General features: G+C 41.5%; 1 protein-coding gene and 2 pseudogenes across 1 annotated transcript; 2 read left to right on the top strand and 1 right to left on the bottom strand.

The window, feature by feature from the left end:
• The first annotated feature begins 24,009 nt into the window (after positions 1–24,009).
• Positions 24,010–81,020, top strand: LOC148008917 (calcineurin B-like protein 1). Its single transcript, XM_087673913.1, has 9 exons — positions 24,010–24,471; positions 24,841–25,001; positions 33,830–33,912; positions 34,025–34,084; positions 36,243–36,351; positions 36,866–36,918; positions 79,962–80,042; positions 80,383–80,495; positions 80,588–81,020. The coding sequence occupies exons 1-9, from the start codon at positions 24,353–24,355 to the stop codon at positions 80,646–80,648; spliced, it is 840 nt and encodes a 279-aa protein (XP_087530039.1). The 5' UTR covers positions 24,010–24,352; the 3' UTR covers positions 80,649–81,020.
• LOC148008918 (uncharacterized) lies at positions 38,799–40,287 on the bottom strand (annotated as a pseudogene).
• A 14,555-nt stretch (positions 81,021–95,575) lies between the features above and the next one.
• Positions 95,576–100,670, top strand: LOC148008916 (peroxiredoxin-2E-1, chloroplastic-like; annotated as a pseudogene).
• The last annotated feature ends 36,956 nt before the right edge of the window (positions 100,671–137,626 follow it).

The raw sequence follows: 137,626 nt of genomic DNA, 5'->3' as shown, positions 1-137,626 counted from the left end.
ATGTCCTGTACTCATTAGATCGTATTGCTTTACAATTAGCTCCTTTGTGAGTACTTTTTGCAAAAAAGTTTAAGATTGAACATTATGGAATAGTGCAATTGTTTTAATAAGAAATGAGAACTTTTTAGACTTCAAGCAATCCACACATTCCAAGCACGAATTCCATAAAAGATTTTCTTGAAGAACAAGTTTCCTTTATTCATCCCCCCCCCTTTTTTTTGGCTTTTGAAATTCGATTTGAAGTTTTGAAGCTCAAGTCATGTTTTCTTTTCCATCTTACCCCCTACCCCCGAGAATGATAAAAATCCTTTCTAGGATTGGAGGATGAAGTGTTAAGGTCATTTAAGTGCATGCTTGTTGTGCTTTACTTCGTCATGAGCCAATCGTAGAAGTTTGGGTTATACCTCAAGCGAATGTGATAGTCCGTGTCATGAGGTCTAATGCCTATGTGTGTAATGTAGGCCGTCACCAGAGTTCATCCTGCTAGCAATATGCAGTCCTTTCTCGATCAAGATTAGATCAAAATAGGGGTGGGCCATGACATATTCCTCTAAAGATCATTTGCACATGATGGCCAAGACTTTGAACAAGGTAGGAGCCACATAGGTAGGGTCGTACTTAGCGGTTTTGATTGCACATCTTTGCTCGACATTGGTCATGATTTGGCAGCCCTCTTCTTCCCATTGGAGGCATAGAGCATACCATTTCCATAGAAAGGAAGAGTGAGAGTCGGCTAGCTTTGTCAACTCTTCTAGCTCTTCGCGTGTTGTTGCATAGACTTTGCTTCTACGATATGATGTGATCAACCTTTGTGTGCAAGCTTGCTCTCGAGAGATCTCATTAATCAATCAATTCCTTGGCTACCTCAAAAAAATCTTGACAAATACAAACTCATAGTCCTCCCAAGTGCATAGCAAGGAGCACATTTCCATTGCTAATGTCTCATCAAGGAAGCCTAAGTCCAGTTATTCATAGTTCCTAGCTAGTGTGGTGAATGTGGCATCTAAGCATCTCATGCAAGGGACTAAGTCATCCCCCATATTCTCACTAGGTCCATGGCCAACAAAAAGGATAGATTTATGCTTATAGGAGGGTCTAAGGCCTATGGGAGGTTGGGGTTCAGTTGAACAAGATAGCTCAACTATTACAACGTGCCTCATGGGTGGTTCAATGGGGTGTCTATTGGCCACTTGTGTGATAGATTGGTCTTGTGGCTTGGTTGATGTACTGCTCTTGGCTTGTGGAGCAGTTGGGATGCTAGAAGTGTTAGGTTGAGTTGGCCTAGGGCCAGGTGGTTGCGGCTTTGGTTGATAGACTATGTAAGGTTCTATGGATTTGGTGCTTTTTGAGGCAATGGCTTTCTCATCCCTAGTTGGTTCACTACTTTGTGGAGATGGGCTGGAGGGCTTGGATTGAGGAGCACATGTACCGTTCCTAGACTTGGGCAACCAAGTCCAGTTGTTGCCTTCGTAGTAGCCTTGAGTACACAATAGGTCTTTGGGTACCCATCGCTTGACTATTCATCTACTTTGGTAGCGCCAGCTTTGCCTCCTAGGCCTAGGACATCATATTATGTGGTCATGGGTTCATGAGGGTTGGCTTCTAGGCGACTGCGATTGCCATTTGGGCACCCATTTGAGCTCCTCCTCAATGGTTGCAACCAACTTGTCTTGGAAGGATGGGACAAGTTACAACCCCCTCCTTAGACCTTGCATTGGGTTCCTTCACCAGTGGCATTGTAGGCTTTGATGGAGCTATGCTGCCCTTGCTGAAAGTCGTTGCTATCCAAACATTGCCAATGGTAAGGTGAATGCGCTGCAAGTCATAGTCGACATTACAGTGTGCTTGTTTCTTAAATGCACGTCCTAGTAGCAGTGATTTCCCACCAGCAACCTTGGTGTTAGGCATCACATAGAAGATCATAGGTAGGCCTTCAGTCTCGATAGAGACTGCTATTTTGCACTTTCCTAACAGTGTGAGTAGGATTGTCCTCCAAATGGGTTGAGTCTAGTGTTGGTAGGCTATAGTTGGGGCTGAACAATGAGGGTCCAATGATCATGCGTAAGGATGTTACAGTGAGCTCCCTCATCAATGAGTGCATCAAAGACGTGTGTCTTCTAGGCAATCACTGATATGCATAGGTAGGCAAGTACCACTGCTTCCTCACCCTCTTAATCTCAGTGATGGTGGCTACTCCTACATTTAAGGGGGGTTCTAGCATTGAAGGTTCGTGTGGTAGGTGCGCTAGAATTGGTCGATTACTAGAGCTCCTAGCCATCATGTAGAGTGGTACTAATGGTGGAACACTACTCTTCGACAGCAGGTGAGATGATGTGACTTTTAGGGACTCACTGACTGCCCTAGCAACCTGTCTATAATCCTCCTCTTCATCTGAGAACGACAAATCAATGGTGGCTACTAGCACATGCATCCAATCCTATTGTTCTTGGGGCAAGGAATATACTTTGTTAATGGCCCATAAGATTTATTATGACTGGTGAGTCTCCTTTCAACATAGCAGAGGTAGCATCTAGGTTGATTGAAGTGGTCTTCCAAGTGTTCATCTCGACTCTTACAGCCTCTGATCTATTTCCTAAGAATATGAGACCATTGCCCCAATCTTCTATCACTTGTGCATTTTGCATCCAAGGTCGGCCTAGCAAAATGTCGTAGTCCACTCCCTTCACGACTATAAAGTTCACTAAGAACTGGACTCCCACTATCCTCAAGGGCCACTCTTTTAGCACTAAAAATGGTCTAACCTTCATTTTGTTAGCCAATGTGACATTAAACCTTGTGGTCTCCACATGTGGGTTTCCCCTAGCCTGCAAGACTGCATGGATGAGTACACTGACTCCTGCTCCTATGTCTACAATTCCCTTTCCTATAGCATCTCCTAATGTGTTGACAGGCAAGATTGCGTGCATTTTCTTACCTTCACAAGAAGCATTCACGTGCAAAGGCCTAGGCACTGAGTTAAAGGTTAAGCTTGGTATGTGCGTTACTATATATCATGGTCAAGAAAGTCGTTCATGCCAAGCTCGTCATGTCATTCTACCCATTGCTTCAACCCTTGCCGTAATGTCAGGTTCTGCCTGAGCAGCTCTCCCAAAGGTAGGGTCACAAGGGCTAATATCAATGTTGTGAGAAAGTTGCTAACTACCTGCTTTTTTTAGGCTCTACACTCTTTTGCCAATGATCTTGGGCAGTCTACCCATGTGTGGTGTCTAGGCTCTGTCTATGTGGTGTTACGTGGGGTGTAGTTGCATCTCTTGATTTGAACCGTAGGCGAGACTAGTGTGCTCACACTAGAGAGCTCATTGTTCTCATCTTCCATGATGGATTCTACATCTTTTAGGTACGCTTGGGCTTCTCCCACCCACTCCTTGACCTTATTGACCACTTCTAATTGGTGCATTGGATCAGGATATTCCCCGACCTTGGCACTTTCCTTTTCTATTGTCTTAGGAGCGGATATCTCTGCTTCTGCCTCCATGACTTGCTTCCCCTCTGATAACGTGGTGGCACTATTTGTCTTAAGCATAAAGTTCGTCTCATTTGGCTTTTTCCTTCTTCTATGACTTCTCTTCCCTATCGAAGCTACATCAAGCTTGCTAGGTCTTGGTAATGAAATATCATCCTGCTTTGCATGTGCTCACGTCATGACATTCAGTGGAATTGGTATGGCTTCAAGGTCAAGTGTTTCAACTCCAAACAATCCCAATGGTACAAATGGCACGATAGCCGCTAGTGGATGGTTTCCACCTAGGGCACTCGACATAAAAGTGTGTGATTCCACACTCAGGGCATCTCATGTTAGCTTTGTCTTGATTAGCTTGCACCCTTTCAAGACATCTAGATGAGATGTATCCTAGGTGACTGCAAGTCCAATATGCGATGGGTTCCTGGTTCTGTCCTCTTAAACCTCTACCTCTTCCCCTGCCCAATGCCATCACTGGCACTGGTCTGAAATCCATCAAGATGGGATTACCCTCATTGTCATACGAGACATTAGGGTTTAGGTATGCTTCGTCCTTTTTTGGCTCCTCTACATAATGTATTGGAGCATCGCTCATTGATGGATGGGTCATGATGAGTCCAAGTGGTCTAGGTATCCCTGTGGGGTTGATGTCCATCCTAGGGACAGCTGACTTTGAATCATTGGGTGCTGAAGAGCTAGTGGAGCTTCCCTTCCATAATGTGGCAGTCTACTCCCTAGGTAGTAAGGCTAATTGTATGGCTGTGGATATGGCAACCACCTTGGTAATTGGCAATATATTGCATTATGGCCAAACCTACCGCAATTGGTACACAAGGTCTAGATCTAAGATCCATGCACTTGGTCGAAAGGTGGTTTCCTTCGCAATGCACACATTGCACATGAGATCATCAGAGCTTCTCATCATCTCTTGTAACTTAGCCAACTCTAGCTTCACATCTGCCAACTCCTGGCTCTGATCAATATTCTTTCCCTTGTCTTGGGTGCTTTGGCTAGATCTTTCACTAACGGTCAGAGCTCTTTCTAAGGTTCTAGAGGTAGTGAGGGTCTTGAGCTTCTCTCTTTGAGTAGATCATCCACTCGTATGGCTTCTTTGAAGACTCTAGCTAGCACATCCCTTTGTAGGTTTGAGTTGCTCACTAAGGCTTTGTAAAGCTCTTCACTTCGGATTCCACTTATGAACACAATGGAGACCGCTCGTTCGTTAGGTCTCTCTATGAGGCTAGGATTCTCTTGAAGAGACTTTGCACATGGGTGACGTAGTCTCGGATATCCTCCTTATCCTTCTACCTGACATTCATCAATCTAACAATGAGGTTGTTAGAGTATCCCGCTTCAGAGAATCTCCTGATGAAGAGACTCTTGAGAATGTTAAAGTCATTGCGTTCAGTATTGTCTAAACTAGTGTACCACTTCATCCTTTGTCTCCTAGGCAAAGTCCAAGAGCTTTTGTACGCTAAGCAAGGTCCATGAGGCCGTTTGCCTCGCATACTTGCTTAAACTACTCCACAAAGTTGTACGGGAACTAATATTTGTTGAGTTTCTTAGCAACCATAGGTATCTTGTTGGGGGTAAAGGCGCCTCCGCCTAGCTGCCCCTGTATTACTACACTGACAGTCACCGCCACTGCACACTGCAGGTTGGCGGGCGCCCATCACCGTCACTTTATTCTTTATTCTTTTAGTGATAGTTTGAATAAAGGAAGGCCCAGTCACACATTGTGACTGTTGGAGTTCCCATTTCTTGTCTCTCTCTTTCTTGCTCTTGCTTTCCCGCCATAGCTCTCGAGTGCAAGCTTTGATCCTTCTCACCTTTCAATTGGTATCAGAGCTCGGCTTTTCGACTCTTGAGCTTGGATCATGGCATTCTCAGCTTCCCATTGACTCTCTACTCACATTGGGTCTCCTTCTCGGTAGCCATATCTGACTCCTTCGAGCTCCCATCACTCCCCAGCTTCCCGAGCTTCTTCCTGGCATTGTTGGGCACCTTCAGGGCATTACATCAGAGGTATTGCTTCATTCTCCACAGGATTTTGTATTGTTTTCATGTCACACAAGCTATGAACAGTTTGGGACAGCCACCATTGAAGCTCCCTTGCTTCATATCTACATTGCCCTTGATCAAGACCTCTTGAGGCTTGTTATGTGCCCCCTTGGGCACCTACTTGAGCCCCTCCTCAACCCCATTTATGCCATGTAGGCTACAGGCCACCCAGGATAGCAGCACGCTATTTGCGCCTGATTCTAGGCTAGTCTCCATCTGCATCACAGGGTACTACTCAAGCTCCAAGCCATTGGGCACTTAAAGAGGCTTCATTTGAGGCATTTGCACATGCTTTGATGCTTGGTATCGAAGGTCTGAGCATTGACATTGCTTATGGTCTGATTTAGCACTGTTTTGGGACTGTCATAATAGTCCACATGCAGTTATATTGTTTGGCAACCATTTGGAGCTGATTTTGCATGCTGAAATTTCTCAATTTTGACATGCATTCTGGCTGTAATAAAAGCGGGCTGAAGCTATTACACATGCCTTGGGCTATGCCTATTGGTTCTGGCCTATGTCTTGGATATATGCCATGAAGTATTGATCTTCAGGGTACGACTTCGAGCTTGGATTTCATTCTGGATGCTTTTGGAAGAGGTTTGACATTACGCACTCATTGACATGGTTCATGCTTGACAGTGGTATATGCTTTAACAGTGATTCTCCTCGGGTTTATGTATACCCATTGCCTACGGCTTGATGCTCATGTCCCAGTTGATTACCCTATGCATACGTTGAGCTTGAGAGCTCATTGAAGCTCTACATTTGATGTATTTTGGATTATCTAGAGTTATCTTGGATGTTACTTGGCTTGTCAGAGTTTGGATTGGGATGTACTTGATGTCTTACATGCTTATAGATGCTACATATGGATGCTCTACCGCCTACATGTTCGGGATGTACTATTATGTATTGTCTTGGACTTATGTCATTGGCACTATGTCTTGCCTTGGTTTGAGCTCTTGAGCTCGTACATACGACTTTTGTGCATGGTTTATATGTCTTGGTTCCTCTTATGCTTATGAGCTAACTCTTTGCTTTGGGTCCCTCTCTTTGTGAGCTGACACCTACTTATGTCAAGTCTTGGTAGTGGCAGGAACACTTTGCCCCGTTGACTAGGGGGTGTGCCTACTCACTGGCAGATGTTTGTATGACATGTTTGGGTATTGGATTCCTACTTATTAACTATCATATGCCTATGTTATGCCTACATGATGCCGACTTTGGTCTTGGCAGTATCTGATTGACTTGGGATCCGATTTTGGTACTGTTAGCTCTCATTTACTAAAATCTGTAATTTATTACAGTAAGCATATATGTATGGACTGACATGGATTTTTCATGCTAAAATATTCTGAAATGATGTACTTTCACTAGCACTTGGTGGGCAACAACTTTGGTTACACTTTTCTCACTATTTTATCTCGATTTTGGTGATTTTTTTGTCATTTTCTGCAGTAAACAGCAAGCAATTTTGAACTGTCTACAGTCTTCCAGCCTACATTATGGCAAGTTCGTCCACTAATCATGCTATTTTCAATATCACTAAGCTTGATGGTACGAATTACTCTTATTGGAAGAGCCAGATTTGGCAGATGTTGGTGCAGAAATCGCAGATCAAACCTTTGAGGTTGAGCGGGCATCCGCCTGCAACTATGCCAGATGAGGAATCGCTTGAGCTTGATGAGTTATGCAAGTCCACTATTGTATTGTCTCTCAAAAAACAGGTTCATTACAATGTCTTTGAGAAAGAACAGAGTGCATGGAAGTTGTGGGATAAAATCAAGAATCTCTCTGACAAGAAAAGTCCACTGAGTCAGATGTATTGGCTGAAGCAGCTTATGGATCTGTGCATGAAGGAGAATGTGACCATGTCTACTTATTTGAGCTAGTTCCATGCTATACTCAAGAACTTGACTTCGCAGGACATCACTTTTGCAGAGGATGTCACTCCTCTTTTCTTACTTGGTACTCTTAATGAGTCATGGGATGTATTCCGCACTGCATTATGTGCCTCTACTACTACCTTGAAATTATCTTATATTGAGAGTGCTCATGCTATGACAATTAGAGGCAGGAATTATGGATATGGAAAGCATGGCAGTGGCAGTGGCCGTGGACAGGATTCTCAAAAATCTTGGTCTAAGTCTCGTGGAAAGTCACGTAGCAAATCCCGTGGTAGGAATGCAGATGTTACTTGTCACCATTGTGGGAAAAAGGGCCATATTAGGCCACAATGCCATGAAATGCACAATGAAAGGTGCAAAGATAAGGGAAAAGACAAAGTGCATGATAAGTCTTCTGATCGCAGCATAGTGCCTGCAAAGTCCAGTGTTAAAATTGAAGAGATCAATGATATGCAGCCTGAGGATGTTGATGATGATGATTATATCATTTCAGCTTCTTCTAGTGCTTCGCAGATGATAGAGATACACTCTATGTATGCATAGTGTTGGCTCTTAGACTCAGTTGCATCCTTTCATGTGACACCTTGCCAAGAGTGGTTTCGTTTATATTGTACTGTTTCGGGTTCTATGCACTTGGGTGATGACAGCTCTCTTAATATTGTGGGCATTGGTGATGTTAAGCTGCAGTTTCCTTCTGGCAGCAGTTTTGTTATGCAGGATGTACGTCATGTACCTGCTTTGACACATAGTCTCTTGTCAGCTGGATAGCTTGATGACACAGGTTATCATGTATCTTTTGGAGACTCTGCATGGAAGATCACTCGTGGCAAACTTGTGATTGCGAGAGGTGCCAAGGTTGGCAGCCTCTATCCCTTAATTGTATCAGCTTCTCTCCCTTGATCATGTTTTATCTGTGGGTTCTATCCCACATGTATCTCTTTAGCGTGCCCGTTTGGGCCATATGTCTTTGAAGGGAATGAAAATGCTTTCTGGTTTGCAGTACTTACCACCCCTTGATTATGCATGTTTTGATTCATGTGAGCATTGTCTTTATGGCATGCAAACTAGGTCTACGCATAAAAAGTCTGGTAAGCCACACATGAGTGAGCCCTTGGCATTGGTACATTTGGATGTTTGTGGGCCCATGCCTTGTTAGTCTATGGGTGGTGCCAAGTATTTTGTTACTTTCATAGATGATTGTTCACGGAAAGTTTGGGCTTACCCCATTAAGCTGAAATTCAATGTCTTGGCTATGTTTCAGAGATGGCTTGCATTGGTTGAGAACCAATTTGGGTATAGGCTAAAATACCTAAGGACAGATAATGGAGGTGAGTATGTCTCACGTGCTTTTGAGCAGTTATGTGATGAGAGGGATATTAAGCGTCAGTTGACTGCACCCTACACCCCCCCAGAATGGTTTGGCTGAGCAGATGAATCAAACCATCCAGGAGTGTGTACGCAGTATGCTTAGCCATGCAGGCATACCACAGAGCTTTTGGGCTGAGGCAGTTAGTACAGTTATGCATGTCATAAATAGATCACCTTCTAGTGGTTTGGATTTCCAGGTTGCAGAGGAGGTATGGACTAGAAAACCTCCCTCTTATGCACATCTCTGTGTCTTTGGATGTGAGGCATTTTGCCATGTACCCAGGGAGACAAGAGAAGTAAGATGGATCCTAAGAGTGTCAAATGCATTTTCCTTGGTTATGGGGATGCAGGCAAGATGGGTTACCGTCTCTGGGATCCATAGGTGCGCCGCAGTCATAATGTAGTCTTCCATGAAGGTAAGATGCATCACCAGCCTGAGAGAGTTGTTGAGATCCGCAAGGTCATATTTCAGGAGGAGTCAAGAGCTCCCACACAGCCAGTTGGACAGCCTATAGCTGCAGCAGATGCTCATGGTCAGGGTGTTGGACAGGCAGCTGGGCAGGCAACAAAGCCTACCGTGAGACCGTCTACTAGAGACAGACGTCCACTGATAGATTTCAGCCCTCAATGCATTATGTCTTGGTTACAGATATAGGAGAGCCTTTCACTTATGATGATGCTATACGCAAGGGTGACAGTCACTCCTGGGAGAGGGCTATGCAGTCTGAGATAGACTCCTTGTATAAGAATAAGACTTGGGATTTGGTTTCCTTGCCTAAGGGCAAGAAGGCTTTGCCATGCAAGTGGGTGTACAAGTTGAAAAGTACCCCTGGACACCCCAAGCCGGCATACAAGGCTAGATTGGTAGCAAAGGATTTTAGGCAGGGGCATGGTGTGGACTTTGATGAGGTCTTTTCTCTTGTGGTTAAGATGACCACCCGCACTTAGTCTTGGCTTTGGTTGCTCAACTTAACTTGGATTTATATCGGATGGATGTCAAGACGGCTTTCTTACATGGGGACTTGCATGATGAGATTTATATGGAGCGGCCTAAGGGCTTTGCAGAACCTGGCAGGGAGCACCTAGTGTGCAAACTGAAGAAAAGTCTTTATGGCTTGAAACATGCACCTAGGGAGTGGTATCATAAGTTTGATGCCTTTATGCAGTCACAAGGCCATAGCATGAGTGCTATGGATCAGTATCTTTACACGAAGAAAGCCCGTGATGGTTCTTTATTGATTTTGGTACTCTATGTGGATGATATGCTGATAGCAGGGAAAGCTCATGATGAGCTAGATGCTCTTAAGGCTCAGCTCAAGAAGAGCTTTGAGATGAAAGATCTGGGACAGGCCGCTCACATACTTGGTATGCGCATTAGATGCGACAGGCATCAGGGACTCCTCTACTTGTCACAGAGGGAGTACATTCATAAAGTTCTTGAGTGCTTCCACATGCAAGACATAAAGCCTATTGGCTGTCCATTGCCTTCTTATGTGAAGGTATCACAGGCTGATTGTCCGTAGATAGATGAGCAGAGGGCCGAGATGGCCAAGATTCCCTATGCATCCGCAGTGAGCAGTCTTATGTATGCCATGATAGCCACTCGTCTAGATATTGCCTTTGCAGTTGGTGTTGTGGCATGCTATATGGCTACACCTGGCAAGAAGCATTGGGATGCCGTGAAGGGTATCATGAGGTACATGAAGGGCACTGCAAATATGTGCATATGCTATGGCAGCCAGGATATAGGAGTCGTGGGGTACACCGACTCTGATTATGCAGGACATGCAGATAGTAGGAAGTCCACTTCCGACTATGTATTCACCTATGTTGAAGATGATGTTTCTTGGATGTCCAGGGTGCAGAAATGCACGGCCCTTTGTACTTCAGAGGCCGAGTATGTTGCACCCACTAAAGCTTGCAAGGAGGCCATTTGGTCGGGTCGTTTGGTTGCTGACCTTAGTATTGATGCTATCCCTACACTGCATTCGGATTCTATGAGTGCTATTCAGTTAGCCAAGAATCCGGTCTTCCATGCGAAGACGAAACACATTGAGGTGAGGTATCACTTCATACGTGGGTCATTGAGGACAAGTCTATAGATCTTGTCAAGATCTCGACTGACCAGAATCCTGCAGATCTGCTCAGAAAAGCCTCTCTACAGAGCCCTTTGCCTTCCTCAGGAGATTGATGGGCGTGGGATGAGATTACGTCTTTCCTCATCCTGTTTTACATGTGTACATGTTGTACTATCTTTTTTCTTTTTCTTTTCACTCCTCACTAGGGCAGATTCGCCTTTAAGTGGGAGGTTGTTGGGGGTAAAGGCGCCTCCGCCTAGCCGCCCGTGTATTACTACACTGACAATCACCTCCACTGCACACTGCAGGTGGCGGGCGCCCATCACCGTCACTTTATTCTTTATTATTTTAGTGACAGTTTGAATAAAGGAAGGCACGGTCACACATTGTGACTGTTGGAGTTCCCATTTCTTGTCTCTCTCTTTCTTGCTCTTGCTCTCCTGCCATAGCTCTCGAGTGCAAGCTTCGATCCTTCTCACCTTTCATATCTTAGTATAGCTCCTAGAGTTCAGGGTGATTCTTGGTCCTACTAGCAACGTAGTCACTAGAGTTGCTCCGCTTTGCTCCGTAGCTATGGTGTCTAAGAGTTGCTTCGTGAGAAGCTCGCTTAGCATAAGATCGACCTCTAAGCCTCTCTCCCTCTCAGCATTCAGCCCTTCCCTTGCTCTATTGGTGAGAGCCAAGACATGTTGGATTTCGTGCATTTCTATGTCTTGTCTTAGCATTTAAGCTCGTTGCTCTTAGTTGTAGGCGGCCATGCTTTGCAGTGCTTCCCTTGCCAACCTTCTTTCCTCCTCTAGATTGGCTAAGATGTCCTTGACTGGTCTACCATGATGCTCCATTTTGGTTTTTGCAAGTCATACCGGGTCATTAGTTGTTTGTTGGGTGTCGAGTGAGAATTCTCCCAAGTCAAGCTCAGGTTGGCACTGGTTTGTGACATATTGCTGACTTCCTGAGCAACTAGGGTGTTAATCAGATTAATCAAGTCGAGTGGAGCTATGCCCCTAATCATGCCTTTTGTTGTTGCTCCCTAATTAGCCGATTCAAGTCTCTCAGTCTTCGATGGTTGGGGTCGTTGGCCACTATTCAATGTCTAGGGTCTCCTTCTACCAGTGGGTTCATTCGACTTATCTTATCTTGGGTGAATTCCTTGTTATTTAAAGCAATCCTCAATGTTACAAGCACTCAAAGCTTGAATCAGCTATCTAATTTGGAACTATCCGATTCTGAGCTATCCAATTCTGGTTGTTCGAATTCTGGACTATTCGATTCAAGACTGTCTGATTTTGGGAATTGGACTACTCGACTGCGATGACGAAAACACGTGTAGACTTTATGAAAATTCGATGTATCACACTCAATGCATCCTCCAAGTCTCTAGCAAGCTCCATAATCAAACAACAAGGTGTCAACAACAATCAAAACAACTCACCTATAGCCTCTGAATGCACTTAGTCAACAGGAATCGACCTTGTTTTTTTCCTATTTTGGGCTTGCTATTACACCATACTGTGTATTTCTCTTTTTTTTTCCCTTATCTAAATGCATTCAAATCACAAGTAACAACTTACACTACTCCAATCTACTTCCATAAATCAGAAAAACTAGAAAAACTTACTTGCAAAGGAGATCGATCAACTCCCTTGCTTTCTACCTATCTCAAGCAACGGTTCGGGGCAAACCCTACTTCAATGCTTGATTTGGAGCATGCAAATACTCAAAGCTTGAATCCGTTGGTCCCAACAATGGAACCAAAATGTGGGAGCTTTTGCTCAACCACTAAGACCCATGGACCACTTATTGCTTCAAGCGTTTCAAGTCAAGTGCAATAGCTACCTCTCACATAGTTGTACGTGCTCTCACACCTACGAGTGTAGTGAGCTTACCTCCATGCTCAATCGAGTTGCCTCCTCCCTCAAGCACTCTGATAGCTCTACGATCCAAGGTGTAAGCTCAAGCAAGCTTGATCCTCAAGCTCCAAGCTCCATGCTCCATGCTCCATTGCCACACACGAGACAAGAGAAGATAAGAGAAGAAGAAGAAGAGAGGAGAATATGGAGAGCTTCTCCACCATGGTCCCTCACCCTCACACCCTCACACACACACTCTCTCACTCCCTCTCTCAAGCACAAGCTCAACCAAGCAAGAACAAGACAAAGAAGAGAATAGAAGTGCTAGTTTTGGCCACACACAAGAATGAGCTTCTTCATTCATTTTTTACCTTTTATACAAAATCCTAACCCTAATTCCCTTTGGGCACCCATCCCTTTTTACATGACCAGACACCTAGGTGCTCTTTTCCTAATTCCTTCCTATTTGTATTGTGCCTTCACCCATGCCTGCCTACATTTACAAATTGCACAGGAGAGAGCATGGCACTCTTTTACAAGGATTTAGAGTGCACTTTTATATTTAAAATGCGCCTTTCCTCTTTTGCGCTTGCCTTGAAATTTTAAGGTTGTCATTGCGCTTTTGGCCTTTTTTCCTCCCATTTCTTTAACTAGGGCCTCCTTTTTTTGCTTTGCCCTGCGTCTTTTATTTCTTTTTGCTTCCTTTGCATTGGGGTTAACATGTATTATATATTAATTCATAAGTAGAAGTACTTTGAAAACATTCTCAATACAAGCTTATTAAAATTATGTTTGTAGTATAAAATAATAACAAAAAAAAACCTAATGGATAGTCACTTGGTAGTTAAATGCACTTAAGTGATGACACTACTAGGATGGGTAACCTCCTACAAAGTTTTTCTTATAAGTGAGTGATGGCTTCTTGCATATAGCCAACAGTGTCAATGAAGCCTTTGTAGCCTGTTGCCAAGTACGTAAAGGCCAAGATATCAAGGTCTACGCATTGGTCGCTAGCTTTGGAGGGATGCCACAATAAAATGCCTAAAAAAGCTTTTCTTTTTTTGTAGAAAAAAGTCATGTTCCAAAAAGATAAGCCCCTACCTTGACATCATCAATGATATCAACTAAAATTCTAAATATGAAACCCTCCCTCTATAAGGAGTACTATTTAAATAGGGGTAGGGGTGGCTCGAAAATAGACAACTCCTACGAAGACTCCATCTTGCTAAGTGTGATAAAGTTACACCCTCCCTCTCTCTCTATTTTGTGATCATGCTGAAGCCTTGCCGAAATCCTTGGTGAGTGTGACAAAACTGATCCCTTCCCCTCTCTCTTTGTAATTACATAGAATCCCTACTAGAATCCTTCGAGCTTGTAATATCCCTTGTGCCCCCGTGCCTTCCCCCATGCGAACCCCCCTCTTAAATTTTTTTAATTTTTTTTCAATTTTTTTTACTCCCTCCCTCTCTCCCCCTGCCGACTGTATGGCGAGGAGAGGAGAGAGAGAGAGAGAGTAATTATGGAGAGGGGGCATGCAACCCCCCATGTGGGAGGGGTGGCGATTGTGAACAGCCGTCTTCCCCTCCCCCCCCCCCCCCCCCATACCACCTCTCTCCCCCCTTTATAAAAGGGAGCCCCCTCGTAGGGCTGAAAGATAGTGCCCTCCCCCCCTGGTGGTCTCGAGGGCGGCCTCCTCCTCGTCAGCACACAGCCCCCCCTGTCGTTGGCAGCAAACTCCCCCTCCCCCTCCTCGTCGTCAGGAAGAATACCCCCCTGGTGATCACAGAGAGAGAGAGAGAGAGAGAGAGAGAGAGAGAGAGAGAGAGAGAGAGAGAGAGAGAGAGAGAGAGAGAGAGAGAGAGAGAGAAGAAGAAGAAGAAGAAGAAGAAGAAGAAGGGAGAGAGAAAAGGAGAAGAAGAGAAGAAGAAGAAGAAGAAGAGGGAGAGAGAAGAAGAAGAAGAAGAAGAAGAAGAGGGAGAGAGAGAGAGAGGAGAAGAAGAGAAGAAGAGGAAGAAGAAGAGGGAGAGAGAGAAGGAGAAGAAGAGAAGAAGAAGAAGAAGAGGGAGAGAGAGAGAGGAGAAGAAGAGAAGAAGAGGAAGAAGAAGAAGAGATAAGAAGAAGAAGAAGAAGAAGAGAGAGAGAGAGAGAAGAGAGAGAAGCTTCTTCACTCCCCCTCCTTAAAGAGAGGTCACACACCCCTCTCGACATCTCCGGAAATACGCCCCTCCCCCTTCAACCTCTTCCTCCACTCAAGGAGAGGCAGCAAGAATTTTGCATAGGAGAGTGCGGGAATTCTATCTCTCGTACATGCATCTTCGAGTATGGCCCCGAAGTGTAGTTCCACAAAGATGGCTGGAAACCCTGCAAGTGCGGATGGAGGTTCGAATCAAGATGGCATTTCAACCGCGAATGGTTCATCAGGCAGCATCAATACCGCTGGAATCATGACATCACTCCAAACCTAGGTTGATGTATTATTAAATCATAGGTTAAAAATATCACGGTGAAAAATCATATTCACATGCATCACATTAATTGCGTGTTTGATAATTTCCTAGGCATGAACTTAGTTGTGATGTATGTAATGAGCAAGATAATTTTCGTTGTAAGATGTCATCATAATAGGTGGAATTGATTAGAAACTGCATCATAAATTACCAAAAATTCTTGCATAAAGCGCAATGTTCCTTGCACAAATTTTTGCTTAAAATGCATTTCAGAGGACATTGAAAGAAACAAAGTGCATGTCCATATCGCAAGATGGATTCTAAGGTACGTGTAATAATCTGCAGAAAAGATTAAAGTGCAGCTAGACTCATACAATGATCACATAAAGTTAGATCATTCAAGAAGGTCATAGATCGTGTAAATAATCACATAGAGGATAATGTTAAGATTGCATACATAGAAAGTACATTTGCATGTGTGGCATAAAATATCATATGGATTATATCAAAATTGTGAGCATTGAAATGAAGGCATGGCATTACATTACGTGCATTAAAGTTGTTGGAAAAATTCAACGTTGTTTGTAATCTACCAAATGGGACTGAGACCCATGAGTCCCATGTCAAAGTCCTTGGTGACTTTAAGAGGGATAGGTAAAAGCTTAAGCGCCTATGAGCTTTATTAAGAGGGCTTAAGAAGATTATACTTAAGACAGAGTAGGAACTATTCTAAACAAAACCATCTTGACCAGCCAAGGGGATAGACAATCTTGATCAATTAAGATCAAAGATAAGGGTACATAGGTACTTCAAGGGTTCTAGGAGATAGCCAGCAAGTTGACCAACCAAGGACAACGGGGTTGTCCATGATCTATTTTACAAGGAGACCTAAGGTAAGGATAATTAGGGTTGGTAGGGTACAAACCCTAACCCAAAGATAAAGGGGAAACAAGCAACCTAGCTTGCCAAGCTCTTGTGGGTCCGTCCTACGGAAGGGTGGTCCCGGTTAGCTGGGAACTTTTCTCAAAAGACGTGATAACAAGACTATGAAGACCTAGCATCAGTAGAGTTAGAATCTTGATTTATGTTGTTTTAGGGAAACAGAATGGGACTATGCCTTATGGGCAGGGAGGTTGAGCTTCTCATCCCTCTCGTTTCCCATTCTCCATGAACCAAGTGCAGCATAAATCCACTTCGACTTTGTTGTTCCTACGCAAAGTGATTCATCTGGAGCTCGACGCTAGCTACTTCCTAAAGACTTTGCTGATAGGAAAGAAACCCTGATTTCAGGTCGGTCCTAAGTGGGAACGACCGGACACTTTTACTCGGGGCAGACTCGAGAAGACCTAGATCGCAAACCCTGTGACATTCCTTGCGAGTGCTAGGCGGCACTTTCTAGACTCTCTTCCCGATGGGCTGCTAAGACGTGTCCCACAAGTGGGTGAGCAGACACGTTACAGAGCTCTTTCTCTCTTCTTCTCCATCACACATAAGCTCTACTAAAATCCATTGAGATTCTTCCTCTCTTTTCTACATGATGTAGAAGCTCTTTCGAATTTTACTAAGTCTATTCCATGGCTCCCACGATATGCAAAGATGTTGTGCAAGATCTCTTATATAACAAAGGGGTCACTATTCTCTTTTGGAACTCTGGGTTCTCTTTTCTTGGCACACATTATTGCGGCAGCTTCCAATTCCACTAGGTAGTTCAACTTGAAGTTGAAGCACACCTCGAAGTCATGTCCAACCCATAGAATTGGTTGTCACACGATAACTTGAAGTTGTGGTTATGAGTTATTTTTACATCTTTAAATTTATCTTAAATAATTTTATAAATTCTTTAATCAATTTATGTGGCTACTTCATTGTAATTAAAGAAAAAAGTTTGGGATATTAGAAAAGCACATAGGACGAGTCTTTTACTTCAAAAATTGTGTATGGATAGAATTACTTAAATTTACTACTAGAAAATACCAAAACATATTAGAATAATGGTTTGCTTTTACAAAAGGATATATGAATTGTTGAACGAATAGACTCTATGCATCACATAGGTTAAGAAGTGTATTAAAATTAATGTTTCTATGGTTATGCTTGATTATAGATTTGAGAATGATGAGATGTATACCTTATGGATCTGTGCTTGTAACACTTAGATGTGTTATATAATATGGTGGTTCAAGATGTTGGGATCCCTAACCCAACACTCATTTATCACTCTACTACGAAGTGTGAAAAAGCTCATTTACACGTGGGGTCCTACACTCTCGAGGGAGGTAGATGTTTATTTTTTTTATTACTCGAAGCACCTAAGAGGCAAAACCCCAAGTGATAAATGTCCTTATTATGTAGGATGGCTCTTGAGGCTCATGGAAGCTTAGAGGGGCTCTAAGCTAGTAAATTCCATGTTGACCACAAACAAAGTGTGATCACATATAGCCCAATCTTGTGGGATTTGAAGGTCCGATAGACAATGTTTTTCTATGGAAATATGGTTTTGTACAACTCTACAGAGTGAAGGTTTTAGTTCCTATTATAAAATAAATACTTGATTTTTGAATTGTTTGTTATGTGCTAAAGATTGAGTTGAATGAACTCTGTTTAATCGAATAATAAAAGGAAGCTACTACTTTTGTATATTCCAAACAATGTGGTAGCATACTCTGCTAATTAGAAAATTAAAGCAAACACAAACAAGAAAAGTGGAAGGCTTTGATCTTGATTATCAAATGCCTATAGTTGGGTGGAACCAATATAAGTTGTGTGACTTTCTAACACTGGATAGAGCTAATTAGATCATGAAAGTCCCCACACCCCCCCCATCCCCCCCCCCCCCCCCCCGCCCCTCGCACACAAAAAGTTGGTAGGAATAGTTATAGGTTTAACATCATTTTAGGAGGCCAAAACTAAGATTTTACCTTATGGGTAGGGGGATCAAGTTAAAATCTCCCCCATCTCTCATTCTCTTTGAATTAAGTGTAGTGTTAACCTTGTTCTTGCTTTTGTTTGATTACAAAGTGATCTTTCTTAAGTAGGTGCTAGACTGTTATTAGGGGTGACATGTCCATGCTTCCCTTATATAATAGAATTGGGATTCCCATGTTTAACTAAGCTTGATGTTTCCTATGGGGAGATTGGGTAGTGTTGTGCAAGAACATGAACTTTGGTCGATTACTAGAGGAGTTATTTAGGCCGAATGGAGGAGGGACCTCACATTGAGTGGTGTTTTAATTTATGCCACTTGAGAAGAGAGTGAAAAGCAAGACATATGAATGTGGAAGTTCTAAGAGAATAAAGAGTTTGTGCCATAAATGGTATGCTTTTTTGAATATTGTTGGGATGAGTGCCATGTAGGCTTGTGCCTAGTCTAGAAATTGGCTTACTGGATTTTGAATATACTAAGATTACATACACACACACATATAAATTGTAATAAAAAAAACTTTTTTGAATATTGTTGGAAAGTGTCATGTAGGCATGTGTCGAGTCTAGAAATTGGCTTGGTGGATTTCAAATATACTAAGATTACATGCACAAATACACATATAGATTCCTAAAAAAAACAACATAGACAATCAACATGTGACTGTCAACATAGTCGCCTTCAATCTCCAAGGCTTGTTACACATCGAGATGAATGCTTGGGACACCCCCTCAAAAAAGAGAGTCTTTTCTTTTCACATTAATGAGTCAAAGTTATTATAAATAAGGTGATATAATCATGAGGGCTTGCCTACAAACGAAGTATTGAAAGAAATAGCCATAGTAGGGCCATTTAAAAAGTAAAAAAGCAATGGAAGGATATATGAATCTCAAAGTTCAAATATTGAGCTTGACAAAAAACATTGGGATTTATTCTTTATGTGTGTGTATACGTGAGTAGAGGAGAGGGTATGTATCAATATAGATAAATATCTTAGATAGTAATATTTGATTTGTGTATAGTATATGTATGTACATACACACATTTGAGAGGGAAGCAATGGTGGGATGCAAGCTAGAAGCTATGGAGTGCAAGAGGGTTGAGAGATAAGAAGAGAAATGAGTTATGCGGATACAAAATGAATAATACCCTTATTCTTTGTTATCTTTACTTATATACGACTATATGATGTGTACTTATACAAGGGGTGCCTGCTATTGGCCATTGGCCTTTACCCCAACAACCTCCCACTCAAAGGCCAATGCACATTTATGAGAGTACAAGAAGAAAGAGAAGATACTATCCAATGCCTATTAGTACTCTATAGTGTGCAAAGCACTAAGAAGGTAAGAAAGTTTACCTTCTACAAGGTAAACTATATAGGGTGCAAAGTGCTCACAGGTAAACTCTTCATGAGAATATATGTAGGGTTATCATTCGTATGGATCTTGACAAGTTCGGTGTGCTTATCCTTAAGCAACTTATTCCCTTAAGCACCTCCCTGATGAAGTGATACTTCATCTCAATGTGCTTTGCCTTTGCATAAAAGACAGGGTTTCATGCCAACTGAATGGTACTATGACTATCATAGTGCAATGTAGTTATCTCTTCTATAATATCTAAGTCTCCCACTAGACTAGTAAGCCATGTAATTTCCTTATAGGCCTCAATGGCTACAATATACTCTACCTTAGTAGATAAAGCCATACATGGCTACAATTGAGAGACCCAAGAGATTGGACCACTTGTGAAAGTGAAGACAAAACTTGTAGTAGACCTGCTAGAGTCTATTGGTGCACAAATCAGATGTTGGATGCATGCGTAGCGAGCGTCGGAAGGTCCCCAAGAACAAAAGAACTCTACTAAAGCTCATAAAACAAAAAGAAAGATTTGCACAACATGAATAAAAGAGACCAATTGGGTACAATCTCCCCCCATGCCTTGTGTGAGCGCTCCACAAGGCATGTATTTATAAATTTATTAATCTCCAAGCTCAAAAATAGCCCAATTTACAATCAACATACTTTGGCTTTTGTCCAAATAAAGAATAAAGCTGTTGGGCATCCCAAAAGTCGAACTGTGCCCAAATACAATGTGCAATAATGAAATATTTAAACCGAGCGTCTATGCACATACAAAATAATAAATATTTATCAACTGTTTCAATAAATAAGCGCATCTAAATAAATATTAGCACCATGCCTTTAATGATAAGACATGCGCCCATAAAAAATGATAATTTTTTATTGGTAATTTGAATACATGCCATCACCTGGTGCTTTCCAACGCCACTACTGCCTGCTCTACACATCAATTGAAGCATTCACAATTGTTAGAAAATAATAAAAATAAATCGAAAAAAGTGAATACCTAGCAGTCTTTAGCTACAAAATAAATAGATAGGTTGGAACTCTGTCCTAACCTTAATTTAATACGAGTGCACTCTAAACTCATAAACACCCATTAATTTAAATATGTATTTTGCGGAATCACCCACGTGCACATTAAATTAACATGACACCCGAAAAGGACAGGCGTCCTGTCAACTTCTCGCATAAGGAATCCACTTTGAGAACGAGCCCCAGCAAATAAATATAGTTTTACGGAATCAACTGCAAAACCTCACGGAATCCACCGTGGTCTCACGGAATCCACTGTGGAATATGCCTCCTGGCATCATCTATACTCCCTAAAAAATCAACATTTACATATTCAAGTACAAATACATCCTTCCTTTTGAAGCATATGCACATAGATCTAAAATCCATTAATGAAACTAGCATTAGAGAGCATACTATGAACCCTTTATTGAATGATCCTAATCTTCTCAACCACACCATTTTGAATAGGATCCTTACAAGCTGCCAACTCTCTCATGCTACCACAACTAACACAAAATTTCATTAAGGTATGTGAGGTGTACTCTCCACCATTATTAATCCTTAAGCACTTAAACTTCTTGCTTAACTAATTTTCTACAAATGCTAAGAATTTTTTAAATGCATTCAACATATTACTCTTATTGGGAAGAGGATAAACCTAAACCTTCCTCATGGCATCATTTATAAAAGTGACAAAGTACGATGCTCCTCCCAATAAAGCTACGTGTTTAAAATATCATTTGGCAAAAACATACTTGAAATAAGGAATGAAAGGAACCTTTGGATACATAATATCAACTTGCCACACCCTTTGTCTCTCAACATTAAAAGGTTGGAAAGAGAGAATCCTCCAAATTCCATTACTCAACAGTTCTTATGTTACACAATCTTTACTAAATCCAATGTTGACCATTCTTATCTTACACAATCCTTTGCTAAATCTATTGTTAACAAAAAATCTCTCTTTTTTATGCTCTCATTGTGTGTGTGTGTGAGAGAGAGAGAGTGAATCCAAGAGGTGACATGAAGGCCTACATCCTCTAGGATAGGAGAATAGAGCCTCTCAAATTGTTGGAGTTGGTGGATGCTATAGAGATTGAAATTGTCTGTCTCATTAAAATTTATCCATTCCTGGATTCTTGATATATTTTCAATGATAATGTTTCCTTTGTTAGAAGTGTGAACAAGAAAAGGATATCGTCAGGATAAAACTTCTCTTAGATAAGGCATGTAATACAATGAGATAGGATTTTATAATCATCACTCTTGGAAGGATGGGCTTTGGGGCCACTTTTTGTAGAATGGTAAAAGCTTTGTTTACCAATGTTTCCTCATAGCTTTTATCAATAGCTACCTAAGAAACTCTTGCACTCTCTTTAGATCCATTTGGTATGGTTTCTCTTTAGCATCTTTGTTGTTTTTTGTGGTGTCAAATGCATGTCTTACTTTGTTTGCCAAAATGTCTCAGGATCAAGAGTGAGTATAGATAAGATTGAGGTGCTAAGGTTGTCCCACAAAAATGACCTTTGGTATCTTGTAGGAGTTAGGTGGTATGGTAAAATTATAAGGTATGTGGAGTGTCTAGTAGGGTTGGGAATTACATAAAAGCAATGATTTGATTGGCTAACTCAAAATGTTTGCAAAAATTGGAATATTGTGCCAAGGAACCATTATCCTCCCTCTAGTAAAATGGTGGTTTTAAAAGTATGTATTCTAGTCTTACTTTGTGTTTGTGGTAATGATCTACCCATTTTCCAAGTTCTTGTGGGACAAAATTGAAAGGCAGTCAAAAAACTTCCTCTAGAATAATGACACTCACCAGACTTGGCATTTTGTGCCGCCTTGGGCTCAAATAACAACTAATAAGTCTCTGCATGGCATGGGTGTTAGGTTGCTATATGGAAGGGCAATTAAATTTAGCAATTGGTGGCTGCAATAACTTCATAATTTGCCTCAACTATGGTGGGTGGTGATCCTATGGTCATGGATTTTACTAGCTCTAGTGAAAGGGAAGACTTGGAGAAGAGTAGAGTGATTTCATAGGTTGCTCTTTGATTCTTACAAGTTTGAAGTCTAATAACATTATAACAATCTAGGTGAGGCTTAATTTATTAAAATGGTGGAGAGTTTCCATAATTTCTTGATGAAGATGACTTAGCTATCCACTTGGTATATTACATGTCTAGTACTTACATCACAATGGATGGATCCCCAAATGAAGTTATAGAAACTTGAGAATTCCATAATTTACCCAACTATTGGTTTTTCAACCCCTAGAGTATGTAAAGGGATATCCAACAATTACTTCAGTAATGATCAATAGAAGTTAATCACCAAAGATAAAGTTGAAATCAAGATTTGTGTGTGGTGTAGGTTCTAGTGGATGCTTGGAAAAATCTATTGGTTCAGGTGGAGTGGAATCCTATTGAGAAAGGTGATGCCTTCCTTAATATGTCCATTTGGTTCACTACAACTACCGCTACTAATCAGATGGAGCTTTATTGGTTGTATACAAAGGAGAGCTCACAAACTACAATGTAAAGGCCATTGTGACATGGAATGATGTGTGGTATTTGTGGATGCAAAATTGGATTTCTATTGATGAAGCTAAATAGTGGTTTCTTTTGATAGAAAAAGAATAGGAACGGTTTATTCAAGCGCTTTCTAAAGTCAAACAAGACTAGCCCACCAAGATTGAGGATCAACTTTGGTTGAAATCATCTTAGTCTTGATGAGGTGCCTATATCTAAACTCAGATCTGCTCTTGAGAATTTGAAAGAAGATTGTATTATTAGATCCTATGGTTTGTGAAAAGACTTTGATCGCACTATATTGGTTAGATCCTATGGTTTGTGAAAATACTTTGATCCCACTAGAAATAAGGTGGGAAACTGGATGTTGCTAGATAAGCATTGCCCATTGTGCAAAGGTTTTGAAGGAACTCTTCTAGTAGGCTTTATGCATTATTGTCTATCAATACATGTAGACTTCACACTTAAAAAAAAGAGCTTGTAAGATTCTAATTTATATTTGATCTACATTTGTCATTTGCTTGAGCATCAAGATCGGTCCCCCTTTGTGTGTGTGAGAGAGAGAGAGAGAGAGAGAGAGAGAGAGAGAGAGAGAGAGTCGATATCATGTTATACGAGAGGGTAAAATGGATCGATCCTTTTCATGATTAGAACGACTACGTAATACGCCAAAATGAGTTTGTCATGATATTAATTTATCCACGTGCCACAAAGGAGCAGGTGTTACGAAAGAAACGGGAAAGAGGGTTTGAACTTTGAACTCACACACCCCCAATTACTTGACGCACACCTGACCCACTCCACCATTGCTGGCGAAGAAGGAATCGCTCTCACTCTGTAGTAAATCAAAATTTACGTTGCAATTATCAGGAGTCAATTTTTAAATTGCTGGGCTAAGGGTGAAAAACGTCCCACAAACTTAGGAAACGGAAAATGCAGATCAACCAACGAAATATAAGAACAGGTCGGGGCCCGGGCGGTCGGTGGGCCGTCACGTCGTACATTTTCACTGGCGGATAACTCTTTTGATTAGCGGAGAGTGCACGGCAAATCAATCTCTGCGCTGGCGCGTCCGTATGGCCAGGAGGTCCAGACTTGATCCATTGCAGCCTTATTTGCACACGCGCACTGGTGTCTGGATGCCGCCATAGCGACTCTTTGCAGTCTCCTTTCTGCTTCGCCCGGCATTTTGCCTATGCCCTTTCCTTTCTATCCCGTCGCTTCTCTCGGCAAAACATTGCTGGACTGGACATCTGCCTTTGCTTTTGCGTTTGGTATGCGCAAGTCCCGTCGCTGTCTGCAAGGGATGGGCCAGCCGTTTAATGGCAGTCCATAGCCTGCGTTGTGCTTCGTCTGCGGAGGCCGCTCTACCATCCTACGGTACGCTGCTCGAGGCGCTCTCATCATCCTCGGTGCGCCTTCAATGGTGTGCATTTCCTTGGTAAATTCCCGCATCCGGTTGTGAATTCTTCGCACCTAGTCATTGGCAGATCTGTCCCTTTTCTCAATGTACATGTCTCTCTTTATCGTTTTGCTTCTGTTTCCCCCTTCACGTAATAAAAAAGCTGCCTCTCAGAATCGTTTTGCCTTAGACATGCTTTTACTTTTTGTTCGACCAAAAAGATTATTATGGGACGACATTGCTAGTAGCATCGCTACAGTGTTGCTCTACTATCCTTGACTGAGTTAAATGGAGTCACTAGTTGCGGGGTAAAACAGGAAGTGAAGTTAGTCTGGTCAAATGTAAAGCGAAGTTAGTCTTTGCATACCTGCAGAAAAAATGATCTCAGCTCTTGATATCCATGTGCAGGCCAAAGAATTCCCTGGAAAAAGCGCAAAAGGTGTTGTCCAATTTCTCTCTGGCGTTCCTGGACTATGCTATCGAGCTTTTCATGGGCTGTTTTGGATCAAAGCCAGTTAAACAACTTCCTGGTTATGAAGATCCAGCAATCTTGGCAGCGGAAACTGCATGTGAGTAAGTTATGTTCACAGGACATGCACTTTTGTTCTGTACAAATGCATGGACATGCTTAAGGATGCAGCATCAGAGTTTAACTTAGTTCAGTCTGTAATGAGAAAGTAGCGGTGCTGTACCTATGTTTGCCATAGCACAATAGAGCTGGGCACAACCAAAAGCTTACACAATGTTGTGTGTTGCATCTAATCTAACTTCTCGGGCTTACCTATGTTGTATTAAAAATGAAGGTAAACAATTAACAGGATGTGAACCAAAATTACAGGTTTGATTACATCGAATTGAAAACAAGCCAATTGACCATGAATAGTTGTCACTGGCAGTAGATTTCTGCAAATTGAAAATGATACGTGGAAATGATTGTATGAATACTTGATGGAACAGTGTTTGTAAGTCCAAATTAGTATAGACCTATGAAGATGGGTATTTCAATAGCTTAGTCAAGATTTCTTTGAGACAACAATATAGGACAAGAGAAACGACAGCTAGTGGCAAGGGACACCCTTTCAAGACGGACAAGAACAGGTTTTCAGACATCTATGACTCTTGAGTCTTTACTCTTTAGACCTTTTTAGTAGTATGTACTTATTTTGCAGCATCTATTGGTCTTAATATTTGATGTGCCATTCATTTTGTTTGTAATATCATAGTGTGATGTTCAGAGTGTGCTCTTGGAGTGACTTGTCTTTGAATAATCGTGAAGTTGTTTATTTCATATTTTTAATGTCTCATTGCCTGCTTGTTTTTGGAATGGAATCTCCCCGTTCCTATCACATGCATAGTTGAGAGAGATGCTTAATGCCCCACTCTTGTAAGGTGCCATCAAGGATCCATGGTGTCACGGGGACGTGAAATTTTGAGATGCTTTAATCTTGCTAGTAACATTTGATTAAGTTATTAATCAAATGTGCAAGGTTCTTTAGCACATGTGATGCACATGGCAGTTATTTCATGGGAACGGGCCAAGGATCTCAAGGATGCAGTGGATGTTAAAGGCAAAAGTTGTGTTAAGTTATGCCAACTGGGTTTTGGTGGTCCATTGGTGCCAGGTTGGACCCTAGGACAATTGTTTGGTCATTAATGTCAGTGGTGACACTAGGGACTAGCATTAATTAATTAATTAATGCTAGTCTAAGGGTCAATAGAGGTTGGAAACCACTCCAAGTTGCAAATGGCCTAGCCAATTTCATTACAGATGGGCATGCTTAATTTGGAGCAGGGTCAAAAGGGTTGAAATTAATTTTCAGAATTAATTAATTTTGAAAAATTAATTTAATGGCTGAAAATGCATTAGAAAGGTTGCCACTTGGCAAAGCTTTCCCATGTAACTAGGGAGAAGGCTATTGGAGGGTGGTGGAAGCTGAATTGCAGCCATTCTAAGCTTGGTAGAGAGAGAGGAGGTGATCAGATTTGGCTTTGAGAGGTGACGATGACTGATCGCGCGCCGCGACAGGACAGGGGCAGCTAGTTTTCTCTTCCGCCTCAAGAGAGGCGGCGGTAGAAGAGCAGGGCTCGCCAGAGGAGCTGGTGTTTTACCCCCCTTTTGAAGTTGTTGGTGCCATGAGATTTGTCATCAGAGTTACGAATCAAAAGATACATTTCAGCTGATTTTCTCTCTCTCTCTCTCTCTATAGTATTTCTCTCATCTCCTTTAGTCTATGCTCAAGCATTCCCAGTAATTCTCAGCCATTGGTAGCAGAGTACATCCAAATTTGGTGGACAGTAGAGAGTTTATTGCTGTAAATCCTAAAATTATAGCATTAATTAGGGTTTAGCAGCCACCTTGGGACTCGTGCCGTTAGTCAAAGGCATTGTACACTGAAATCAGCACCGAAAACTCGTGGAATTGTGAGGATTTCAGATGCCGGCCCATCTATTGTGAACTTGGGGCAGCATTTGACCAGTCCTGGGTGAAAATCAAGGGGCAATTTGTCCGAATGCTTTGCTGATTATTGGAACAGCAAGGGGCTTTTGAATCAACCAAGGAGATTGTGAAATCTCGGCTTGTAATTTATCCATTAGCAATTGAAATTAAGAAATACCAAAAGAGGCGCCAGTTTTGGGGCCAACAAGGTGTCCACTGTCCAAGTTTATGAAGGTAAAGTGAGCATTTTAGTTTATGTTCATTTGCTGATTGTTGTAATTAAGTGCTTAATAAGGGTAAACCACCCTATCCGAGAAGGAAGGCTGGTTTCACATGGTGCTTAAAGTTTTAAGGGCCTCATTATGAGGAGAATATGTGCGAGTCTAGTGGATCTTGACTTGTATGTCGGATGAGGTCTATTTGAGTGAATGATAAAAAAGGTGACTATGTGGGTCTAGCCTATAGGTTAGATAGGGTAATTGAGTTGGTAGCAACTTGAGACACATTGAATGGAGCTGTGGGACATGGGAGTTATCAAGGATCCCTATTTTGGGTCCTAGGGATCACCTAGAGTGAATGTCCCTTAGAATTTTCCTTCGTTGACTAGTGAAGGTTGATAATATGGTATGTTGGTCATGCCAACCTACCGCCTTTACGGGCTATGAAAGAGGAGATCCTCCTAGGGACCACAAAGAGCGAAGGTTCCTTGGAAATTTCCTTGACTGGCTAGTGAGGTTAATAATATGGTATGTTGGTCATGCCAACCTACCGCCTTCATGGGCTATAAAAAGGAGACCCTCCTAGGACCATGATCTATCCATTCACCCAGTCTTAGTTTATCTGGCAAGCTTTAAAATAGGGTATGGACTTTGTAGCTATACCATGGTGTAGGAGCTAGGAACACCTATTTAGGAAGTAGTTGTGACTCTGAGCTTAGCTTGGTTTCCACTCTACGTGTGATTCCCTATACTCAGTGGTGAACCCTCATATGTGTGGCATCACGAGGATGTAATCTTGAGATGTGTCTCAATGTTGTATCTTTTGATAAATGAATACAAAGATTTCTTATTGATATATCTTGTGTGCCATTCCGCTGTGCCTTTTTGTACCTCATGATAGGTTTTACCATGAAGTCTCGTGAATATGCAGCCACCAGCACCTACAAAAGGCTAAAGATGAACTGATTGTGTGCTATGACTTGTCAAGTGGGGATATGAATAGCCAACATCCACTAAAATTGGTCAACTTGCCAAAATGGCATTAAAAATGCAGTCCAACTGCAATAAATGCTGGCCTACTGCTATGACTGCAGCAAACAATGCTGATGTGGCATCCTTTGGGGAAATTGCAGTAGTCGGGGGGCTGAATGCAGGCCATAGGGGCTGCCTAGACTATAAGGCATTTGGCAGATGAAAGAAATGCACACCTAAAGCTGATTGACAAAGGAAATGCACACTGAACGGAGTGGAAATGACTGAGCTCCAATGTCTCCTTGGAGATGACAAACTAATAGAATAAAACGGCATGTAATACCCCCTCTTAGATCCTGGGAGTGTTTGAAGACCCAACAACATGTGATGAAGCATAGAAGCTTGTGAAAGAGGCTTCGTGAAGAGATTTGCTGCATTGTCCTCTATGGGACGATAGGCCACTGCTAACTTAGAATCCACGATCCGCTCCCGAACAAAGTGGTATTGAACCTTGATATACTTAGTATGAGTATGAAACACAGGGTTCTTTGTGAAAGCTAAGGTACTTTGGCTATCCATGTGTGGCTAGGTGGGTTTTGTTTGTGGAAAGCCAATCTCCACCAACTAATGATGGAGCCAAACTGCCTCCTAAGCTATAGATCAAAGTGCACGAGACTCATTCTATGCACAAGATAAGGCCACGGCAGGCTGCTTCTTGCTGCTCCATGAGGTAGCTCCTGAGCTGAGGGAAAAAGCAAAACATATAGTAGAGCACCACCTGCCCAATTTGAGTTACCCTATCCAACAAGAGTGCCCTCCTCTCCATACATGATCTTGTAGGATCGGTCTCCTATAAGTAGCATAACACGCGCAAAGCGGCTCGCAAGTGAACTTGAGTAGGAGTCTTCATGAAAGAAGATAGTGACGCCACCACAAAAGAGATGTTTGGCATGGTATGGATAAGCTAGATGGGTGATTCAACAAGACACTTGTACTGAGTAGCATTAGAAAGGGGGTCTGCAGTAGTAACCAACTTGGACTTAGGGTGTATGGGGCAAGAAATAGCCTTTCGCAATTATAGACATGATCCTCCTTCGCTTGCATGAGAAAACCAGAAGGATGTGAAACATAAATCTCATCCTCAAGTATGCTGTTCAAAAAGGCAAACTTCATGTTCATTTGAAAAACAGGCCAATGGTGATGGGCAGTCTTTGGATAATCCAAACTTGCACGTTGTGCAAAACCCTTGGCAACAAGCCGAGCTTTATACTTGTCCAAGGAACCATCAAACCAAATACCTAGTCTTACCCACTTCACACCAATCACCTTTCACTCTACGGATACAGAACCAACTTCCAAGTCTAATTATGCCCGATCATGTCGAGCTCCTCCTGCATAGCAAAGTACCAAACATCCTGTGTGCAAGAGCCTTATCAATTATAGTAGACTCATGATTTGAAGCATCCGTGACATAAGAGCATAGTTCACACAAAGTGAACTATTCCATTGGGCGTGTATTTTGCTTGATCCATGTGGGCCTGAAGGGGTCGTAGGAAAATGAGTAGCACCTGCATCCTCCATGAGTTGTTAATACCATTGAGGAATAGTGATAGACTCATCTTGCAACGAGGGAGACTTAGAGGCCTTCGGTGCCTTTAGTGCACGTCTGGGAATGGGACTCCCCTTCACCAACATTGATGGGGCCATCTCAAGCATGGTCTGATTGTCGCGCTTCACTACACTTCTCTCTAATGATGAGTTTGGATGAGAGTACTTCACCCAAATGCCGTGATCCTTGCAAAACTTTAAAAAAACATTAGAGCAAAACTCACTGTCGTGATTAGCTCGTGCACCTCGAACCTTGAAAGATGTTTGCGTTTCAACAAACATCTTCCACTTGTAGAAGTTGAAGTATGCCTCACTCTTGTACTCCAAGAAGTACGGTCATACATAATTGTTGAAATCATCAACAATCAACATCAAACACTTGGTCTCCCAAGGGATGTGTGCCCATAGGTTTGCATGAGTTAGTGTGAACCAACTCAAGCGTTGTAGCAACCCTTTGAGAGGCAACTTGTGGATGAGGTTGCCTATGCTGCTTGCCTCGCAAGCAACTAGGGCACAAGGTCTTAATAGGAAGAAAATTTGGGAGACCCTTCACTAACTTCTTTTGGGAAGCCTTGCGTATGGAGTCAAAGTTTAAATGCCTATAATAGGCATGCCAAAGTGGCCCAAGCTCATGAGAAGTCCACATAGCAAGGGTGGTGAGCTTATAAAGCCCACCCTCCTGAGTACGTGTCCAAAGAATAGAACCTGTAAAAGAGTCCTCTATGGTTATAGCATCTTGGGTAAAGACCACACGAGTACTTAGCTGTGTCAAACCATGGATAGAAAGAAGGTTAAAGCCCAAATTTGGAACATAAAGGACTTTGGCTGTTGAGACTTGACGATGGGGCAAAAGGGGAACGGTCCTCACTCCATGCGCTGGCACGGAAGAGTTGTTACCAATGGATACCGAACCCCCTTTGGAATGAAGATGTTGAACTTTCAAGCCAATCTTGTTGGTAAGTCATATGGGAAGTGGCCCCATTGTCAACAAGCCATGGCTTCTTCTCAACTCGAACCTGAATTGGTTCTTGACCGTAGGTCTAATTTCTAAATGATTCCATACCGTTAATCCTAAGTGGAAGAACCGCTTGGAGGTAGAGGCTACTTGGGAGTTGGTATGCTCGTTAAAGAGTCATTTTTCCCTCTTCGTCCTTGATGATATTACTAAGGACAACAATCATTCATAAGGGGGGAATTGTTACATCCTTGGACATTCGGGTGGGTGCTAGTAGCATTGGTCACAGTGGTTATTTATTGACTTGGTGCGTGTGTATTGAGGACACTTTGGGGTTAGGGCAATTGAGCCCTATTTATAAGACTCAAGGCCCTATTGTGCACATTCATTGTGTGATCACTATTGTTGGTGGATGTGTTCATACATTAGGATGGTAGGGGCTGGTGGTATGGAACACTAGTTCTTGGGACATGGTTGTGACTTGGAGCGTTGCTAGCTCCCAAGCTTGGGGATGAGTCCATTTGGCTCTATGGCTAGGAGGTGGGCCTAATGTCTAGTTTCTTAAATTGGTAGATATTACTTGTTTCATGTCTTGTGTAGGTTGGATCCTAGGTGGGGATCACTGTACGATCCTAGGCCACATAAAATGTAGAATGATGCCCTCCCTTTCAATTGTCAACATCTCTTGCATATTGTGCAAGAATCAAACATGGCTTGCATTTTTATTCCCTTGAGCTTGATGATAATTGGTGGTTTAGTTGAATGGTTAGCATTGTTATAAGCTAACTCTGTCTTTGGAAGATAATGCTCCCAATTAGATTGTCTAAGGGAGACATGTACGCAACATATTCTCCATGATTTGATTTGTTCACTTGGTGTATCTGTCGGCCTCAATGGACAATTGAGTCTCCAACTTGTGGAGGATCATTTGCAAGAAATGGCTAGTGAACTTAGGGTCACGATCATTGACTATTTCTTTAAGCAAACCATGAAGCGTATATAAATATGCTTGAGAAAGAGGCTAGCTTGCTAGTGGCTTTTGACGATCATCTTCTTTGGAATGAACTAAGCTATCTTCATCAATTGGTTGATCGTGACCTAGATTGTGTCATGGCTTTGATTAGTATGGGCCAATCCTACTACAAAATCTATGGAGATCCTATTGCACTTTTTATTGGGAATTTGTAAAGAATGTGATATCTCTACTTGTTTGTGCTGTTCAACTTTATTTCACACTAGGTTTATTTAATGACCACTTTAACTGATGTTCGTAGCAGCCCATCTGGATGTCCAAGGATGTAACACTTAGTTTTGGTGTTTATGCTAGTCACTTGTGAGACCTTTGTTGAACATTAAATTGAATGTGCATCGAGCTATTTTCATGACACCAATTTATTGAACAAGGAGTCTTGCCACTACCAAGCTCATTGGGGAAGGACTAAGGAGATGGCGATGATCTCAGAGACGATGATGATGATGATCTTAAGTGAGTCCATGATGGGAGGGATTAGATGTTGATCTGATTTGAACCCTAACGAGGATGATATATTGGGTCCAATGAGCCCTTTTGGCTAGAAGAATTGTGATAGGGAAGAGAAGAATGATGCTGCTGGATGGTTGTCTAGACAACCATCTTTTTGGGCGACAAGCATTGACGAGGAAAGGTTAAACTGAATCCTTGTACCTTTTTCAAGTAGATGAACAAAAAATGAGACAGTTTCTAGTTTGCTATGAAGATGGATGTGATATTTTTGAGCTAAAAATACATTACAAACCAATTAGCGCTTTAAAACAGCCCCTAAACATGTAAATTACCAAAAATTTCATTAAATGATGCGCCGTCCTAGAGTGTTTTTGTGCCCCATAAGCAAAGCCCTAATTATGGGAGGATCCTTCTACATCCATAAATAGAGAGGCTGCCCACCATTCAGCCCATCGCTTGTCTTGCAGGTTTCAGCCATCAGCTCTCCCTCCAGTGGCTGTCCAGCTTATCGTGCCTGTTGCCACATCATCACCAGCCCTTGGTGCGCTATCCATTGTTGCCGTCCTGCTGTCCAGTCTCTTTGTGAGCATCATACAACATGCGTTTACTGCAGTGCAGGCCTATTCAGCATTATTTTCATCTTCTTTTGCTGTTACTCAGCTTCCTATAGCCTTCAGTGATCAGCTGCCATCATCTTCAGGGGATTACACTGCTGTGTTTACCAATTCCAGCCCTAGAGATTGCTATGTTTTGGTTTCCAGCCTGGTGCCCTTCCAATTTCAGCCTCATCTCAGCCCCAGCTAGTGGTTACAGCACTCAGGATCTCTCTCTCTTGTGGACATCACACAACAAGAGCCACGGACTGTTGAACAGCTCTGCCCTTGATCATCTTGTACATTCTTTCCTTCATTTACTGCATTCATTTGTTCACTTCAAAGTTATCTTTCTTCTTTGTGTTGTGTTTTGTGTTTTTGCATTTGTGTTTGAGTTCTTTGTGTTTCAGTTGTGGTCGTACACTCAATGTTTTCTTTTGCAAATCCTAGCATATCTCCACAATATTGAATTGCATTGTCATGTCTACGGCCCACTGCCAGTCACCTTCCATTGTTACCTTCCGCTGTTCCTTTGGATGTGATTTTGAATCGCATTGTCATGTCTACTGCCCATGCCAGTCACCTTCTGCTGTTCCTTTGGGTGGAGTTGAGGAGCTTTGCTTCTTTGAGAATGCATTTTGGTACATCACAAATGAATTTTTTAAAAAGATCTTAAGAACACTGCTTGCCACTTGGGTGCTGGTTTGGCTTCTTTAAGATTCTCCTGTGTAGAAGAAAGTTATGAAGACAAAGGGTCTTTCCTTTTTGGAACAGAAAAGTTTATAGCATCCAGTTGGAGCTGGAGAACCTGATAGGATGTCCATCTTGCAGAAGTATTTCACACTCTTAAGCTCACATTTTTACTCTTTATGACTGTGCAGAGTGATGGTTGAGATCTTATGCTTTTGAACTTTAAAGAACAATCTAGAATGAATATTTTTAAGTGGTGTGCTGGACTTTTAATTGTTGTTTTTCATTGTAATTGCATGATTTTCCTTTACACTTCGACAGGTATCATGTAATTGGATGACCGTTTAAAGATCATGTGGTTATTTATGGTCTTGTTTTGTCATTGTAAACATATATGGGAGATTTTTTCGTCCTTATTTGCTGTGCCTTTGTTGTTGGCAGTTAGGGTCAGTGAGGTGGAAGCTCTATATGAGCTCTTCAAGAAACTTAGCAGCTCAGTAATTGATGATGGGCTTATCCACAAGGTGTGGCACATTTCAGATCTCTTCTTTTCTCTCTATTAATTATTTGCATTTCTATTCAGTCCCCTGGAACATTTTCTTTACTAAACATTTATTTTTCTCTTTGACATTACAGGAGGAACTTCAGCTAGCTTTATTCAGGAATAGCAAGCGAGAGAATCTTTTTGCAGACAGAGTAAAAAAACATATGCCCTACAATGTTTTAGGGAAACAATAATTATGAACAATGGCTTTACTAAAGAGCCATGGAAGAAAGTCTTGTTAAAGGGGCAATGTCTAGTTGAGTGCAGAAGGCATTCTACTATTAGATTTTTTTATCTGGAGTAGATCAGGGCCCTCCACATATATAATCTTTTTGCATGGTATCTTAGACAGCCAGATATTGGGTCAGAGATTGAGTCTACAACCTTGCCACATGGTTATTTTAAAGTAAATACCTAAGGTTAATTGTCATATGGTGCTAGATGGCAATTTTTGATAGAAAGAAAAATGGTCACAATGGTAGCACAAATCATTTTCCTCTATTGACTGACGCCTTTTCCCCTATGCCACCTGACATGTGTGGGGCTCCTTCACATAATTTCCATTCCAAAATCGTTTGATAAACTTAAGTATTTCTACAGTTGATATAATTACAAATCACCAAATAGGGTCATACTGTTACCATTTTGCTTGGTCTTACATCTATCTTTTCTTTCTAATGGCCTTGGGCCTAGCTACCTACACCCACCACCCCACACATCCACACACCCTCCCACACCCAACCAAAAAAAAAAAAAGAAACCCTTGACCCTCAAGCAAGTGCTTCATTGGATTGAGGTCAGGATTGGTAATTTCGGCCAAGCACAGAGGATGAACCAGGAAGTCTGAGGTTATGAATGGAATCATCCATTGCAAGGAGGTAGAATCACACCCACTGCAAACAATGGGCGAACCTCTTTCAAGGGGGAATGTCTCCTGTGGTAGTCAAAGGCTCTTGATTGCTGAGTCACTTATCTGTACAGTTAGAATATTGCTGTTTGGAAAAAATGCTGCAATTTGATCTACCTTGGCATTTGGTGATAATATTTGTTTTTGCCCTTTGCTTGGCCTGTGAGCTTCGAGAGTGGAGGTGATCATGTTGCCCCAATGTTACTCTCTAGACTCTGCTTAAAAACTTTGGTATGATTAGCTATTATTGCTGTTGTACATGAGATGATGCTAGTCAATCATGTTGTAGAATGTTATCACACTTCCAATCCTATTTTAGTATAAACCAAAAGGAATGAAATACTGACAATCTGTACATCACTTCAACATTTTAGTTAGTATTATAAAAACACACATCCCAAGTTGTTCCTTGGAGGGGCTAGCACAGTACTCAAGTTGTTAAAAAAAAATTCCAATAAAAAACCCAAAAAGCACAAGCAAACAAATATTAAACTCACAAACATATGAATGCATGGGTTGTCTTGACTTGCTCTTGTTCAGGTTTATTGCTCCACCACACTTTGGGTATAGCTAGCTCATTGTACATGTTTTGAGTCATAGGCCATTCTTGGCCTTCAATCGATGTTAATATATATTTCTTTCTTCTTTAAGAACGCTTCTTGTCACAACTCACATGAGTAGGCTAATACCACATGTGCCATGAAGTCTTTAGCTACTTGTAAGTTGTCTTGCCAAGAGTTGTGGGACCGAAGCAATATAAATGGGTTTTAGAGTTGCAAAACAAAGCCAAACCAGCAAAATGAGAACCCAGAATTTATACATGCACGCATGCACACACGTGTGTGTGTTAGAGACTTTGAAATGTATTATGTTTCCATTTCAGTGTTTCTAATTGGGCTGTTGAAATGCTGTTTCCAGCAACTATGCACATGTCATGTCATGTCACATCACACCAATTTGTTACATTAACATGTGCCATCACATTTGATGTTAGATAGAATAATGGCAAGTACAAAACAAAAATTAAAGGCATGCAGAATATAAATCGTAAAGCTATCATGCTATACTTCACTTCACATCAACTCATTTTACTAACACGTCTCATCTCATATGAGTTGCTTGTCAGTTGTGATTATGGTGTCACTGTGTTTTCGCCATCCATGAGATATATTAATGTATGGATCTACACTATTGGCCTTGTGTAAGGGGGGACTAGCTATTGTGATAAAAGACCCACAAACTTCATTTTCCTGCTTGGTGATTTTTTTTTTGTACATTTATTTATTTTAATACACTAATGTGGCCTTATATAGATACATGCATTGATGAGAGCAGTACACTCATGTCCTGTCTTAGTATTGTTGTTTGCTGTTCTACTGTTTATAACTTAATTCTTTTGATAGGTGTTTGACCTCTTTGATGTGAAGAGGAATGGTGTTATTGATTTTGGAGAATTCGTTCGGTCGCTGAGTGTATTTCATCCAAACACTTCACTTGAAACAAAAATTGACTGTAAGTGATCAGCAGAATGTGTTACAAATTCATCAACTTTTGTCACTTTTGCCCAATATATTTGTGAGCAGGGAGCTGTTACTAGTTTATATATTTAGCCAACTTCCAAGAATGATGTGAAAACTGAGCTATGATGCTGATATATCTTCTACTACTGCTGGTGCTTAAGGTTGAAGATTTAGTGGGACAGCAGGACCAAGTATAGTGGCCTGCACCATGCACTCTATGCTCTTGTGACATCTTGAAGTGTTGCTTTCTTCTTGCTGGTGTTGGTCCATTTGAAAGTAACTTTTGTTTATCACTTCTATCTCTGACGATCTTACATCACCTGAATGCTCATTTGCTACTTGTTTGCTTTGTTCTGTGAGGTCTAGGTAGTGTGTTACAATTATCTGCCTTTCTGTTTCTGTATGATGGCACCTTTTTCTGGCTGATTCCACCTATGCAAAACATGATTTAAGTCTCTAACGGTTCTGATTCCAGTGGAGTTCTGATGTATGTCCTGATATTTCAGTTGCCTTCAAGCTGTACGATTTGGGACAGACAGGCTTTATTGAACGTGAAGAGGTGAGAAAAATAAGTCTTTTACATTTTGGGCATTTGTTGTACCTTTTTTAAAGTTGGATTGCATGTTTTCTATTCCGTTTTGATTTATTGAACCTCTGTTTGTGAGGCTGCATTTCTGGAGTACCATCATTCTTTGCTATAGTCCGTGTTAGATATATATGTTGAAAGACTCTTTTTGTGTAGGGGATGACAAGAATAGGTTATAGAATATTCAGATATGGTGTTCAGGGGTGCACAACTAATAGCACATGTAAGTGACACGTGACCAAGGGCTTAGACCATTCAAAATGTGGAGCTCAGCCATTTAGTGCATTTGTAGAGGGGCTGGAGTCAAGGCATGTGCAATGCACACACTTACTAGGACTAAGGTCATTAATTGATAAGTAAGGTTGTGCTGTGGCTGGGGGACTGAATTATGCAGCTCACAGTGTACACACTCTCCCTTTTCTCCTCTCCTTTGTTCAATATTAGAAACCCTAATTTACAGATCAGACCAGCAAGTTATTATATCACATCTATCATTGGTATCAAAGCAAGAAGACATTGTGGACTAAGGATATGTTTAGAAAATGTAAAACTTTATCGCAGAAAAGTATAAGTCGATCTCCCAAACTGATCATGATTACCAAAAAGCCAAGGAGCAGAGTGAAGGCCAATCCCCAAGCAAACCAAGGGGCAATTGGTTTGTAGGCTTGCTGGTAGTTTTGACAGCAAGAGGCATTTGGATTAGCGGAGGAGATCAAAGGATCTCAGTTGTACTCCTTCCATTTGCAATATAAGATAAAGAAATACCGTATGGGGTGCCAATTTTGGGGCCAACAGGGTGTCCAATATCCAAGATTAAAGTGGTAAAGTGTGCATTTTCAGTTTATGTGAATTTTATGCTTGCTGTAAGTAGTACTGAATTAGGTTATTTACCATCCTATCCAAGGAGGAAGGTTGGTTTCAACTCCCATTATTAACGTGATTGCTAGGTAGTCAATTGGAGAATACAAAAGTGTTTGCTGCCAAAAGCAGCTGTCTGCCAAACACAACAGGAGGATAGTGTGCTGGTCATGCACTCTGAAGGTGATGTCATCTGCTGATTAAGAGTCTCCAGCATGCAAATGTAGACGTCAACACATTGTAGGTAGCTGCCAGAAGATAGGCGGTTAGATGAAATGATAAACAACAATCAAAATGCAGGTATATTTGGAGGGTTAGACCTACAGGCAGCAAATGGAAGAGCTGCCAAGTGCAGCGACTGGTAGAGAGAGGATGAATACATGCTAAAACAATGTGATCAGGTTGCCATGGTCCAACCAAGTTTCACCAACATGAAAGAGGTGGTTGCAACACTCCAAAAGAGGGGCACTAGGTTGTGGTAGCAAGTGGAGAGATTGCTTTGATGATGAATGAATGAGTTGTGTAAGAGAATGCCCACATGTCCTATTTAGGGTTTTTGGAGCATCTGTCCACAGTCCTATCATGTTTCAAATGCCAATATATATAAATAAAGCCTTTGTGTTAGAGTCAGGGTTGTCATGTCCGATGGCATCCGATTAGTACAGTCCGATGTTAGTACGGTACTAATCGGACTAATATATTCAATGTTACGCATCTGATGAAACAGAAAATAAATAAAATAATAATAATAATTATATATATAATTTTAAGTCTATGCTTAATGTTTGGACTTAAAAAGTTAAAACATAAACTTAGAGATTCAAGTCAAAAGTGCAAAAGAGAGTTGAAACAAGACTCGAGAGTGTAGTATGAATAACAAAATCAATTATTTTATTATGAGCCAAATGTGCAATCTCGTACAAAAAGTATATAAAAATGGATTGAGATAAAAGCCATTATCCATGGCTTAATCCGAATCAAGATATATAATTACTCTAGGTGCTCATATCACTCTCGGCATTGATGGTGGAAGCATCCTCATCGCTGCTTGAGGAGTCATCACCCTCCTCAACAAAATCACCCTTACTAATGACATTGCCCTCGTCTTCATACTCGAGCTTTCTAAGCTCTAGGTGAGAGGGAGTGATAGGTATGTCCTCCTAGGCCAAACTAGGAGTACTTTTCAAGCCACTCCCATGCCTCGTGTAGCATCTAAGGGCCTCACAAGCATCACCGGCAGTCGATGTGGATGCCGAAGTGGAAGCTCCATCGCTACTGGTGCAAGGGCGAATAACAATACTGGCACGTCGTGCATGAGTGCGAGAGACCCGTCGGTCTATCTCCTCGAGCTCCAAGTAAAGCTCCCTAAAGATTTGCTCCTTCTCCAAGTCTCTCTCGCGAGTCACACTTTTAAGTGTACTACTGGAGAGCTTGAGTGAATCCACATTTATCTATACATTTAAAGAATGAAAAACTTAGATTAAACAAATGAAACTTTTTTAAATGTATTTCATAATCTCTCGCGAGTCACACTTTTAAGTGTACTACTGGAGAGCTTGAGTGAATCCACATTTATCTATACATTTAAAGAATGAAAAACTTAGATTAAACAAATGAAACTTCTTTAAATGTATTTCATAATCTATGAATAAAATTATGAACTAAAAAGTATAAAAATTGGATATACGATACTTGTCTTGCTTTAGACATCTCATGCATATTGCGTAGCATGCGTAAATTGGAGCAATAATAAATTAGTCGCTCCAATTGTCGTGTGCTAAGCTTATTACGAAGTTTGGTGTGCATGAGGGAATAGGCGGACCAATTCCTCTCACATGTACTCGACGAACAATCCTAAACCATGTGAAGAAAAAATAAGTTTAAACTTTAAAACTAGCAGGTTGTAAGTTGTAACTAGAATTAAACGAAAAAAGAAAAGAGATTTTCAAACCTGTGCAAGAATGCGTAAGGCCACTCTTTGGAGGTGAGACAATTGGTAGCCAAATGACTGCCACAAAAAAAGAGGCTTCACCAATAATTTCCGCTTCCAAAAAATGGTAGTTGCGAAAGTAGTGCCCCTTTGATTGCTGTAATTAATGAGCTCTTGGAGGAAGGCACCATGATGCTTTTCTGCCAAAGCCTTTGGAAGAAAGGCATCACGATCGGCAAGGACATTGGCATCCATGAAAAGAGAGGGTTTTTTGAAGGCGGGATGCAAGAGTGTTGCAAATCCATATATGGGTCGCTTTATTTACTCCCATCTTTTCTTTGTCAAAAATATAATATAATCTCTTTTAGGGGTAGTATCCAAGATATTACTACAGCAGGTGTAAGATGATAGAGATTTAGAGAGAGATTTAGAGGTGGAATTTGAAAAGAAAGAGTGCAAGACAGTATGAACTATAGATTCTAAAACTAAAAAGAAGCATGAATTATTAAAAAAAAAGAAATAAAAACAATACCATGAAGAAGAGGCATCTCCATCCAAGATGGTCGATGATTGTATCTCCTTCATCGTATTTGCCATAAGATGATAGAGAAGACGAATAGTAGTCCTCTCCTCCATGTCCATCATGCGAAGCACCTTGTAGATGGGAGTGACGGCAATGATAATGTCTCTCACATCCATTCAAAATTCTTCCTTTAAGCAAAGCCTTTGAATGGCCTTTGCTTCCACCTGGCTTGATGTGGACTCCCCTCCAAGCCATTCCTTAAACTCATATGACATAACTATTTTTTGTAGCTTATTGCGAACGTCATAGAGATGCTCGAGAAGAAGCCACATGACCGCAAACCGACTCTTTGAGGGCTTCTTCAACTCCAAGTACGAGTATGAGTGATTCATGGTTCGTGGCTGTCTTCATCATCTTCCTTGTGCTACGACACTCTTGTTTCCTTGTATCACAATCATTCCATTCATCAGAGTTTTTTCTCTCTTCTCTTCTCTTCTTAGTGTTTACTGAGTTCATTCCATGTTCCTCTCCGCAAACCCTACTGTCTCACTAGTACGTCGTCTTTTGACAAGGTCGGACGAGTTGACCAGTCCGTTGGATGTGGACAACCTTGGTTAGAGTGCAATGAATGCATAAGCACATGAGTGGATTGAAAGGAAGAACAGAACATGGAGAGAAGAGAGAGGGAAAGAGATAGAATAACACAGAAATTTGCAGTGAGTGAATGCTGAATAAAGGGAGCAGTATGTACAACAGGCTGACAAATGCAGCAATTGGAGCTCTCACCTTGCACACACCAAAAGTGAATGATGTGTGATCCCCAAGCTGAATTGTCTAAATAGGCGGAAAATAATTAATAAATTATTTCATGATTGGCCAATAAAAAACTATCTATTAGCGCAAACAAATAATAAAACAACCATAATCTATTGCATTGTAAATGCTGCCCAGCCATGTGGCACATTGCCCAATCTACTGGTCTTGTCCGGCACTGCCTGACCTGCCTAAGATGCTACACAAATTGATGGTGATTGAAACCAGCCTTCTCAGATAGGATGGTAATGGCGTGATTAATCAACAATTACAACAAGCATAAAATTCATATAAACTGAAAACGTACACTTTACTACTTTAATCTTGGACAATGGACAGCCCATTGGCCCTAAAATTGGTGCTCCTTGCGGTATCTCTTTAGCTTTTATTGCAAATGGATGATGTACAAGTGAGATTCTTTGATCTCCTTTGCTAATCCAAGTGCCTCTTGTTGTTAAAACTAACAGGCAAGCCTTCAAACTAAATTGCTCCTTGGCTTGCTTGGGGATTAATCTTCATCGTGCTGGTTGGAAAACAAATTAAGCCCCAAATCTGATATGGGCTGGTTGGCCTCTTGAATCTCCTTGAATTCTTTAATTTTAGGTGTTGGAACTCAAGTCCTAGACACTTAATTTCTAGCATGCATCTTGAGGTGGCCGTCAAACCCTAATTTTTGATGTTGTAAATTAGGGTTTATGGCATAGATTTTCCAATATCTCCAACTCTGTTGACTCAAATGGTTGGATGCTATCGAGATAACTTGAGAGATGATTGTAGAATGAGAGAGAATGTTGTAGAGAGAAATTTCAGAGTTTCATCGCGAGAAAGATGGAAAAACTACTGTTGTCTTACTCAAATAGCCATGGAAGTTGTCACCTACAGCTTAGGACTACCAAAAAGGCTAGTGCCCCTTCTTGTATCTTGTCACCTATAGCAGAAGGACCTTGGGTTGCTGTCACCTGTACATGGAGGGCTCCAAATTGCTGTCACTTGTTGTAGGACTAATCCCCAGTATTTATTAGGCATAATTTATTACAAGTTTTGCCTTTGGCATCAAGTGATATTTTGGGATCCTAGGTTTCAAATTGTGAAATAATAACTTGCACCTCACATGTGTAAGTCACATTAGCACATTTGATTAACATTTAATCAAATGCTAAGCAAAGTAATAAAATTTCATGTCCTTGTGGTAGTCCATTCCCTTAAAATCCTTGCAATTGTCCTATATAATTGTGTTGTCTATCATTAGGGTAGTGGAGATGCAACCTCTCCATTGAGCAGTAGGCACTTGATCTTCTATGCTATGTTGAGCTTAAAACAACTCTATCCAAAATCGACTCTAACTGAAATACATCAAGGTAAAGTGCATCACTAAGGATAATCTGTCAGGTTAGTCTCCTCCATCTAGTTGTATTTTTTTATTTGTGAAACATTGCTAAAGCTTTACCAAGAAGCATATTGAAAATTTATCTCTAACTTTATTTGCCTTAAAACTTCTAGTAGATGCTAGTTTATTTCTCTTAAGCATTGCGATAATCCAATTGAGTAGCTTGTCATGTGTATCTGACATGCTAGGAGCACTAGATGCATTGGAAAACATTCTTATTTGCATACTTTTGACTATTGCAATGTGTTTTTCATGGAAATTCGCGTGCTAGCAGCCATACCAAGATACATTTTTCCATACATTGTATGCATTACTAACTGCAAATTTTTCTCATGTAGGCATTACTAGCTACTTTTTTTTCCTCATGACCAACACTATATGGAGCATTTATATGAACAATGAGTCCCAAAGATAGTGGTCTGCATGTGTACATTTCTAAACTTGCTACTTTGTGTCCTAGCATAATACCAACATTGCTATACATGGGGCTATGCATATTACCAGTCATGCTTGGATACATTGGGGCTTGCACACCATGCATTGGTTGCTGTATACCATAAGGAGGTGTGTCATATATCCCTTTATGTGGTCCTTGACCACCATAGCATGAAAATCAGTGCTACCACTAGAGTATCCTATTTGCCCCATCATTGCTATATGCCTTGGTTGAAAAAGCATCCAAGTTGGCCTTGCATATGCATCAATTGCCTCACTGATACCATTTTCTTATGCTCACTATGCACATTTGGAACATCATGCTGTTCTAAATCTCTTAAAGACGATTTCCTCTTCTTGTCTTTGTTACCCTCCTTTAAGGGGTTCAAAAAGTGCATGAATTGAAAATCATTTGCCAATTGCACAAACATTTGAGTTCCAAATCTGATATGGGCTGGTTGGTCTCTTGAATCTCCTTGAAATTCTTTAATTTCAGGTGTTGGAATTCAAGTCGTAGGTCCTTAATTTTGAGTATGCATCCTGATGTGGCTGTCAAACCCTAAATCCTGCCTGTTGTAAACTAGGGTTCACAACATAGGTTTTTCACTATCTCTATCTTTGATGACTCAAATGGTTGGCTTTTGATGAAATAACTTGAGAAATGGTTGTAGGATAAGAGAAAGTGCTATAGAGAGAGAAATTTCAAAGTTTCATTGCGAGGAAGGGTGAAAAATTTCTACTGCTCTGCTCAAACAACCATGGAAGCTGTCATCTACAGCTGAGGATCACTAGAAGGGTTGTTGCTCCCTCTTGTATGCACCTTGGGTTGTTGTCACCTCACCTGGAGGGCTCCAAATTGTTGTCACTTGCTGTAGGATTGGTCCGTGGCGACTACAAATCACATTAGCGACATCTCCTTGCTATATAAGGGCTTTTTTCTCTGGCATAATGGTTGGAATAGACTTTTATCAGCCCCCAAAAACGTTTTTCCTTGTATGGGCAAGTTTTGCCAAGTGGTAGCTTTCTAATCTCATTTTCTAGCATTATTAATTTTGAAAATTAATTTAATAATTATTCTAGTATTAATAAAGCACCAATGAATAATTAAATTGACTTGGCCAATTTGTCTTTCAAGTATCCTTGAGCAGCTATCTGTTTTTAGACTGACATTGATTGATTAATTAATGTTTAGACTCTAATGTTACCATTGACATTAATGGCCAACAAATTGGTCTAGGCCAAAATCTAATACCAAGTGCCACCTAGTACTTGTAAAGCATAGCCTATTACAACTTTTGCCTTTGCTATGAATTGATATTTCGGAGTTCTAGGTTGAAATAATATTCTTAAATTCATAGTCAAATGGATGTGATAAATCTCACTCTTTTGGCTATGTTGAAAGCTCATGTTAGTAAAAAATAGTCATAATGAGAGAAATATATTTCATTGCTAGGATTTGCTTACAACAATACAGTATATACTCATCCATAAGGAAAGATCTAAATGAGATAATATAATGTAAAGTGATTTCTTCTTCAATCATTTGAGCTAAAGATAAGACTTTTGTTGTTGAGTTTTCTTTAGATTCATAGCAAGAATGAATCAAATTTAACAAACCTTCACTAGAATGGCAAAAAAAGCAAGCAAATAAATGAAGAAAATATTTGGCTTTAGAAAATAATCGATGTCTTGTTGAAATTTCATAACAACTAGTTGAAACAAGATTTCGTTCAAAATTCATCTTTTCCAAAGCTCTTCAGTAGATATGAGAGTGTGCAACCAAAGAAGAATGCAAACATAGAGAGAGACTAAAACGAAAGTAGAGAATGGAAGAAGAAATCTGCACGGAACTTAAAAGAATATTGAATACAAAGCGGCTTGATCAGTCCCTATATGCAATCCAAAGTGTCAATAAGGGCACTTAATCAAGTTGATGACAGTGATGTACCAAATGATAGAGGAATGCCACGGGCTAAAGAGAGTGTTGAAATTCGCAAGATAAGATGGATGCCGCTATGTGGGACCTACTATAAATAGCAGAAGTAGCCTCGGACAAGCCAATCTAATTAGGCGTTGCATGTACAAACAAGAACATTTCCAATGAGGAAGTGGTTAGGCATATATTCCACTAAAGTATATTTGCATCAATATGAGGGTCCCTTGTTTGGGCACACCAAAGTAATTTGAAGGACCTTATCACAGAGGGAGACGTGTGGCACATGCCTCACTTTTTTCTTACGTTCATTGTAGATGAGGTGACTAGTATAAGGTGGACTGAGATTATTAAATTGGAAGCCATTGCAAAGAAGTTCAATCCGGAATTTTCATGGAAAGATTGCCCAATGCAACCAATTGGCACAAAAGCCAATCACTAGCCTTAGATCAATCACTACAATGTGAATGCATCTCCAAGCAGCTAGAAAAGAAATATATTGAACTAGATCTCTAAACAACCATTGTGAACACATAGAAATTGAATAAAAACTAAATGTATACAAGGAAAGCATTGACCGACAATCAAAGCTCCTCTTATCTCTGTTACACTAGATGGGTTGAGAATCATCCCCCTTGCTCTGCCACACACAAACAATTTGACTTTCTTCGGGTATTGGTGGAGATTGGATTTCCATACACATGATCTACATAGCTACAGGTGGATAATTAGAGTGGCCTAGCTCTCACAAAGAACCATGTGTTTGATGTTTGCATAAAGTACATAGAGGTTTAATACCATTATGTTTGGGAGTGGATCATGGATACTAAGCTAGCGGCGGCTTATTGTCCCATGGAGGGCAATGCAATAGATCTCTTTATGAAGCCTTTGTCTTAGGCTTCCATGCTTTATTGTGTGAGGTTGTTAGGTCTTCACACACTCCTTTGAGAGGGGGTATTAGCTCCATCAAAGTCTAATAGAGTCAAAGGAGCTCTGACTGTATTTCAACCCTTTCCTTATGTGCATTTTCAATTTTCAGTTAGATTTAGTGTGTTCACACTAGCTGTTTAGAGATCCAACCCAATTTGTTTCTTTTTAAGCTACGGAGAGGTGCATTCACACTAGAGTGATTGATTTGAGGCTGGCAATCAGCTTTTGTGCTAGTTGGTTGCATTAAATGCAATGAATGATCAGGTTGGCCACTTTTTTGGTGTTCCATTTCTTCTTTTATTCTCTACCTTCATTTTAGTCTCTCTCATCTCTTGTCTCTCCATGTTTGTATTCTTGTTCCATTGTGCACTCTCACATGGTATCATCGCCAAAAGAGAGGACCCAAAGACTCTACAAAGAGAAAATCACTTTCTACTTGCTGTTTGATACAGATTTGTCATGAAGAACACTTGAGTTTTAGTGTTGTTTGGGCGTCCTATAAAATGTGCAGAGCATCTATAACTTGTATTGCAGCAGTGTCACTGATTTCTCCTCCGTTCGAGCATCTCGGCATCAAAGCACAATAGTTTGTTTTGTGCGGACAGAGGTTGTGGGTTACTTCATTTTCATCTTCTTCAAGATCTTGAGCCTTGTGCGCTTTCTAGACAACTTTGTTGCAAAGAAAGTGAATTTATCTCAATTTCATTGCGGTAAGTCTTTTTGTTTGTTGGGAGGAACAATGTGGGATTTCATGGGAACAATGCAAGGTAGTTGCATTGGGTTCAAATATTGGCTGTCACATTTAGGGTTTGGTAGTGTGAAGTGTTCATTCACATTTTTAAACTCTCTACAATTGGTTGGAGACCAACATTGAAGGTGACAAAGTCATTGTGCAGCTATGGATTAGTTGTGCCACAAGAAATTGGTGAAGTATAACTATTTGTAACCAATTTCGAGCATACGCTAGTAATCTAAAGAAATATTGAAAGGGATACCAAGCTTTGGGGCCAACAAGTGTCCTGTGGTGTAGGAGTACTCTAGCCGTGTGGACTTTTCTTGTTGAATTTACTATTAAGTTGAACTAAGTGTTTGCTAAAATGTGATATATTGTAAGCTTGGCTAAGAAAATAAATAGGGGAACACCCCTAAAATATACACTTAAAACCCCCCACCACCCCCTTGCACTAATATGATTCCATATCCCCTGACATTTTCTTTTTGTGCCAATGGCCCATAAAAGGGTGATGTAATTAAACCTTGATGTACATTTCTTTGTCATGTACACCTTTGAAGCATGTAAAAGGACAACACACACCTCTCTCTCTTTCTCTCTCCACAAAAAAACACATCCAACGCTAATTTCTGTTAGCGGTAGAGTCATCCCTTGGACAGGCTATGTTAGGGTTTTTGCACAGTTAGGGTTTGGTACAGCAGTACAACAGAGGGCAGAAGCCACACCAGCAGCAGGCAGAGTACAGTGCCACGTTAGCAGCCACGTCAGCAGACTGCGCAGGTGCCATGTGGCAGCCTGCAGTGCAGTCGGACAGTTATTTGGCATTATTTTATTGCAGTCGGCTGCATTTAATGCAGCTGACCTGGTTATTTTTATGCCTTTTATTTCTGCTTTATATAGGAGTCCTCCAGCACATTGTTGACACATTATTCAACGATTTCAGATTTTGATCTTGAGATCTGTTGGCTGAGACAGACTGTGCTCGGGCTGACGGAGATCAAGGTCATCAAGTCGGATACATACATAGATATTTCCTCTGCCTCCTTGTGTATTTTTGCACTCTTATACAGCATACTACACGGCAGATTTTCTGCATTTACACTCTCTCCTTTTCTCTCTCTCTCTCTTCTCTTTGTGTTCACTCTCTCTCAATCTTTGTCCTACGCTTCCGCATCGCTGCACTCTGACATGGTATCAGAGCGGTGAAGATGGAGTGACTAAGGGCTGAATCTATTTGAAGAGGAGATTTCAGTGCGACACAAGGCTGTGTTTTTAGGATTCGAGGGCGAGTGGGAGGGCTGCGCATCGGATCAAGGCTGAAGCGAGCGTGGGCGTGCGGGAAAGGAGTCTAACCGGTGAATTTGCTGCAGGTTATTGCTATTCGAAGGGAAGGAAGGTTGCGTTTGAGGCCTTCCATTGCAGATTTTACCTTTTCATCGCCTCCAACGGGTGAAGAAGGTTTGGGCAGCAGAGGAACCAGCCCTAGAAGGCTCGTTTTCATAGTCAAAGGGGGCTGATTTTGCGTTTGTGTAGGTATTGCAGATTAACATGTCTACAGAGACTGATTTGGAGTTCGAGGCGATCATGGACAGGAAGGTGCCTATCCCACCAACTCTTCCATCGGATCAAAAGCTTGACGGTGACAATTACCGCATCTTGCAGGTGATGATGTTGGCCATTTTGGAGTCTTATGATTTGGCAGAATTGGCAATGGAGGAGATTAACAGGCCCTTGGTGAGGGATGAGTCCAAATTCTCTTTCAATGTTCGTGCGGAGTTGACCAAGGCCCAGTCTCATTGGGACAAACGGAATGCCAGGATTCGATCTTTTTTGTTTCTGTCTTGCATTACAGCCGTGATAGCTCACATTGAGCACTTGACGGTGGCTCGAGAGATATGGCTGGAGCTCGATTAGATGTACAACTAGATGACCCTGATGAAGAGGGTTTCTTTGGAGGTGCGGATGTAGACTATGTCCGTAAATAAGTCTTCTTCGCTTTGGGAACATATCAACAAGCTTCGGTAGCTTCAGATGCAGGTTCAAAATGCGGGGAAGCCTATTTCCTCCGAAGACATGGCAATCACTTTACTATCCTAGTTGCCGCCACAATTCGGTACTTTTTATTCCGCTCTTATTGTATCAGGGCGGGAGTCGACTCTTCGGTGGAGAGGGTTGGTTCCTATGGTCTTGGACCAAGAGGAACAAAAAAGGGCCAAAGAGAGTTTGCCACATGTGCAAGAATATGGTATTCTTGTCTCCTCTTTTTTAGAGATAGTGGAGTCCGTTTCGTGATTCTCTCTTCTTTTTTAGCCAAAACCCCTAAAGTCTGACATGTTTTGGAGTCCCAAAGACGTTATTTACTTACAAATCTGACAAAATACGTGACAGAGATGTGATGAAATTAATAATGAGTTTTTTGAAAGTCGGGAGATCTTTCAATATTCTTTTTGGCGCCCAATACATACTCATTTGTGTTCTTAGCGCTACTTTTTAGTTCATTCACCCCTCTTTGACTTGCAAAATTTGTGGAAAGACCGGTCACTGGAAGAAGGATTGCCTCGACAAAGACAAGAAGGATACCAAGAAGGACACGAAGGATTCTGGAGCGGTGGCTGTATCCTCATCAGTTGCTTTTCTACACTTAGTAGTCATTAAGGACTCTACACCTAAGAGTGGTGCCTCCCAGTATATGACTCCTCTCGTTGGTGTTGCCTATTTGCGACCTTCGCGTGGGTAGATTCTCATTGGAGACAGCTCTTCTGTGTCTATTGCTACGCGGGGTGAGATGCATCTTATTCCAGATGGACGTGGTGGTACCCACACTTCTGAGGTGTTGCATGTGCCAGGTTTGGGGTATCATTTACTTTCAGTCTATAAGATTTGTGCTCTTGGCCGCTTGATGGAGTTTGACAGTGATACTGTTCGAGTCCTTGATTGTGGATCGAGGAAGGTTCTCTCTGCAGGGTATGAGGAGAATGGCGTCTACAAATTGAATTCTTCTTCAGCTCTTATTTTTCTTCTTCCTACTTCTCAGACACAGTCTGAGTTATGGCATGCTCGGTTTGGCCACCTGAACTACGAGTACTTTCAGAAGGCGTCGCGAGGGTCGTTTGTCCGAGGATTGCTGGACATAGTGGTGAGACCATGTGTCTCTTGCATTCGTGGGAAACTGCATCGGGATGCTATTCCCAACAAAGCTTCTAGGTGGTCTACTTCACCCATGGAGCTTGTATCTACAGATCTTTGTGGCCCGATGAGGACCGAATCCTTGAAGGGGAGCTTGTACTTCATGTTGATCGTAGATGACTACAATAGGATGACTTGGGCCTATTTCTTAACTTTAAAGTCGGAGGCTTTCTCTCATTTCAAGGATTGGCTTCTCTTTGAAGAGAACCGTTCTGGCCGGCGATTGAAGACCTTGCGTTCAGACAAGGGAGGTGAATTTATGTCTAATGAGTTTGTTCGTTTTTGTGCAGATAGGGGCATTCACCCAGGAGTTTGTTAACACTAACACTCCCCAAAAGAATAGCATTTTGGAGTGGAAGAACCGAAGTGTGATCGAGATCGCATGCACCATGATGGAGCATTGACAGACACCTCAGTTTCTGTGGGCCAAGGTAGTGGCTACCGCAGTTCACATTCTCAATCGATCTCCCACTTCGGCCGTTGACAGGATGACACCTTTTGAGACTTACTTCGGGACTAAGCCTGATGTCTCTTATTTCAGGATCTTTGGGTGTGACACTTATGTGCACATTCCGAAGACGCAGCGTGATAAGTTTGAGGCGGCTTTCCGATGACAGGTTTTTGTTGGCTATAGCTCCCTGTAAACGCCCCGAACAACGTAGTATGCTTAACAATTATGATATTCGCTTGTTTTCGAGATTTAATATAAAAGAGAATGAACACTTAAAGCTGAAAATGAAAATTACTCACAAAATTACAGCCATGAAAATGTAAAAGTAATGGAGACAAGATTGAGGGTTGAAGATGGGCAACCCCCCCCCCCCCCCCGAAGGAATGCATTTCTGCTCAACCCAAGTCCCTTAGGGAAGAGCTCAGTTACAATCAACCTGAGAGTGAGAAGAAGTAATTCTCACTCTCACAAGATCATGCAAAGATGTACAAACACACATGCATTATCTATTATGCAATGATAAGAACTGATTTCTTTACAGTATGAGAGAAGAAAAAGGGAAATTCAGCCTTTCTCCATCGTTGATCAGCAGTACATGGATAGGGCTTGCTTCTTGTAGCTAAAATGGAAGAAAGAGCTCGAGGAGGAGGTGTTGTAATGAATTTACAGGCTTGCTGTCCTGTAAAACAACAGTGATAGAAGAGGGAATATGGAGGAATTTGATAATGGAGAAGTGGGGGATGATGATGGGGATGGATGGGGCCAGTTTCTGGCTATTTGTGGGTGCTGTACATGAGTTTACAGCAAAGAAAAATGATGTTGAATGAAGAAAAACGAGCTCTTATTTATAGGAGAGGGGAGAGCTAGTACAAAAGGGGAAAGTGGAGTAGCACAAGACAAGTGTCCAGCCACATGTCATGAGATGTGACAAGTGGTGGGACACTTGGAAACTTGTGTAACAAGTGTCTTGACACTTGTCTCTTCTCTATGGCCTTCCTTTTTGGGTTGAATACTGTCAAGAATAGAAACAACCAAATTTAGTAAGCACAGTCAGAGTACAGAACTTACTATTTTTAGAATGACATCCCTATTTTTTAGGACTAGCATTTTTAGGCTAATTCGAGGCTCCTAAAATTTAGGAACCTCCTAAAATTTAGGGATCTCCTAAAATTTAGGGACCCCCCCAATATGGGTGTCATATGAAAGCTTTTTCCGTGTACATCGCAAAAACGGTATCAGAATCTTCATGTGACTTTCCTATGCAAAGAAATGTGCATTTCAAACTTTCAGCCCACACATGCACATTATACAAGCATTTCATGATCATGCCATCTTGTTGATTGTAACTGTTTGTTCTGGTGGATCTAGCCCACACTTCAAGGCATCAATCCTTTCTGTGTGCGAGTCTAACCCTGATATGCGTGAGTTCTAGTCACAGGCGCCCAATCGGGTCATATAGGTGGAAGTGTGAACTATCTTTTCTCTAACCCACCGCGTGGGTCCACCATAACTTGTGACCACTCATCAGTGGCCAGCTCCAATGCACTTTTCTTTATATCTAATTAGTGCAAAGGAAATAAATTTAATAAATCATTATATAGACAAATTAATGAAAAAGGATACAAATTCTGTTTCTATAGAGTTGTGACACTCCCAGTCCCAAGGTTATTGTTTGTTTGATCCCGTCAAGCGGGATGTCTACACGAGCCGAGATGTGTGGTTTGTGGAAGTTCCGGCCACAGAGGGGGGTGAGAAGCACCCCATCCTTGGAGATCCAGGGGCGAGTTGGGCTCCCGAGATAGTTCCTTTGGAGCTAGAGCCTCTTGATGGAGATTCTTCTTTTGATTCAGAGTCTTCTCTTCCACCGGCCACCCCCCAGGAGTTTCTGCCGGTGGATGTTCCCGAGTCTTTAGCAGATGGAGAGCGACGGGGAGAGGTTCGTCCTCCTCCTCGTTGGGCTCGTGACATACTCCGAGATTCAGGGATCGAGGGGGTCCTTGAGGAGTGGGAACCGTAGGATGGGCCGCGGAGGTCACGGAGGAACCAGACACATTCTTCGGAGCTTGTTTGCTCCAACTATTGTTTGTTGACCTGTGTTATGCAGGATCGTGAGCCCACTTCAGTGAAGGAGGCTTTGCAGTTTGATCATTGGCGGAAGGCCATGGAAGCCAAGTTGGAGGCTATTGAGAGGAATGGCACTTGGTCTCTTGTGTCTCATCCCTCTCACAAGAAGGTGATTGGTGTCAAGTGGATCTTCAAGACCAAGTACCTTAGCGATGGGTCTTTGGACAAGCACAAGGCTTGCCTTGTTGCTAAAGGTTTTGCTCAGTGCCCAAGTATTGATTTCCATGATACTTTTGCCTCCACTGCTCGTATGGCGACTATTTGAGCTGTTCTTGCCTTGGTTGGCCAAAGGAGATGGCTTGTTTATCAGTTGGATATGAAGTCGGCCTTTTTTAATGGTGACTTGCAGGAGGAGATCTATGTTGAGCAGCCTCTTGGCTTTGGATCCTCGAATGGGAAAGTTTACAGGTTGAAGAAGGTCTTGTATGGCCTCAAGCAGGCTTTGCGTGCATGGAACGAGAAGATTGACTCGTTTTTTCAGTCGAAGTTGGGATATCGGCGCTCTAAGGCCGATCCGCAGCTTTATGTGCACACTTATGAGGTTGGTCATGTGTTATTTGTGTTGTATGTTGATAATTTGATTTTGATAGGGGATCATGCACAGAAGGTCCGAGAGACCAAGACAGCTTTACATCAAGCATTCGAGATGACGGATTTGGGGCTTCTTAATTTCTTCTTGGGTCATGAGATTTATCAGTCTCAGAAGGGGATTTTCATCTCTCAGCAGAGGTACCTTCAGGAGCTCTTGGTGACTTTTGAGATGGAGACTTGTCGGCCCATTGCTACTCCGATGGATCCGAATTGAAAGGCCACGTCACACTCCGATTCTCCCGGGCTGGATGCTTCACGCTACCGTCAGTTGATTGGATCCTTGATTTGGCTTCTCAACACTCGTGTTGATCTTTGTTTTGTTGTGGGTCTTTTGGCAGGGTTCATGACTGAACCCAAACAGGTGCATTGGCAGGCTGCCTTGAGGATTCTTCGGTATTTGAGGGGGACCTCTGACTTAGGGATTTCTTATCCCGTAGGTTCAGATGCTTCAGATTTGGTTCTTGCAAGTTGGAGTGACTCGGATTGGGCTGGCGATGTGGACCACTGATGGTCTACTACAGGCTACTGTTTTACCTTTGGTACAGGTGTTATCTCTTGGAGTAGCAAGAAGTAGACCACGGTAGCTCTTTCTTCTACTGAGGTGGAGTATCGGGCTGTGTCTTCCACCACATGTGAGGTTGTGTGGCTTCGGAAATTGTTGGAGGAGCTTGGCTGCCCCCAGACTTGTCCTACTCTTCTGCAGTGCGACAAGGAGAGTTGCATTGCCTTGGTACGGAATCCTGTATTCCATGCCTGGACGAAGCACATTGGGATCCAATATCACTTCATTCGAGAGAAGCTTCTGGATGGGACCAGTGATGTGGCGTATTGCAAGACGAAGGATAATCTTGCAGATTTGTCTATGAAGGCACTTCCCTAGGCTCTTCTTCGGCAGCATTCCAGATCCCTCAGTCTGATGCCTCGTCTAGGATCTGAGAGGGGGTGTTAGCGGTAGAGTCATCCCTTGGATAGGCTGTGTTAGGGTTTCTGCACAGTTAGGGTTTGGTACAGCAGTATGGCAGAGAGCAAAAGCCATGTCAGCAGCAAGCAGAGTATAGTGCCACATCAGCAGCCACGTCAGCAGACTGCGCAGGTGCCATGTGGCAGTGTGTAGTGTAGTCGGACAGTTATTTGGCATTATTTTATTGCAGTCGGCTGCATTTAAAGCAGCCGACCTGGTTATTTTTATGCCTTTTATTTCTGCTTTATATAGCAGTCCTCCAGCACATTGTTGACTACACATTATTCAATGATTTCAGATTCTGATCTTGAGATCTGTTGGCTGAGACAGACTGTGCTCGGGCTGACGGGGATTGAGGTCATTAAGTCGGATACATATGCAAATATTTCCTCTGCCTCCTTGTGTATTTCTGCACTCTTATACAGCATACTACACCGCAGATTTTCTGCGTTTACATTGTCTCCTTTTCTCTCTCTCTCTCCTCTTTGTGTTCACTCTCTCTGAGTCTTTGTCCTACGTTTCCGCATCGCTGCACTCTGACAGTTTCATGCACATATGCATCACATAGATATATTATTATGCAATAAATAACTAAATTTTCTTACAAATTGAGAGTAAAAAGATAGTGAAAATTGGTATTTCTTTATGGTTGATCAGCTATATATTTTCATGGCTTTCTTCTTGATCTTGAAATGGAAGAAAGAGCTCCAAAAAGACTTGCTTTAATGATTCACAAGTTTGCTATTCTATAACATGGCAACAAGAGAAGAGGTAAATTTAAGGATTTGATGATGGAATGGAGGACGATTATGGAGATGGCTAGGATAAACTTTGGGGCTCTCTTCAGCTATTGTACATTAAGTTTATAGCAATGAAAATTGATGTAGAATGAGTGGAAATGTGTTCTTTCTATAGAAGAAAGGGAGACTTTGTGCCAAAAGGAAAAGTGGAGTAGCATAGGACAAGTGGCCAGCCACATGACTTGAAGTGTGACAAGTGGTGTCTTGCTATTTTTTATGGCCTTCCTTTTTGGGTTAAGAACTGTCAAGAATAAAAACAAGCAAATTTGGTAAGCATTGTCAAAACACATACTATTTTAGAGTGTGATCTTTGTTTTTTGGGATTAGCATGTTTAGGCCAATTCATGGATCCTAAAAAGTAGGGATCTACTAAAATTTGGGGATTCCCCCCAAATATGGGTTCATATGAAAGCTTCCTCCAAAAGTACATTATGGAAACAATGCTTAGAATCCTCATATGAGTTTTCTATGTAAAGATATGTGCATTCTAAACTTGCAGCCTACATATGTACATTGTACAAGCTTCTTATGATCAGGCCATCTTATTGATTGTAATTATCTATTTTGTTGGATCTAGTGTACATTTCAAGGCATTAATTCTTTCTATGTGTAAGTTTGACCTTGATATGCTTGAGTTATGTTCATTGGCACCCAATTGGGTCATATAGGTGGAAGTGTGTATTATCTTTCTTCTAACTCATTGTGTGGGTCCACCATAATTTGTGGCCCCTCATCAATGGCTAGCTCTAGTGCACTTTTAAAGCTATCTATTAATTATGAGGGAATAAATTCAATAGATAATTATCTATGCAAATATTTTAAAAAGGATAAAAATGCTTTTTCTGTTGTTTTTTGATATGGCGTCTTGTAATGCTGAAAAGCACTCAATAGAAAATTACAAGAACATTATATTCATCATCCTGAAGGAATCGATTAGGCACGGAGATCAAGATAGAAAATCATTACGTGCAGTGAGAGAGACAGGGAGAGTGCGAGAGAGCAGAGTATAGAGTGAACAGGTTTTTTAGGTACAACGAGTGTACCACTTTAGGTTTTAGATAGATATATGTATGAAAGTACAATGTGCCTAAGGGTGTGTTCACACCCGTGCACATATAAAAGGCACGATGGCCCTTTATTCCCAACAACCTCCCACCTAAAGGCAATGTGCCTTAAGAGGAAAAAAAGAATCAGCTAAGTCTAAGTATATACAAAGCTGAAATAAATATATCTATCCAGCTTCCATCATTTGTTGGCAATGAGCAAACCGCTCTGCTGGAAGACCCTTCGTGAGAAGGGCTGTAGGATTATCATCTGTATGCACTTTGACAAGTTCAATGCTCTTGCTGTCAAGTACATCTCTAATGAAGTGATACTTCACCTGTATGTACTTTGTCTTTGCATGAAAGACAGGATTCCATGCTAGCATGATAGCACTCTGACTATCACAATGGAAAACAGGTAACTCCGTGATTCCAAGCTCTCCCACCAGACGTGAAAGCCATAAAGCCTCCTTGCATGCCTCAGTGGCAGCTACATACTCTGCCTTTGTAGTAGACAATGCAACACACTTTTGTAGCCTAGAGATCCAAGAGACCGCTCCTCCTGTGAAAGTAAACACATACCCAGAAGCTGACTTCCTGCAGCCTGCATGACAAGCATAGTCTGCATCCGTAAAGCCAACAACAGATACTTTCTGCTTTCCAAAGCAGATGCACAACTTCTTTGTGCCTTTGAGGTATCTCATAATACCTTTCACTGCATCCCAATGCTTCTTGCCAGGGGTTGCCATGTATCTGCTAACCACTTTCACTGCAAAAGCAATGTCAGGATGTGTAGCAACCATAGTATACATCAAACTGCCAACAGCTGAAGCATATGGTATCTTGGCCATTTCAGCCTTCTCATCATTAGATGTAGGGCTGTCCTCTGCACCGAGTTTCACATATGGAGGCAATGGAACCCCAATTGTTTTCCCCCTCTCCATATTGAAACGTTGCAAAACTTTGGAGATATACTCTTGCTGAGATAGATAGAGTAAACCTTTAGATCTATCTCTGAGTATGCGCATGCCAAGCATGTGATTTGCATCACCTAGATCCTTCATGTCAAAGCTGCCATAAAGACTTTGCTTCAATGAATCCAAGGCATGAGTATCCCTGCTAGCAATCAGCATGTCATCATCATACAAAACCAAGATAATCAGGCTGCCATCTGCTGCCTTCTTGGTGTACAAGCAGTGATCCACTTGACTTCTATGAAAGCCTAGGGACTACATGAATGCATCAAACTTATGATATCATTCTCTTGGTGCTTGTTTCAGCCCATACAAACTCCTTTTGAGTCTACATACCATTTGTTCTTTCCCTTGTTCAACAAACCCTTCAGGCTGCTGCATATATATGTCTTCATGCAGATCACCATGTAAAAACACAGTCTTTACATCCATCTGTATCAGCTCCATATCCTTAACTGCAACTAAGCCCAAAATGGTTCTCAATGTAGTCATTTTGACTACAGGAGAGAAAATCTCATCAAAGTCAATTCCATTCTTCTGCTTGTACCCCTTTGCAACCATCATTTGCATGGAAGGGTTTTCTGCCCTTTAGGAAACTGCACCAAGTCCCAAGTGCCATTTTTTTCAAGAGATTCCATCTCTGACAGCATGGCTTTATACCATTTCTTGCTGTTCTATCTGTCCATTGCTTCCTTGAAGCAAGACGGTTCACCACAGTCTGTCAACATGACATACTCTGTCACATTAATTGCACCAGGAACAAATCTGTCAGGTTGTCTAGTAGCCCTAGACGATCTCCTAACCCAATGGTCATTGTTTGCTGGCTGTTCTTGCAAATTTCCATTTTCAGCATGCTGTCATGGCATTTCAGCCTGCAAATCAGCATTTACAGCTTGCTGTCCTGGCTGTTCTTGCACATGTAATGGCTCATTTTCATGGGCAATAGCTGGCTGATCATTTCCAGCATCATTTCCTGCATTTACAGGTTCATTTACAGCAGGTATTTGCTGCTGTACAGTGGACACATTTTGCTGTCCAAAAGGTATTTCTTCCCGGAATACAACCCTACGGACCTCCTTAGTCTTTTCGGGTTGTTTGTGCATGCGATCTTCCCGGAAGATAACGTCATTGCTGCGTACTATTTTCCTTTTCTCAGGATTCCACAATTTATACCCCATTTCACCCTCATCACCATATCCTAGGAAAATACATTTACAGGACTTTGGCTCAAGTTTGTTGCGTTTTTCTTTACGAATGTGCACAAAAGCCTCGCAGCCAAACACTTTCAAATGAGCATATGAAGGTGGCTTGCCCGACCCCCCCCCCCCCCCCCCAAAGACCTGTTTGGTGACCGATTAATCAAGTGAACGGTTGTCATAACAGCCTCTGCCCAAAAACCATGGGGTAATGCAGCATGAGATAGCATCATACGGACCTTATCCTAGATGGTCCAATTCATACGCTCTGCAACTCCATTTTGGGGTGGATTATGAGGGGCAGTGAGCTCCCTCTTTATCCCTTTGCTGTTACAAAATGGCTGAAAGGCTTTGGACATATATTTCCCACCATTGTCAGAACGAAGACACTTAAGTGTCTTATCTGTCTGATTTTCAGCCAATGCCAATAATTTTTTAAACTTGTCAAGCAGTTCATCCTTGCTACGAATAGGGTAAACTATACTTTCCGTGTAGCATCATCGACAAAGGTGACAAAATATTTATTTTCTCCTAAAGATAATCCTGGTATTTGACATACATTTGAATGTACTAACTCTAGAGGAGAAGATTTCAAAGAAAGAGACTTTTTGTGAGAAGTCTGTGCATGTTTGCTATAAATACAATGATCACAGTGCTCAAAATCAGCATAACGAAGACAAGGCAAGTAACCCAAACGAGAAAGCACTTTCATTCCTGTTTGACTCATGTGTCCCAACCGGCCATGCCACAAAGAAACACTTGGTTGCTCGGTCACGACAACAACATGGTCACGCACACTAGATACATGGAGTGGATACAACGTATCACTCTTGCAACCTTTGGCAATAACCCTCGATCCCTTACAGATCTTCCATTTTCTATCACCAAAGGTGGTATGAAAACCATCATCATCTAGCTGCCCTGTGCTAATCAAGCTCTTCTTGAGTTGAGGTACATGTCGTACATGCTGAAGTGTAAAGACAGAGCCATGCTGAAACTATAACTGCACACTGCCAATACTTGCAATCTCACATGCATAGTTGTCCCCAAGATGGACAACACCATGTCGACCCCTTGTATATACGGAAAACCACTCACGATGAGGGGTGACATGAAAAGAAGCACCTGAATCAAGAATCCAGGTATGCATGTCATCATCTATATCTACAAGTAGAGCATGTGCACCAAAATGTGAAGAGGCAAAGAGTACATTACTCCCACTGTCACTGTCATGAGTGACTATATTCACCTCTTCAATTTTTACACAGCTTTTCTTAGGCCGACTGCCCTTTTTCTCTTCCTTGCAATCATCTGTCTTCTTGCCTTTTTCTTTCTCTTTCTTCCATTTGTAGCAGTCACGTTTAAAGTGACCCTTCTTGCCACAATGATGGCATTCAATATCTTTGTCTCGTGATTTACTGCGTCCCTTGCCATCATATTTGCCTTCTTGTTGTGATTTGCCCCTAGTATGCAAAGCACTAGAAGACTTGCTGGATGCATTGTCTTGCCGATTCATCTCTTCCATAAGTAGAGCACTCTCTACATCAGCATACAAAAGGATCACATTAGAATTGCTCATAGCAGTCCTGAATGTATCCCAACGCTCTGGTAGAGTGCAAAGCAAGAAAGTAGCCTTAAATTCCTCATCAATCATAAACTTCAGGGCAACCAGCTGGCTGAAAATGGAGTTAAACTCACTCAAGTGAGTAGACATTGCTGTACCGTCTTTCATGCGCAAATCCATAAGCTTTTTCAGCCAATACACTTTACTTGCAGCGCTCTTCTGTGCATACAGTTCTTCCAACGAAATTATGTGCGCCTTCAAGCTTCTTTATATGCATCAAATTAATGCTGTCATTGTTGCCAGCCATGGTTTTCAGCTCAAAAGTGACCAAAAAACCAGTAAATGCAAGCCCAAATTATCACCCAAGTGACCAAGGTACAAATAAGTACCAATCAGCAATAAATGACCACGCAGAAGTACAGATTTCAGATCTGTAATTCAGTTTTTAGAAGCACCAAACCAAGTGCTACAACATTATCCAACTGATTACAGCTGTTCCAAAAGGCATGTTCATCACGTTACATGAGAAATCCCAAAATTTCAGCTGCAAATTCTGTTGAACGTGTACCCATGGGCATAAATTTTGACATGAACGGTCAAAAGCCCCAAAATTTTGTGCTCAAAAGCGTCAAACACACATCTGCATTTCCTCTGTCATGCATAGGACTGTCCAATTTTGCCAAAATAAAGCAATTTCAGCAAAGCCCCCAAATTTTACCAAGTGTTGATATCCAAATTGCGCAGAATTCAACCTGGATGTACATAAAATGGCCAAATGCTGCACAAATTTTGCCCAAATCGCAAAAGCCCCAAATTGTTTGGGGTCCAATGTGCCTCAATGTCGAGAAATTGGGTCAATTTCAGCCCAATTTGTGCATGTACATAAAAAGTCCCAAATGTCGGGGACAAAATCTCACCAATTCCTGCAATTTTTGAGACAAATTTTCTTGTCTTGTATCAAATTTTCCAAATCTGGAAAAAGCCCTAAATCTATGGGCTAAATGTTGAGGAATTTCACTCAGATGAGCAAAATTTCAACAATTTTGTAGTTCCCCAATTCAAATGCACACAACGTCTGCAATTCCGACGCAGATGCCTCAATTTTCTACGAACAGTGCTCAGTTTGGCTCAGCTTTCTAGGCCAAAATTGCACAAAGTTAATGTTTTGTGCTTGCACACGCGAACCTCGATTAAGAGGAGTTTGAGAAAAAAAAATTTGAAAGAAAAATTTTTGAGTGACGGGTCCGTTGACCCATCAGGACTCCCCGTCGCGCTTTGCTCCATCATGTGTTGCACGTCATGCGTTGCACCCCCCGTCAGGTTTGCTTGCCCGCTGCTGGTCGTTGACCCGTCAGGCCTCTCTGTAGCGCTGCTCCATTAGGTCTCCTTGCCCGCTGCTGGTCGTCATGAGTTGCTGGTTCCGTTACGAGCTGCAGTCGTTTTTTTTTGGTCCATGCTGTCGCAGCCCGTCATGCTACTGCCTGTGCGGTTGCCTTGGTCCACGCTGGACCCCGACTAGTCATAGCCCGCTAGCAACACGCTAGCGATTCCTGCTCGCATTGCCTCTTGCTGGCTCCTCAGTAGTCCACAAGACTCTTACATGAGACTTTGCGTGTCGCCTGCACCTCTCAATAGCTTGAGTGAACCATTTGCTCTGATACCAGTTTGAAGGAATCGATTAGGCACGGAGATCGAGACAGACAGTCATTACGCGCAGTGAGAGACAGGGAAAGTGCGAGAGAGCAGAGTATAGAGTGAACACGTTTTTTAGGTACAATGACGAGTGTACCACTTTAGGTTTTAGATAGATATATGTATGAAAGTATAATGTGCCTAAGAGTGTGTTCACACCAATGCACATATAAAAGGCACGATGGCTCTTTATTCCCAACACATCCTTGTTGTAAGTGGCTATCGAGAAGCGTGAAGATCTTCAGCAGTGAGAGTGACAGAGAGAGTACGATATGATTTGGGTGTATCAACAATGTGTTGGTACACAAAGAATAAAATGTATTTATACTTAGGGCACGTAAGGGTGTATTCACATGTACAATATAATAATACACGTGTACAATACACGGAGGTGAATAAAGAACCTTTACATTCCAACAACCTCCCACTTAAAGGTCTGAAGTGAACCTTTAACCAACTCCCACTAGTTGTGTGCAATGCTCATGCTAAGCCTTGCTTAGACTTTTAGTGAGAACATCTGCAGGGATATCTTGTGTTTTGATCTTGATCAATGCGATTAGACCATCTTTCAGAATCTGTCTGATAAAGTGATATCTCACATCTATATGCTTTGTGCATGAATGATACATGGCATTCTTAGCCACATACATAACACTCTGGGGCTATTACATTCCAACATTGGAGTACTCATAGACATGTCGAGATCTTGTGCAAGTTTGCTTAACCGTATAGTTTTCTTAGAAGCTTTAGTTGTTGATATGTATTTAGCTTTAGTAGTACTCAGTGCTATGATGTTTTGTAACCTGGAGCACCAAGAAACGGCCCCACCAGTAAGTGTAAAGACATACCCGTGTTGTGCTAAGAAATGCACTTAGCCACTTAAAGAATCCCAAAACATGCTTATTTTAGGCTTATTTTAGCCAAAACCCTAAAATGAGGAGCGGATCGAGAAAGTTAAGTGGAAGAGGATCTAGAACCTTAATTTTCTATAAATTGACAGCTAGCCCTCGACTCTTTTACAATCTCGTTTTTGCAGGTTTCGGGTGTTACCAGCTTGCTGCCCACACCCCGGTCACGGAGGACATCTCAGCCCTTGCTGTCCATCACTGTTCTCTACAGTCTGGGTGGTGCCTGTTTTCAGCTCTTTGTACGCTGATTGCTGCTGTTTCTGCCTGGCAATTGACTGTTGTTCATCTGCACTACTGTCATATAGCTTGCCACGCCAGCAAACTGTTGCATTTGCAGGCTTCAGTTGCCACCTTGACAGTTTTCTCTCTCCTGTCTGCAGTCGCTGCAGTCTTTCTCTCTCTTGCAGGCTGTCTTGTCTGCGTTTTCAGTCATTCTCTCTCCTGCAGGCTGTCTTGCCAGCGTTTTCAATCTTTCTCTCTCCTGTAGGCTCCGTTTTTAGTCTTTCTCTCTCCTGTAGGCTGTCCTGCCTGCGTTTTTAGTTTTTCTCTCTCTTGCAGGCTCCGTTTTTAGTCTTTCTCTCTCCTCATTGATGTTTGCATCAGATCCGGCTTCTCACTGCTGCGTTTGCTGGTGTTCGACATCCGAAGGCTGCCTTGCTGCGATTCGAGATCCGTTTGGAGTATGACACACTCTCCAGCTCATTACCCCTGCCCCGATCCTAGAGATACAGGAGTTCGAGGTTCATTATTCATTCACTGCATAGTGTGTTTGCTGCATGAGCATCGTATTATTAGTAGTCATATCATTTCATTTATTCACTGTGTTCATTGTCTCTGAGTTACTCTAACCCTAACCCTAACTGTGTTCTTTTTATCAGTCAGTGCTTTGTCGTACGGTTTCTATTTATGTTTTTGTGTTAGGGTATTTTTCTTTACACGGTATCAGAGCTTGATACTCTCTGAGAAACCTAGGCCTTTGGTCTGAAAGCTTTTCGCAAGAATCAAGAACAACAGTAGAATCAAATGACTTCGAACACATCAACACCAATTTAGTCTCTAGATCAACCTATGCAAAGAACCGAGAGAGAGTGGGCCGATCAGCTTGCTCCACAAAGTTCTGACATGGTGGGAGAAACATCTGAGTACATGGAGGAAAAGATAGGCAAGCTGACCTCTGAGGAATATAAACTGATCATAGCCTATCGACAAAAGAAGATTGAGGAGCTCGATTGAAGGATTGCCCTTCAAAAAAAAGCTTCTAAATGAAGGTATGCATGGATTTCACTCTTCAGATGTTGTGCGTAAGTCTGATGATGTTGCAGGGCCGTCGAGACCTCCATTAGGGATGGGCCCCTCTCTTGGAGAGCAAGATCTGGAGTATGTTTCATTTTTTCAGACTCTTTCGTCCTCTCCGGTGCAAGGTACTTTTGATTCGTCTTTTGTGCCTTCTTCTTTTACCTCTTCTGTTTTGCAATATACTGGTAGAGATCATGTGAAAGAAAGAGTCCAGTCTGTTGATTACGGAAAATGTGCTCTAGAGGACCAATTTTTGTATGTTAACACACGTCGCGGGAATTATAAGAAAAAGCCAGGTGACTCTTCTTCTGTCCTTCCTTCTTTTCTGTCTACTTCACATAATCAGAATGAATTTGGTGTTCCTTTCACTTCATTACATGGTGTATCATCATCTTCACAGTTTTATTTTCAGTCTTTAAATGATAAAAATGAATGAAAAGAATCTGTACCTCATACATCTCACTTTCAAAACCCACCCATCCCACCACATTTTTCCGTTGCTTCACCACTTCTATTTACACCATTTACATTTCCATTTCAGACACCTCATGTCGCACCGCATATCACACCGAGGGGTTATGAAAACATAGGCACATCCTTTAGAACCTCATCCTTCTCTCAGTCGGGTGGTGTTCCACCTACCTCATACACACTTTCGGGATCATTGCAGCCTGGGTATCCCACTCAGTCTCTCCTGAGTGTGGATTAGTTGCCTCCACAGTTTGCCTCCATGGCATTGCCTAGTGGACCTTCTGGTCATAATGTTGTGTCCCAGCCTTACTTTGAATAAGGCTATTGTGTCCCAGTGCCTCTACCTACACCGGCACCTTATGGAAACATTCATGTTCCAGTACCTTCGCATCAATCAGCATTCATTGGACACGCACAGCCTACTTTTGCCTACCCACCTCTTTCTCCTCCTCCTTATTCTTATCAGACACTCTCACCTTCACCATCTTTCCCACCATCATCTTACTCCACCCACACGACATCTCATAGTTCTAGCTCATCTTCTGCCAAGAATGGATTTAATGACAAGACTTGTTTTAACGGGTCAAACTTTACTACTTGGTCGAATTTGATGAGACATGTCCTTGATTCACAGAACCTATGGGATCTAGTGTAGGGGTTGGAACCCCAACCCAATCCCGCATTTGTTCCATACGAGGTCGTCCACTCATGGAAGGCTAGAAATGCCTCTGCTATTGTCGAGCTGATGCAGGGCTTATTGCCAGAGTTTCATTCTCAGCTTCAACATTTTGACTTAGCGTCAGAGCGATGGGCACACTTGACTGACCGCTATGCGGCTGAGATAGGACCCGTTGTATTAATCTTGACCATGAGCTTCAGCTTTTCAAAATCACTGATCGGGATGATTTGAAAGTTAAGTTGGCTGAGTATCGGCGTCTCCTCACTGAATTCTGTACTACGTATAAGAGGAGAATTAATAAATTCTTTAACTCCAAACAACTGATACAAAGATGGCTCTGTCCACTTGTGCGCTTCCACTGTGTGAAGCTTAGATGGCGATCTAGATAGAAGATAGGTGAAGAGCTTAAGGCTAGCTGGAACAACAACTCTGACTGGGTGAAAGATGAGTGATCGATGGCTGTGAAGGGGTTTAGCTTTTATAGCCTGCGAAGGCTGTGAGGTTGGCCTGACCGACCTACCATATAAGCCTCCACTAGTCGGCCAGGGAATATTCCCTTTACCATCGGGCCGGGGGCGCTCCCCCTAGACCCTCGCCAGGGGGGCCGCTGGCCCCCTGGGACCCCCCAGCTAGGGGCCGCTTCTGCGGCCCCCGGACTCCACAATAGGGGCCTCTTTTAACTCCCTTACCCCGCAACTCGATGCAATGCGTCTCGAGTTGCTACCAGCTTAACTACTCCGTCTAGCCCAAAGATTAGACCCACAACGGTCACCTTTTTGCCATCCGGTCACATAGACCTCATCTGATATACAAGTCAGGACTCAACCAATGTCCGGGCTCACATTTGGCTTCTCCTCATAATGGGGGCCTTACAACTTTGAGCACCATGGATCATTGGTAGCACCTAATGAGGGTGGGGCATTGATCATATCTAACACCGCTCCTCAATGTCCATCCATAGGTGAACTATCTCCTCGGCCCAATGCCGAGTCTTTGAAGATGAACTTGAAGCAGATCCTTCGTAAGTGCTTTGGTGAAGATATCTGCTCGATTCTCTTCTGTTGGACAGTAGACCAGTTCCACTATCCCATCCTCCATCAAATCACGCACATAGTGATACTGGATCTCTATATGTTTGGTGCGTGCATGAAACACCTGATTTTTGGCAATGGCAATGCAACTCTGATTGTCACATCTCAACATAGTTGGTTCTCCATCTTGCACTCCCATATGCCATAGAATCCTTCTCAACCATACTGCTTCACATGCAACAAAACAAGCTACCTTGTACTCTGCTTTGGTAGAAGACAATGCCACTGTTGGTTGCTTCTTACTAATCAAAGAGAAAATTCCTGAATCCAAAGAGAAACAATAACCAGAAACTGGCTTCCTGGAATCACTGTCTTCTGCCCAATTTGAGTCACAGTTCCCCACAAGAGAAGTTCCGAAACTGTATGTGATACCATAGTCAAGAGTTTTCTTCAAGTATCTGAGCACTCGCATCCCAGCCTTTCAATGACTCTCATGAGGTTTGTTTGAGAATCTGCTCAAAACACCAACAACAAAACTGATATATGGTCTGGTGTTACACAAGTAGATTAGACTGCCGACTAACCTCCTATACCTCCCAATGTCTGCTAGTGCTGATGTATCCTCGACGGATAACTTTGCATTCACCTCCATAGGTGTAGCTATCTCCTTGCACTCGGTCATGTCAAATGCCTTCAAGATCTCCCATGCATACTTCTTTTGAGAGATGAAGATCTTTCTTGCCTCTTGCCAGACTTCAATCCCCAAACAATAGTGCAGCAAGCCTAAGTCTGTCGTTTCAAACTCAAAACTCAAAGCCTTTCGAGTTTGGTTGATTATATCTTCATAGTCACCTGTAATAAGAAGGTCGTCCACATATAGGACAATCACTACAAACTTTTTACTATCCCTATAAACATACAAGTTAGCATCTGAGGCACATCTTTTGAAGTTTAGGTTTAAAAAGAACTTATCTATCCGCTGGTACCATGCTCTGGGGGCTTGTTTCAGCCCATACAATGCCTTCTTCAGCTTACACACTTTGTTTCAGAATGGGGGGCCTCAAACCCTGGTGGCTGAGCCACGTACACCTCCTCCTTGAGGTCACCATTTAGGAATGCTGACTTAACATCCATTTGGTACACTGGCCATTTCTTGTGGGCAGCCACTGCAAGTACTGTGCGAATAGTGGTCATTCTGGCAGTTGGGGCAAATGATTCTTGAAAATCAAATCCTTCAACTTGTGAAAATCCTTGGGCAACCAGTCTAGCTCTGTACTTTTCTAAGGTATCATCAGCCTTGTACTTTACCTTCCAGATCCACTTGGTGCCAATAACCTTCCGCTTTATTGGTCAATCCACTAGCTCCCAAGTGTCATTCTTCATTATGCTGTTATACTCCGCTTGCATAGCAGCCTTCTATGATGGATCTGCAAGTGCTTTTTCTAAGTCAGTTGGCTCCTCTACTTCTCTCATAATCTCAACCATCAAGAACAGATGCAGGCATAGGATTATTGTGGTCATAGAGCTGCTTCACCTAGCGTGGCAATGGCTCTTCCGGTGGGGTGATGTCAGGTTGGTGAACTTTTTCCTCATCATCTAAAGATGATGCTTCCTCCTCCTTAAGGATAGGGACAGCTCTCGGGACAGGTTCATAGTGGACTACTTCTTCGCTTGATGATAAAGTGAAAGAACTTGCCTTCTCCTCCTCCACTGTATGCGGCTCCTCCTTGAACACCACATCACGGTTCGCGATGATCTTCTTTGCCTCTTGGTCATATAATTTGTAAGCCTTCTGCTCATCACTATAACCCAAGAAGATACATTTTCTGCTTTTTGGTTTTAACTTGTTTCTCTTCTCATTTGGAACATGAACATAACATTCACATCCAAAAATTTTGAAATGTGAGACAGATGGTTTCTTAGGAGTGTAAGGCTCATGAGGTGTTTTTCCCTTGAGAGCCTTTGTGTAGCTCCGATTTAGAATGTAGACTGCAGTATTAACAGCTTCAGCCCAAAAATGGTTAGGCAATCCCTTGTCCTTTAGCATGCATCTTGCCATCTCCACAATGGTGCGATTCCTGCGTTCCACAACACCATTCTGCTGAGGTGTGTCAGGCGTCGTCAATTGACGCTTGATACCTTTGCTCTTGCAAAACCCTTCAAACTCCTTTGAGTTGAACTCACCACCACAATCTGTTCTAAATTTCTTCACACTTTTCCCTGTTTCATTCTCAACAAGTTTTAGCCATTCTTTAAACTTACCAAAAGCTTGAGCCTTATCACGAAGGAAGTACATCCACATCTTCCTATTGTAGTCGTCGACAATCAACATAAAATAAGAAGATCCCCCCAAGGCCTGTGTAGGCATCTTACCACACAAGTCAGCATGCACCAACTCTAGAGGAGTCTGTGCTCTATTCTTGCTTTCTTGTGGAAATGCCTTTCTCTGTTGCTTGCCCATCATACAAGCTTCACATGGTTCCTTCAATTCATTTATTGTAGGTAGGTGAGCAACCATACCTTGCTTTTGTATCTCCTTCAACATTGCAAATCCGACGGGAGGCCCCACTATCCAACACCCATGAGTCAGTGGTAGATTCTTCTTGTGCCGAGGAGCACACTTCCTCAATGGTCGCCATGAATAATTCCAACTCTGTTTCAGCCGTATTGGCTGTCTCTTTCCCTTTACTTTAAGAGTACCATTCTTTTCATCTGCCTTCTTGACACGACAATCTGCAATTGCATGTCCTTTCTTCTTGCAGTAGAAGCACTTTCCTTGAAACTTCTTCTTGCCGCCCTTCTTCTTTTTGTCACCATCATTGTTGGTGGAGGAACCACCTTTGCCTTTTGCATTGGCAGAGAATGCAGCATCTCCATTGTTGCTTACCACCTTTGCCTTTTGCATTGGCAGAGAATGCAGCATCTCCATTGTTGCTTTCTTCTCGGGCTTTCAGCCTCAACTCCTCCTCCATTAATAATGCACAAAACTCCTCAAAAGTCAAAGCTTGAGGTCTCACCTGAGTATTAAGGGCAGTTACTAGTCCATCAAACTTTTGTGGACAAATCCGAAGACACCTCCGAGCTAGCTCTTCTCTAGTCTTTTGTATCCCAGCGCAAGCCATCTGGTCGCGCAAATTCTTAATTCGAGTGATGAATGCTTCTACTGTCTCTCCTTCAGCAAACTTCTTCGCTGCTAGTTGATTCTCCAAGTTTTGAATCCTTGTTTGGTTTCGTGTTTCATACTGACTCCTTAGTACATTCCAAGCCTCTGACTCTTTGGTTGTATGCTGAATCAAAGTCAGAACACTGTCAGAACAGCTTGTAACTAAGGCACACAATGCATCTGCATTCCTTTGTTTCCAAGCTCGTAGAAGATCTGCATTTGGAGGAATCATCATACTAGGATTTGATTGGTCGGGGGTAGGCTGTGGTTCTGTGTCAGTCCCCAGCACAGTCTCCAGAAGCTCATAAGAATCAAGGATAGTTGTAATTTTGAACTTCCAACAGCAGCACCATCTCCTGCACCGCTTCCTGATGCGCCAGAACCGCTTTCGGAAGTCGACATAGTTTCTCTTTGCTGTTGAAGCCTTTGCCTCTTGCACACTTTCCGATCTCTAGAGCCCCTTGGGCTCTGATACCATGTAAAATATTACACGGCGCAGCGAACAGAATCTGAGAAAGAGATAGAGAGTATACAACAGATAAGAGGAGAATCAGTAAATTCTTTAGCTCCAAACAATTGATACAAAGATGGCTCTGTCCACCCGTGCGCTTCCACTGTGTGAAGCTTAGATGGCGATCTAGACAGAAGATAGGTGAAGAGCTTAAGGCTAGCTGGAACAACAACTCTGACTGGGTGAAAGATGAGTGATCGATGGCTGTGAAGGGGTTTAGCTTTTATAGCCTGCGAAGGCTGTGAGGTTGGCTTGGCCGACCTACCATATAAGCCTCGACTAGTCGGCCAGGGAATATTCCCTTTACCATTGGGCTGGGGGCGCTGCTCCCAGACCCCTGCCAGGGGGGCCACTGGCCCCCCTTGGACCCCCCAGCCAGGGGCCGCTTCCGTGGCCCCCGGACCCCACAATAGGGGCCTCTTTTAACTCCCTTATCCCACAACTCGATGCAATGCGCCTCGAGTTGCTACCAGCTTAACTACTCCGTCTAACCCAAAGATTAGACCCACAACGGTCACCTTTTTGCCATCCGGTCACATAGACCTCATCTGATATACAAGTCAGGACTCAATCAATGTCCGGGCTCACATTTGGCTTCTCCTCATAATGGAGGCCTTACAACTTTGAGCACCATGGATCATTGGTAGCACCTAATGAGGGTGGGGCATTGATCATATCTAACATATTGTTCCTAAATAAACTCCCCAAGAAATACTTCAATTTTGTGGAAGGAATAGTTTTAAAGTCTACCATGCCTGCATTCTATGAATTTGAGTGATAGCTATTGCGTTATGCACGGTTGTTTGATCAGTTTCATATGAATTCCTCTTCAGAGGGGGCTCTTCTTGCTTATTCTCAGAAAGGGCAACAAGGAAAGGCCAAACCAAACCAAACCTCCACTCAAAATCAAAATCAAACTCAAAAGCTAAATCAATCTGGGAATTCTCAAGAAAACTCCCAGTCACAATTAAAAACCTGGGTGGTAGAATGTACCTAAAAAGAATAGGTATTGTCAACATTGTCAAAAGGCTGACCATTTTGACGATGAGTGTCGATCAAAGGCACGAGGCACAGCACCAAAACCTAAGTCTCAGGCCCTCGCCCCTCAGTCGAGCAACCCCTAGCAGGGGAGGCAGGGTGATGGCAAGGGGCAGTTTAAAGGTCAAACTCACACTGCCACGGCACAGTCATCTTAGTCGACAACGTTGTCAACTCCAGAGGGCTTGTTTGATTGGTTTGCAGAGGCCCGTATTGTCTTCATAGAGACATCAGATACGAGTCTCGTCCACATCTGTGAGTTGCCTCCCGACGAGGTTATTGCAGAGGTCCATTCGTCACAGTCGAGCACTTCAGCTCTAGTTTGGATTGTGGACAGTGGAGCTACATATCACATGACTCGTATAGAGGACATTTTCCGTACCCGAGCCCCTGCAGGTGGGCGGGTCCGTGTAGGAAACAACTCCTCGATCAAGATTCAAGCTCAAGGTTGCGTCAGTTTTGCCACTGACAAGGGTTCGGATCTGGCTTCGCTGGACAATGTATATCATGTCCCTCAGCTAGGGGTGAACTTGTTATTTGTTCAATAGCTTTGCCGGTTGGGGTGAGGAGTTTTCTTTATAGCGACCACAGTCGAGGTCCTTGACTCTCTGTCTGGTTCAGTGATTGCTCACGGTGAGGCACAGCCTAATGGCCTATACCACATGACACACTTTCTAACTGAGCCGACTGCCGAAGGCTCCATGTTCCATAGCTTCCAGGCCTTAGCCACATCTCGGGAGGCTACGCACAATAAGTGTCTTCGGCATTTTTGCTTAGGGCATCTTGGTTATGACTCACTTTATGAGTTGTCACGCCGTGAGATGGTTGAGGGCCTTCCACGCCTGAAGCTAGCTCGAGATGTTTGTAAAGTCTATCAGCTCGGGAAGCAGTACCATACCCCATTTCCTCAGCAGTCTACACATAGAGCTGTGGAGCCTCTTAGATTGATTCACGTTGATCTTTGTGGGCCGATATCCACTGCTGCTTTGAACGGCGCGTTGTACTTCTTTTTTATAGTGGACGATCATTCTCGATACATGTGGGTGTACTTCCTCAAGCGTAAGTCAGATGCTTTCACATTTTTTTCTGCTTGGGTGCTGCTGGTTCATAACCAGACTGGTCGTCGTGTTGGGTGCATGAGAAGTAATAGTGGTGGTGAGTTTATCTCCCACGAGTTTTTTGAGTTTCTACAGAAGCATGGCATTTCTCGCTAGCTCACCTCTACCAACTCTCCCTCTCAGAATGGAGTCGTAGAGCATAGGAACCGCACAGTCATGGAAATGGTATGCTCTATGCTGTTCGCACCAGAGCTTCCTGAGCGCCTTTGGGTCGAGGCTGTTAACACTTTGGTCTATATCCTCAACTGGTGCCCGACTGCGGCTCTTCCTCAAAAGGCTCCGTATGAGGCATTTTTTGGCTCTCGGCCTATTATTTCCCATTTCAGAGTATTCGGGTGTTGTGCGTACACACACGCGCGTGATGACAAGATAGGAAAGTCTACTTTGCGAGCTGATCTCCTTTGTGGGATATTCCTCTGAAGCGAAAGCCTATCGTTTGTTCGATCCTCGGATAAACAAGGTGATCGTTAGGTGGGATGTTGTCTTTGACGAGAGGGATATTGTGCAGTCTTTTGCACCGGATTCCGATCCGCTTTCTTATTCCACATCATCAGAGATCGTGCCTACTGAGCCTGGTCTACTTCCTGCTCTTGACATTCCTGCAATTTCTTCACCTCCTAGGCCCCCTTCGCAAGACCCGTTACCTCGCTAGTACCAACAGACCATGCGGGATTTGGGGATCCTACCACCGGATTCTACTCCGGAGGGACCTAGAAGATCTGTCCGGCTTGCTTCTCAGGCATCATTTGCATCGCTGTTTACAGCTGATTACATAGCGCATTCTGAGCCGAATACCTGGCATGAGGCTCTTTAGCACCCTCAATGGCGAGAGGCCATGGAAAGGGAGCTAGAGAGTATTGACCGAAATGAGACTTGGACATTGGTGGATCATTCGAGTCACAAGAAAGTCATTGGGACAGGATTTTTCGGACAAAGCTTAAAGCTGATGGGACTTTAGACAAGTACAAGGCTCGCCTTGTAGTGCAAGGGTTTCGACAGAAGCACTGCATTGATTATGAAGAGACCTTTGCCCCTACTGCACGGTTGACTTCCTTTCGGTTGCTACTAGCGCTCGCCGCTCACCACGGCTGGCCGATACATCAGATGGATATCAAGAGTGCCTTCCTGAACGGATACTTGGAGGAGGAAATCTATGTGGAGCAGCCATCGAGCTTTCCCTCAGGGAACCCTAGGGATACGGTATTCCGCTTGCAGAAAGCTCTTTATGGGCTGAAGCAAGCGCCGCGATCTTGGTTCCATAGAATGGATGAGTTCTTACAGACTCATGGATACTATTCTACCCCTTATGACCCGAACTTATATTTTCGATCCACTTCAGAGAGGGTTAGCTATATCCTGCTATATGTTGATGACTTATCATCACAGGTTCAGATTCTATTGCCATAGCGGAAATTAAGGCTAAGCTTAAAGCTACATTTGAAATAACAGACCTTGGTTTGTTGTCTTATTTTTTGGGGATGGAGGTAGTTTATTCTGGAGAATGTATTTTTGTGTCACAACAGAAGTACGCACTTCAGCTTGTGGAACAATACACTTCGGATCAGACAGAGCCAGTGACCACGCCTATTAATCCTATTGTCCACTTGTCGAAGGATACCCAAGGATAGCCCTTCGATGCACACACCTATCGTTCTGTTGTAGAAAAACTTCTTTGGTTAATTCACACTAGGCCAGATTTAGCTTACTCAGTTAGCATACTCAGTCAGTATTTCACAGTACCTAGCATGTCACATTGAATTGCATATCTTCGTGTGTTGTGTTATTTGCGGTGTACTTTTTCTTATGGCTTGATATATGGTTCTAGTTTATATTTGCAGGGGTATATTGATTTTGATTAGGCAAGAGATCCTGACACCCAGTGTTCCCATGGCGGTTACCTCTTTACCTTGGGTACGGCTCCCATTTCTTGGTTCACCGTTAGCAAGAGACGGTGGCGGCTTCCACGGTCGAGGCTGAGTACCGGATTCTCTTCGATGACACCACCGAGGTCATCTTTTTGAGGAGTTTACTGGCAGCGCTTCATTTTCGACATGACTCTCCCACATTTATCTATTGCGACAACCAGAGTGCCATTGCGTTTGCGGGCAATTCGATCATCACACCACGGACACGGCATGTGGGAGTCCACTTTCACTTTTCCAGAGAGCAGGTTGAGCTAGACACTATTCACCTAGAGTTTGTGTCTTCATCAGATAATTTTGCAGATATCTTGACCAAAGCAATCAACCGGCCGGTTCTTCAGTACTTGCTACCCAAGATCGTCTTGGGTACACCCTCCCCTACTTCTTCAGCTTGACAAAGAGAGGGTGCTTCCCTCTTGCTTTCCTTTCTAGTTTGAGAGGGTGCGGCTCCTCCTATGAGAACACTGTTCCAATGGCACCGTTGCATAGCATATTGCATGAGCATGATATCTTGCATCTCCCTTTGTATTACCCTATGCATTGGCATTCTGTTCATGTCAACATGCATCTGTGCGTATTTATCCCTATTTGGTCTTTTGGAGTGGTCGACTCTAGGATCCACCATATTCGTAGCATAACACATGGTAGTTCTCCTAAAGGCAGTTTCCCTATCCTTGCTTGCTTTGCTTGTTTTGCTAAGCCTACCGTTTTTTTTTGCCTCTCACATATTCAACACATGATTGACACATACACTCACTTTTATCATCCTTAGGCACTTATCCTTGTTAGTGCGAGGGATTGGCTTGCTAGTTTTGTGAATAACTTGGGTTTAAAACTCTCTTTATCTTTTCTTATCTGTCACTTAATCGGCCGCTGTCTCTATATTACTTATGTATTTTCAAAATACTTTTTAAAAAAAGTACATTCTTGATTCCATCCGCCTTTGTAGGCCTTGTTAGGTCCTTGGGCAGCCGACGAGCACCCTTGGTCCGATGCCCTGACCTCTTTGGGGGGATCACTTGGGCTCCCTTCGTAAGATATCCATCACCTCTGTAGTCTTGGTAGGCCACTGGGTAGCCGACGTGCACCTTTTGTCCGATACCCTAGCTGCTTTGGGGTGGGACGCCTTGGGGTAAATCAAAATTTAGGTTGGTCTACTTTTCTCGCTCTATTTTGGGCCTGAGAGGGGGTGTTGTGCTAAGAAATGCACTTAGCCACTTAAATAGCCCAAAAATATACTTATTTTAGGCTTATTTTAGCCAAAGCGCCCTAAAATGGGGAGCGGATCGAGAAAGTTAAGTGGTAGAGGATCTAGAACCCTAATTTTCTATAAATTGACAGCTAGCCCTTCACTCTTTTACAATCTCGTTTTTGCAGGTTTCAGGTGTTACCAGCTTGCTGCCCACATCTCGGTCATGGAGGACATCTCAGCCCTTGCTGTCCATCACTGCTCCCTACAGTTTGGTACCTGTTTCCAGCCCTCCGTATGCTGATTGTTGTTGTTTCTGCCTGGCGACTGACTGTTGTTCATCTACACTGCTGCTGTACAGCCTGCCACGCCAGCAAACTGCTGCGTTTGCAGGTTCCAACTGCCGCCTTGACAGTTTTCTCTCTCCTGTCTGCAGTCAGTGCAGTCTTTCTTTCTCTTGCAGGCTGTCCTGCTTGCATTTTCAGTCTTTCTCTCTCCTGCATACTCCGTTTTTAGTCTTTCTCTCTCCTGCAGGCTGTCCTGCTTGCGTTTTTAGTTTTTTTTCTCTATTGCAGGCTCCGTTTTTAGTCTTTCTCTCTTCTCACTACTGTCTGCATCAGATCCATCTTCTCATTACTGCGTTTGCTGGTGTTCGACATCCGGAGGCTGCCTTACTGCGATTCAGGATCCGTTCGGAGCACGACATACTCTCCAGCTTATTACCCCTGCCCTGATCCTAGAGATATAGGAGTTCAAGGTTCAATATTCATTCACTGCATAGTGTGTTTGTTGCATGAGCATTGTATTATTAGTAGTCATATCATTTAATTTATTCACTGTGTTCATTGTCTCTGAGTTACTCTAACTCTAACCCTAACTGTGTTCTTTTTATCAGTCTGTGCTTTGTCGTACGGTTTCTGTTTATGTTTTTGTGTTAGGGTATTTTTCTTTACAACCCGCTAGTGGACTTGCGAGTGTCCAAGTCACCTGCCATGTCTACATCACAATAACCCTGTAGTCTAAGTGCACCGTGCCCATAGCAAGTACACTTTCTTTGTGTACCCTTTAGATATCAAAGAATACAGTTGACAGCCTCCCAATGTGGTTTGCCAGGATTTAACATAACCTGCTGACAACTCCTATTGCATGAGCGATGTGTGGATGAGTAGTGACTATAGCATACATAAGAGAGCCAGAAGCTGATGCATTAGGGACTTCCTTCATAGCATTGGCTTCCATGTTATCTTTTGGGCTGTTGGCTTTACTAAGATTAAGATATGGAGGTAAGGACACCCCCAAGAGGCTTAGCTTTAGCCATGTTAAATCTGTCCAGTACCTTTTCAATGTATTTCTCTTGAGATAAGAACAACAATTTCTGCATTCTATCCTTGAGGCGAATCCTCATGTCCAATATATGCTTTGTATTCCCCAAATCTTTAATGGAGAAAGCTGATTTCGGCCGATCTTTGTGAGCATCCAAGCTAGTCTTTCTTTTCCCAGCTAGCAACATATCATCCACATACAAAACAAGTATGATAGGGTTGCCATCTATATCCTTTTTCATGTATAAACAATGATTTGCATGGCTGGGTGTAAATCCAGAGAGTATAAAAGTGTCAAACTTTTTGTACCACTATCATGGTGCTTGCTTCAGCCCATATAAGTTGCGTTTTAGTTTATACACCAACTGCTCTTTTCCACGAACTACAAAGTCCTCAGGTTGTTTCATATAGATCTCCTTATCAATGTCACCATGCAGAAAAGCTGTTTTCACATCCATTTGGTACAACTCTAAATCCAATACAATAGTGAGAGAAAAAAGCACACGTAGAGTGGTCATCTTCACAACATGTGAGAAGACCTCTTGAAAGTCAATCCCTTTCTTCTGTGCATACCCTTTGGCAACCAGTCTTGCCGTGTACTTGGGTTTCCCATCAAGTGTCCTTACTTTGTAAACCCATTTGTTTGGAAGAGGCTTTCTTTCTTTGGGCAACGACACTAGATCCCAAGTATCATTAGCTTATAGAGATTTAATCTCTTCCTGCATAGCTAGCTCTCACTTACTGTTGCTGAAGTTGCATGACTTGGTCTCTTTATATGTAAGAGGCTCACCCTCATTTGTAAGCATCACATAGTACAAAGAGGGGTCATACCTATGTGACTGCCTTCTTAAGCGTGTAGACTTGCGTACCCAATGATCTACATTCTAAGGAATTGGGTCTACATCTGGAGGTATGTTATTTTCAGCATTTATTGGCTGCTGTAAGCCATTTTTAGCATGCTGTTCATGCTGTACAACACCTTCATTTTCATTTCTAGCACCTGCGTTTTCATAATCAGCAAGTCTATCTTGCTGTCCATGACCTCCTTGTGCTTTTATTTGCTGTCCATCATCATTTGGCTCAAAAATAACCGGCTGATCATCAATTTCAGCCTGTGGTATAGCATCATGAGGCTCATCATTTGAAGTAATAGATGGCTGCAAATTCTGAAATTTGACATTTTTCATGTCTTCATTAGAGGCTAAAGTACTTTTCAATAACTTTGCCTCATTAAACACAACATTACGGTTGCGAACAATTTTCTTGGGCTGTGGTAACTACACTCTATAGACAAATTCACCCTCATCACCATAGCCCATGAACATGCCTTTGGTGGATTTCGGGTCAAGTTTACTTCTCAGCTCCTCTCTAACATGTACAAAAGCATCACAACCGAATATCCGTAAATGGTCATATGAGGCCGATTTGCTGGACCAAACCTCCTCAGGGATGCCATTACTTAAGGACCTGTTTGGAGAGCAGTTGCAAATGTGAGCCGCGGTTTTAAGTGCCTCTTCCCAAAATTCATGAGGGAGATTAGCAGTGAACAGCATGCACTGCACTCTTTCACATAAAGTCCTATTGTATCTTTCAACCACCCAATTTAAAGAAGGGCTGTAAGGAGCTGTAAGCTCCCTCTTGATTCCATGTAAGTCACAAAAAGACTTAAACTCAGTAGATGTGAACTCAGTAGAAACTACCAAGGTCTCCTAGAAATTAGGTAGTGTCATGATCAGAAAGATCCCCCTCAACTTATATCAAAATCCAAATTAGCATCCTTGAGTTGATTTAAAATACCTGTAAATGCACTCTAGTGCTCAGCTATAGGCTTGGACTCATCCAACCGCATATTCACCAACTTGCGCATTAAATGCACTTGATTAACAAGTGTAGTGATCTCATAGGTAGTTTTCAACTTCTCCCATATTGCATAACGAGTATCTAATCCCTTAATGTCTGTCAAAATGTCATTGAACACCCATCTTTATATAAGCCACAACCTTTTTGTTGACTCTGGCCCAATCTGCATCAGATATTTGTGCAGATTTATCTTCTTGCAAAGTATCCTCACAATCCTTTAGGAATAGTATGCCTTGCATATGGTTTTTCCAAAGGTCAAAACCTTAACCATCAAACTATTTGATTTCCATCAAACTCTTAATGTTAGAGTTGGAAGAAATTGCAGCCATTTTTATCACAAACACAAGAGTAAATGCATTGAACTACAAGAGCGCAAGCTGAACCAGCAAATACACTGCTGTTCATACCCAACCAGCAGCAATAATCCTTTGCTGTTTTTACATAAACCAGTCACCACATGGGTAAATACTGCAGAAATTTACCAAAATCTGCACAAAGTCCCAAGTTTCCAGGTCCAATAGTGCGTAAATGTCAGCCAATCTGTCCTAGCTGAGCAAAATTTCATCATTACATGAAAAGCCCCAAAATTTTCAGGTCCAATGTCATGAAATTTTACTCGGATGAGCAAAATTCCAACAAATTTGGCAAAATCCCCAATTTAACTAAGGTCAACACGCACGATGTATGCAATTTCTGACACAATGTCATTGTCAAGCATAAACATCAAATCTGGGAAAAGCCCCAAGTTTCCCGAAGCAGATTTGCATAGATTTGAAAACTGTGCTTCCATGCACAAACCCCCCTCAGAGCAAGAGGATAAGAAAGATTGAAAGAATTTCTGATTTAAAAAGGGGGGGGGGGGGGGGGGCTGTTGACCCGCCTTCCCGTTGCGTCTCGTTGGTCTGCCGCGTGTGCTTGCAGTCCACTTGCGTCGCGACCTGTCTACCCATGTCTCTTGTTTCTGCTGCTTATCCACCCGTCGACTTGCATGCTGGTCGTCAGCCATCAGCTCCATCAGCTGGTCCGGTTAGGTCACACCCGACTTGTCGAGAAGTCCGTTTGGTGTGCTTGTCGCGTGTGCCTATCGAGCAGTCCAATTGGTGTGCCTGTGCTTGTTGCTGGTCCCATCAGGTCATGCCTGACTTGTTGAGCTGCAGCCTACCTACTGGTCTCGGGAAGCGTGCACAACCTGTGCTCTGATACCAGTTGTTGTGAGTAGCTATCAGGAAGTATGAAGATCTTCAGCAGCAGAAGAGTGCAGGTGAGTGAGAGTGACAGAGAGAGTATGATATGATTTGGGCGTACCAACAATGTGTTGGTACACATAATAAAATGTATTAATACTTAGGGCACGTAAGGGTGTATTCACATGCACAATATAATAATACATGTGTACAATACACGGAGGTGAATAAAGGACCTTTACATCCCAACAATCCCTTTTCTATAGTTTTATGTAGATGCATAGTCTGTGGTAGGCATTGGACTATAGATTGGCCACATAGAGTAAGGCAAGCATGTGAGACTTCATCATCAGTTATGGCCTTTAGCGCAGATGTTACACAGGTACTGAAAGGGCTGGCCAAGCTGGTTGATACTTACCAGCAAGAGGAGGCTATGGCGAGCAGGCTCATGTATCAATGGGGCTCCTTGAGCTTTTGATAAGGACATCCCTTGGTTGGTGTTCCCATTATAAATGCCCTACTTTAGGAGTTCCTCTAGACCTTGACTATGAAGGTTTGAAAGTTCAGCCCGTAATTGGGGAAATCTTTTGATCCACCAATACTTGCATGCATCATATGGGCCCCATCATAGGGCTGATTGCCTCTCAAAAATCTTGATAGAGGGATATGAAACTTTTTATGGTGAGGCATGAGTCTAAACAAAAGGTACCAGTGTGTTGCATGTATGACCTTGAGGGTATAGATGAAATGAGAGTTGAATTGTGATTTTGATGAATATGAAATTGGTATCATAGATATGCTCAACCTGGGTTAGATTTGCATGGACAACCTGTTGTGTTTGTATAGTGGTGTGGTTGGTAATGGTTATTTTTGGCATGATATTGTTGTGCACTGTTTAGCATAGGTGCAAGAACCGGCCTTCTCCAAGCATTAGAACTTGGAAATTCCATTCCCAAGCATTGCCATTGCTGCTGCAGTATCCTTGTGTCTTAATTTTTGGATGCAAATATCACCTGCAGGCATCATTCATCCTGTGCTTGTTGGATGGCGTTCTCATTAGCCTTTGTCAAGTTATGGTTGTGTCCTCCTCTACAGTTGTTTCATGAATGGTGTTTCAGTATCTCTTTTGATTAATACATATTCTTTGTGAGAGAGGGAGGAAAGGACTTTAACCCACCTTTTTACTCTGGTTGTTTGTAGGTCCAAAAGATGCTCATTGCCTTGCTATCAGAGTCTGAGATGCAACTATCTGATGAACTGATTGAAGTAATTCTAGATAAGGTAATTAGTTAGTGTGTGGATGAGCACTAAGGACGTGCCAAAATTGAACTACAGTTGTGGAGAAGCACATTGTTTTATCAGGTGCAGTTGAATTTTGTTCGAGTGGAAAGGTTTGGAAGTTAGCTAGCTTTAAAAAAAGGACAATTTGCAGAGTGTTTCAGATCTCAGCACAGTGCATAAAGTTTGTACAAGTGAGAAAACAGAACGTTGAGTGGGTTATAGTCAAGTGGTGAACATTTACCATGTTAAGACATTGCATGCTTTGTTTGTTTGGAGGCATCAGCATTTCACTTAGGAACTGTCATTGAAATGTTTAAACTTCTTTCACCATGTCAACTAGACGTTTGCGGAGGCAGATACAAACAATGATGGGAAAATTGACCAGGAGGAGTGGAAAGCTTTTGTGCTGAAGAATCCTTCCTTGATGAAGAATATGACTCTTCCTTACCTTACGTAAGTAATTTGAAATGTCATTTTTGGCAGGGTAAGTAGGCGTCATCAAAAACCCCTCTTTCTCTCTCTCTCTCTAAAAATTGCATCTGCAGGGATGTCACCACATCATTTCCAAGTTTTATTTTCAATTCCGAGGTTGAAGATGCATGTTAGAGTCAAACATAAATTTCACACTGAGGAGTTGCTACATCTTATGGGAAATAACTGCCCATAAACTTGAAGCCAACATCAAAGGAACTTCAGAACTGGGGGAAGATACAGTTCTTCTCAGAACTTACAGCTCTCTCATAAAAGCAAGAACCCAGAAGAAGCGAAGGTCACGTTTAAGACGAGCATCAAGATGAGATGAAAAGCTAGACCACAAGTTGACTTTCCTGCAGTGGCGCATCTCTGGAAGACTTGGCAATGCGGATGATGATGAGATTTGTTGTTGCTGTTTGCCTGAAGAACTAACAACTGCTGTAAAAATTGTTATTGTAGATAAGACTATGTTAGACCAGAATCCGAATTGATTTCCATTTATAACTTGCAAAGAAGGCACTGTCCTTTTCATTGGGTAGCTAAGGATGTCTCCCTTTCTGAATCCTCATGGGTATAAGGTGGCAGTCTACATCTTCTTGTCATCTCAAGGTTGAGCTCAAGGGTTATGACACCTATGATTGCACTCACACATTTGAGGCGAAGCTGGTCCATTCAGCGTAATTCCATGAGAGGCATCTAGTAGTTTGGGAGTCCACTTCACTAACGCTTCCCATACAGGGTACAAACCCTGTGTTGATCTAGTCAGCGAGAACGCTGCTCCCAACGTGTGAGCAACTACATAAGATACTTCAACTTGAGATGTTATAATTCAAGCTATAAAAGCTTGTCTACTACCACCCACTACAATAATCACGCTCTAAGTGCTACCAGTGCTACTGCTGCTGCCTCTCTCACCCTCACCCTCGCAACCACCATAACTACTACCAACACCACAAGTGACTGATATCTACTTCTGCAGACCACTACCAATACCACCGACTGATATCCTACTTATACATACAACACGCATACAAAACTTAATCATCTGATACCACTCCCACTTGCAAGTTGTTTAACAAGATGGGTGCCTTACCTGCCAAACTAACACATGCTATAATGTCTCAGATAATGGTTCTCTACTGTTAAAAATTCCGGTTTCCCAAACATTTTCTACTAAAACAGTAATTTGATAGTGATAAATATTCTTAATGGCGTTACGGCATATCAGCTTAAATTCATAGTAGTTTTAATGTTGTAACGAAAGAAAAGGAAGAACGAGAAGCTGCCCGATTAATTATGATTACAAAATATTTAATTAAGCTACTCTTGAAGCCCGTACATCCCTAAAAGTTGTGGAGTTGAAGATAGAATGCAATCCCTCATGCTCATACCATGCTCGAGTATAGCTCTTTTGTTACTGTGGTTTGGCCCGAGAGGAGTTCAGCGTGTAAGGCAGCACCATAACACTAAATGTTAAAAAAAAAGAAGAAAAGGTCACGCAACCAACCCCTTCATAACCTATTCCGTTCCCCCCCCCCCACCCCGTTTCTTAAAATCTAGAAAGGCACAAAATTAATATGCGCTTCACTTCTTTCCTCTCAAATTTCAATATAATTTCCACTAAGGATATGTGTTGTGTTTTCATGAACTTCCATAAATCCCTGTGTCTTGCTATTGAAAATATAAGTTGAAATTGAGTCAGCCAAGCAAAATAAGGGCACCATACTGGCATTTGGCATCCTCATTTCATGCTATGGCAACTTTAAGATCCTTAGCTAGACTATTACCAACTTCAGTATATGTATACTTTGTAGTCACAATGAGTTGCTTTTTGGGCTCTACTTGCAATTAAATCTTGAATCGTCCAAGTGAAATAAGGACGCCTTGTTGTTGATTGGTTGGTAATATAGATAGTATGGGCCCTACTTTTATGGGGACCAATGGGGATATGTTGGCAAACTCTATATTGCATGGCACATGTTAATCTAGGTCTTGAAGTCATGATCTTTGCTTTATGGCCCCATAGGCACATCAATCAAGGTCTTGAACTATGATAGCCAACAAAATTAGGGGGGCATTTCACTATTCATCAGGGATATATGAAAGTAGCAAAATGGGTTTCGTGAAAAAATGAATTTTCATATTTAGGACTCCAAAATTAGTTTTCCCAAGTCTATTGAAAAGCTACATTGTGCCACATTCCATCTTGTTAAGGCTCCCTTTTATTAGAAATATGATTTGGAAAAATTCATGATCACGTATAAGATGTAACTAATCAAGCTTTTACCATATCTTTTTGAAAAGAAAGTTTGTTTCCCCCACCCCCACCCTCGCCCCCACTCTTGATGCCCCCTCTAATTACAAATGAAAACCTAGAACCTCTTCTCCCTCCCTAGAGCTATAATTCTTCATCCTAACAGCTATGGTAAACTCAATTCAAATATTTGAACCTTCATTTCTTGATGGATTACTTAGAAGGTGGTTGTGCATGCATCATCTTTCCTAAAGACTATGATTCTCTAACATAGTTTGAGGGAAGGAGAAAGATGTCCCAAGAAGAAAAACATTCACTTAGGTGATATGGATGAAAATTAGTAGCATTGTGGTGTGATTACTCAATATATACCCAAAGGGCAAGAACATGCTAATGCCCTCACCATCCCAAAGTATTTTATTTCTTGTAGAGTTCATAAGTGATGGAGCATTTGGATTGCACTCTTACTATTGTTGCTTATAATAGAAGCATCAGGGGGCCAAGTACATGAGCAATCCCAATGCTTAACACAAGCTACAAAAAAAAGTCTTGAACAAGAAATAATTATAGAGCTATTATCAATAATCATACTCTTCTTTGAATAGCATAATGGCTGGAATGAGGGATCAAAGGAACGTTTGTTGTCATTATTAGTAAACTCTCCATGTAGAGTTGAAACATGAAAAAAAGGATTTACGAATCTCATGGCAACAAGAGGAAATCCTTGAACTTTGTTTACTGAGTACAACAATTGCTTTTGATTTCCAACCTTTGTGCTCTTTGGCTAGATATTGAAATCTTCAAGAAGTGATACAAGTTTGAAACTTCCATAAAAGGAATTTAGTAAAAAAGAGTTGCTCATTGCCATCCTTGACTCAATGAAGATGAGTGTTAGGAGAATAATTACAAATATACTTTTAGGAGATATAAGAGCCAATCCTAAAGCAAATGTATATGCATTCCATGAAGTAGGAATTTATAAGAATGGTTAGATGGGGATATAGTTGATTGTAAGGGATGCTTTACATACAAAGCGATTGCAAGTACCTCCTCCCACCTTCAAAAGATGTAACTTGTCCAAGCCAATATGATTTTTTCACGATTATTCTCACTTATATTACTACAAGGGACATTTAAAAGGATAATTATCTTGTTACTATATTCTTGCAGAAGAAGACAAATACTTATGATTTCCAACAATTGTTACTAAGTACAACAATTGCTCAAAGCCATTTAGTCAAAAAGAGCTGCTCATCGCCGTCTTTGACTCAGTGAAGAAGAGTGTTAATAGAGTAATTACAAATATGCTTTTAGAATATAAGAGCCAATCCTAAAGCTGCTCATTGCCATCCTTGACTCAATGACGAAGAGTGTTAAGAGAATAATTACAAATATACTTTTAGGAGATATAAGAGCCAATCCTAAAGCATGATAATGTATATGCATGCCATAAAGTAGGAATTTATAGTAATGGTTAGATGGAGATATAGCTAATTGTAAGGGATGCTTTACATACAAAGCAATTGCAAGTACCTCCTCCCACCTTCAAAAGATGTAACTTGTCCAAGCCAATATGATTTTTTCACGATTATTCTCCATTATATTGCTACAAGGGACATTTAAAAGAATAGTCATCTTGTTACTATATTCTTATAGAAGAAGACAATTGGCAACTCACTACTGTGTAGTTTCCTAAAGAAAAGTATGAGGCATTGAGTTGAGTTTTTTCATTAATTGATTATAAAGAAATGATTGAATAAAATGGGAAGGCGAGAAGATTTTTATAGATGAGTTGGGAAAATGCAGTGCCACTTGGCACTCTGCAAGAGACCTAAAGACAATTAAATGCATTGGCACTCATGAACAAGAATCATATGCTAAGTTTTGTTGCCCATTATCCAAGGTTGAGAGAGTTTTCTGTCCCCACAAAGCAATGAATTTAAGTGGGTGAAGTAATGACTTTTGTATGATTTTATTAAGATTCCTCATAGGTTAGCACCATCAGAAAGACGAAGCCGATCACAATTTGAACCCCTTTTTGCTAATGGACCTTACAACCTTTCACTTGTGCATCTTGCATGTTGGGATGTGTAATATAGATAAGCTCCTCCATTTGCATGTTGGTTTTGCTAATAGTATGATTAATAGGGCTTCACGGATGTAGAACACATTTTGAATGAAATAGATGTATATGGTGGAAATCCATAGATTGGAAATGACATGCAAAGAATGTCCCAAATAACATCTATGTTGGTGGAGCAAAAGCAAGGAGATTATTTCAACCTTGGAGGGTAAATTCTACATAGAATATGAACACTTGAAGGTATTTAGTGATATAATGACTTCAAAGATAGAGAACTCAAAAGAAGCATTTTATATAGCCATGCTTAGTTGACCTTCAAAACTTGCTATCTACTTGTCATTCATTTGGATGAGGTAGACCATTGGAAAATTTGTAGCTCCACTTACTAAGGAATGATACAAACAGTTATAAATATAAAAAACAGATGGAAACCATTGATTGTATAACAATTATAAATATAAAAAACAAACGGAAACCATTGGTTATAGCTCAAGGAAGGCTGGATTTGTTTGGGATGCAGCATAATCTTTTAAATAGAAGAGTCAGTTCACCGATAGAGAATTTGACAAAGACCTCTCAGTCAAGTGTAACAAAAAATCTAGAATTAAGCTGGCAATTTATTTTAATATATCTATTGATTCATCACCATTTCAATAAAATCAATACGTATTAATACTCTATTTCGATAAAGAATTAACGAGTACTACTTACTCGGTTCAGAATTGAGTCTGGTTAGGCACTAGTATAGACGAAAAATGACCCGAATCTGCAGGAAGACATTTTCTATTATATGGGAAAAAACACAACTTCTTATTTTACAGGATAAGTGTAAATATATTTTCTTAAAAATAGACTAAAAATTGGGTCGTTAAAAATATTATAGTTTAAGAGGTGGTCCTTTTGGATTATCCAATAGGAAGGCAAGATTTTGATATCTATGGAGGTGAATAATCTCTATCCAAATATTAGGTTTTTGACTTTAAAAATGCACTAGTGACATATTAAAAAAGGAAATATGAATAGTGCTTGCACACAATTTGAGTATCTCTATCCTCATACAATCTCTCCTCATTTTTTGGTTGTTTTTTAGTTTTGTTTTTTTTTTCCCTCCTACTCACTCAATTAGACTTAAAAATTGTGTAGCAAACTCCTTTCCCTCTCTTCTATATTCTAGTAAAATTTCATTTGCATTGGAGCTTTATATTGAGAGAAATTATGGTTTTGATAAATTCTCTTACCTCTTCAATTTCTTCTGCTTCCAGTAGTAGATTTTGGGCACAACGAAGTTGTTCACCCCTCTCTTTGATTTCTTTTTTTTCACTATTTTTTCAATAGGGCTTGAGAGAAATGAGGATTTTGAGAGAAATGAGCATTTTAAGCATTGGTCTTACCTCTTGCTTTTGTTCTTCTTGGAGCAATCAAAATTTGAGCAAAACATCCACCTTTTCTTGTAGATCTTTCTATATGTAAGTTTTCACTTCATAATGCAATAACTTTAAGGTTTGATGAACTTTTTAGGATTTTTACTAATTAATTTGACTAATACAATGTGTAGGTGGAATACAATGTTGCAAGGGAGCTATGTTGGGGGTAAAGGCGCCTCCGCCTAGCTGCTCATGTATTACTACACTGACAGTCACCACCACTGCACACTGCAGGTGGCGGGCGCCCGTCACCGTTACTCTATTCTTTATTCTTTTAGTGACAGTTTGAATAAGGGAAGGCCCGGTCACACATTGTGACTGTTGGAGTTCCCATTTCTAGTCTCTCCCTTTCTTGCTCTTGCTCTCCCACCATAGCTCTCGAGTCCAACCTTCGATCCATCGCTCCCTTTCAATTGGTATCAGAGCTTTGCTTTCCGACTCTTGAGCTTGGTTCGTGGCATTCTCAACATCCCATCGACTCCCTACTTGCATTGGGTCTCCTTCCCGGCAGCTATATCCGACTCCTTTGAGCTCTCGTCACTCCCCGGCTTCCCGAGCACCTTCCCGGCATTGTTGGGCACCTTTAGGGCATTACATCACAGGTATTTGATCACTTTCTTCAGGGTTTACCTTTAGGGCTCCCTTGCTTCATATCTCACTTGCCTTTGAACAAGACTTGCTGGAGCTTGTTTAAGGCCTTCCTTGGCTTTAACTGGACCCCTCCGAAGCTTTTCGGGCTATACTTATATATACTTATACCTATGCTTTTCGGGCTATGTTTCGGGCATATATGATGATGTATTGACACTTGGGGATCGACATAGAGCTTGGTTTTGATTCGGGATCATTGGTTGAGCTTGAGATCGCTTTGCAAAGCATTTGGATGCTCCGTCTTGGATGTACTTATGGCATGTATGTTGCTTATGTCTGACCGGTCTTGACATGCTTAGCCTATGCCATTACTACATGCTAGTTACATTGTTTGGAGCCTATTGCTACTAGAGCTCGGTCTTGGCTTGACCTTGGATTCTTGGAGCTTAGTTGAGCTATTTATTGGCTTGCCAGAGTTGTATCTTGGTATGTACTTGATGTCTTACATGCTTATGGATGCTATATACAGATGCTCCACCGCCTACATGTTCGGGATGTACTATTGATGTATTGTCTTGGACTTATGTCATTGGCACCGTGTCTTGCCTTGGCTTGAGCTCTTGAGCTCGTACATACGACTTTTGTGCCAGTGGGAGCATTCTTGAATGCTTATCAGACATTGAGCAGGTGGTACTTTTATGCATTGATCCGTTACATGCTATTGAGCAGTTTACAGACACTTGAGACTTTGGGACTTCTTACCTTTTGGGATGATACATCATATGTCTTGGTTCACTGTATGCTTATGAGCTAGGTCTCAGTTTTGGATCCGTATCTTTATGAACTGACACCTACTTGTGTCAAGTTTTGGTAGTGGCAGGAATACTTTTCCCCGTTGCCTAGGGAATATGCCTACTCACTGGGAGATGTTTGTATGACATACTTGGGTGTTGGATTCATGCTTATCAACCGTCATATGCTTATGCTATGCCTGCATGATGCCGGCTTTGGTCTTGATAGTTTCTGATTGCCTTGGGATCCGATTTTGGCACTGTTAGCTCTCTTTTGCTGAAATCTGAAATTTATTACAACAAGCATATATGTATGGACTGACATGGATTTTTCATGCTGAAACACTCTAAAATGATGTGCTTTCACTAGTACTTGGTGGGCAGTAGCTTTGGTTTCACTTTCTTTGCTATTTTTCCTCGATTTTGGTGATTTTTTGGTCATTTTGTGCAGTAAACAGCAAGCAGTTTTGAACTGTCTACAGTCTTCCAGCCTGCATTATGGCGAGTTTGTCCATTGATCATGATATTTTTAACATCACTAAGCTTGATGGTACAAATTACTCTTATTGGAAGAGCCAGCTTTGACAGGTGTTGGTGCAGAAATCGCAGATCAAACATTTGAGGTTAAGCGGACATTCGCCTGCAACTATGCCAGATGAGGAATGGCTTGAGCTTGATGAGTTATGCAAGTCCACTATTGTATTGTCTCTCACAGAACATGTTTACTATAATGTCTTTGAGGAAGAACAGAGTGCATGGCAGCTGTGGGAAAAGATAAAAAATCTCTATGACAAGAAAAGTCCAGCGAGTCAGATGTATTGGCTGAAGCATCATATGGATATGCGCATGAAGGAGAATGTGACTATGTCTGCTCACTTGAGCTAGTTCCATGCTATACTCAAGAACATGACTTTGCAGGACATCACTTTTGTAGAGGATGTCACTCCTCTTTTCTTTCTTGGTACTCTTAATGAGTCATGGGATGTATTCCGCACTGCATTATGTGCCTCTACTGCTACCTTGAAATTATCTGATGTTGAGAGTGCTCTTTTGCAGGAAGAGGTTAATCGTAAGAATTTGGATGCCTCTTGTGTGTCTCATGCTATGACAAGTAGAGGCAGGAATGATGGATATGGAAAGCATGGCAGTGGTAGTGGCCGTGGACAGGATTCTTAGAAATCTCGGTCCAAGTCTCGTGGGAAGTCATGAAGCAAATCCCGTGGTAGGAATGCAGATGTTACTTGTCACCATTGTGGGAAAAAGGGCCATATTAGGCCACAATGCCATGAATTGCGCAATGAAAGGCGCAAATATAAGGGAAAAGACAAAGTGCAGGACAAGTCTTCTGATTGCAACATAGTACTTGCAAAGTCCAGTGTTACTCTATGTATGCACAATGTTGGCTCTTGGACTCAGGTGCATCCTTTCATGTGACACCTTGTCGAGAGTGGTTTCATTCATACCGTACTATTTCGGATTCTGTGCACTTGGGTGATGACAACTCTCTTGATATTGTGGGCATTGGTGATGTTAGGCTACAGTTTCCTTCTGGGTTGGCAGTAGTTTTGTTATGCAGGATGTACGTCATGTGCATGCTTTGACACGCAGTCTTATGTCAGCTGGACAGCTTGATGATGCAGGATATCATGTATGTTTTGGAGACTCTGCATGGAAGATCACTCGTGGTAGACTTGTGATTGCGAGAGGTGCCAAGGCTGGTAGTCTCTACCCCTTGATTGTATCAGCTTCTTCCCTTGATCATGTTTTGTCTATGGGTTCTATCCCACATGTATCTCTTTGGCATGCCCGTTTGGGCCATATGTCTTTGAAGGGAATGAAAATGCTTTCTGGTGTGCAGTACTTACCGCCCCTTGATTATGCATGTTTTGATTCATGTGAGCATTGTCTTTATGGCAGGCAGACTAGGTCCACGTATAAGAAGTCTGGTAGGCCACACATGAGTGAGCCCTTGGCATTGGTACATTCGGATATCTATGGGCCCATGCCTTGTCAGTCTATGGGTAGTGCAAAGTATTTTGTTATGTTCATAGATGATTTTTCATGAAAATTTTGGGCTTATCCCATTAAGATGAAATCTAATGTCTTGGCTGTGTTTCAGAGATGGCTTGCATTGGTTGAGAACCAGTCTAGGTATAGGCTAAAATGCCTAAGGACAGATAATGGGGGTGAGTATGTCTCACATGCTTTTGAGCAGTTATGTGACGAGAGGGGTATTAAGCGTCAGTTGACTGCCCCCTACACCCTCCCTAGAATGGTTTGGCTGAGCGGATGAATAGAACCATCCAGGAGTGTGTACGCAATATGCTTACCCATGTAGGCCTACCACAAAGCTTTTGGGCTGAGGCAGTTAGTACAGTTGTGCATGTCATAAACAGATCACCCTCTAGTGGTTTGGATTTTGAGGTTGTAGAGGAGGTATGGACTGGAAAACCTCCCTCTTATGCGCATCTCCGTGTCTTTGGATGTGAGGCATTTTGCCATGTGCCAAGGGACAAGAGAAGTAAGCTGGATCCCAAGAGTGTCAAATGCATTTTCCTTGGTTATGGGAATGCAGGCGAGATGGGTTACCGTCTCTGGGATCCGCAGGCACGGAAAGTCATCAGCAATCATGATGTAGTCTTCCATGAAAACAAAATGCATAGGTCATATTTCAGGAGGAGCCGAGAGCTCCTGCACAGCCAGTTGGACAGTCTACAGCTACAACAGATGCTCATGGTCAAGGTGTTGGACAGGCAGTTAGGCAGGCATCAGAGCCTACCATGAGACGATCTACTAGAGACATGCACCCACCTGATAGATTTTAGCCCTCGATGCATTATGTCTTGGTTAGAGATGCAGGAGAGCCTTTCACCTATGATGAGGCTATGCGCAGGGGTGACAGTCACTCCAGGGAGAGGGCTATGCAGTCTGAGATAGACTCCTTGCATAACAATGAGACTTGGGATTCGCTTTCCTTGCCTACGGTCAAGAAGTCTTTGCCATGCAAGTGGGTGTACAAGCTGAAAACTACCCCTGGACATCCCAAGCCGGCATACAAGGCTAGATTGGTAGCAAAGGGTTTTAAGCAGGAGCATGGTGTGGACTTTGATGAGATCTTTTCTCCTGTGGTTAAGATGACCACCCTGCGCTTAGTCTTGGCTTTGGTTTCTCAGCTTGACTTGGATTTATACCAGATGGATGTCAAGACGGCTTTCTTACATGGGGACTTGCATGATGAGATTTATATGGAGCAGCCTAAGGGCTTTGCAGAACCTGGCAGGGAGCACCTAGTGTGCAAATTGAAGAAAAGTCTTTATGGCTTGAAACAGGCACCTAGGGAGTGGTATCATAAATTTGATGCCTTTATGCAGTCATAGGGCTATAACAGGAGTGCTATGGATTTGTGTCTTTACACGAAGAAATCCCGTGATGGTTCTTTATTGATTTTGGTACTCTATGTGGATGATATGTTGATAGCAGGGAAAGCTCATGATGAGCTAGATACTCTTAAGGATCAGCTCAAGAAGAGCTTTGAGATGAAAGATCTGGGACATGCCGCTCACATACTTGGTATGCGCATTAGACATGACATGCATCAGGGACTCCTCTACTTGTCACAGAGGAAGTATATTCATAAAGTCCTTGAGTGCTTCCGCATGCATGACGTAAAGCCTATTGGCTGTCCATTGCCTTCTTATGTGAAGGTATCACAGGCTGATTGTTCGCAGACAGATGAGCAGAGGGCCGAGATGGCCAAGATTCCCTATGCATCCGCAGTGGGAATTCTTATGTATGCCATGATAGCCACTTGTCTAGATATTGCCTTTGCAGTTGGTATTGTGGCACGCTATATGGCTACACCTGGCAAGAAGCATTGGGATGCCGTGATGGGTATCATGAGGTACTTGAAGGGCACTGCAAATATGTGCATATGCTATGGCAGCCAGGATACAGGAGTCGTGGGGTACACTGAATCTGATTATGCAGGACATGCAGATAGTAGGAAGTCCACTTTCGGCTACATATTCACATATGCTGGAGGTGCTGTTTCTTGGATGTCTAGGGTACAAAAATGCATGGTCCTTTCTACTACATAGGCCGAGTATGTTGCAGCCACTGAGGCTTGCAAGGAGGCCATTTGGTTGGGTCGTTTGGTTGTTGACCTTGGTATTGATGCTATCCCTACACTGCATTCGGATTCTATGAGTGCTATTCAATTAGCCAAGAACTCGGTCTTCCATGCAAAGACGAAACACATTGAGGTGAGGTATCACTTCATACGTGGGGTCATTGAGGACAAGTCTATTGATCTTGTCAAGATCTCGACTGACCAGAATCTTGCAGATCTGCTCACGAAAATCCTCTCTACAGAGCGCTTTGCCTTCCTCAGGAGGTTGATGGGCGTGGGATGAGATGACGTCTTTCCTCATCCTGTTGTACATGTGTACACGTTGTACTGTCTTCTTCTTTTTCTTTTCACTTCTCACTAGGGCAGATTTGCCTTTAAGTGGGAGGTTGTTGGGGGTAAAGGCGCCTCCGCCTAGCCGCCTGTGTATTACTACACTGACAGTCACCGCCACTGCACACTGCAGGTGGCAGGCCCCCGTCACCGTCACTTTATTCTTTATTCTTTTAGTGACAGTTTGAATAAAGGAAGGCTTGGTCACACATTGTGAATGTTGGAGTTCCCATTTCTAGTCTCTCCCTTTCTTGCTCTTGATCTCCCGCCATAGCTCTTGAGTCCAACCTTCGATCCGTCGCTCCCTTTCAATACTTAGGCTAAATAGTATTTTTATTATGGTCGGTTTTACTGTTTTTTATGATAAGAGCAAACTTCTCTCCTTCATGTCACCATCTTGTTGATTCTTTAGTTAATTTAGACTCGGAGTTGATGTTTTGATTATGAACTCAGTCTCTGTTGTCTCATATCTATCATTTAGTTCAATAAGTTTTAACTAAATGAAATGAGGTATTTGACTAATGATCTTAACTTTGGAATGGATCCTTCTTGAAGCAATCAACTTTGGATAATAGAGCATACATTCCATTTTCTATTCTAAAAATCTAATTGTAAGTAAATTTACCCTTTGTTGTTGCCAAACATTCCATGATTGATTTGTTATTTTTGGTTTAAATGGTATGTTTTGACAATATGTAGGTATAGTACAAGGTTACATTGAAGCACATAACTCTTGCAAAGATAATCTACTTTGTTGTGGTGAGTACTTCCTTTCTTTGGATAGACTCGTCTATGGAAGTTAAGGGTCACATATCATTTGAAGTGTCAGTCTAATGTGTTTATCTGGATATCCATGCCATTTGGGTTCCATCCATGCAATTGATGTGGCATATTATTCATCTAGTCATACAATGTAGTGAGTCAAATGAGATACTATATTCGATCCAATGGTTGCTCTTTTTGCGTGATTATCAAGTCATAGATAATCTAAAATGTCAATTGAAAGCCTTTATTTGGATCTACATACCATTTGGATGCTATCCTTGTAACTACTGTGGTATAATATGGAAGTATTCACACAATGTATTGTTAGATCTCAAACTATTCAATATAATGGATTTTCTTTGTATACCATTATCTTTTTGTATTTTTCTTTTCATTTTCTTATGTGTAAACATGATGTTCATTGTGATGCTTTCAAATTTAATTTGCACTTTGTGTCAATGTAGATATCTCTATATTTTCATTGTTATGTTTATAACTAATTACAAAACTGCTAATATCCCTGGATGCCATAGTTGATTTGTATGACATTGGGTATTAAAATGCATATCTTCATTGATAACACATGATTCTTTACATCTTTTGCCTAGGTCCTAGTACTAGAGAGAAGAATGAAGCACTTGAAGGGTAGGACATTAGCACTCAAACAAAGAAAGGTTGATTGTTACCTTGTGACAAAGGCATTGGTGTAATGAGTGGGATGTACAGAACTAGGGGTTAGATACCTAGTCACATTGACGAGGGTATAAAATGTGTAAGGGACCTAGTTTAGGGCATCCACATATAATCAAGAACTAACTATTGACCTTCTCCTTTAGGTTCCATGGCTTCTTGCAAGATGTGGCTATTGCAAGACCTACTCTGCACAACACCAATTTTGGTATATCTCTCTGTGCGTTGATCAGATGAAAAAACGTCCAACACAAAAGTTGTAGATCTCACCGTTTCTGATAACCCTTTAGGGCCTTTTTAGAGATTAACTTTCTATCACGAGATATTTTAAAAATGGATTCACCATGTCTATTTTAAGAAAAGTAAAATTTTAAACTCTATTCTTAACTTATGGTCCATGCAACCACCTTGAGTTATAGATAAGGAGAGTTCATTAGATTTCCTTGGGCCTCAACCTTAAGATAGACTTCCACACAAACACTTGTGTCATCTTAGACCTTGGAAAGAGAAAATAACTTCTCTCCTCACTTCCAGAGGATAATGTCTCTCATCTGTCTTAATTAGAGAATTACCTCTCTCATTTTTCTTAGTGAAAGAATTACTTCTCTTCTAATTCATTAAGAGAGAAAAGACCTTAAACCTTGACTTTTAAGGGAGAGGATGATCCCAAATGAATGCAATGCTCCACACAAATAAACGTTCCCATGCATCCCTGGATGCACACATAAATACATATACACAATGCTAATGCACTTCCTCTTCTTAGAACTCAATCCATCTTCATTTATGTGTAACTCCTTGGTTCTTGTGTACACTCTTACACTTGGTAGACACTTCCTTCCCCCTTCATAACTTGTATTGATTGTACTAGATATCCCCATCACAATGCTCTGATCACCCCATTAAGTGATGCACTAGGAATACTAGTATCTAAATGGTCTCATGGCCATGCTAGATCATCGTCAACACTTAAAGAAAAGTGAGTCATTAATTTATTGACATAAATTTACTAAATATAGAATGTGTAATAAGCAATTAATTTAGTAACATCCCTCAGGCTTCTAAACAGTTGGCCTCAACTATAGAGGGGATACATAGTCCTTAAGAAGATCAAGAAAGTCTTGTAGTTTTCTCTTAGTTATAAACTGAGCGTCCAATGGGGGATAATTCTTAAACTTAACCAGATACTTTTGTTATACCTTACTTGACCTTAGAGTATTGTCCTGATGGTGTAAAATTCTTTCAGGTATAAGAAACTCTTCTGTTTCTTCTATGTCAGGTAAATCTTCCTTGATTGGTTCCATTGGAGGTTTTCCAATATAGGGAGATAGCAAACTTATATGGAAAGCATTATGAATGTTCCAATGACTTGGTAGATCCAAACAAAAAGTCACATTGTTTATCTTATCTGTGATCATAAAAGGGCCACAATAGCGATTAGAAAGCTTAACCACTTTACCCTTTTGACCTTTCTGCTTCTTCAAGAGAGCCTTCTCAAACTTAAGAAGAACATACTATCCCAACTTGAGATCTAACTTACGACATTGCTTATCAGCTTTGCGTTTATGCTTCTCTTGTGTCCTTTTTGGATAGCAACTTTTATTTGAGTGAAAGCTATATCAATGTCTCTAACAAACTCATATGCTGCAAAGATCTTATCCTTCGTAAGAAGAATGGGTGAAAAAAGAGGCTTACCATAGATGATCTCAAAGGGTGCCTTACTAGTACTAGAGTGCACTGTGTTATTGTATGCAAACTCTACTAAAGGCAAATACTTTCCCCAAGTTTTTTGATTATCACAGACATAGGATTTCAATTCAAGAACAGTAGAATTAGCACTTTCACTATGCCCATCCGTTTGAGGATGAAAACGTTAACCGAGTCCCAAGGTTCTCGAAGAGAGCTTGCCAAAAGAGGTTGGCCATGCGGGGATCTTGATCACTTATAATGGACTAGGCATGCCATGATGCTTGAAAATATGAGCAATGAATAGCTTAGCAATATGATCGGTTTTGATTGTCTTTCACACAGGTATAAAGTGTGCTTGCTTACTGAATCTATCAATGATAGTCCAGATTGCATCGTTGCCTGCTTGTGTGCGAGGAAGCTTTATGATAAAGTCCATGGCTATACTTTCCCAAGGCTCATTGGGAATAGGTAATGGCTTCAGTAGACCAGGTGGTTTATGCCTGTCATACTTTACATTTTGGCATATCTTACACTCGTGGACATATATTTCAATGTCAGCTCTAAGAGTGGGCCAAAAGAAAAATATTTCCAATGTTTGAGTAGTGGGCAAAATACCCCTATGTCCAGCATATGGAGATGCATGTGCTTCATCCATTATCTTGTGTTGCAATGGTAATGCTACACAAATTGCTTGATGTTGATACAAATAATCATCTCGAATCAAGTAAGGTGTAATCGACTGACCTGAGTTAAGCTGATCCCATATGGTTGAGAAGTCAGAATCAGTTGCATACATTTTGGATAAATCCATGAGCTCGTTATGGTAAACATTTGTGATTGCATTCACTCGAGGTTGCCATGATAGAGCATCTACTACCACATTCTTAGTTCCAAATGTGTGAAGGATTTGAAAGTGAAACATAGATAAGAAATTTTTCCAACACATCTATTTCTTTGAGAGCTTCTTCTGAGTGAGGAAGTATCTTAGACTTTGGTGATTTGTTTTAATAACAAAATCTGCACCAAGTAAATAGTGTTTCCATACTTGAAGAGCATGTACCACCGCCATAAGCTCTTTCTTATATACTAGAGCATGCAGCTCTTGATCCTTGAGGTGTTGGCTCTCAAATGCTACTGCATGATGCTCTTGGTTAAGCACAGATCTAATGCAATCCCCAGAAGCATTGCACTAAAATTCAAAAGGTTTCTGAAGATTGAGAACTATGAGAACTGGTTCTTGAGTCACAAGAAACTTAATTCTTTCAAAGGCTTGTAGTTGCCTTGATCCCCAATGAAAAGGCATTCGCTTCTTAGTAAGGTCATGTAGAGGAGATGCAACATATACAAAACCTCATATGAATCTCTTGTAGTATGAACATAGGCCCAAGAAACTTCTAACTTCATGTACAGAACTAAGTGTAGGCCATTCAACAATGGCTTGAATATTCTTAGGATCCATTCTCACCAGATTGTGAGAGATGATATGGCCCAAGTAATGAATTTTTGAAAGGAAAAATTCACTCTTCTTAGCATTGACATGTAGTCTATGCTTACGAAGCTCTTGAAAAACAATAGATAGATGTTTTCTATGCTCTTCTTCAAACCGTTAAAATATTAGAATGTCATCAAAGAAGACACCTATGACCTTTGAGTGAGGCTTGAAAATTCTCTCCATCATTCGATTGAATGTGGTAGGTGTATTAGTCAAACCAAATGGCATGACTAAGAACTCATATTCCTCACATTGCACGAAAAGCTGTCTTATGAACATCTTCAGGTGCTATCCATATTTGGTGATAGCCACTCTTGAGATCAATGCGACTAAAGATACTAGCCCCTTGCAACTTATCCAAGGTATCATCTATCCTTGGGATAGGAAAACGATTCTTGATTGTGATCTTATTCAAAGATCTATAGTCTATGCACATACAGAAAGAACCGTCTTTCTTTTGAACAAGTAAGATTGGAGAGCAGTATGGTGAAGAGCTAGGTTGAACTAACCCTTTTTCCAACAATTCATTTACTTGTTTTAGGATCTCCTCTTGTTGACTTGCACTTGCTCAGTAAAGAAGTTGGTTAGGTGGTGAACTGCTTGGAATAAGATCAATTGTGTGATCTTCTGGGTGCTTAGGAGGTAACTCTTTAGGGAGTGAATCACCAAAACAATCTTCATATTGTTTAACAAAATCATGTCTAGCTTGATCAATTAAAGGGAGGGGTTCTTTTAAAGTCAGAGACTTAGAAGCATTAGTTGGTATTGTGTGTTCATTAGAGGCATCAAGTGCCCTTGAATCATTATCTTATTTTGACTCTCTCACAAAAATCATGTACATAGAAATAACTTTATTCATTTATTTAGAAATGCTAACATGACTAACCATCGGCACGGGCCAATGCCCAGCATCAGCAATGCATACTATGTTTCGGCCCTTGAATTGAAATGCAAGGGTCTTCTTAACAAATCGGGAAGAGATCTAATCTTGTAATGCCAAGGCATACCTAAGATAACATCACAGTTACCAACGGTTGCAAGTAGAAAAGATTCCTAGTCACGGTAATCCCCAATTCTAAGATTCAACTTCCCCTGGATAGGAGTAGAATTGGTTGTAAGTCCTTCAAATGCCGGCGAACCTGATCCAATTGGTGTTCCCAATCGATCCAGTAGAATTTGTAGCCTTTCAGCAGTATCTAATGACAAAAAATTATTTGTGGACCTTGGATCAAAGAGTATCAAAACTCGTTGATTGTTGAGTGTCCCCCAACCCTTTAAGAGTTGTCTCTTCTTCTCATTTGAATGATTGTTAGCTTGCACATTTGGAATAGAATTTGAGGATGGTAGAGGAGGATCTTTAATCACATTTTCTTCCTTCCCTTTGTGAGGACAATCAGGCTGCATATGCCCTAACTCACCACAAAGAAAGCACCTTCCTTCCTCTTTGCACTTTTGTATCTCAAAGGGTGAGAGATACTTGCGATTCTTCTTATTACCCTCTAAATTTGAATATTGGTCATGGGTAGAGGTAGGTCTTCTTCGATTAGTCTTGTCTCTTGGTTGATACATAGGTGCACTTCTTCTTATTACCCTCTAACTTTGAATATTGGTCATGGGTAGAGGTAGGTCTTCTTTTATTAGTCCTATCTCTTGGTTGATCATAGAGATGATCTTGCCTAGCTCTATAAGAACTCATCTCCAAATTTTGAGATGTACCAGGTGTATGCAAACTTTCAGCTATGATGGCAGACTCCATCATGCAAGATAAGGTTTCATGTAGATACACCTTCATGGTTCTGTGTAAATGAGGGAGTAGGCTAGCTTCAAGCTTCCTTTTCTTCTCTTCATGAGAAGAGTAGATCAAAACTTGTCCACATAACTAGTGTCCTTCTCATGCTCTTTCTAGCCTAGCCAATCCCACTCCTTCTTGACATCATTCTCAAAATTAGGAGGCAAGTACTGAGAATAAAATTTCTTCTTGAACTTTTTCCAAGTTGTAGGTCTCCTTCCCTCCAAAACATGCCTGAGCTTGGGCTTTTCTGAAAATTACCATTAGAAAAAGCAACTTCAAATTACCTGACAAAGGCTAACGCCTAAGCAAGATCTCTCTTATTGGAGTAAGAGTCAAAATTTATGTCCTTATCCCTAGAATTGAAAGTCTTAGTCTTCTTAAGCTTTCTCCTCTTATGGTCCCTCTTTGTCCGTTTGCGGATTGCACGAGACTTAGAACCAAGAGAGTAGGAACTAGAAGATGATGAGGAGGAGGAGGAACTCGAGTAATTATCCACCTCACTCGAGGTGAGGTATTTTTACTCTTCTTGACTCGAGAGTCCTTCTTCCTTCTAGGAAGCTTCTTAGCAATTGGATGCTTTGCACCTTCACCGTCAATTGGTGCAATGGTGTTTCCTCCAGTATCACCATCTTTTGGAGCATCCAATCCTTCATAAGTAGCTTCTTCCCTTGCCCTTAAGTTGTCAATCAATTGATGTACTTCGGGAATCTCCAACAAGCTACGATACTCTATCAATTGAGCATGTAATTGCTCACTTGTAGGCACTTCATCAATTGCCATCTTTACCTTCTTCTTGCAAGGATCACCTTTAATTTGAGAAAAGCAAAGATGTTGAGAATAGCAAATGATGCTTGCCCATAAAGGCTGAATCTATGCCTTGAAGAGGCTAGGAGATGTGACAAAGATGTATGCTCAAGAAGCTCTAGGAAGAGATGTCCAAAATCCCATATACACAGTGAGTATAATGGTACTATCCAAAAGCTATAAAAGCATATACTTGTTGACACTCATTTCAATGCAATAAGTACTTTCATTCTGTGTCACTCAAGATTGTGTTTATGAGTCCAAGTTAATCTATCTTGGAACCTAATTCACTTGAGTTATAATTCTTTATCTCAATCATGTTTAATGTTTATAACCTCCATCTGCCATAGCTTGCATAGCTCTCAATCCTGTTTCTCAACATTGTATCAGAGCCATGGTGAGCTATGAATAGCTACATTAGAGTATAATCCTTATTTAGCCCTATTTTTTATTATGAATGGATAGTAGGAGTTGAACCTACCTGAGGCTCTTTGCCATATCCACACCTTAGGCCTCATTGTCTTAAGAAGAAGAAGAAGAAGAGCAGAAGAAGAAACAGAACGGAAATTGAGGAGAGGGCAAGCAAGCATGATGATGGCCAAGGCTATGGCATCTCCTCTGGCATCACCATCAGTGTTGTTCCAGAGGTCTTCTTTCACAAGCTTGCCCTGCATGCTTACTAGATCCAAGTTCTTCGACTTTGCGTCCTCTTCCTTTCTCTACAACTCAGGGTTGTTGAGCATGCACATGCAGTCCATCAATTCTCCCGGGAGCATTGCCGCCATCGGCCGACAGGGCCTTGCCCCCATAGCCTCTACTTCCGTCTTGATAGCTGCCGCTCCCATCTCTGTCGGATAGAAGCTACCAGAGGCCACGCTCGCCTACCTCGGCAAGGATGGCCAGGTCCGTTAGCGACCTCACCAAGGGCTAGAAGGCTATCTTCTTTGCTGTGCTCGGAGCCTTCACACCCACTTGCTCCTAGAAGCACTTGCCTGGGTACGTGGAGAAGGCTAAAGAACTTCGTGGCAAGGGTGTAGAAACCATCGCATGTATTTCAATCAATGATGCCTTTGTCATGCGAGCATGGGGGGAAAGCATTGGGGTGGGTGACAAGGTTCTATTGTTGTCAAAGACAGAAACCTTGGCTTCACCAAAGCCATGGGAGCGACCCTGGATTTGAGTGACAAGCCTATGGGGCTTGGTGCGCAGTCAAGTTGGTACTCGCTGCTCGCAGAGGATGGGATTGTGAAGGTTTTGCACTTGGAGGAAGGTGGATCCTTCACCACCGGTGGGGTAGAAGACATCCTCAAAGCACTTTGACTATTTGGACATGTTCATGCTCAATAATTTCCTCAGGGAAGCTGAGTGTAGGTTCTTTTTCCATGCTGAGTTCACATGTAATGCTGGTATAGCTAATACCCAAAACTCTAAAATCATACACACTTTTTCTAGCACAATCTTTATAGTAGACTACTGCTGCTATTGGCAAGGAATTTTCCTTAGTGGATGTAATTTCCCAAAGTGGATTTAAAACCCTTACCAAGAATATAAAGTTTCAAGCCCTAACTTGATTAGGCTACCAAAGAGCTAGCCTCTTGGTCCATGTCTGCATGTAGGGGGGCAAAAGCCAGCAAGGGTAGAGACTCATCATTTGAGGGGGGTGTTGAGAATAGCAAATGATGCTTGCCCATAAAGGCTGAATCTATGCCTTGAAGAGGCTAGGAGATATGACGAAGATGTATGCTCTAGAAGCTCTAGGAAGAGGTCTGAAATCCCATATCCACAATGAGTACAATGGTACTATCCAAAAGCTATAAAAGCATGTACTTGTTGACACTCATTTCAATGCAAGAAGTACTTTCATTCTATGTCACTCAAGATTGTGTTTATAAGTCCAAGTTAATCTATCTTGGAACCTAATTCACTTGAGTTATAATTCTTTATCTCAATCATGTTTTATGTTTATAACCTTCGTCCGCCATAGCTAGCATAGCTCTAGATCCATGTTTCTCAACAAAAGAGACCTGCTCTGATATCACTGTCATAAGATCCGAGATACACGCTCGACCTTCTTATATACTTAAAAGATATATGGTGAATATTATGCTAGTGCAGAGAGAGAACAGATGAGAGAAAAGAAAGATGTAGAGAGAAAGAGAGAGAGATAGAGAGATTGACAACACACTAGGGACTGGAAGATGGGCCAGTTCCCCCCCTTGTGAAGTTATATTATTGACAAGGAGCAAGCTCCTCCGTTACACATAAACCAGTTCTTAACTTGTAGATCTTGGGAATAAGATCATGGTTCCTTGCACGGTATACAACGGGCTAACACTTGCATAACTTGGAAGTTGGCACCTTTTGATCCTTCTTGAGTCTCTCCTTCTCTCCTACACAATATGTGTAGGGATCTCCTCTTGAAGTTTGATTTCAGTAGAGCTTCCACAGCACTTGCACAACTTGAGGGTTGGCGAGCTTGAACTTACATAGATCCTTGCATAGTATACAACCGGTGAGCACTTGCACAACTCCGAAGTTGAATCCTTTGATCTTCTTGATTTCTCTTCTTCTCTCCTACACAATATGTGTAGGGCTCTCTTCTTGGTGCTTGATTTTAGCAGAGCTTCCCTAGCACTTTGTGAGACTTGAATTGCCATCTCTCCTCCTCTTGCATGTATACAAAGTGATGCTTCCTTCACCTCCTACACACCCAAGGAGAGCCTCCCTTTTATAGGCTCCAAGAGATTTTCTTCTCGGAGAGAGACTTGAGTGCCAAGATTAGAAAGGTTGATCTTCATGCAAGATGTGGCTGTTGCAGGACCTACTTTGTAGCACCAATTTTGGAATATCTCTCTGTGCCTTGGTTAGATGGAAAAACGTCCAACACAAAATTTGTAGATCTCGCCGTTTCTGATAACCCTTGGGGGCCATTTTTAGAGATTGGATTTCTATCGCAAGATATTTTAAAAATGGATTCACCACGTCTATTTTAAGAAAAGTAGCTTTTTAAACTCTATTCTTAACTTATGGTCCATGCAACTACCTTGAGCCATAGATAAGGAGAGTTCATTAGATTTCCTTGGGCCTCAACCTTAAGATTGACTTCCACACAAACGCTTATGTCATCTTAGACCTTAGAAAGAGAAAACGACTTCTCTCCTCACTTCCAAAGGATCATGTCTCTCATCTGTGTCTTAATGAGAGAATTACCTCTCTCGTTTTTCTAGGTGAAAGAATTACTTCTCTTCTAATTCATTAGGAGAAAAGACCTTAAACCTTGACTTTTAAGGGAGAGGATGATCCCAAATGAATGCAATGCTCATTACACACAAGTAAACGTTTCCAGGCGTCCTTGGATGCACACATAAATACATATACACAATGCTAATGCACTTTCTCTTCTTAGAACTCAATCCATCTTCATTTATGTGTAACTCCTTGGTTCTTGTGTACACTCTTACACTTGGTAGACACTTCCTTCCCCCTTCATAACTTGTATTGACTATACTAGATATCCTCGTCACAACGCTCTGATCACCCCATTAAGCGATGCACTAGGAATATTGGTCTCTAAATGGTCTCATGCCCATGCTAGATTATCATCAACACTTAAAGAAAAGTGAGTCATTAATTTATTGACGTAAATTTACTAAATATAGAATGTGTAATAAGCAATCAATTTAGTAATAATTAAAGTTATGATCTAAAAGATATGGCCATTTTTGTGCATTGAGGGAATAGGATGTAGACCTCTAGGACAAGTATAGAGATTCAATTGCATAATTCTCTAATCCTTTTTTGTCACAAATCTTCATTAACTTATCTCTAGGAGGGATTTGTCTCCTTTGATTTGAATCAAAAATCTCCTTGATTGGAGTTTCCTACTAGAAGTTACGTCGATTTTATTGATAGTGGGTCTTGTGGATTGCACTCAAATGGCAAGACAGAAAGGTAAAGACAAGGTCCATGACGAGCTCCAGAGGGAGACTAGGACGTCTAGGGCCTCAATGAATGGGAAACCCGCACAAGATTATAATAGTGAGATGCAAGAGGAAGTGCTTGATATGGACCCTTATATCATGGTCAATCACATCCTTTGTCAGCGTGAGATTTGCCACATGGAAAGTGTTAAATATGAGGGATCTAGAGCATGGCAGATGCGGAAGCTATGGAGGTTGAAAGAGGAATAAAAAAATCATGAAGACATTGACAAGTAGAGACAAATTGTTACACAAGTGAATTAGGTTCCAAGATGGCAGCTTGGACTCATAAATACAATCTTGTGTAGGACTAACAAAGACAAGACACTTAACTGGAAATACAAAGCATCATGACATTGTATTCATTCCATATGAAAAGTGGTAGTCAAGTACAATGCTTTATAGTTGTTGGATGGTAGTATTTTTCCCTTTCTATGCATATGGGATTCAGTTTGCTTGCATGTCCTAAGTCCAGAACTGCCTCATACAAAGAGGCTACAATAGGTGTGATTGCAAATATCTCAACACCCCTCCTCAATCACAACCAGAAGTACAAAGTGTGTAGAGGCTTTTAGTGAAAGCAACATTTGCAAAGTGTGGGCACACCATAAACATGGCAAAACACCAAGGGTTGTCACAAAAAAGGCTAAGTGTGGGTACCACAAACGTGATGGTCATCCAGAGGCTGTAACAGGGGCCTCACAAAGTGTATAGAGGCTGTAGTACAAGGCTACATGAGGAGTTTATAAGTTTATATTTGAAGCATTAGGGCTAGGAAATACAAAGCTAAAAGAGTCTATTGGAATAGAAGGATTGATGAGGTTTGTCCTTCTCCTTGTGGTCTTCTTCTTCTTCTTCTTTTTCTCCATTTTCTTCTTCTTCTTTAATTGCAACTAGATAGGCCTTTTGGGACCTCTTTGTGGCATGGCAGAACTTCTCGGTGTGTTTGGTCCTTTTGCGAAAGTCACAGAAAAGCTGTGGTCCTTCTTGCCTTTGTACAACATATAATGCATGTTCATCTCTAGAGGTGCTCGATTCTTCCTTAGTTTTTAGCTTCTTTTGCTCCTCTAACAGTGATGCATGGATATCAACAAGCCCAAGGTTTGGCATATTGATTAGAGTTGTTGATACATTATTATATTTAGAAGGCAAACTGTTAAGTAGAACACCAATGCAAACATCTTCTTCCATTTTAATGTTGATTCCTGCAACTTGGGTTAGAAGTCCTTCCATGTAATTTAGTTGTGTAGCAAGTGATGTGCTGGACTTCATTTCAAGCCTGAAAAACTCAGTCAAGAGACCATACTTTGATGACTTGGACTGTGCACCAAAAAAAGTGTCAAGTCTCTTCCATGTATCCTATGAAGTATCACAATTATCCACATGGTAGATATAGCTATCGTCTAGCTCCAATTTGATAATGGCATGAGCCTTATCATCATTATTTTTCCAAGTTACTACAAGGTCCACATCACGAGGCTTATTTACTTTTCTAGTGGTAATGGTGCAGAGGCCCTTCTTCATCAAGATGAGTTTGCTAGGTGTGAAACCCGACTCCTTTGAAGTGAGCTGATGGAGAGTCTTTGCCCATGTTAGATGGCTAGAGAAGTAGCAAATCAGCTTTATAATTCTCAGATTTTATCAGTGGAAGATTAGATTACAGTGTGTTAAAAGACACAAGTAATGACATTGTGAAAACACACTATGTAAAGGCTATGTCTGAGTTGATGTTCGAACTCCAATCTTCTTACTTCAGGGTCATTGATCTTTCCTCAATCTTTCCACATTCTTCCCCTCCTTGATTTGATGCTGGGACAATAGATCATAGTGGCAGTGCATTGTTCCAAGTGGCAAGAAAGAGAAAATGATGAGATTTTTGAGCTTTATCGAAGTTGGCTATGGCTTCCTAGATTAGGACTTTGACCCAGCCCTGGTTTTTTGCTGATTGTGGGAGCTATAGTGGATCATCTTGAAAACTTCTTTTATGTAAATGAAGCTCTCTTCATGCTCTATCAAAATCATATGCTAATTGACCCATTCGCAACGCGCAGAGCTAGAGAACGTGAACATGCGTAGTTTTGACAGTGATCACGATTTTTCATAATGTTGGGCTGATTGAGCAGCAACGTTGGTCTTTGATGTGCCACACAGAAGCCTTATGAGTTAGAGAATAAGTCCATAGAAGAAAGTATAGAGAGATATGGCTTCTGTTGAAAGATCCACGAGCTCTAATGTGGGTATCTTCTGCAGGCCAAAGACTGGCCACACTAGCCACAGACCGAGGTTATGGCAACAACTGACAGAAGTGACAATGCTGAGCTCTAGTTAGGGAAATGTTAGGATCTTATGTGATATAGAGAACCCTTGGAAGTCAAGGAATAAATCTTAAGGGAGATCTTGGAGAGATATGCCCTCTACAAGAAGTTATGGAAGCTCAAATGCGAGAATGTGCAGGTTGGCTATGGCTGCCACAAGGTGCTTTAAAGATGAAGTTGAAAAAATGAAGTCATACATTGATCCTAAGCTGGATGTGAGCTGTGGGTAGAGATTGAGAGGGAGCAAGAGAGGTTGGAGAGGCAGTGCCATGCCTGACTGAGCTTTGATACCATGTTAAATATGCGGGATCTAGAGCATGGCAAATATTGAAGCTATGGAGGTTGAAAGAGGAAGAAAAAACTCATGAAGACATTGACAAGTAGAGACAACTGTTATACAAGTGAATTAGGTTCCAAGATGGCAGCTTGGACTCGTAAACACAATCTTGCATAGGACTGACAAAGAGAAGACACTTAACTGAAAATACAAAGCATCATGACATTGTATTCATTCCATATGAAAAGTGGTAGTCAAGTACAATGCTTTATAGTTATTGGATGGTAGTAGTTTCCCCTTTCTGTGCATATGGGATTCAGTTTGTTTGCATGTTCTAAGCCCAAGACTGCTTCATACAAAGAGGCTACAATAGATGCGATTGCAAATATCTCAACCAAAAAGGCACAATGACATAGTTTCCAATCATCGTAAGATGCTCTCAAAAATAAATCTTGAGATTAAAAAAAGGTCCCTTCCAACTCTTAGACTCAACACATCTTGGAACACCTCACCACTATTATAGTCTAGTTAGCCATGACCTCGACACAAGACAAGGCAAACGAGTCCAAGTGCTAAGTGTATCCCCCCTGCTTCCACATTTGAGGTTGGTGGGCCTTCCCACACACATGATAAGTCTCTCATGAGCTATCCCATCATCCGTGTAGCTAATCACCCCATGAAACCCCCACCCCACACTGGCAGAAACTCTCCCACTCCCCTAGGAGTCCTAATGGGATTTATTTGGCTCAACCCCATCATGGATAGCATGATATTAATGGTTACTATGGCAATAATGGGTAGCATGGGTTCAATGTCCAACATGGCATGTATGGAAAATATGGTATGTATGGGCAACATGGTATACATGGACAACAAGGTTATCATGGGTAGCAAGGTCCCAATGAGCTATGTGACAAGATCATTCTTACCAAGTACAATGAGCAATTACCATCCCTGTTGGACTTGGAAGAATGGACCTCTAAATTAGATTCATAGTCAATATTTACCCACATATCGATGATCAAAAAATTCTCTTTGCCTCTTTCCACCTAGAGGGATTTGCTCACACATGGTGGCACTACATCAACTATGAGAATCATCCATTCATTGATTGGAAATACTTTAAGATGTATATGGTTCAAGACTTTGTATCCCTAGTGGAAAAAGAGTAGTTGGCAAGACAATGGTATCAACTTAACCAACATAATCTCATAGTATGGGAGTATACAAATTAGTTTATGAACTTAATCATGTATGTTGAGAGTGTTAGTGATGATGCAAAATTGCACAAGTACATCTATGGGTTAGAGCCTAGCTTGGCTAATGTAAAGCATTAGGTCCAAAAATACTTCAAAAAATGCAATTTTGTTAATCACGTGATTAAGGAAAGGGCCAAAGAGAGTTTGCCATGTGTGCAAGAATATGGTATTATTGTCTCCTCCTTTTTGGTGATAGTAGAGTCCACTTCGTGATTCTCTCCTCTCTTTTAGCCAAAATCTCCAAAGTCTGACATGTTTTGGTGGTCACGAGGTCCTTATTTACTTATAAAATATAACAAAACCGGTTGCGACAAAGATGTTGTGAAGTTAAATAATGAAATTTTTAAAAGTCGGGAGGTTTTGGCACCCCCAATATATTTTCATTAGTCTTCAGGGTGGGGTCAGCTCAAGATACCAAAGAGTGTCTAGAGGCATAAATACCTCTAGCCAGGTTGGGGGGGGGACTATATGATCTGAGAAAATCACAAAAAAATATTTGTCTAACACTTTGTTGATTTTTTGTACATTTGGAGGTTTGAAATAAAGAAAAGGGTGGGAACAACCTCTTGGAAAATCCAAGAAATCACTGGATGGAAATATTTCATGGACCGGTCTACTAAGGGGGGGTGAAGAGTAAAGATCAATGGAGGAAGGTGAAGGGAAAATGCATAATGTGAAAAGAAAAGACATGAAATAGATTTGGAGCCATCCAAAGGGTATGTGAGGCTCATAATGTCATGGCTTTGGATCCTTATGATGATTCAAACAAGTGGGACCCTTCTTGGAAGCATTAGTGAAAGAAAAATCAGGCACATGATTTTGTAAGATTTTTTAAAAATACTTCCACTCTAATCTAAAAAAACTTTTAAGCATGAAAGTTTTAGCACATGAGCTGAAGTTTTGGATGGTATTTTTAAATAATTTTTTGGAGTTATGAGTCTCGAGAGATATGGCCAAAATGGTGGACACTAACTTTTTCCAACTGCGGTGGAGACCACCTCCCAATTTTATACACACCCACACTTTCTTCCCCACACTTAACAATTCTATAAAACATCATTCATTAGAATCCCAACCCTTTCCCCTGTCTTCTCCTCTTTCTCAAGCTAATAAACCATTAGGATTCCCCTCCTAAATCACTCTCAAATCATCCTTAATTGTAGTAGTAATGCATGAATTTTCACTACTCTCTCTCCATTATTGCTAGATATGATTTTATTTTATGAAGATTCTCTATATTTTTTTATAGGAGAGCTCTTGGACTCAAGCTATGGGGGGGAGAATGGAGACAACTCACCTATGATGGAACTTGATTAAGTACAAAATTTGTCAACAAAACATCTAGATGGAGCTTCCACATTAGTGGAACCGCCTTAATGCAGTTTTGGTGGTGTTAATTCCTATTCTATCTTAATCTCCTCCCTAAACACCCTCAAGGCCTATGTAAAGAGGCCTTCTCCTTTGTAATTTGCAAGAGATAGCCAAGAGGCCTTCTTCAGCCCTATTGAGCCTTCCCATTCTCTCTCATGAGCTTATGCAGTTCATTCCCTTACTATAGCTTATACATTCTTTACAATGTAATAAGCCCATGCTACTGGTGTCCATATTGTATATATTGGTTATGTCTTGAGGGTTCTCCATCTCTTGTATCCTCTTAAGTTTTATTGATTCATCTATTTTTTGTAGTTCTCTCTCTCTCTCTCTCTCTCTCTCTCTCTCTCTCTCTCTCAGTTTTCCTCTCTTCTCCCTCACAAGCTCCTCTCCCTCTTGCATAGCGTCCTCATCCGCTCTTCCATGACTAGGTGGTGCCCTTACCTCATTCACTTTGTGACAGAAGGGAGTTTGGCATAGTGTATAGGCTGCCATACCAAATTTCCTTCATCATAAATTGGTGCCTCCACAGAGGAACTTCTCATCCACAATTCTCTACCTCCTTATGTGGGATCCCAAGGAAGCCTAAGAAAGGAAGTATGCCTACCAGATGGCACGTATGCGGGTAAAAGGTGTTCACCTTAGAAATTCCATTCTCTCACAATGGAAAAAATCATGTTGCCATCAATTTCTAGGTTCTCATAATTGTGGTGAGTGTTTTGCAAACAAAGTGAAGGCCCTTTCGGGAGGTCCTCGTCTCCAAATAATCAAATTCCTCTCTCTCTCTGGCCTAATCCACATCAAAGGAGGATAACTATGCATGAACGGTGTGGAGTTTTGTAGAGGTGCAAAGTATGGAGACTACCTTCAATTGTTGCTACCTCGAAGGTTGGGTGTGGTTGAAAAGGTGGGCATCACACCTTATGAAATATATGTCGCTGAGGATGGACACACTAAGGCAAGAACAATCACTGGTGAGCAAATTATATGTATAGCAAAGTTGGTGGGTTCTAGAAAGAAACACTTTGGGGAAAATCCTTTATAATTCAAGAAAGTGCATTCCCCTCTACTCCCTTAAGTAGTCTCCACTTATGAATAATAATAATGGCCCAAATTTCTACACCTTCCACTGTGTACAAAACGTCCGGGTTAATATATGCATCAGTAGGAAGATTTTCTTCCAGCAGCATCTTGTCATGTACTTTGGGGCTGAAAGATTAAGGGAGATTCTTGTATCACTAGAACCTATAATCTTTCCAATGCTAGAATACAATGCATCCTTCAATGTACATGTCTTTATTTTATTATAATAGTTTCTCATGAATCACCGTGAGTTGTATGGACCAATCCAACCTCTTGCTATGCAAACTGTGCATATTGTAGCCAGCACAAAGCTTAGATTCCAAGGCATTATTAGAAGCATACTGGGGCCTAGACGTCTTGGTGAAATCAATGCATCTGTGAACCCATTCATCCTTCCCCTCATAAAATACAACTTAAGTCTAGATGTGTTCATCTTTGTACTCTACTAAGGCAACATGGCATTTCCAAGCTTCTTTGGCTGCAATGGGAAAAATGCAGTGGATTTTTTGGACAACCTTGAGATGGCCTTCCTTGTCTCTGGGAGGGATGATGAACCATTAAAGTTGAGGGCTTTTCCTTTGGTGCTCAAGGAAGAAGCTAGAATGTGGTTCCAAACTCTAAATCCAGCCCAAAGAGTTGAATGGGAGGGATTGAAGGCAGCTTTCTTTTAGAGATTTCAACAAACTAACTCAGCTGAAGAGTTATGGCAATGGCTTTTGGCCCTCCATCAAAAGTGATCCTTATGGTTATGCAACTTATGAGGAAGGGTTTTTGAAGCTTTGGGGGCAATGGTCAGACTCACTGAATCCTGGTGAGAGAGCTCCAAACTACCTTCAAAAGGATCGATTTATTTCAGGTTTGTACCCCTTGCTCAGGGAGAAGGTAAAGGTGAAATTTCCAAACACTTTTGAAGATACTTTGAGAATCACTAGGAAAAAGAATCGAAAGATTCTCTTCCAAGCCGAAGCTAGCCAAGCAATTTTGGGAAACAACATCACAACTATGGAGGCCTCTCAAGTTCCCCCAAATGTGTCTAATGCACCAGGCCTTGTTAGAGGTCAAGAAGACATGATCCAACAAATAAACAATCTTACTAATAAACTAGAGTGTTCGAGAGTGAATCTTGTGCAAGGTGCAAGAAGACCTATCAAGGGAAATGGTGGGAATCGACCACAAATGCAACGACAAGCAAGGGAGATGTTGTGTTATAACTATGGAGAAAATGGACATGGCATGTACAATTGTCCTCACCCTAGAAGATATGATCACCCTGCCAGAGGTCCTCGACAACAAGTAAGCCCTCCTCGTGCTAGGACTCAAGAGCAAGAGTAGTCACGACCTGCAATTTTACAACCACCTTATGTTCAAGCTGAAACCTCTGTTGTTCAACCAAATGTTAATGTCATAAAAATAGAGGAGGTGGCTAGGGATAAAAGGCTCTAAGAAGAAATAGCGAGAGGTAAGATGAAGGTAGATGTAGTAGAGACCATGCCTATCAAGCGGGTACGTGTCCAAACTGAGGCAAGCAAGGAAGCAATCAATGAGGCAAGTACATCACGGGCACCTAGAGATGAAGGGAAGAAGAGAAAGACTTGAACTAGGTCTAAAATTGATATCTCTGACTTCCCTTTGGTTTCTCGGACACAACCTTATGATCTGATAGTAGATGTGAGCTCTCAAGGGCCAAAAATTACTTGGCCACAACTACTTCATGCCTCTCCAAAGCTATGACAACAATGGTAAAAAATGGTAAGCACAAGGGCAAGGCAAGGTGAAATGGTTAGTGGAATCAAGGCATATGGACTCAAAGATATAGTGCCTTTAGTGGAGGCTCAAATCAAAGGTCAACAGATTCGAAAAAAATACATCGATAGTGGAGCAGAGGTTTGTGTCATGACAGAAAAACTTATGAATCAATTAGGCTTAGAAGTAATGGAATCCTCAACCTTTAGGGCAAAGATGGCCAACAATGATGCGGTCACATGTGTGGGTGTAGTGAAAGCTTTGAGAGTTTCTATTTTTGGAATCACTGCAACAGTGGATGTCTATGTGATGCCAGTAAAGGAAGAAGGATATCCCCTCATCCTAGGGAGATCTTGGCTTATGGGCATCGGAGCTAGGCAAGATTGGGCAACAGGGGATCTGGAGTTGAGGCCACGTAAGGTGGGTGGCCACGATCAAAAGGTGGTTTACAACTTGAAGAGTGGGCCTCAAGAGAACCTTGAACTAGAAACGTCTGCCGATGAGTGGAGCTCAAGTGGATGTTCCTCATCGGTAGAAGAGGAAGAGAGTTCAAGTGGAGAGAGCGATAGCACTCTCGAAGTTATGAGCATCACCTTAAATGAACCCACCTCATCAGAAGACAACCCAAGAATCCAAGGAGAAGATGTGTGGGATGCTAGCCTAGAGAGGATGATATCCAAGGATATAAAGGATGAAGAAAGGGAGGGTTATGTGAATGTTCTCAAGAAGCATGCATCATTGTTTATTTCTAATTATACTCACATTACAGATGTCATTGCAGTGAAGCATCACATCCAACTCAAAGAAGGAAGCAAACCTGTAGTACAAAGATTAAGAAGACTAGGAGTTGTGCAACAGGATGCACTGTTGACGGAGGTGAAGAGACTCTTGAATGCTCGATTCATATACCCAGTGGGAGATTCAGAATGGGTCTCCCCAGTAGTAGTGAGGCCAAAGAAAAATGGTAAGTGGCGAGTATGCATAGATTACAAGCCACTAAATGTTGCAACAAAGAGGGACCACTTTCCTCTCCCATTTCAGGATGAAATCTTGAATGAAGTAGCGAGACATGAGTGGTATACAGTGTGTGATAGCTACTCTGGCTACTTTCAAATTCGCATTGCAGAGGAGGATCAAAAGAAGACCACTTTCATCACACCATGGGGCTGTTTTGCCTTTCGGGTCATGCCCTTTGGTCTCACAAACACCCTAGCAACCTTTCAACGATTCATGAATATGGTCTTCCAACCTTACTTGGGTACGTCCATAAGGGTTTTCATAGACGACTTTTGTATTTACAGCTCAAGGAACATACATCTACGCAAGGTTGATGAAGGATTTACTCGCTTAGCTAGGTTGGGTGTCACATTGGGGAAAGCAAGGTTACACTACTAGGGCATGTAGTGTCAATTGAAGGAATTGAGGTAGATCCAAAAAAGGTAGAAACATTGCTAGCTCTACCTTCCGCAACCTCCATCAAACAATTAGTCTCCTTCTTACAAAAGATAAGATATTTGAGTAGATTTATACACCTACTCTCTCAGGCCATATATTCCCTACAGCAATTGACATGCCAAGAAACACTTGTATGGAGTGAACAAAGTGAAGCACATTTTAAGGAGATAAAGAAAATGTTGGGGTCACTTCCTATAATTCTCCAGCCTTGTTGGGAAGAAACATTCTTTGTAAAGCCTAGCATGGGAGAAGAGGCCATTGGTGCTGCTCTCCTACAAAAAGATCCAAAAACATCCTTCATGAGGCCTGTGTATTTTGCCAGCCGCTCATGAAAGCCTCAGAGAAGGCTTACACCTCCATGGAACAACTAGTGTTGGCCCTCATGTTTGTAGTAACCAAATTTCGGCCATATTTTCTTCCAAAGACGTTTGTGATCATCATTGTGGAGGATATGTTTCCCTATGCACTACAACATATGGAAATCTCTAACAAAATAGCAAAGTGGGTGGTCCAACTTCAAGAGTTTGATTATACATTGTAGGTTGAAAAAACAACTTGAGCATGCCTGGCTGATATTTTGAGAAATAGGTGCTATGAGAAAAATCTCAGGGTGAAAAGAAAGGACCTTCCACCACCCCCATCCATAAAGACTCTTGTAGATGCTTATAGCCTCTACTTTGATGGTGCATACAAGAGAACTAAGGATAAGGCAGCCGCAGGCATTTTTGTTTTCTCTCCTTTAGGAGAGAAAATCTATGGTGAAGGAATCATCTTGGAAGGTGTCCACTCTAATAATGAGGCATAATATCAAGCTTTAATTCATGGTCTTTGTTGGCGTCTTAGTAATTCAATCGAGAGGTTGAATGGTTTTGGAGACTCCATGCTATTGGTAAAGCATATGCAAGGTACATGGGCATGCAAAAATACAAACCTCTCTAGTAAAATGAGAGAGGCCAAATCTCTTATGAGAAGATTTAGGGAGGCACAAGTACATCATGTACCTAGAGACCAGAACAAGGATGCCGACCATCTAGCATCGTCAAAGCTGAATGAGTCAATGGTGGGAGCAGTGGCTATCAAACCCCGACTTCAGCAAGGCAAGGAAGACTTAGAAGATATTCTACACATCTTAGAGTAAGGAGAAGCTCCCAAACACATGCCTAAGGGAGAAAGACAGTGGCTAGCTCGAAAGGATACAAGATATCGCATGGTAAATGATAGTTTGTATTGTCTTGGTAAGGATGGTGTGCTTAGGAAAGTGCCTTCAAAATGGAAAATCGAAGAAATCTTAAAAGCTTGCCATGATGATGTGTGTGGAGGCCACTTTGCACACGATATCACAAGTAGAAAGGTTCTACAAGTCATCTTTACTTGGCCCAGTCTACACTGAGATGTCAAATATTGGTGTCAAACATGTGGAGAATGTCAGAAATCGCTCATAGTAGAACCCCAAACCCCAATCAAGGTCTATGGACCCTTTGAGAAGTGGGGAATTGATGCCATAGGGCCTCTACCACACACTCCATCAGGAAAAGAGTATATTATCATGGGGGTAGATTACATGACTAGATGGGCCAAGGCTATGCCAACTAGAAGAATCACGGCTAAGGAAGTGAGTAAATTCATCTTTGACCACATTTATTGTAGGTTTGGTACCCCTCTTGAAATACTATCAGATAGAGGACCAGGGCTTAGAGCTAATGTGGTGGGTGAACTTATGCAAAAGCTAAATATTCAACGACGACACTCTACCCCTTACTACCCTCAATGCAATGGATTGGTGGAAAAGGTAAATGGAATGATTTGTAAAATCATCAGCAAACAGGTACATTCAAGGCCCCGGGATTTGGACAAGCACCTTAGTGGAGCTCTATGGGCTTACAGAACCTCCTTCAAAACCATGTTAGGGTTCACACCTTTTCATCTAGTTTATGGACAAGAGGATCTTTTGCCTATTGAGGTGAAACTAGCTAGCCTTTGGGTATTAGGTGGCACAATAGGCTCTCAAAAGGAGAAGTTACATCAAAGATTACTGGACCTAGAGAGGCTACAATTGGAGCATGAAGAAGCCATCAACCACTACTCCTAGGAAGCTGAGAAGCATAGAGAAAAGTTCAACAAGAAGCTAATAGATAAAAACATCAAGGAGGAATCTTTAGTGCTTCGATATGACAATCGCTTTGATAAAAGAAAGGATGGCAAGTTTCTCTACCGGTGGGAGGACCATTTTGGGTCACAAAAAAAATTCAACAATGGCTCCTACAAACTTCAAGACATTGAGGGAAAAGTGCACAAGACCAGGGTAAATGGACGGCGCTTAAAATTCTATCACATCAAGGTGGGGTCAGCTCAAGATACCAAAGAGTGTCTAGAGGCATAAATACCTCTAGCCAGGTTGGGGGGCCTATATGATCTGAGAAAATCACAAAAAAATATTTGTCTAACACTTTGTTGATTTTTTGTGCATTTGAAGGTTTGAAATAAAGAAGAGGGTGGGAACAACCTCTTGGGAAATCCAAGAAATCACTGGATGGAAATATTTCATGGACCAGTCTACTAAGGGGGGATGAAGAGTAAAGATCAATGGAGGAAGGTGAAGGGAAAATGTGTAATGTGAAAAGAAAAGACATGAAATAGATTTGGAGCCATCCAAAGGGCATGTGAGGCTCATAATGTCATGGCTTTGGAGCCTTATGGTAATTGAAACAAATGGGATCCTTCTTGGAAGCATTGGTGGAAGAAAAATCAAGCACATGATTTTGTAAGATTTTTAAAAAATACTTCCAGTATAATCGAAAAAAAATTTTCAACATGAAAGTTGTAGCGCGTGAGCTGAAGTTTTGGCTAGTATATTTTTATAATTTTTTGGAGCTACGAATCAGAGATATGGCCAAAATGATGGACGCTAACTTTTTCCAACTGCGGTGGAGACCACCTCCCAATTTTATACACACCAACGCTTTCTTCCCCACACTTAACAATTCCATAAAACATCATTCATTAGAATCCCAACCCTTTCCCCTCTCTTCTCCTCTTTCTCAAGCTAATAAACCATTAGGATTCCCCTCCTAAATCACCCTCAAATCATCCTTAATTGTAGTAGTAATGTATGAATTCTCACTACTCTCTCTCCATTATTGCTAGATATGATCTTATTTTATGAAGATTCTCTATATTTTTTTAAGAATGTCATCAACATAATACATCAAAATGATAAGGCTACCATCACATGCTTTCTTGGTGTAAAGACACAAAACAATATCCCTATGGGAGTAACCTTGTGAATGCATAAAGATATCAAAATAATGATACCATTTCTTAGGTGCTTGCTTAAGTCCATAAAGACTCTTTTTGAACTTGCACTACAGTAAGTGTTTTCTACCATTTTTCTCAAATCCCTTGGACTACTGTGTATAGATATCCTTATGCAAGTTCCCATGAAGAAAATCCATTTTCACATCCACTTGGTATAATTCTAGATCCATCTAAACAACCAAGGCTAATACGAAGCATATAGTCATCTTGAGTACATGATAAAAAATCTCATCAAAATCAACTCTCTTCTCCTGCTTACCCTTAGCAACCAATTTGATCTTATATATTTTCTTAGGGTAACCATGAGTAATCTTCAACTTGTGCATCCACTTGCATGGTAATGCATGTTTTCCATTGGGTAAGGAGCCAAATCCCATATGTAAAATTCTAGCTAAAAGGTAGAGCAAGATTAGAAGCACAAGCAAAACAAGAGAGAAGCAAGAGCTATGGAGGTTCAAGCAAGAGAGAGCAAGACGATATGTGAAAACTCTAAAGTCTATCATAATATATGAGTTGCCTTCCCTCATTCTATTGCCATATAAAGAATAAAGAATAAAGTGATTGTAACAAGTAGCCACCACTTGCAGTGTATATGTGTGCAGATAGTAAGTACAAGTAAATGTAGGTGGCTAGGTAGAGGTACCCTTTAGCCCCCAATAATCTCCCACTTAAAAGTGAATGTGTTCAAGTGTGGAGAAAATAAGAAAAAAATGAGAAAGTACAAAGTGTACATAGAAGTACAACCAGATGAGAAATAGATATCATCTCATCCTATGTCCATCATCTCATTAAGGGAGATTTGAGGTCAATTTTTGGCCCTACAAGAAATTAAGGAGAGAAAAAGTGTTGTGCAACTTATAAAATACACAATTGGAAAAGAAAATCAAAATCGAGGGAAAATTAACCCTTGTGGGTGAAAGCATGGTTTGGTGGTACAATAAAAGGACCAGTTTTATATGTGCCTAATTGGTGCTTCCATTAATTATTAATTTAAATTTTGAAGAAAAATCCATGGAGAAAAAAGTTAAAATTATATAGAATTTTAAGCACATCACTTGCTCAAATGATATCAAGTTGTGACATATATGTATGGTGTTATTATGATCACGTATGGATTGAGTTTAGTCGAGTAGACTTGAGTTTGAACTATTGAGAAACATCCTATTCTACAAACAAGTCTCGCTATTATCCAATTGATGGGACACAAGAGATGTGCTAAAGCTCGCTATCCTAGATATAGCACGAGTCCCTCTAGCCATTAAGCTCTCAACATAGCTCCTAGGGCTCTTTAATGTGCCACTCAAACTCTCTTCTTGGTGCTTTGCTCCCAGTTTGTCTGTTGCTATGAGGACTCCATCAAGGAAGAGGACCATTAAAACCACCCCAGTGAAGCCCCCAATGATGAAGCGCAAGGAGGGGACAAAATCCCCTCGCAACATTAACAAGATGCCACATTCCATTCCAAAGGAGACACAGGCTCTGACCACTAGTGCAAGCAAGGATAGTTGCTCTATGGGAGCAGTTTGAGAAAACGTGAGTCCGATTTAATGATGAAGATAAATCCTTGACGAAACCTAGAGGTGAGCTTCTATGGTATTACTTTGTTTGGGATTGATGTTGTTTGTTATGTATTTTCCCACATTTAGCTCTAGGACTTTGTAGAGGCGGTCAAGTCCCATGGATCGCTTATTGTTTCAAGCATTTCAAGCGAGCACCTATGGCTATCTCTCACCTAGCCGACACACTTTTGATCCTACCAGGGTTTAGTGAGCTTACCTTGATACCCAAATGAGTAGCCTTCTCTCTCAAGCACTTTGGTAGCTCCATGACTCGTGATGCGAGCTCAAGCAACCTTAAGCCTTCACCTTCAAACTCCATCCTCCATAGCCGCATGCGAGACAAGAGAAGAGAAGAGAAGAGAAGAAGAGAGAAGATGATGGAGAGCTTCTTTTCCTTGATCCCTTACCCTCACAAACTCACTCCCTCACACTCTCACACTCCCTCTCTCAAGCACACACAAGCAAGTAAGAAGTAGAGAAGAAGATGAGTCCACTTTGCCACCCTAAATAATGAGCTCCTCATTCACTTTTCAACTTTATATACAAAATCCTAAATCCCTTTTGGGCAGTCATCCCCTTATCCCTTTTTTACATGGCCCCTAGGTCCTTTTTCCCATTGTCCTCCTATCTTCCTAGCTTTCTTTCTACTGCATGTCTACCTTTACAGTTTGCATAGGAGGGAGCTTGGCACTCTTTTACAAAAAGTTTTAGGGGCACCTTACATTTAAAAATGCACTTTTGCCTTTGACTTAGCTTTTGAGGCTGCCCTTATGCTTTCGGCTGTTTCCCTTCCTGCTTCTTTTGTTGTGTTCGATTTCCTTCTAGGCCACGCCTTTTAGCTCTCGACTTGTGCTTTTTCACTTTTTTCATTTTTTATTGTGTTGAGGTTAACATTACCCCGTTTCTATCATAGTGCCGGTCCCATGGAACTAATGGGTAGTAGTTGGAAGGTGGGATGGGTGTAGCTAGATGGATTTTTTGAGTTTGTATACAAGCCCTTGTGGGGGATGGTGTTGGGTGGATTGGCCCTTGAAATTGGATATGGTGTTGGAGCTGGTCCTTTGGTGATGCTGATGGTAGGGGGATCTGTCCTTTGAAATTGAAGATAAAGTTGGGAGGATTCTTCTTGGAGCATGACGAATGGATGGCTTCATTTTTGAAATTGATAATAGTGTTGTGGACATATACCTCCATGCACCTTCTCAAGCTGTTACAACACGAGCTTAACATGGCTCTTCCTTATTCCCTTCAAGTTTGCATTACCCCTTCACCTATGCCCATGCAGACTTTCCCACTTGCACATGAGAAAATCCATCACTTTTTATAAAATGAATTACATTGCACCTTGTGCTTTCCTTGCGAGAGCCTTGGGAGGTGCTCCCTCATCCTTGAGAGAGTCTTGCTAGAATATAAGGTGATTTCCTTCATCCTGGAGAGCGCATCCTTCATCCTTGAGTGGACCTCCCTCATCCTTGAGAGGACCTCGCCAAAGTAGTTGGATATCCCCCACGTTGTTTTCTGAGGTTGCCATCTCCTACACTATTCCAAATGAGATTCTTCATTTGCTTTTTGACTGGGGCTTCCTGGGTCTGCCTCTGCTTTGTTTCGGTTGCATGGTGACATGTCATATAAGATTACACCCCTCCTAGATGGGTGCCAGTTCCTTGACACTTGAGGAGTGAGCTGATGAAGATTCCTTGATTGAAAAGGGAGTTCATGTAAGTCAAGGCTGATGGGGCCTCATCGAGATTGGTCTTAGGGAGAGATTGATTAATTGGTTGAGGTGGTGGGGCCAAGAATGTATTACATGGATGATGAGGCCTCCGAAGTTGGTGGGTTGCAGCATTTGTTTTTACCTGAAAAGAAAAGAAGGTGTACTACCTGGGGGTGTCTACCTTACCATGTGGTGCATAATGCTCGTACTAGTGGAATTGGGAGTTGGGTCACCGAAAACCACAGGCAAACTTGGGTGGCATCCCACACTTGAGGACCTAGTTTGTGCATCATTGGAGGTGCAGTGCATGGCTTAGGGAAGCAAGTCTGAAAGTCTTGTCCTTGAGGTGCCCTAAGCACAAAGTGGGGAATCAAAATGGGCTAGGGGATTAGGAACGGAGCCGGTCGATGACCAAAGCCACCGAACGCGCTTAGCTTGAGAACCCCTAGGTGGAGTGACTGTGACCTTCATGTGCTTTTTTTTCTTTTTTTTGGGTGAAAATTACATAGTCATGACGAGAGCTAATCTTCGTCATCCATGTCGAGAGAGGGTGGAGTTGGAGGCTTATGAGATTTACTAAGGAATTGCCAGCTCTGTAGGTACCCTCTAAGGTTCAGGCACACTTGGAGAGTGGTTTTGGAAAGAAATGGATGATTGGAGTGTGTGAAGCAACTATCATTCATATCTTCCAGGAGGGCTAAGAAAAATGAAGTAGAGCTACTTGCATTATCAATCTTGCCATGGCGTAGCTATCTATTCCATTGGGATAAAAAAAGAGGTGTGGAAGGCGATGCTCTTGTGGCACGGGATCTTGTCTAAGTAGTACCCTATGTAGTCTAAGATAATTATAGGCAGTGATGAAGGTGGGATCAAGACATGAGGATAATTTTTCAATGAAGCAGACTATGGAATCATATAGGTCCTCTGGCGCAAAAATGAGGGCCTTTTCACGCTTAGTAGCATTGACATTATAGATCCATGGAAAGTCATACCAACTGTGGATGCTTGGGTTAAAATCCACTCCTACCCTTCTTGGATATGGCATGAAGGTTGGATTATTTTGCTCGAAGGAGGGTAGGGTGTTACAAAAAGCCATCTAGGCGTCCATGTTCACGTAAAAAATGCACCCCCTCCATGTGGGTTGGCACTCATAGCCCTTCACAGTCCTAGGCACTTAAAAATTTTAATCCTGCCAAAAATCTGTGTCCTCGATCCCCCATAGGGTGGGATTTTCTCTCTCTCTAAGGTCCATTTATCTCCTAGTAGCCAGCTTCTCACGTTAATTACCTCTTCCACCACCTTGATTGGTAGTACTCTACGCAAGCTGGTGGGGAATAAAAAATTAAGGTCGAAGGGCCTTCTTGCGGTATCTTGTTGCTCCTAGATCACAGTTTGGGCATTGAAGCTTGCTGGGCCATCATCCTGGCTTGGTGGGATGGGCATGGTCGGAACCACTGCTGGCTTGACATTCAATCTGCACCTTGCTTGCTCCACTATTTGTTGGCTCTTTCTTTTAAGCTCTAATTTTATTTCAGCAGAGGTGTCTACCTGTTGTGTTGTTGTTGTTTTGGGTGTGGGGAAAGAGGCTATGGGATGAGTTCTTCTTCGTGAGGTCCCATGTCAAAACTTGTGCTAGCCCCTTCTCCTTGATGGTCTTCTTGTTGTGCCCCCTTAGCAAACCCTAGTGCATCAACTTCTTGTGGGGTCAAGCCTGCTTGTAGTAGATAGCTTCGTTGCTCCTCAAGGCCAAGGATGACACCCATGGGTTGCACTGGCATCTACAGGTCTACTCTTAGGGCTCTGCGTGCAATCCCTATCTTTCTCTTTATGGAGTCAGCGGCCTCCCCTTTCTCCCTTTGAGTGATATCCAATAGTGTGCTCAAGAAGGTGCATTGTTGGGCTTCAAAATTCACTTGGGCAGCCTCTACTCTACTCTCAATAGCACTTTGTCCTTTTCCACCTAAGCTAGACATCATGCCAAAGCTTTGACTTTTCTCTCACTATGGTTTGCCCAATCCTCTACTCTCCTGTCCATTTCCTCAAAACTTTCTCCTTGCCTTTGAGCCAATATCATCAACCTTTTCTTGTAATGTTTGATTTCTCTTTTTAGCATGTGTTGCCCCTCCTGCTTCCAGGTTGCCTCTCTTGCTTCAATTTCTCAATGTCCTCTTAGTATCCATGTGCCCTTTCTTCCCTCACCACCTCTAACTCTTCAATGGTTTTATGGACCTTTTCCATATCCCCTTGTAGGTCTTCATAGAGCTCATGATCTCATCATTATGGCATTGTAGGCTTATTAGGGCTTGAGTCTCTTCATTCAACCTTGCCTGCCACTCAGTTCCCGCTTCATCCTTGGCTCATAGCTGCTCCTTTAGCTCACTTATCTCCTTTTGGCACATGGCCACTTGACAAGTTTTCTATGATTGTGATGCAGTCATGGCCTCTTTTTTTGCCTCTAGTTTAGCCACCATTACCATCCTCTTATCTTTTGTTGCCTTCTCTAGTTGTGAGAAGAGCTCCTTGATGTATTCATCATAACCTCTAGGTGGCAGCTCTGTTGTGGGCATGGAGGTTGTAGAGGCTTCCCTCTTTTGCTTCTTAGGATCCTGCCTAGATTCGTTGTCTGCTCTATCACTGGTCTTTTAGTTCCTATTATGGGGGTACCATCCCCATTCCTTGGGACATTTCCTTATTAACAAAGTACTATACCCAAGACATGAGGTTAGTAGCGTCCACTTTGGCCATGGAGCTCAGTGTGGATATGATTGTGGGAAGGTACTATGAGGGTAATGCCCTTGCCTTTCTTCATTGCGGTTGGCGTGATTTTTGGTGTTTGTGTGGTTGAGCTCGAGCCTCATCTCTAGATGGGCTCATGGCAACCAACCTATCTTGCTTGCATAGCTGCTCTATAGATAAGCGTGTTGCCACAACCATGTGTTCATCTTCCTTCCTTTTCAACTCCTCCTTCTCTTTTTTCTTCCTCTCTTCCCCTTCCTTCTTAGAATTTCTTTCGGATTTTTGTAAGTCTATTTTTTCTTTTTTCATGCTTTCCTCCTTGATCTTCTCTTGTTGAGTCCTTCTACTTTGTTTTTTTGGGTTTTTGCTGGCTACTTTGCATTTCTCATTCTTATTTCTCATCCTCACTCACTGTCCTTTCATTAGAGTGTGGTTGTTGTTCATGGTGACGAGGTGACCTCTCTGGTATTTCTCCAACTCCTTTTTCTTCACCCTGTCCTTCCCCTAGTGCTTCCCTTATTTATGACTGTCAATACCCCACCGAAGCCGATGGTGGAGGCCTTTGAGGATGACACTTTTCTTTTTGCCTTGGTGGCAGGGGACTCTCCTCCTGCTTGTCTCCCTCCTGTTGGCAACACTTTTGATGAAGACTCAATGGTCTTTCGCATGAAGCCATTTAGGTTCCCTTTGTTAAAGGATCTTGCTGCAATGCTCTCAAATAGCATAGGCATGTTGATTCAGCTCATTATTGAGTTGTACCTATGGCTAGAGAGTAGTGCATGCATTTTTTTGGCCTGGAGCTGGATCTCAAAGTTGGGGATGTTTGCCTTTCATGTTGATGCTTACTATCTCCATTCCTTTGCTAGATGTGTAATTCATGAGCTCCCCCTTGACATACAATAAAAAAATTGAGGTTCTTGATCCATCTATCTCATACTATATGAGGAGTGAGCTTGATGCAACTCCATTTGACCATTGGTTCAATTCAATTGACTTTGACACTTTGGAGGTTCTTCTAATGCCATAGAATGAAAAGTAAGTAATTGATATTTTGTTAGATTTTATGAGATCTTATTTTGCTAGATTATTGAAATATTTTATAGACTATGTGGAAAGGCAATGTTTCCTCATCAATTCTATAAAAGAAAGGTATAGAAATGAAAAGTTAAGTTATATAATCTAGGGTCTCCTTGATATGTTGATCTTTTTATTGTAGGGACTCTAAATATTTTGATATTTCTTTTGTAATTACTCTAATTTTATTGCTTTTTTGATACAAAGTTGTAAAAAGATTGATTGAAGCGCTAGAGAAAAGACCTCTCATGCCTTCTAACTTACTTGCAACAATGCAATATAGACAAGTTGCGATAAGGTCTTAATTAATATGGTTGGACCCTTGGCATCCGAGTGTCCTCCTATGTTTAAACTAATCCATAGAGAAACCTCTCGTGGGGCGGGTTTGGTCCATGTTCCCATCACAGTTATTTAGAACCCCCTTGGATAGGGTTGGCGGCCAGCTAGGGGTGGCCGTTCTGACCCTCATTCTTATGTAAATATGAGCCCGCAATTACGCCATTGGATTTATATCCAATAGTTACCGGGTGGTAATTGCCTTAATTTGCTAACCTTTTTACCAGGGTTCTTGTCTTGAGATCACATATCTTAGATGATTCAATCTAGGATTTCAATTAGTCATTTGATAACCATTTTTCTACTTAGAACCTTATCGGGGTTTCTAAGTTTACCCTAGGGCTTCACTCCCTTAAGATTTCGTAACATAAACTTTTGTTCATTCCTCCTGCAAGCCAAGAGTAAACTAAGCCCTTTGCAATCCTTGAGTAGTTGTGAGCATCAAATGTCATGTGGCGAATGGTCGTTCTTTCTTACATACAAATACAACATTCAAGTTTCATTGTGTTGACATTGAGTTGTATCATGGCTTAAAATGATACCTCTAAGAGTATTATTGGACTAAGTGTGGTTAGTTGCTAGGATGGAGACCAATGAGTGTGTTTACTTGACTCTAAGTCAACCTATGAATATCGTAGCAATATTTTGACTCATTTACAATTAAACCCTAGCCTTTCTTATCATCTAGGGTTTCACTTATCGAACTGCCTCTTGCAATTAAGCTTAACAATTTGCATACACATCTTAAATCTACCTTTTAAGGTGAATCTCTATCATGTAGTGCAATTGAAACTATCCATGATGCCCCGCAAATCTAGATGCAAGTCTTTCGTGAATTGATAATGCAATGCGAAACTTCTATTCTTGGAAATTCATTTCAATGAACTTATGCAAATCATAAATTGTGACTTGTATCTTTCTTTGTGTGAGATACATGAATTCATCATGCCTAATGTAAATACAAGCCAAACCTCTCCAATGGTTTATAGGATGTCATCGTCTTACACAGTCTTGCATATTTATATATTGGTAACCTAAGATGCACTTGCAAAATTTCATGCCTAATAATCAACTTAGTATTGCAACAACCCATAGATGCTTAATCGATTCATGGCAAAACATGATCATCATGAACTTGATTCAAGCCTTTACAAATACCTTTCTAGTTATGCAAATTATGTGATGCAAAAGTATGATTTCTTTCTATGATGATTGTGCTTTATTGTTCTGTTCATAGGGCTAGACACAATAATAATACCTAGTTTTGGAGTGTCAAATTAGCGTTTATAACCAATAACCCATTCGTGTTAGTGCTAACATCTTTTCCCAATCCTCTTTCCGTGGTTGGGGCTTTTTCGGTTACTTTGGGAGAGTTTACACTTCGGGGCCATTTCGAAGCTTGGAATGTGGCCCTTCTCTTCTCTCAAAGCACTCCTTTGTGCCCTACGTTTTTCCTTGACTTCCGCAACCTTTTGCCAATTAGAGGTCAATTGATGGGGAGATCTTGGAAATAGCGATGGGGAGAGAGGGTACTTGAAACTCCTTCCAAGAGACGAATTTTCATCATTAGGGCCAACAACGCTTCAAAAAATGCACTTTTGTTAATCACGGGATTAAGGAAAGGGCCAAAGAGAGTTCGCCACGTGTGCAAGAATATGGTATTCTTGTCTCCTCTTTTTTAGAGATAGTGGAGTCCATTTCGTGATTCTCTCAAAACCCCTAAAGTCTGACATGTTTTGGAGTCCCAAAGACGTTATTTACTTACAAATCTGACAAAATACGTGACAGAGATGTGATGAAATTAATAATGAGTTTTTTGAAAGTCGGGAGATCTTTCAATATTGTTTTTGGCGCCCAATACATACTCATTTGGGTTCTTGGCGCTAATTTTTAGTTCATTCACCCCTCTTTGAGCTTCTTTCTCTGCGCTTTCTTTCTTTTCATGGCTTCCTCCAGGCGCCCTTCTCATTTAATACACTCTTGCACAGTCTATAGCCAGGGAATAGATGGAAATTTTGAGCCCAAAACCTTTGCTGTAAACGATTGGGTTACCATGCTGCCTTCTTGCAAGGGCTCTCATAAGGTGAAAAGAAGAAAACGAGAAGATATAAAACATCACTGGAAGGGGCGTATCATTGCCTTCAAAATTATGCCCGAAGGCTGGTTTGTCAAGGTGTAACATGTTTACATGGCCAATGATATGCACTTGCCTCCAAACAAACGTGTTCCCCAACAAACACATTGTAAGTTATAAGTTGAATAACGTATATAATTCTTTTCCATTTATGCAAGTTCTAACAAACGGTTCGTCATTGTAGATATCTTTCCGTCAACAAGTATTGAATGGCAACCTGTGGAAAGCCTAAGTGGGACTTTCCATGCCATTCATAAGGTATTGGCAGACATTATTTATGCCGATCAAACTGTGTCTTTTTATAGTGAATGCAAGGTTTTTATATATTATGAACAGTATGTGGTTCCCTCTAAAGCTGATAGGTATGGGAATATCGAAGATTTGCCATTGCCAAGTCTTTCATCTCTAAACTGGGAGATTCCTGACAAGGTAACGGTGCAGAGTTTCAAATTCAAAATATCTCAGGATATTAAAAAGTCCATGACAGCTGGAAGGATCTCAAGAAGAATACGTTTATCATGGTTTGTACCCCTCCATATCTTCGTGGCTTGCTTCAAAACAGCAAATTTACAAAGAATGAAGGTATCCTGGCTAAGTAGAAACTTTTCGGAAGAGGATTTGGACAACACTATAGGGACGCATTGGAAATCTAGAGAGTGCGATCATAAGGGTGATATCTTGAGGTGCAGTGCATGCCCTCAATCCTTGGCTTTGGCTTACAGTATCCCTCGCCAAACTCTTGCTTTGGGCTTTGATTACAGGAGATACAAACTAAGATTGGGTACTTGGGTTCCCTTGGATTCCGATACAGATTACACACCATATAAACTTGCGGTGCACGTTTTGCCGCATGAAGAAGTAAAGAAGGTGAATGTTACTTCCAATTGGAGTCTGAAAGATGTGAGGGATACCTTGGAATTGCTAGACAATACATCCCCTAGATATAAGTTCAAAGTGAATGGTGTAACAATTGGTAAAAGAGCCGAGCGCTCTTTCTTTTGTACGAGTTGTTTGTCTCCCACAATTGTGAGTTTTGAGCCTTGAGAATGAAAAACTTGGCAGGAATTTATCTTAATAGTCTGTCCTTAAGATATTTTTTAATGGGAACTCATAAGGAAGCAAGTTGCATTTCGAATGTGTATAAATAAAATGTACATTACATTCAATTTACAAGTGAAAATTTTCATTACACAATGAGGTACAAAAATTGCATAAAAATGTACAAAGCCAAAATAATAAGGCTCGTGTATGCTTATGTTTGCTATTTTCATTCTTTATCGATTTCTTCAAAGATATTTTTTCTCACAGGGCCTTTCTTTGATTGTTGAAAAAATTTCACCTTTACAGGTAGTCTCTTTTCTTGGGGCTTAAGAGGGGATGGATCAAATTTAAGAGGAGAGAGCATTGGCATTCCTTTTTTCTTAGACTCTACAGCAGTGGTCCCATTGCCTTTGCCCTTGCCTTTACCATTGCCATTGTCCTTACCCTTTCCCTTGACCTTTCCCTTGCTTGTGCCCTTGGCCATTGAAGTTTTGGGAGGAAGAGGGGAGTCAGGATCATACGGTGTGATTGCCTTGTCCAGAATCAGCTCGATGCATCTCTCCCTTATCCACCAAACATATGATTCGGGATAGTCCTTACACTGTAAGAATAAATGTTATAAGTCAGTGAAAAGAAATCATGATAAGGGTTGCACAAACATCAAATGAAATTAACTTACATTCACTCCTTCTATTTGTAACAACTTTGAATCCACTGTTGTGCAAATGTTTGAGATTACTCTCCATCCACAAGAATGCGCATCGCTTTGCAATGGAACTTCTTGTAGAAGAAAAGTATAGGGCCTTTGAGGATCAGCAAGATCCTCGTATGTTGTATCCAAAAATGTAGAAACGAGTCTACCAGCATTGCAAAAGGAAGCTTTGTAAGTTCAAAATATTCTTTATAAATAAAATCAAAGTAAGTAATTTTCTTTCAACATACATTCGTGCTTGACCATGAACACCGCTGAGAGAATTCATAAAGATAATTTCCCTTGAAAGACAATTAATGTAGATGAGACTCCAATGCCCTCTGCAAATTCATAAAAGAGGTGAGTAGAAGGGTGAAAGCAAATGAATATAAATTTTCATCTACAGAAAAAGAAAAATACCTTTCTACATAAGGGAAAAAGATGTGGTAATTTGTCACACTATCGAAGCTACGAAAAAATGGTGAAATATTAGAACCAGATTTTGCAAAAAGTTCCACAGAGAGAAGTGGATCAACAATGTATATGGTTCTTTGGATATCGAGAGTGAGCGAGGAGACCAATGCCCTGCAGACAATAGCAAAAGCTATTCAATACAAATTTCATCCAAAATATACTTGAACCAAAAAGACTTAACTTACGCAAAAAAAAAAAAAAAACCTTACCTTATGCAACAAAAAAACCACGGAGTCAGATAGTTGGACATCCCTTTTTTCCAACATGGGCTTGTCCTCGGGAGATATACTAAGATATTCCTCCTTAGGTTCCACAGAGACATTCACAAGAATCTGCCCATACACTTTGCCCATCCTCTCGCTGTTGACGGGAGCAAGTAATGCGGCTTTCCTCTTGTAAACATCGTCTTCAGTTTCAAGCACCTCCTGATTTTTTTCACTCAAGAAAGCCTCCTGCTGGGTGGCACCCCTTGTAGGGTAAAGGTGAGTAACATCCTCAACATTTAGCTTTTTCTCTACCCTGGAAAATTTTGGGGGAATGTTAAGGATTTCAAAGGCTTTTTGATCATTGGAAGGCAAGGGCCTCAGCACTTTGTCAAACCTATACCTGACTCTGCTGATGATGCTGAAATCTTTATTCATAAGGGTGATCCTATGAGCATGGGTGGCAGCAATGTAAGTGTCGTTCATGAAATCAATAACAAAATCTTATGCGGCCTCTTGCAGGGCAAGAATGGCTGAGAGTTGCCACTTCTTATTTAGACCAGAGACAATTGCCACTTGAGACAATCTATCAGAGATCTCTTTAACAACCCTTATAAAAGCAGCTTTTGGAATGACATGCTGTGTAGCTCTCTAGGCTTTCCTTATCTCACTGAAACATCTCTGCATATAGAAGAACCTGGACTTCCTCTTTCTCTTTTGTGGCTTGGGAGGTTCAGTGGCTTCAGCAGATGTAGCCTCAGGTGCCATTGTAGGTAATGAGTCTTTCACAGGGCAAGAATCACCCTTTGCTTCCTCAACTTCAGGAGAAGAAACATTTATAGAAGATGTAAGGCCAACACCAGGTGTAGGGGGGATTTCTGTTGTAAAATGCTCTGGGGCCTGTGATGGACCAGCTTTAGTAGACTTGGAAGAGGGCTCCTCCTTAGATTCATCAAATTTTAACTTTCTTTTACCCCCACTGTCCTTCCCATCTAGATACACTCTTCTTGCAGTTTGCTTTGTCCTTGCCATCCAGAAATGCAAAAATAACAACCAGAAGGACAATTCCAGAAATACTAAATCAAACAGGCTAATTGGTGCGAAAAGGGACGAAATGAGCAATTCCGATACGGCGCGATATGAACAAAATGAGCACAATGGAACAACACCCTCACTCCGTATTGGACACCAGAATGCCGATACGGCGCGATATGGAGGAAACTAAGACTGCGTATGGACGCCCTCGCTCCGTATTGGCAATGCCACAAGGGTGAGACCGAAATGCTGATACGGTGCGATATGGAGCAAACGAACACAGCATATGGACGCCCTCGCTTCGTATTGGCAATGACAAAAGCGGAATGTCAATAGACTTGGTCCGTATTGGTGAGACCAAACTGCTGATACGGCGCGATATGGAGGAAACGAGAACAGTGTTCGGACGCCCTCGCTCCATATCGGCACACCTCTTTTTTACTAGCGAATAAAGAACCGAGCCGAAAGACCACCGATACAACGCGAGAGTTAAGAAACGGAGAAGAAGCAAGTCTTGTATCGCACCGTATCGGTAAGCAAGCCGGGAAGAGCTCGAGAAATGAAAAGTGTACACGTAGGAAAAATCACCACTTATATACCCACGTCAATCATGATACGTGTCGGACACGTGTCCGACGCTGATTGTGCCATGTATCTGCATTTATGATCCGTGTGCTACGTGTCAAGTAACGACCGGTCCACTTCTTTGCCACGTGGTTATTGGCCACGTGTTGGCCAACGGCTACTGCCACGTGTCGGAAACCAACGGATACTGCCAGGTGGCATAATTTCGCGCCTACATAAGGGTGTGTTCCTTATCCGTACGTTTTTTTTTGGTTTTTCGGGAGCTCTGTTTGTATTGCTAATACGGCGCGAGGGCGACTGTTTGCCTTCTTCGCTTTTCTCTCTTCGCATCGTTTTGGAGGTTCTGCAGAGTCTTCTTTCAGCTCTCCTCTCAAGCTCATTCTGCCCAAGCTCGTGTGACCACCATTGTGGCGTTCGCGCTTCTTACTGGAATCACCGATACGGCACGAGGGGGCCTATCCGTCTGATTCGTTTCTCTCTTATCGCGCCGTATCAGCAGAAGTTGTAAATATGTCTGAAACCATAGAATTCCTAGGATCCAAGGTTTCTCCAGGAACTGGTAAAAGAAGAAGGCTTTCAAAAGGCTCAAGGGCATCAACATGTGATTCTTTTTCCTCTCCATCCTCTGCCACCAGTGTGAGAAGGCCAAGTACATCTCCAGGGAAGCGAACGTCAGTAGTGAGAGGTCAAGGAGTATCAGAGCTCACTGATATCACTCCATCAGAGAGGCTACTTGATTTTATGCTTCAGAATGGAATGGATCTCTCATTCTATGGAGTTGTGAAAAATGTGTTTAATCCTGATTGGGAACTTGACAAAGTTCTGAAATCTTGTGAAAAATATATTGTGGAGGACTTTTTGGAGTTTGAAAATCTTGCAGGTCCTTCTGTTGAAGTTGGCACAATTGAATATGTCCATGTTCCCATTGGGTCAACAGGAAATGAGAAGTCAGTATTTACTAAAAAGTGCAGGGCCCACTCTCTGGAGAGGTTTTATTCAAGAGACATATTTTACTGCACTCATTCCAAAAACTGCAAGATGATGAGAAAATCTGCTGCTTTTATTGTTTTCAGCCTTGTCAAATACCCTGTGAAAGCTGAGGAGCAACAGTTGGAAGGAGCAAAGTCTGCCAGCTTTTGCATGTTAGATGATCTGGTAGATGAAAAGGAAACAGAGGAGGTTGTCGATACAGATTTTGAGGCTTCTATTGCTGAGAATTTGGATGTTTCTCACTTCAAAGCTGAGACTATCATTGAGGAGAGCCAAGGAGATACAAACCCTCAACCTGATGAGAGTTCTCACCATTTTGTTCCTTCCCTACCATGTATACCTTTTAAGGACAAGGAGTACATTTTACTGTCAGATATTCAAAAACTTTTTAATCTCAGGGAAGATTATTGTCTTGCAATTATTGCAGAGGCTTCTGATGCTGCAAATGGGATAATTGACACAGAAAATGAATCAAAGGAAGAGATTCTGAAACTTGATAAAGAAAATCTAGATGATAAGTTTATTGATGCTGGTGAGGCCCTCTCTCTTTGTTTTGAGAAGGCCAAAGAAGCTGAGAAAGAGTTGAGTATTACTGATGAGGACTTCGATCGCATTCAAAGCGAACTCAGGATTTCCAATTTTGGAAGAGAGGAGCCTGAATATGTTAAAAAATTGATTAACACCAATGAGACAGCATCATCAATTAATTTATGGAATCCATTTAAATTGGAGTACGATGAAAATCAAGTGGTAAGATAATTTTGAATTTGCGTTTACACATTGGTAGGTTTACATTTCATGCTCATTCAGTATGGGTTTTATTTGCAGTTGGAGATTGCTGATACAGATAACTTCTTGGGGCGTGGCAAAGGATCGAGAGCTGCTAGTAACACCACCAAAGACATTGCACTCGGCCACTACTTGGCTAGGATTGACCCCGATTCCTTTTTTGTACTTCATAGTAGTTTCTCAGAGGATGCAGCATGGCCGATACTTTGTATTAAAGCTATTACAAGGCTTCTAGGTTTCTCAGGATTACAATATAATGCCCACAAAGTAATGTTTTTGGAAAAGACTGCAGCAATTAGGATTTTTGGCTACGGTCCAGGTTACTCTGCTTCTAGAGCAGGATACTTTTTGGCGTTTTCATCCTACGCCTTAGCTGCAGACCGAACTGATGTAAAATCTATAGCTGGCTACAAGAGAAAAAAATTTCTACGATATAGAGGAAAGATTCCTGAGGAGGAAGAGAATGTGAGAGTTTTGGAAAACTAGCTTTGTATATATTCTTTCTTATATATAAAAGTGCGATTGCTCATGTGTCATTGTCGTCTTTTATTTGCATTCTTTGAAGTTGTCGTCGAAAAAACCAGTTGAATAGCTCCTCCAAAGCATTGCTTTTTGTAACTCCTCCCCCATGCCTTGTGCTTCGAAAATAACTTGTGCGTGCTTGATAGTGGGATTTTTCCATGCCTTGGTTGCTATAAGTTGCTAAGGGGCCATGCTCCTCCACAAAGAAAGGTCCATGAATATGAAGAATATGCTGCAATACAAAGTAACACAAATTTTATACCAATTGAAAAACCTATCAAAATAAGCCCATATTAAATAATTATTACTTTACCAGATAAAAAGTGATATCTTTTTCTCCCCATGCCTCTTTTATCGCCTGAACAAGCTTTGTGATTGATCTTTTGAACTCTTCCGCATATGTATATGTTGTCTTATGCTGCCTGAGGAGTTTCAGAAAAACATCAAGGTGTATCCAGACCTCCATTCTAAGAAACGCAAGCCTCGGCGTGCTTGCAACATTTGTTGTGATCTCACATAACTCTCTCCAACACTCCCAAGCTGCATTCACCTGCCTTCCTGAATGGTTTCCTAAGAATCGTCTAGCTTTTGAGCCTCCCATAGAGACATCGGCCAAGATATCTCTTGTTTTTCTTGAAAGTATTGGATCCTTTCTCAAGTGAACTTGGCCCCCATAAAATCCCATTTTCGATAGCAATGCCTCGCATTTATCAATACACTCATTTGATAAAGATAATGGCTTAATGGAATATGCGTAGTCAAGATGCAACCTGAGAAGCTTATCGATTATTCTAATCTCTGCATGCAAAGTACAAATATGAACATTCTTAAGAGAGATGGAAAGAATGGGATCCCAGATGTCTTCTATGTTTTTAAATTTACTCAAATCTATAGAGTCTCTATTTGGGGCTCTTCTTACTAGTCGCAAACTACTCCAATCTTTGGATCCAATACTTTCCATGCAATAAATGTAAGGATATTTTGCATTTGCACCATTACATATTCCAAGCATACATTTGATAGTTTTCAAATCAGCACTCATATGCCATTCCACATTAAATTTACCAACCCCATCAACTACCAACATTTCGCCTTCACTTTGAGACTTAATGATATTTGGAATACCTGTATGGTTGAACAACCATTTCAACGTTTGATGATTTTCAATTGGTACCTGGGCTGCACCAATCCACCAAATCTCCATCTCGAATTGGATCTTATGCAATGGAGCTTTGCCCTCGCCATTGCCATGGTCCAATGGCATGTTCATGAGGCAAATGCTAATTCTTTCCATCTTCTATCCCTTTTGAATCTGTGCTTTATCCAACTTCAAGGCAAACTTTAGAACACCATAACTTTCTTCTACTGTGATTTTATACATGTGAACCATTGCAATTTGCACCTTTTTTAGATCAACCCATATATTGTTAAACTCATTATAATAAAAAATTACCTGTTTTTTTTGTTTTTCATAGGACATAGACCTTTCGATGTGAATGTAACGTCCAAAAACATGTGGAATCTTGCGATTCATGGAAATTCTTGCAGTCGAAACTACAAGGGCTCGGGGAAATCCAAATGTAGTTACCCTATTGCGTTTAAGATTTTTAAACCATAATCCAGAGATAGCACGATAACCTTTTCGACTTATACCCACAGTATCACATGTCTAGAGAGATTTCATTTGCTTTCACTGTGCCTTTTAAATCCTTCACTAACTCTCTCAGAGTTGGACCTCTCAAATCCACATTTTCTGGTGACTTAAGAATCCTCAAAATGTCTTTCTTATTCATGGTTTCCTTCAAAAGTTTGATTCTTTCCTCATTCTCTCGGATATTTATGCCTAGTATGTTAGAGACATATTTCTTTGTAAGATTTAGTCTCCTTTTCTTTGCTCTCTCACACAAGCTGGTTATATTTTTTAATGGTCTCTTCCTCTCTCTAAATCCTACTGGAGTTTCTCTCAAGCGTGTTAGCTTATCCTGCAATGAGTTGTTAACATTTTTCAAAATATCAATCTGACTTGTCAACTCTAAAATATTTGTTTGTGTAGTTTCTAGTGCTTTTTTCATTTCGTGCACTTGAGCTATATATGTGTAAGATGCAGAGTATAACCTCATACAGTAGCCAAGCATTCCATTGTAACCTTCTCCAGCATATCTTATATAGTCATGGACATTCAAAAAAGGAGGTGGTTTACTGTAGAAGGATCCCTGGGATAGATATTTCCATCCACCCACAAATCTATATGCTTCATTCCTTGTGTTCGCAACCTGTTGGCTTCAATCTCATCTATCAATACTCGATGATGTATACTTCTCCAAGATGTGTAAGTCGGATCTAGCTGAATAGATAGCTTGTATATACGTGTGCTTGCGCCTGTGTTATTTGAAGTAGTATTGCTAGACATTCTAGCAAATGAACTGAGCAAGAATCTCACAGTGGTAGGAAGCAAGTGCAACAAAAGGAATGGTAAAAGAGAATAGTGTATAGAAAGAAAACGCGGGAGCAAACAAATGCGAAGTTCGTACGAAAATTTCGAAAATACAAAATCTCTCGAGTTCCAAGACAATAAACGGCCGAAAAGGTGACCCCTGACCTGGATTAAAAGATGAGGGCAATTAATGGCCGGCCTCTTCAATGAGCCAAATATTCTCTCATTAATTATATCTAGACAACCAAATTTAGAGGTTTTATTCTTCCTAAACCTCAACTAATTAGCAACTTAATCACTTTCTTACAAGTGCCATTTTTGAAGCGTTTTTGGCCCTAATGTGAGGCTCTTCTCTCTCTCTCTCTCTCTCTCTCTCTCTCTCTCTCTCTCTCTCTCTCTCTCTCTCTCTCTCTCTCTCTCTCTCTCTCTCTCTCTCTCTCTCTCTCTCTCACCCTTTTGCAAATTGGCAAGGGGGAGAAGAAATTAGTGTGTCCCTTGCTTAAGGAGGGGAGGGGGTGACACGTGGCCCCCTCCCTTTTACCTCCACCCACGTGGCCAAAATGGTTCCCCCCCGCCATGCATTCAGTGACTTCTGGGGGAGAAAGAGAGATAGTGGGGGGGTTGGAGGTGGCACACGTGCGCCCCTCCCCCCCATCATTGATCACATCAATTTCTTGTCGATCAGTCACAACTTTAGTCATGTCGTCATCATCGTGTCCTTTTCCTACCGTCATCATTCTTTTCTTTACCTTCATCACTGCAAGCTCCCCCTCCCTCTGCCAATTGGCAGCGTCAACGGGGGGGATGTAAACAAAATTCATTTTAATTTGATAAAAATAAAAAGGGGGGGTCTTATGGTCTCAGGAATATTACATCCTTCCCTCCTTAAGGAATCGAGATGTCCCCATCTCGAAAGGAATTGGGGGTATTTTTGGTTCAGAGTACTCTCATTGATCCATGTTGCATCTTCTTCTAGATAGTCCTTCCACTGGATGAGATACTCTTTGAGAGTTCTACTCCTCAATCTGTTTTTTAGAATGTCTAGGATTCTATATGGCCAAAGCTCAAGGACTCCTTGGCTTGGCATTACAACTTGTTGATCATTGAGTACATGGCCAAGATTGGATACATATTTCTTTAGTAGACTAACATGAAATACATCGTGAACCTTTACATTCTCGGGAAGTTGGATTTTGTAGGCATTGGGCCCTAGGCACTTGAGGATCTTGTGCGATCTACAATACCTTGGACTTAGGTTCTTAAATTCTCCACATGATAAGGAAATCTTCTTGGATTGTACACGAATAAAAACAATGTCTCCTTCCTTGAAGAGTTGCTCTTGTCTATTTAGATTTGCATAGGCTTTCTACCTATCCTTGGCAGCTCTAATGTCTTGTCTGATGGCCTTGACCTACTCATCCACTTCCTCAAGCATTTTCTTGGAAGCTTCTACCCTTAAGGTAGGATTTGAAATTTTCAATGGAGTACGGAAATCGTGCCCATACAATGCTTGAAAAGGTGTCATTTGAATTTTTCGTTGGTAGGAAACATTATAGGCAAACTCTACTAATGGTAGATATTGGATCCATTTTTTGGGTTCACGATATCAATATGCTCTAAGAATATCTTCAATTACTTGGTTGACCCTCTCCATTTGGCCATCAATTTGAGGGTGATAGGATGTACTGAAATAGAGTTGAGTCCCAATGGCCTCAAATATCCCTCTCCAGAAGTAAGATGTGAAGAGGGAGTTGCGGTTACTAACGATCCTTCTAGGAAACCCATGGAGTGTGAATATCTCCTTGATGAATAATTTAGAAATATATGAAGCTTTGTAGTTTGTCTTGACTAGAGTGAGGTGTGTAACCTTGGTGAGCATGTCTACTATAACCATAATTGAATTTTATCCTCCTTGAACTAAAGGTAACCCAACAACAAAGTACATGCTGATAAATTCCCACTTCGTTTGGGGAATGTCAAGAGGTTGTAGCTTCCCAAGCATCTAGACATATTCTGCCTTAATGCGCTAGCAAGACAAACAGGGTTTTGAATTTCTTACCTTGGTAATCCATGGTGTTTGGATCACTGAAAATTAGCGATTCTTTGGGCCCTTTTTATGGAGAGCGGCATGAATGGATGCCCTCTCAATCTCAGCTTCCATGGATGGGTCTTCTTCTTCATTGATTCCCTTAGTGGTGATATTGGAATTTTTTGCCCTTCCCATTGTTGCACACCGCGGCCACGGGTAGCCCTGGCTTGGCTACCAAATTTTCCTTGACGATGATCTTTGCCAATTTTGAGACATTCCCTTTTGAAGTGCCCAGGTTCATTGCAGTGAAAACATCGCAGACTTTGGTTGTTTTGTTGAGTGGGGACAAAGTCACTGGTGTTTGTGAGACCAAGGTCTATTATTCCTAGACTTCGGCTAGACTTCTTGGGCCACTCTCATCAATGCATCTTGCAAATCTGAAGGATGCATTGATTCCAACAGAGTGTTCATTGGTGGGTTCCCATCATAGAACTTCAAGACTTGTTGGGGAATACTCATTGTAAAGGTGTATTTTAACAAGGGGACAAATTTCGAGTAGTACGCCTCCAAAGAGAGGCCCAACAGCTTCAACTTAAAAAACTCAATCATCTTTTGTGTTCTATATGTAGGTGGCATGTACCTTCCCTGCACTGCTTCCTTTAGTTTATCCCAAGTTATTGTGCTTTCTATGATTGCTTGGTCTTTACACCATTGCTTCCACCAGAGCCTAGCTTCACCGGTAAGTTTGAGCTTGGAAATCATGGCCTAGTTTGTAGGTGATCTTCATGCTGCACTAAAGTAATCTTCCATGGATTCAATCCATATTTTGGCATTAGCTTCAACAATCTTCCCTTTTCCATCGAATTTCAGAGGTTTGATTTGTTTGAGAATAAACTTCTTCTCTTGTGCCTCCGTCCGCAGGGACAATATTCCGGTTCTACGTTTGGGGTTGTATCTGGTTTTTAATTTAAACTCCCATGTTAGGATTGCATTTGCACATCTCTACACAACTTAAATCAATGCGCAAATTGTTTTTCATTACTACTGTGTGACAAATCAAATAATCATATAACTCTTATTTATCCATAAGGAAGCATAAACCTCAAGTACAATTATTCGAGAATAGATAGAG

The sequence above is a fragment of the Lygodium microphyllum genome, unplaced genomic scaffold, assembly GCF_053477565.2.
Source record: "Lygodium microphyllum isolate KBCC unplaced genomic scaffold, Lygodium_microphyllum_v1.1.10 scaffold_46, whole genome shotgun sequence".
Classification (NCBI taxonomy): domain Eukaryota; kingdom Viridiplantae; phylum Streptophyta; class Polypodiopsida; order Schizaeales; family Lygodiaceae; genus Lygodium; species Lygodium microphyllum.
This window is presented reverse-complemented; position numbering and strand designations above follow the sequence as displayed.

What these genes read in the sequence shown, in the direction of transcription:
- LOC148008917 (XM_087673913.1), top strand. Translation starts at nt 24,353, where the DNA reads ATGGCAGTCCATAGCCTGCGTTGTGCTTCGTCTGCGGAGGCCGCTCTA. An exon ending in ACTTGAAACAAAAATTGACT is followed by an intron (nt 36,352 to 36,865) that starts GTAAGTGATCAG and finishes CTGATATTTCAG; the next exon opens with TTGCCTTCAAGCTGTACGAT. An exon ending in TTGAAGTAATTCTAGATAAG is followed by an intron (nt 80,043 to 80,382) that starts GTAATTAGTTAG and finishes CATGTCAACTAG; the next exon opens with ACGTTTGCGGAGGCAGATAC.